The sequence below is a fragment of the Erinaceus europaeus genome, chromosome 15 (genome assembly GCF_950295315.1).
Source record: "Erinaceus europaeus chromosome 15, mEriEur2.1, whole genome shotgun sequence".
In the NCBI taxonomy this organism is placed as follows: domain Eukaryota; kingdom Metazoa; phylum Chordata; class Mammalia; order Eulipotyphla; family Erinaceidae; genus Erinaceus; species Erinaceus europaeus.
The window spans coordinates 49,805,137-49,949,315 of NC_080176.1; the positions used below are offsets into that span (position 1 = coordinate 49,805,137).

General features: G+C 41.6%; 2 protein-coding genes, 2 long non-coding RNA genes and 1 other non-coding gene across 6 annotated transcripts; 3 read left to right on the forward strand and 2 right to left on the reverse strand.

The window, feature by feature from the left end:
- The first annotated feature begins 894 nt into the window (after positions 1–894).
- On the forward strand, positions 895–66,543 carry RPRD1A (regulation of nuclear pre-mRNA domain containing 1A). Its single transcript, XM_007535556.3, has 7 exons — positions 895–1,199; positions 25,070–25,199; positions 30,204–30,310; positions 30,388–30,485; positions 41,595–41,721; positions 41,829–42,004; positions 66,094–66,543. Exons 1-7 carry the CDS (start codon positions 1,049–1,051, stop codon positions 66,241–66,243), a joined length of 939 nt encoding a protein of 312 aa, XP_007535618.1. The 5' UTR covers positions 895–1,048; the 3' UTR covers positions 66,244–66,543.
- LOC132533163 (uncharacterized) lies at positions 63,985–64,949 on the forward strand. Its single transcript, XR_009545075.1, has 2 exons — positions 63,985–64,429; positions 64,518–64,949. It is a non-coding gene; the product is annotated as an uncharacterized LOC132533163 (long non-coding RNA).
- A 2,141-nt stretch (positions 66,544–68,684) lies between the features above and the next one.
- On the reverse strand, positions 68,685–69,383 carry LOC132533161 (uncharacterized). Its single transcript, XR_009545073.1, has 2 exons — positions 68,990–69,383; positions 68,685–68,876 (listed from the first exon to the last, which is right to left on the reverse strand). It is a non-coding gene; the product is annotated as an uncharacterized LOC132533161 (long non-coding RNA).
- A 4,298-nt stretch (positions 69,384–73,681) lies between these two features.
- Positions 73,682–73,788, forward strand: LOC132533216 (U6 spliceosomal RNA). Its single transcript, XR_009545122.1, has one exon. It is a non-coding gene; the product is annotated as a U6 spliceosomal RNA (small nuclear RNA).
- An 18,826-nt stretch (positions 73,789–92,614) lies between these two features.
- C15H18orf21 (chromosome 15 C18orf21 homolog) lies at positions 92,615–100,113 on the reverse strand. 2 transcript variants are annotated; one of them, XM_007535553.3, is made up of 5 exons: positions 99,978–100,113; positions 99,207–99,229; positions 98,323–98,522; positions 96,023–96,219; positions 92,615–93,502 (listed from the first exon to the last, which is right to left on the reverse strand). In XM_007535553.3, exons 1-5 carry the CDS (start codon positions 100,052–100,054, stop codon positions 93,349–93,351), a joined length of 651 nt encoding a protein of 216 aa, XP_007535615.1. In that variant the 5' UTR covers positions 100,055–100,113; the 3' UTR covers positions 92,615–93,348. The 2 variants fall into 2 exon arrangements, with proteins under 2 accessions (XP_007535615.1, XP_007535617.1); XM_007535555.3 differs by lacking the exon at positions 96,023–96,219 and having other exon boundaries at positions 93,410–93,502.
- Positions 100,114–144,179: the final 44,066 nt, after the last annotated feature.

Genomic DNA, 144,179 nt, shown 5'->3' on the forward strand with positions numbered 1-144,179 from the left:
TTTGCGCCACGTGCGCTTAACCAGCTACCGCCCGGCCTCCCAGCTTCCTATCCTAGTCTTATACTAGTTTTCATTTTATAATTTTTTTTTAATCATTGTCAGAGCTTCACCACTGCCGACCTATTTTTTCAAATTGAAAGAGACAGAAGAAGGGAGGGAAAGACACGAGGGGGGGGGGTGGGTAAAAGGGGCTGCAGGTTGTGGCGCTCCGGTTAACAATACAGAAGGATCAGATTCAAGCCCCTGCTCCCCACTAGGGGAAAGCTTCACAAGTGATGAAGGTGAAGTGGTGCAGGTGTCTCTTTCCTTTCCGCTCGATTTTGGACTATCTCTACTCAAGAAATAAAGATAGGGACACAGGGTGCCTGGGACAGCTGCACCCCCCTCCACGCCTAGGAAGCCTGTTCCTGGTCCCTTCTCTTGGTGTCTTAACCCTCCTTCTGCCTCCCCCTACCCCCACACACCTTGTCCACCCCATCGAACACAGGACATTTCCTTTTGGCGGGGGGGTAGAAGGTGGGAGAAAAGTAAAATAAAAAATGACATTTTCCCCCCTCCCTTCATTGATCTGGTTCAGCCAAATGTTCCCCATTTCATCCCCCACTTCCCACGAGGCTCTTCCTTCTAACTGTTCATTTTGGGGTGGGGTGGATTAAACTTTCCCCCTGCAAGTGGGGACCGGGGACTTGAACCAGAGTCCTCGGGCGCCGTAACGTGTGCTCTCGACCAGGTGCACCACCACCGGACTCCGCTGCTAGGACCCAGGCCCCCTTCAAGATCCCCGGAGCCACGCCCCTCCGACCTGCCAGGGCACCTCAGCCCCGGCCCCGCCTCTTCCGGGGACGGGACGATCGTGAGCCGTGACGTCACTGCCGGTCAGAGGCCATCTTGCTGCTTTGCAGCGGGTGTTGAATGTGGCGGCCGCCAGCCTCGGCGAAGGCGTGGGGAAGGAAGGGTGGGGTGAGGGGGTGAGGCCGGGGCGAGGCGGCGAAACTCTCCTCCCCCCCTACCCCAGCGCGTGGGCCGGCGCGGACGCGGCATCGGAGGGATGTCCGCCTTCTCCGAGGCGGCGCTGGAGAAGAAGCTGTCGGAGTTGAGCAACTCGCAGCAGAGCGTGCAGACCCTGTCCCTGTGGCTCATCCACCACCGCAAGCACTCGCGGCCCATCGTCACCGTGTGGGAGCGGGAGCTGCGCAAAGGTGAGCGGTCGCCGCTTGTCCCGGCGTGTGCCGGCGCCCCCAGCCCCGGCGCCCGGCCCACGCGGTGCACCGGCTGGAGGGGCGGCGTGCACGGCGCTTCCAGCTAGATGGGCGCTCGGAGAGATTGTTGCATAAAGGGGCGAGTGATCACTCACACACAGAACTTAAATTGAGTTAACGCAGAAACTGTAGCCGGGCCTTAGGCGCCCCATATCTTATTAGGGCCAGAAATTCAGATAGGTATGTTTTTCGTTTTGGAGGTTATAATGGAGGATTGGGGAGGGGAAAGGTTAAGGAAGTGCGTGGGGTTGGGAACTCATTCCCAGTATTTCCATAACGGATCAATTCAATCTTGTTGAAATTAGTTGGGGAACCAGAGTTTTAGACATCGGGAGCCTAAGAAGACGGATAATGCAAAGGAAAGAACAAGGTCCTTTCTTGCACTGTGGTTATGTATCTTTAGGGCAGCGCCTTTATTATTTGCAAAACATTCTGCCGTGCGCCTGAAAACAAAGTGGACTTTTTTGAGAAGTCTGTTGTCAGGAAAATGTCCAGAATTACCTGCATAGTAATTTCATTTATAAGAACGGATTGCGGGCAAGGGTAGATAGCATAATGGTTATGCAAAGAGACTCATATGAGCCTGAGGCAATCCCCTATATACCTGAGCCGAGCTGTGCTCCCGTGTAAAAAGGAAAAAACAAAACAACAATAATAAAAAAACGGATTGCCTATTAGTGAAAGTTGAAATTTTTTGTTTCAATTTGTACTTCAAACTTTTATTATTATTATGAAAGAGAAAGACACACACAGAGACCAGTGCACTGCACAGCTCTGACTTATGGTGGTGCTGGGAATTGAAACTGGGACCTCAGAGCCTCAGTCATGAAAGGCTTTTTGCATAACCATTAGGCTATCTCCCCAGACTTGTACCTCACTTTAAAATATATATGGCAGAGCTCTGCTCATCTTTGGTTAATAGTGGTGCTTGAGGTTGAACCTGGGACTTTGGGGCCTCAGGTAGCAAAGTCTCCTTGCATAACCGTATGCTGTCTCCCTAGTCCTATGCCTCAGTTCTTATTCATTGGGTAAAGAGGTTGGCACTCTTATGTTAAGGATTTAAGAAAATCATTACTAATCTAGATAAATACTTGTTTACTGAACCATGTGAAAGCTAGATGATTAAAAGGCGATCCAAAATGTGGCACTAACAGTATAAAATGAGGGTACTGTCCTTGTGTACCTGTGGTTAAGAAGGTGTTGTTTCTTAAAGTTGATTTCAAGTCCCTTTATTAACATTATTTTTAGTTCACATGTAGTTTTATGTATATGGGCTCTAACAAGGGAATACTCTTTAAGTGTCTAAAATAATTTGAGAAACACAGATATGAAAGGTGTGGGAAATAGCTCTGGATTTTGAGGCCAGAGTTGATTCTGTTCTGTACTTTACTAGATTTCAAAGTTAGTTTTTATACTTATTTTTCTTGGGGGAGGGGAGGATGGAAGAGCATTTAGAAATACATGCAGTCCATAGAGGATTGAGACCCAGACTATTTAAAAAATTTTTTTTTATTATCGTTATTTATTTATTGGGTAGAGACAGCCAGAAATCGAGAGAGAAGGATTGGATAGAGAGGAAGAGAGACACCTGCAGCACTGCTTCACCACTTGTGAAGCTTTCCCCTTACAGGTGGGGACCCCGGCGCATTGTAACATGTGCCTTCAACCAGGTGCGCCAACACCCGGCCCTGAGATCCAGATTTTCTTAAGAACTAGTGGCCCAGGAGCTGGCACAGTGAGTAAAGTCTTGAATTCTCAAGTTGGAGGTGATATGATATATGCCATGGTGATACGATGTTTCAAAAAAACCCAAACAACCATAGAACAATAGGAAGATGACACCACTGTTTAGTGACATCGCACATGAGAGGAAACCAAATGGCTGATAAATAGCCAGTTTTATTAATATGTGAAAAATACATCATGGAGTCAGGTGGTGGTGCACCTGGTTAAGTATACACATTACAGTGCGTCAAGACCCAGGTTCCAGCCCCTGATCCCCAGTTGCAAGGGGAAAGCTTCATGCATGGGAAAGCAGAACTGCAAGTGTCTATCTCTTTCCCTCCATATCTCTCCCTCCTCAATTTCTCTCTGTCTCTAATAAATAAATATTAAAAGAAATACATCAGTGAGGTATCCATCAGTTTGTGAAATTAAGTGTGACCTATTACCAACTGTCCTGTGAGAAATAGTTTCTTTCCTACACTCAGATTGTAAAGAGGAGATTGAGGTGGCAACCTTGAGTAAGGGCAAAGGTGATAATATATAACTCTGTATATGTATGCTTTGACCTAGCAGTTCTGAAACTAGTACACTTGGAATCTTGTTTACTGCTGCTGGTTTTTTTTTTGCCACCAGGGTTATCACTGGGGCTTGGTGCCTGCACTATGGATCCATTGCTCCCTGCAGCTGTTTGCCCCTCCCCCCCTTTTAGCCCCATTATGCTATCTACCCATCCTCCTCTTTCTGTTTTTATTTGATAGGACAGAAAGAAATTGAGGGAGGAGGGAAGATAGACAGGAAGAAGAAGATATGGGGGAGATAGCATAATGTTTATGCAAAGAGACTCTCATGCCTGAGGCTCCCAAGTTTCAGGTTCAATTCCCCACACCACCATAAGCCAGAGCTGAGCAGTGCTCTGTTAAAAAAAAAAAAAAAAAAGACACATGCAGACTTGCTTCACTGCTCATGAAGGCTTCCCCCTGCAGGTGCTGAGCCCAGCAACTCTGGCCTAGCACTTTCTGGCACATAGTGACATGAGTGCTTAACTGGATGCGCCACCACCCAGCCTCCTGTCCTGTTTTGTTTTTAAAAGACACAGAGGCAGAGGAGTCTGGTTGCACACCAGGTTAAGTGCAAGGATCCTGGTTTGAGCCCCTGGTTCCCCACCTGCAGGGGGTCACTTCACAAGCAGTGAAGCAAGTCTGCAGGTGTCTGTTTTTCTCTTTCCCCTCTCCGTCCCCTCCTCTCTCAGATTCTCTCTGTCCTATCCAACAACAAATGGAAAAAATGGTCGCCAGGAGCAGTGGATTTGTAGTGTGGGCACCAAGCCCCAGAGATAACCCTGGAAGCAAAAAAAAAAAAAAAAAAAGTGAGAGACCATAACATCTAAAAGTTTCCTTTCAGTGAGGTGGGTTCTTGGGTAGAACCTGGTCTCAGCACATAGCAAAGCATCCCATTATCCAAGTGAGCTATTTCTCTAGCCCACGGAGCCTCACACCATTAGAAACAGCCTGAAGTTTCTGTTGAAGTGTGGACAAACCTTGTGATACTTCTGCAATTTATTTTTGTCCTGAAGTTCTCATGAAGGAACTAGAATTACAATGAAACTTTGAACAAGAAAAATGTTACCCTAAGAGCAAAGTGTAGACCAACATACCATGGTAGTTTGAAAACCTGTATTCTGGGGGCTGGGTGGTAGTACGGTGGGTTAAACGCACATGGCACAAAACGCAAGGACTGGTGGAAGGATCCTGGTTCTAGGCTCTGGCTCCCCACCTGCAGGAAGGTTGCTTCACAAGCGGTGAAGCAGGTCTGCAGGTGTCTTTCTCTCCCCCCTCTGTCTTTCCCTTCTCTCTTGATTTCTCTCTGTCCTATCCAACAATGATAGCAATAACAACAATAATAGTAACAACAACAATAAACAACAAGGGCAACAAAAGGGAAAAAGATGACCTCCAGTAGTGGATTCATAGTGTAGGCACCAAGCCTCAACAGTGACCCTGGAGGCAAAAAAAGAAAGAAAAAAAAGAGAGAGAAAACCTGTATTGTACTGTTTACAGATATTTATAGTTACGATTAGCACATAAATAGTCATGATTAACTTTTTACTTTTAAAATATATTTTATGTTAATGAGAGAGATACAGAGATACTAGAGCACTGCTCAATTCAGGGTGATGGTGGTGCTGGGGTTTGAACCTGGGACTGCAGAGCCTCATGCATGAAAAAAAATTTTAATTAATTAATTAACTATTGGATAGAGACAGAAATTGAGAGGGAATGGGAGAGAGACACCTGCAGCCCTGCTTCATCACTTGGGAAGCTTCCCCCTGCAGGTGGGGACCAGGGGCTTGAACCTGGGTCCTTGCATATTGTAGTGTGTTCGCTTAACCAGGTGTGCCAACACCTGGCCCCCTGAAAATCTTTTATTTATTTTATTATATTTATTTATGAGAAAGATAGGAGAGAGAGAAAGAACCAGACATCATCACTCTGGTGCATGTGCTGCAGGGGATTGAACCCAAGACCTCATGCTTGAGAGTCCAGTGCTTTATCCATTGCGTCACCTCCCGGACCACCTGAAAATCTTTATGCTCTCTCTCACTCAAGAAGAACCTTTATGCTCTCTCTCGCTCAAGAAGAAATGAAAATTGATCGGTTTTATTTAAATGTATTTATTTTATTGAGTAAGGCAGAGAGAAATTGAGAGGGGAGAGAAAGATAGACACCTGCAGACCTGCTTCACTACTTGTGAAGCAGCACCCGCCACCCACCCTCTAGCCCCCCCCCCCAAGGTGGGGAGCTGGAGCTTGAACCATGGATCCTTATGCTTTGTAATATGTGTGCCTAGCCCAGTGTGCCACCACCCAGCCATTTATTTATTTATTTGTTAATGAGAGAGAGAGAGAGGGGAGAGAACCAGAGCATTGCTCTGGCACATGCAGCCCTGAGGACTACATATACTTGAGAATTCAAGATCTTACTGTGTCACTTCCCAGGCTGTTAGTTTTATATTTTATATATTTAAAAAGTTTATGCAAATATGGGAAACGTTAAGATATGAATGTTTCCATATGTTTAAACTTAATGTTTATTTATTTATTGCCTCCAGGGTTATTGCTGGGACTCAGGTGACTGCTCCATGCCTTCACTATGAATCCACTGCTCCTGGAGGCTATTTTTCCCCTTTGTTGCCCTTGTTTATCGTCATTGTTGTTACTGTTGTCGTTGTTGGATGGGACAGAGAGAAATTGAGAGAAGAAGGGAGGACAGAGGGGGAGAGAAAGATAGACACCTGCAGACCTGCTTCACCACTTGTGAAGTGACCCCCCTGCAAGTGGGGAGCCGGAGGCCTGAACCAGGATCCCAGTGCTGGTCCTTGCACTTTGTGCCATGTACACTTAATCCACTGCGCTACTGCCCAACCCCCATAAACTTAAAATATTTATTATGAGAGAGGGGGAGAGGACTAAAGTACAGCTTTGGGATTGGATCGGAGCCCTCGGGCATGTTAATATTTAATAATAATATTATTCTTTATAAATTTGTATTTCTTTGATATTGTGTTTACATTTTTTTTTTTTTTTTTTACCAGAGCACTGCTCAGGTTTGTGGTTCTGGAGATTGAAGCAAGGACTTTTGGTATGATAATCTTTGCAAAAAGAAAAAAGAAAGAGGTCCAGCAGGTGGCACAGTGGATAAAGTGTTGGACTCTCAAGTATGGGGTCTGGAGTCTAATCCCCGACAGCACATGTACCACAGGGATGTCTGGTTCTTTGTCTCATTCTCCGTGAATAAATGAATAAAATCTTTAAAAAAATAAAAGTTAGTGGTCCAGGAGGTAGCGGCAGTGATAAAGCTTTGGACTCTCAAGCATGAGGTCCCGAATTCGATCCCTGGCAGCACATAATATGCCAGAGTGATGTCTGGTTCTTTCTCTCTCCTATCTTTCTCATCAACAAATAAAATTAAAAGAAAGAAAGATAGCCTGTCTCCCCAGCCTTAAAATTTTTGTTTAGAAAAGGGGGGGGCATAATGGTTATGCAAATGAAATGACATTCATGAGCGAGGCTCTTAGGGTCCCAGGTTCAACCCCCCAACACAGCCATAAGCCTGCACTGAGCAGTGCTCTGGTTAAACAGCCAGCCCCCCATCATTCATGGACGCTTTGGTGTTTGGTCTTATAGTGCTTTTCTGTTGATCTCTGTCTTTCTTTCTGAAAAAGTTGGCCTGGAGTAGTGAAGTGACAGTGACAACCACCACTACCATCCCTTCAAAATAATAATAATAAGTAAAAAACATGGATGTCGGGCATCCGGTGGTAGCGCAAGTAGGTTAAGTGCATGTGGCAAAGTGCAAGGACCGCCGTAAGGATCGGGTTCAAGCCCCTGGCTCTCCCACCTGCAGGGGAGTCACTTCACTGGCAGTGAAGCAGGTCTGCAGGTGTCTATCTTTCTCTTTCTTTCTCTGTCTTCTCTCTGTCTTCCCCTCCTCTCTCCATTTCTCCTTGTCCTATCCAACAGTGACGGCATCAATAACAACAACAATAAAATAAGGGCAACAAAAAGGAAAATAAATATTAAAAAAGAACAAATGCCTTTGAAGACTGATGTTGATTTGATGGTTGGTGGTAATAATAATATATCAGAAGATTATGCTGCCATGCTCAACTTGGTGTGGGTCTCAGTTGCTTTCCTCTCCTTGATACTGTGCCTTTGTGAGGACATAGCTCCTGTATGCTCTATAGTTCTACGCATGAGCCCGAGGGTGCTGTCTCTCCAGTAGCATAATATTTCACTGACTGAATGCCAGCTTCTATCTAGCCGTCTTCCGGTGATATCCTGTAATCTCATGTTATCTTTGCAAAACAAGTATGAAAGGACCTGGTCAGGTTTGAAATAAGTAGATAAACCAAGGAAAATGGAGTAGTTTATGGTTTGAGAGGTGGTGCAGTGGATACTGTTGGACCATCAAGCATCAGGTCCTGAGTTCAGTCTCCAGCAGTACATAGGCTAGAGTGATGTCCAGTTCTTTCCTATCCCTCTCATTAATAAATTATATGTTGTTGTTATTACTATCATCATTTATTATTTTTTTACCAGAGCACAACTCAGCTGAGGTTTATGGTGGTATGGGGATTGAACTTGGGACTTTGTAGCCTCAGGCATGAGAGTCTTTTTGCATATCCACTATGCTATCTACTACCTCCACCCAATAAATAAAATATTTAAGAAGAAAGAAAGAAAGTTGTAGTTTTGGTTAAGGCAGACACTTTTCTTTCTTGGAGTATATAGAGAAGACCAAAAAATAGAAAAAAATTGTAGTTCACAATGTAAGAATGAGTATTTTTTTTTAATATTTATTTTATTTATTTATTCCCTTTTGTTGCCCTTGTTGTTTTATTGTTGTAGTTATTATTGTTGTTGTCGTTGTTGGATAGGACAGAGAGAAATGGAGAGAGGAGGGGAAGACAGAGAGGAGAAGAGAAAGACAGACACCTGCAGACCTGCTTCACTGCCTGTGAAGCGACTCCCCTGCAGGTGGGGAGCCCGGGGTTCGAACCGGGATCTTTATGCCGGTCCTTGTGCTTTGCGCCACCTGCGCTTTACCCGCTGCGCTACAGCCCGACTCCCAAGAATGAGTATTTTAAAAGCCTAAGTAAAGCTATAAGTCAGACATGATAATCATTCAGTTGTGAACACACACACACATCCACCCCAGGATTATTGCTGGGGTTCAGTGCCTTCCATATGAATCCACCACTTCAAAGCTCCTGGCAGGCCCTCCCTCCCTTTCTTTTGATAGAGACAGAGAGAACTTAGAGAAATTGAAGGGGTAAAGGCGGCGGGTGCGGGTGGAAACAGGAAGAGCCACATCTGCAGCACTACTTTGCCACTTGTGAAGCTTCCCCCCTGCAGGTGGGGAGCAGGGCTAGAACCGTAGAGTTGTAAAGTAATCAACACTTTCAGTTTTGGAATATTTTCATAGATATATTGGAATATTTTCATAGATATATTGGAATATTTTCATAGATATATTGGAATATTTTCATAGATATTCATAGATAGATGAGAGGGAGGGAGAGAAGGGAGAGACATATGGCACCTTTCCACCACCTCTGCCTCTCCTGTGGTGCTCCCATGACTTCACACCCGGCAGGGTCACTCTGGGTGAGCCAGCTCCCAGGCCTCAGAGCAGAATGATTAAAAAAATATATATGTGTATATAAATATATATATTTACACACATATATGTATATTTATCTTTATTTATTGGATAGAGACAGCCAGAAATCAAGAGGGAAGGGAGAAAGATTAAGAGACACCTGCAGCCCTGCTTCATCACTCGTGAAGCTTTCCCCTGCAGGTGGGGACGGGGGTCTCGAACCTGGGTCCTTGTGCACTGTAACCTGTGTGCTTAACCAGGTGCACCACTGTGCCCAGCCCCTCAGAATGATTATTTTTATTAATTTTTACCAGAGCACTGCTCACTTCTGACTTAGTAGTGACAGGGATTGATCCTAGGACCGCTGTGCTTCAGACATACAAGTCTGTTGCCTAAATCATTTTGCTATCTTCTTGGCGTGAGAATAGTAATTCTTAAACATTTTACTTTTTTTTTTTTTTTTTGCCTCCAGGGTTATTACTGGGGCTCAGTGTCTGCAGTACGGATCCACTGCTCCTGAGGCCATTTTTCCTTTTTTTTTAACTTTTAATGACTGAATCAAAATGTCTAAACTCGTAGTTTTTGGAAGAACCATTTGTTCTTGCCAGTCTTGTACCTTTCCTCAAACTTGACTTTTGCCTCTTGATGTGCCTTGTGTTTAAGGGCAGGATCTCAGATGACATCTTTGTTAACAACAGTTTTGTCCAAGGGGATATCCACAGAGTACCTCGTGGGTATAAGGTGATTGTAATTATAAACTTTCACAAAAGACTTGATCTTTGACCTCTTGGCGATTTTCTTCTTGCCCATGGCAGCTGTCACTTTGTGTGGGTAACGGTCAATCCCAGCCCCCAGCGCATGGCTGTATGGGCGGTTTGAGGTGCCATCATCAATGTTCGACAGCAGCCACCAGGGCCTACAACAAAAAAGCCATTTTTCCCATTTTTGTTGCCCTTGTTATAGTTGTTATTGTTGTCATATCCTTTGTTGTTGTTGTTGGATAGGACAGAGAGAAATAGAGAGAGGAGGGGAAGACAGAGGAGAGAAAGACACCTGCAGGGGAGTCGCTTCACAGGCGGTGAAGCAGGTCTGCAGGTGTCTATCTTTCTCTCCTCCTCTCTGTCTTCCCCTCCTCTCTCCATTTCTCTCTGTCCTATCCAACAGTGACGACAACAATAATAATAACTACACCAATAAAACAACAAGGGCAACAAAAGGGAATAAATAAATAAATATTTTTTTAGAAAAGGAAAGGAAAAACAAGAAAAGGAAGAAGAGGCCAGGTGGTGGCACACCTAGTTAAGCGCTCACATTACAGTTCACAAGGACCCAGGTTCAAGCCCTTGGTCCCCACCTGCCAGGGGGAGAGCTTCACGGGTGGTGAAGCAGGGCTACAGGTGTCTCTCTCCCTCTCTATCTCCCCTTCCTCTCAATTTCTGTCTGTCTCTATCAAATAAATATAGGCAAAAAAATAAAGAAGGAAAGAAAAGTAATATGGTAAAGAGCATATTAAATCAAATAAAAAATAAAAAAAGAAGAAACGAAGAGAGACAAAGACACCAGCAGCACTGCTTCCCACTTGTAAAGCTTTCACCATGCAGGTGGGGACTGGGGGCTGGAACCTGGGTCTTTGTACTTTGTAACTTGTGTGTTCAAGTCACCACCCAGCCCCTAATATCTTTCTCACTTTTTAAAAAAATTTTTTATATTTATTTATTTTCCCTTTTGTTGCCCTTGTTTTTCATTGTTGTAGTTATTGATGTCATTGTTGTTAGATAGGACAGAGAGAAATGGAGAGGGGGAGAGAAAGACACCTGCAGACCTGCTTCACTGCTTGTGAAGCGACTCCCCTGCATGTGGGGAGCCGGGGGCGTGAACGGGGATCTTTATGCTAGTCTTTATGCTTTGCGCCAACTGCGCTTAACCTGCTGTGCTACCACCCAACTCCCCTCTTTTTTTTTTTTTAATTTATAAAAGAAAAAACCATAGGATAAGAGGGTTACAACTCCACAGTTTCTACCACCAGAATTCTGTATCCCCTCCACTCCCCTGATAGCTTTCCTATTCTTTAAAGCTCTGAGAGCATGGACCCAAGGTCATTGTGGGATGCAGAAGGTGGAAGGTCTGGCTTCTGTAATTGCTTCCCTGCTGAACACTGGTGTTGACAGGTCGATCCATACTCCCAGCCTGCCTCTCTCTTTCCCTGGTTGGGTGGGGCTCTGGGGAAACAGAGCTCCAGGACACATAGGTGGGGTTGTTTGTCCAGGGAAGTCTGGTTGGCATCATGCTAGCCAAATAGAACCTGGTGGCTGAAAAGAGAGTTAACATATAAAGCCAAACAAGTTGTTGACTAATCATGAACCTAAAGGCTGGAGTATGCAGATGAAGGGGGGTAATCTCCTTTCTGTAGATAACTAGTAGGCATATTGCTATACTAGTTTTTTTTTAACCCCTAATATCTTTTTTTGTATTTATTTATTCCCTTTTGTTGCCCTTGCTGTTTTTATTGTTGTAGTTATTATTGTTGTTGTTACTGATGTCGTTGTTGGATAGGACAGAGAGAAAATGGAGAGAGGAGGGGAAGACAGAGAAGGGGAAAGAAAGACACCTGCAGACTTACTTCACCGCCTGTGAAGCGACTCCCCTGCAGGTGGGGAGCCGGGGGTTCGAACTGGGATCCTTCCGGCAGTCCTAGCGCTTTGTGCCACATGCGCTTAACCCGCTGCACTGCCGTCTGACTCCCATATCTTTTTTTTCTACCAAATAAAATCTATAAAGAAAACCTACCTGCCAGATGGCAATGAAAGAAGTATAGATATAGATATATATTTAGGTGGGAGGTAGCATAGTGGCAATGTGAAAAGAGTCAAGCCTGAGGCTCCAGGTCTCAGGTTCAGTTCCCAGCACCACCATAAGCCAGAGCTGAGTAGTGCTCTGGTTAAAGAATGTCACTTTGGTGTATGCAGTTTCTTGGGACCTCATGCACCGGAAGGTCTGTGATCTGCCTGCAATGCCACATCCAGGCTACAAATGTTGATTTAAAAATACATTTATAGGGGCAGGGTAGTTAGCATAATGATTTCTTCTTCTAGCGTTTGCCAGCATAATGATTATGCAAACTGACTCTCATGCCTGAGGCTCCACAAAGTCCCAGGTTTAATCCCCTGCACCACCATAAGCCAGAGTTGAGCAGTGCTCTGGTAATAATAATAATAATAATAAATATATATATATATATATATCCTGCAGTGTTGGATTTTAATAATTTATAGTGTGAACCCAAAGATTTGGTTTTTTCTTTTTTTTCCTCCAGGGTTTTCACTGGGACACCAGTCCACTGCTTCTAGAGGCCATCTTCTTTCCATTGTTGTTTTTATTGTTGTTGCTGTTATTGTTGTTCCTGTTGGATAGGACAGAGAGAAATTAATTGAGAGAGGGGGAGAGATAAAGGCACCTGCAGACCTGCTTCACCACTTGCGTGACACTCCTACAGGTGGGGAGCCAGGGGCTCGAACCCAGATCCTTGCACTGGTCCTTGTGGTTTGTACTATGTAAGTGTAACACAGTGCGACACCGCCTGGCCCCCATTTGGTTTTTTCTTTGTAACATTGAACTCAGACTTTGTTAGGCATCAGCTTCTTGAACAAGCAGGGCAAATACATGACGCTCACTTGACTAGATAAAAAACCAGGCTGCCTCCTTCCACTGAGCCTTTGTTTTGATATCTTGATTTTAATATTATGTATCATTAAATTATTCTAAGTTACTATAATATAATAATTTGTGGTTCTCTCACATACAGTTTAAATTCTGTTCTTATGTGACTTTATTTTTTATTTTTATTTATTTTTTATATTTATTCATTTTCCCTTTTTGTTGCCTTTGTTGTTTTATTATTGTGGTTATTATTGTTGTTGTTGTTGATGTCTTCGTTGTTGGATAGGACAGAGAGAAATGGAAAGAGGAAGGGGAGATGGGGAAAGATAGACACCTGTAGACCTGCTTCACTGCTTGTGAAGCGACTCCTCTGCAGGTGGGGAGCCAGGGGCTTGAACCAGGATCCTTACACCGGTCCTTGTTTGTGCTTTGTGCCACCTGCACTTAACCACTGCCCTACCGCCCGACTCCCCCCCCCCCCCTTTTGAGGGAAGTTTGACAAGACTGTTGCTGGACCTACTCTTATTGTGAAATTGGCCAATAAAGCATAAACTGTTAAAAGTCTAGGTCCCCCTCCTAGACTTGGGTGAAAGCAAGACCTCACACCTTCCCTGACCTTGTTGGTTGGTTCTTTGAGAAATAATTTTATATTAATCCATAGTTTTCAGATAGCTATTGCTAAGGGACCTTATGTAAACTATTTATTTGATTTTTGAGAGAAATGCAGAGAGAGGGAGAGAGACACAGAGAGAAACACCAGAGCACTGCTCAGCTCTGGCTTATGGTGGTATGGGGGATTGAACCTGAGATTTAGGAGCCTCAGGCATGAGAGTCTGTTTGCATAACCATTATGCTATCTTCCCTGCCCTAGAATCAGGGATCTTTACACCAGTCTTTGTGCTTTGCTCCACGTGTGCTGCACTACCACCCAACTCCCTCTTTTTATTTTTTTAAAGGTTCTGTTGGGGATTCGGGTGGTAGTCCAGTGGGTTAAGCGCACGTGGCGCAAAGCGCAAGGACAGGTGTAAGGATCCTGGTTCGAGCCCCCGGCTCCCCACCTGCAGGGGAATCACTTCACAAGCGGTGAAGCAGGTCTGCAGGTGTCTATCTTCCCCCCCCCTGCCTTCCCTATCTCTCTCCATTTTTCTCTGTCCTATCTAACAACGACAACATCAATAACAGTAATAATTACAACAACAATAAAAAACAAGGGCAACAAAAGGGAAAATAAATATTTTAAAAAATTTAAAAGAGGAAAAAGGTTCTGTTGGACCATGAAATTTTATTTATTATTATTATTTTCAATCTTTATTTGTTTATTGGATAGAGACAGCCAGAAATTGATAGGGATGGGAGAGACAGGGAGAGAGAGACACCTGCAGCCTTGCTTCACCACTTGTGAAGCTTTTCCCCTGCAGGTGGGGACCTGGGGCTCCAACCCGGGTCCTTGCACATTGTAACGGTGCACTCAGCCAGGTGCACCACCACTCAACCCCCAGTTTTCTTTCTTTTTTTTTTTTTTCCCCCACCCCCGGTTTTCTACATATAAAATTATTTCACCTGGGGTCTGATACATACCTTATTAGGTAAATGACTTGTCATGTGAGCAACCTAGACTTGAACCCTGACACCACATGGGAGCTACCATGACACCTGAGGAAGGTCCTGTGCTGTGGTTGATGTTAGTCTATCCCTCTCCTGGGAAAATCAAAGATCATGCCATCTTTGAACAGAGGTAATTTTATGTATCTTCGAGCCTCAGGCTTGAGAGTCTTTTGCATAACCATTATGCTATCTTCCCTGCCCAGTTTTACTTGAAACTAATCTTGGCCCCACTACCACAGAACATGTAACTCAGGTTTTAACAGTACCCATTGGCTATTACTAAATTTAGATTTTCAAGTAGAAAGTATAATTTTTGAAACTTGTATGTGCCAACAGTATAGCACAGTTGCTAACATTGATTTTGTGATGTCACCTAATGAAATATGTCAGGTTGGTATGAGGACTAGGGAGGCAGTATAATGGTTATACAGAAGACTCTCATGCCTGAGGCTCTAAGGTCCCAGGTTCAAACCCCAGCACCACCTTAAGCCACAGCTGAGTGTTCTGGTTTCTCTCTCTCGCTCTCATTTAGAAAAAAAAAATGTGTGTGTGGTGTGATGTCTGTGTATTCAGACATATTCTAATACCTAATGTCTGTGCGTGCTTGAAAAAAATTTTTTTTTAGTATATGCACTGATGGGGATTGGACTCAGAACCTCATTCTTGTAAGTCCAATACTTTACTCACTGCATCACTTCCTGGACCACTGTACTCTATTAAAAGGGAAGAAGGAAGGAGGAAATATATATATGGTTAGAAAGTCCAGTGTCTTATCGACTGGGCCACTGAAACCCAGTGTATTTTGGAAGATGAATGCATCGTGTTATTATATGTAGGGGCGGAGGGTAATGGTAATGCAAAGAGACTGACTCATTCCTGAGGCTCCAAAGTCCCAGGTATAATCCCCCACACCACCATAAACCAGAGCTGAGCAGTGCTCTTATAAAAAAAAAAAAGTGAGTAAAAGACCCTCTTTTTAAAGATCGTAGTAGCAGATGTGTGCATGTGTGTCTTCATTAACTACATTCATAACAGCTAAACTATGGAGCCAACCATAAATAATGAACATAAATAACCGTTAACATAATGAACCATAAACATGGTGAACATAAAAGTTCCTCAACCATTGACTGGATAAAGAGACTGGGAAAAAAAATTTAAAAAGGGGAAGTCGGGCTGTAGCGCAGTGGGTTAAGCACAGGTGGAGCAAAGCACAAGGACCGGCCTTAAGGATCCTGGTTCGAGCCCCCGGCTCCCCACCTGCAGGGGAGTCTCTTCACGGGCGGTGAAGCAGGTCTGCAGGTGTCTTATCTTTCTCTCCCCCTCTCTATCTTCCCTATCTCTCTCCATTTCTGTCCTATCCAACAACGACAACAATAACTACAACAATAAAACAACAAGGGTAATGAAAGGGAATAATAAAAAATATTAAAAAAAAAAGAGGCTGGGATATATACTCAGTGGAATGCAATATGGTCGTATTCCATTGTGTACTTCACAGTAGATGGATCTGGAGGTGACTGCTAAGTGATGAAAAAGAACTACTTGATGGCCTCACATAACTAAACAAATAAACTTGTAGAATTAATAATAATCAAAACAGCTTTCAGACTGGGTGAAAACTGGTGTTTCTTGGGGGGAGTTGTCAAGGGGATTAGGTGGAGGGTTCCATATGGTGTGATGATACAGGAGCTTAGGAACTGGTGCAGAGCTGTACATGCACTTAGACAGCTGTGAGACTATTCTTTTTTTTTTTTTTTTTTCTAATTTATTTCTTTATTGGGGAATTAATGTTTTACATTCAACAGTAAATACAATAGTTTGTACATGCACAACATTCCCCAGTTTCCCATTTAACAATACAACCCCCACTATGTCATTTATCCTTCATGGGAGACTATTCTTATATCATGCCCTGGCAAGATACTCAGTGGGATGTTGCTTTTTCACTGATTACTACCGATGAGAAAGAGAACCCAAACATCACTCAACTGTTAGATGTGATCCTGGGGCTAGAACTAGCGGCTTCATTATTTGCAAGTCCAGTGCTCACTGAGCACTGCCCAGACCACTGGCAACAAATTCAAGAACTCTGCTCAGCCCAGAGTTCTAGTTTTCCCCTGACTTGTTCTCAAAAATCTTTTTAACATTTGTCCACAATCCATTTTGAGATCTTTTACTACAGCACCATTTGCTGACCTTTTTTTTTTTTTGCATTGCTTTTATGCATTTGACAAAAGTGTGTCCTTTGTCTTTTTCTAGTTCATTCATCCATACTTTTCTTTTGTCAGTAGACAGTCTTGATAACTATAGCTATATAATGGGTCTTAAATCAGATATACTTAATAATCTCCCACTCTATTATTTTTTAAAATTGTTAACATAAGAGAGAATACCAGAGCACCACTCTGGCAAATGAGATAACTAGGGATTGAACTCGGGACTTACTGCTTTTAAGTTTAAAGCTCTAGCCACTATGCCATGTCCTGAGCCATACCACTATATTCATTTTGAAAGATTTTTCACTGTTATAGTTTCTCTGCCTTCCTTTCTTTCAAACTTTAAAGCATATTTTAAAAATATTTATTTTAATGAGACACAGAGACATACCAGATGACTGCTCTGCTCTGGCTTATGATGGTGCTGGGGAATTTGTTTATTTTAGATAAAGATAGGAATTGAGAGGAAGGAGAAGATAGACACCTGCAGCACTGCTTCACTGCTTGTGAAAATACCCTCCCCCATAGACACTTGCAGTTTGGTACTGGAGACTTGAACTCAGGTCCTTGAGCACTGCAATGTGCGCTCAACAAGGTATGCCACCACCAAGCCCCTAAAACAACCATTATAACCATTATGCTGTCTCTCTAGGCTTGTTTCTCTGCCTTTCCATACTGGTTTAGAATACTATATTTGACAAAATATTTTTCTGGTGTAGTGGATAAAGTATTAGACTCCCAAGTATGGGGACTCAAGTTTGATCCCTGGTATCACATATGCCAGAGTGATGCTCTGGTTCTCTCTACCACCAATTCCTTCATTAATTAAAAACTTTTTTAAAAAAGTATTTTGACTGTATTGTGTTGTCAGTTTAGGGAGAATTGGTATATTGCTAATGACTGTTAATTGATCTTTTAATGTTTATCTTGTTTTATGCAACCTTGCTGAGAAAATCTTATTAGCAGTGTAATGCTGTGTATTTTATTTTATTTTTATTATTTTGTTTTTACATTGCTTAACTTTGGCTTATGGTATGGTGTAGGAGATTGACTTTGGAATTGTAGAACCCTGCCCCCTAGGGTTTATTTTTTAATATTACAATTTTTTTTTTTTTACTATATTTGTCTATTGGATAGAGATAACTAGAAATCGAGAGGGAAGGGAGGTATAGAGAGGAAGAGACAGACATCTGCAGCACTGCTTCACTACTTGTGAAGCTTTCCCCCAGCAGGTGGGCATCTGGGACTTGAGCCTGGGTCCTCACACATTGTAACATGTGCGCTCAACCAGGTGCGCCACCACCCGGCCCCGGCTTATTTTTAATATGGAACTTTGTTTGTTTGTTTTGCCTCCAGGGTTATCACTGGGGCTAGGTGCCTGCACTACAAATCCACTGCTTCTAGAGGCTATTTTTCCCCTTTTGTTGCTCTTGTTGTTTATCTTCATTTCTTATTGCTGTAGTTGTTGTTGGATAGGACAGAGAAATGGGAGAGAAGAGGGGAAGACAGGGGGGGGGAGAGAAAGATAGACACCTGCAGACCTGCTTCACCACCTGTGAAGTGACTCCCCTGCAGGTGGGGAGCCTGAACCAGGACCCTTAGGCCGGTCCTTGCAATCCATGGCATGTGCGCTTAACCCACTGCGCTACTGCCCAGCCCCCCAGGGTTTATTTTTATATGTTGTATTCAGTTCTTCTGTCTTCTGAGAAATTCTACCATATCTGGTTGCTGAATTTTTTTTTAAAAAGATTTATTTATTTATTTCCTTTTTGTGCCCTTGTTGTTTTTATCGTTGTTGATGTCATCGTTGTTGGATAGTACAGAGAGAAATGGAGAGAGGAGGGAAGACAGAGAGGGGGAAAGATAGACACCTGCAGGCCTGCTTCACTGCTTGTGAAGCGACTCCCCTGCAGGTGGGGAGCCGGGGGCTGGAACCAGGATCTTTACGCTGGTCCTTGTGCTTTGCACCACCTGCACTTAACCCACTGAACTATCGTTTGGCTCCCCCCACCCCCCTTTTTAAAGAGTAATTCTTTTAATTTTGTATTATCTTTATTTGAGAGCCAGAAATTGAGGGGAAGGAGGAAGTAGAGAGAGAGGGAGGGACAGAGATACCTGCAGTACTTACTGCTTCACCACTTGTGAAGCTTTCCCCTTGCAAGTGGGGACTTGGGGGCTCGAACCCAGGTCCTTGGACATTGTAACACATGCGCTCAACCAGGTGCTCCACCACCCGGCCCCAGATGAATAGTTTTTATTCCTGATTTTAATTGTGAAGGAATTTCTGTTACCTGTTTGTGGTTGTCACTAGTGAGTCACCAAGCTGACTGGACCCCCCCCCCCTTTTTTTTTAAATTTGTATTATTATTTTACCAGAGCACTGGTCAGCTCTGGCTTATGGTGGTGCAGGGATTGAACCTGGGACTTTGGAGCCTCAGGCATGAGAGTCTGTTTGTATAACCATTATGCAGTCTACCTCTGCCCCTAAGCTGACTGTTTAGATAAAGATAGCACAGTGCTCAGGTTTCCACATAGTCTTTGGAGACTGGGCTCATCATGATACTTTCTCTGTTCCCTGGGTCATGCACATTCCAAAACAAGTGCACTGTCCACATGGGCTATTTTGTTGGACCTAAGTAAGATTTGTATATGTAACCTAAAACCTGAATGCGGAAAACATTCAAAAAAATTTTTATATTTATTTATTTATTTACTCCCTTTTGTTGCCCTTGTTGTTTCATTGTTGTAGTTATTATTGATATCATTGTTGTTGGATAGGACAGAGAGAAATGGAGAGAGGAGGAAAAGACAGAGAGGAGAGAAAGACACCTGCAGACCTGCTTCACCGCCCGTGAAGTGACTCCCCTGCAGGTGGGGAGCCGGGGGCTCGAACTGGGATCCTTATGACGGTCCTTGTGCTTTGCGCCACCTGCGCTTAACCCGCTGCGCAACGCCCGACTTCGGCAGAAAACATTTTTATAAAAATTTATTGACTTACTTATTTTTTTTTTAATTATTTATTGGGGAATTAATGTTTTACATTCAACAGTAAATACAATAGTTTGTACATGCATAACATTCCCCAGATTCCCATTTAACAATACAACCCCCACTATGTCATTCATCATTTTCATGGACCTGTATTCTCCCCACCCACCCATCCACCCCAGAGTCTTTTACTTTGGTATAATACTCCAATTTCATTTCAGGTTCGACTTGTGTTTTCTTTTCTAATCTTGTTTTTCAACTTCGGGCTGAGAGTGAGATCATCCCATATTCATCCTTCTGTTTCTGACTTATTTCACTCAACATGATTTTTTCAAGGTCCATCCATGATCGGCTGAAAACGGTGAAGTCACCATTTTTTACAGCTGAGTAGTATTCCATTGTGTATATATACCACAACTTGCTCAGCCACTCATCTGTTGTTGGACACCTGGGTTGCTTCCAGGTTTTGGCTATTACAAATTGTGCTGCCAAGAACATATGTGTACACAGATCTTTTTGGATGGATGTGTTGGGTTCCTTAGGATATATCCCCAGGAGAGGAATTGCAGGGTCATAGGGTAGGTCCATTTCTAGCCTTCTGAGAGTTCTCCAGACTGTTCTCCACAGAGGTTGGACCAATTTACATTCCCACCAGCAGTACAGGAGGGTTCCTTTGACCCCACACCCTCTCCAGCATTTGCTGTTGTTACCTTTTCTGATGTATGACATTCTCACAGGAGTGAAGTGATATCTCATTGTTGTCTTGATTTGCATTTCTCTGACAATCAGAGACTTGGAGCATTTTTTCATGTGTTTCTCGGCCTTTTGGATCTCTTCTGTGGTGAATATTCTGTCCATGTCCTACCCCCATTTTTGGATGGGGTTATTTGTTGTCTTGTTGTTGAGTCTGGCAAGCTCTTTATATATGTTGGTTATTAAACTCTTACCTGATGTATGGCATGTAAAGATCTCCCATTCTGTGAGGGGTCTCTTGGTTTGGGTAGTGGTTTCTTTTGCTGTGAAGAAGCTTTTTAATTTGATGTAGTCCCATAGGTTTATACTTGCCTTAGTCTTCCTTGTAATTGGATTCGTTTCATTGAAAATGTCTTTAAAATTTATGCGGAAAAAAGTTCTGCCAATATTTTCCTCTAAGTATCTGATAGTTTCTGGTCTAACATCCAAGTCCTTGATCCACTTGGAATTGACTTTTGTATTTGGTGAAATACAGTGATTCAGTTTCATTCTTCTGCATGTTTCAACCCATTGTTTCCAACACCATTTGTTGAAGAGACTCTGCTTTCCCCATGTAATAGTCTGGGCCCCTTTGTCAAAGATTAGATGTCCATAGGTATGGGGTCTTACTTATTTTTTATATTTTATTTATTTGCTTATTTGTTAGAGACAGAGAAATTGAGAGGAGGGGGAGAGACAGAGAGACACCTGCAGCCCTGCTTCACCACTTATGAAGCTTTCCCCCTATAGGTGGGGACCAGGGACTTGAACCCAGGACCTTGCACACTGTAATGTGAGTGCTTAACCAGGTGCACCACCACCTGGCCTTTCTTTCTTTATGACAAAGATAGGAGAGAAAGAACCAGACATCATCACTCTAGTACATGTGCTGCCCCGGATTGAATTCAGGACCTCATTGTTGAGAATCTAGTGCGTTACCCTCTGCACCACCTCCCAGACCACCAGAAAACATTTTTATTCATTAGACTAGAAAGTTCAAGCTGGCCTTCACCACACTGCATGAAGCCCTGATGCTGTAGCTTTCCCTTTTTTTTTTTTTTTTTTTTTTTTTTTTAGCTTTCCCTTTTAAAAGTCTGGAGGGCTGGGGAGGCAGCTCTGCCCAAGGCTCTGAGGCCCTACCTAGATCCAGTCCCCAGCACCACCACCATAAACCAGAGTTGAGTCCAGCCCTCTTCTTTCTCTCTCATTAAAATGAATAAATAAAAATAATTATTTTAAAGAGTTAGCTGGCAGCTGTGAGAACACAAAGAGGGAGTTTTTTTTTTTTTTTTTTTTTTTTTTTAGAGGGAGTGTTTTGGAGGTAGATTCTTTTTTTTTTTTTAAATGTTTCTTTTTTTTTTTTTAAGATACTTTTATTTATTTATTCCCTTTTGTTGCCCTTGTTGTTTTATTGTTGTAGTTATTATTGATGTCGTTGTTGTTGGATAGGACAGAGAGAAATGGAGAGAGGAGGGGAAGACAGAGAGGGGGAGAGAAAGACAGACACCTGCAGACCTGCTTCACCGCCTGTGAAGGGACCTGCCTGCAGGTGGGGAGCCGGGGGCTCGAACCGGGATCCTGACACCGGTCCTTGAGCTTAGCGCCACTTGCACTTAACCCGCTGTGCTACAGCCCGACTCCCTGGAGGTAGATTCTTTTGTATTCAAATCCTGCCTTGTCCCCCCCCCCCCCCCCCCGATTTTCATTGTGAGCAGATAACTTTCTGATGTCTGTGCAGCAGCAAAATGAAAATGATAATGGCACCCTGCATTATTCAGGTTGCATTAACTAATATATGTCAAGTGCTTAAAATAGTGACCCACAGTAAAAGCTCAATAAGTGGCCCTATTAGGATAAGGAACCTGTTGCTTGAACCCATTCAGAAGAACTAGGTATTCTCTCAGAATTGTAATGTAAGGTTTAAAAGGACTCTGATGTTACGGCAGACACTTGAATGTTGGGATTTTCTTCTGTTTTATTCACTTTTATTTTATTATATTTTTAATATTATTTAAAAATATTTGATTGAGAGATACAGAAGGAAAGAGATATATACGTAGAGATGTGAACACTGCTCAGTTCTGACTTATGGTGGTGATGGGGATTGTACCTGGAGCCTCAAGCATGAAAGTCATCAGCATAACTATTATGCTGTCTTTCTAACCCTGTTTAGTTCTTATTAGTTGTGCTTTACAAAACTATCATTTCAGGGGCATAATTTCACATCCTCACATGGAAAGTGTGAGTCACTGCACTGGGTGGGATTTTTCTCTTGAGTAGGAGCAAGCAAAAAAAAAAATGAGACAAGGTTGAATATTAGGGAAACTTGCCATTTTCAAAGTTGCTTTTTTGGTGAGAAGGTTGGGTAACTAGTTTTCTGAAACAAACAAAACTGCTGTGCAAGGATCCGGGTTTGAGTATGAAGGGGGGAAGTTTGTGTGTGTGTGTGTGTGTGTGTGTGTAAGCTTCACTAGCTGTGGAGCAGTGCTGTAAGCCTCTCTTTCTCTCACCCTATTTCTCTATCATAATACTAAGAAAAAAAAAATCAGTGGCTTTCAATATCTTGAATACTTAAACCCATAAATTGAGCACTCAGACCTAGAAGCCCAGAAGCAGCCTTCTCAAATTTTTGCCTTAAATTTAGTGCAGTGGCCTGTTTCCATGGCACAGGGCACTAGATTGTCAGTTATTATGCAAGTCCTCTAACCTGTTTGCAGCTGGATGCCACATGATATGTGACATTCTGAGCAAATTACTTTTTTCTTTTTTTTTTTTAGATTTTTAATATTTATTCCTTTTTGTTGCCTTTGTTTTATTCTTGTAGTCATTATTGTTGTTATTGATGTCGTTGTTGGATAGGACAGAGAGAAATGGAGAGACGAGGGGAGACAGAGAGGGGGAGAGAAAGACACCTGCAGACCTGCTTCATCGCCTGTAAAGGGACGCCCCTACAGATGGGGAGCCGGGCACTCGAACCGGATCCTTAAGACTGCCCGACTCCTGCAAATTTATTTCTAGTTGGGAGTCCGGCGGTAGCACAGCTGGTTAAGCGCACGTGCTGCAAAGTGCAAGGACCAGAGTAAGTATCCCGCTTCGAGCCCCGGCTCCCCACCTACAGGGGAGTCACTTCACAGGCGGTGAAGCAGGTCTGCAGGTGTCTGGCTTTCTCTCCCCCTCTCTGTCTCCTCCTCCTCTCTCTATTTCTCTCTGTCCTATTCAACAACGATGACATCAATAACAACAACAATAATTACAACAATAATGAAAAACAACAAGGGCAATAAAAGGGAAAATAAATAAATATATTTTAAAAAAGAGGGTGAGGGTATAGCATAATGGTTATGCAAAGAGACTTTCATGTCTGAGTCAAGTCCCAGGTTCACATCCCTCACACCGCTATAAGCCAGAGCTGAGCAGTGCTCTGGTTAAAAAAAAAAAAAGATGTTCAGTGAGGGGCTGTGGTTGCAGCTTTGTGGTAGAGCAGTTTCTCACATGAATGAGATTTAACCCTCAACAGTAACAACCAGAACAAACAAACAAACAAAAAAAAACCCCAAGATTATGTTTAATGAACTAATTTATATGTGGGTGTGTCAGTTATTTTTAGTATAACTGTGCCAACTAGGATATTAAAAATGTCTTATCTCATAGTTGGAATTTTGTCTGCATTTTAAGGATAACGACTCAATTTGAATGTAGTAAACAGGTGCATATATTTCTGGTCAAGGTTAATTCTGTAATCTGAGCTTTGAAGTGGTGTCTTTAATTTGGTGTCCTTAACATTTACTCTATAACTGGCAAATCTTTATTTCATAAACAAAATTATGTATTTGAAGTGGTGTCTCAACTCATTTTACGCTTTCACATTTTTCATTTTATAGTAACGGTGATTGATTTTTCTTTTTTAAGTCAACTTCGGTATTAAAATCATGATAAATTCAATTTGTTTTAGTGACATGATCAGGTGATTTCTGGGGGCAGAGCTATGGTGACCTGGTCTCAGGGAATTGGCTCTCCCCAAGAAAATAGATACTACAAAAAAATATCTCAGTGAATTTCATCAGAGCACAATTGTTGTTAAAATTCGTAAGGCTCTTGCCGGGCGGGTTGGCTTCACGGCGGGTAACAGAGACGCGGAGACAACGGCTGGGCAGGGAAGCTGTTTTTCTTTATTCAGGAACAACGATTCACAAACTAAGACAAACTAATCACCAAACAGAACTCCGCTGTCTCTTTGCGGCGGTGCAAGCACTCTTTCTTTTACTCTCGAACTCAGCAACCCTCTCCCTTACTCTCCAACTCAGGAACTCTCCCTTACTCTGTAACTCTGCAACTCTGGAACTCTCGAACTCTGAAACTCTTCCACTGTGGAACTCTCTCTTACTCTGTAACCCTGAAACTCTCGAACTCAGGAACCCTCTGGCCCTCTCTCTCTTCCTCTCGATCTCAGGAGCTCTCTCACTCAGGAACCCCTCTCTCGGGGTTCCTTGGGGCGGGGCCAAACAGGCCCGCGAAATTAACAGGACTGATCCAATTCTCTTGGCGGGGGAGGGCTAGAACAAACCAATGTAAAGCATACGACACACAATTGGAATTTTAGATAAAGCAGAAAACATCATGTCTGAAAGTTGGTGATTGCATGTGGATAGCTGGCACAGGAGGGGAAGGAGAAAGACTAAAGTGATGATATTTAAATAGATACTTCCCCCCTTTTTTCTTTCAGCCAAACCAAATAGGAAGCTTACTTTTCTCTACCTAGCCAATGATGTCATTCAGAACAGCAAACGGAAGGGCCCAGAGTTTACAAAAGATTTTGCACCAGTGATTGTGGAGGCTTTTAAGCATGTTTCAAGGTATGATCATTATTTTATGTACGAAGTAGTCGGACTTAAACTCATGATAAGTCATCAGTTTGTTAACATTTACCTTAAATTGCTAAAATGAAGGGGAAAAAATCCAACCAGGGTCTACATCTCTTTGAAGTTTTTACTTGTAAAGACTTGTGACATTTTATATGTGTTAATTTATCTTGTTTATTTTTTAATTTCTTTATTGGGGGATTAATCATTTACAGTCAACAGTAAAATACAATAGTTTGTACATGCATAACATTTCCACATAACAATACAACTCCCACTAGGTCCTTCTCTGCCATCCTGTTCCAGGACCTGAACCCTCCTCCCCACCCCAGCCCCACCCCCACCCCAGAGCCTTTTACTTTGGTACAATATACCAACTCCAGTTCAAGTTCTGCTTAGAGTTTTCCTTTCTGATCTTATTTTTCAACTTCTGTGAGATCATCCCATATTCATCCTCTTTCTTACTTACCTCACTTAACATGATTCCTTCAAGCTCCATCCAAGATGGGATAAAGAAGGTCAATTCACCATGAACCCCAGACTTTGGAGCCTCAGGAACAAGAGTCTTTGCATAACCATTATGCCACCTACCCTGTTCACATTTCTCAGTTATCCAGTTATCCATATAACAATTCAACCCCCTTTAGGTTCTCCTGTGCCATCGTGTTCCAGGACCTGAACCCTCCACCCTACCTAAGAGCCCTTTACTTTGGTGCAAAACACCAGACCCAGTCTAAGTTCTGCTTTGTGTTTATTATTCAACTTTTTAAAAAAATTAGATTTGTTTCATTAAAGATGCCTTTAAAATTTATATGGAAATATAAATTCTCCATATAAATTTCCTCTGAGTATTTGATAGTTTCTGGTCTAACATCTGAGGGTTGTTGAAATCCCCTACTATTAATGTGTTGCTGTTAATATATTGCTATAGCCCTTTCAGTAGATGTTTGATGTATTTAGATGGCCTCTAATTGGGTACATAGATGTTAATAGTCATTAGAACTTCTTGATTGACTGATCCTTTGAGCATTAAGTGATGTCCATCCCTATCTTTCACAATTTCATTTATTTTAAAGCCTATTGTGTCAGATTGAGAATAGTTGTTCCTGCCTCTTTTTTTGTGGTCCATTGGCTTGTGTGGTAGTTTTCTATTCTTTCACTTTGAGTCTGTTTGTCTTGTTGAGTTAGGTGGGATTCCTGCAGACAACATATGTTTGGGTTGTGTTTTCATTTTTAAATTATTTATTTTTCCTTTGTTCTTGTAGTTAGTGTTATTGATGTTGTCGTTGTTGGATAGGACAGAAAGAAATGGAGAGAGGAGGGGAAGATGGGAGAGAGAAAGATAAACACCTGTAGACCTGCTTCACTGTCTGTGAAGCAACTCCCATGCAGGTGGGGAGGCGGGACTCGAAACGGGATCCTTACATGGGTCCTTGCGTTTTGTTCTACCTGCACTTAACCCACTGCACTACTGCCGGACTCTCCCTTGTTTTTTATTATTGTTGTAGTTATTGTTGTTGTTATTGATGTCATCGTTGTTAGGACAGAGAGAAATGGAGAGGAGGGGAAGAGAAAGATAGACATGTGCAGACCTGCTTCACTGCCTGTGAAGCAACTCTCCTGCAGGTAGGGAGCTGGGGGCTTGAAGAGGGATCCTTGCGCTTTGCACGTTGTCCGCTTAACCCACTGCGCTACCGCCTGACTCCCTTGGTTATGTTTTCTGATCCATCTTCCTACTCTGTGCCTTTATTGATATTATAGAATGAAGATATTTTAATGCCATTATTCTAAAATTTTAGAGTGTTCTGGTTTATGGCATTTTTATGATTCTGTGATTGTTTATGAGTCCTTTCAGAACTTCTTTCAGGGCACAGGCTTGGTTATAGTTGATTCCTTCAACTGTTGCTTGTCTGAGAAGGGAGGTTTTTATGCCTCTATCTAGTCTGAATGATAGTCTAGCAGGATACAGTAGTCTTGTTTGAAAGCCTTTCTCAGTAAGCACTTGATATGTATATTGCCATTCTCTTCTGGTCTGTACTCTAGAGAAATCTGCTGCTAATCTTATGTGTTTTCCTTTGTAGGTGACTCTTTGTTTTTCTCTTGTAGCGTCCAAGATTCTTTCCCTATCCTTTTTATTTTCTTTTTTATTCTAAATATATTGTATTTTGGTGCCTTTAAGTCTGGGTTAATTCTGTTTGGGCTCTCAAATTCTTGAACCTTCATGTCTTTTATATATATATATATATATATTTTCCTTTTTGTTGCCCTTGTTGTTTTTATTATTGTTGTAGTTATTATTGTTGCTATTGATGTTGTTGGATAGGACAGAGAAAAATGGAGAGAGGAGGGGAAGACAGAGAGGGGGAGAGAAAGATAGACACCTGCAGACCTGCTTCACTGGCTGTGAAGTGACTCCCCTGCAGGTGGGGGAACCTTCATGTCTTACGTTATCTAGACTACAGAAGTTCTCAGCTTTTATGTCCTGTAGAATGCTTTCTTCCCCTCCCTCTCTTTCTTCCTCTGGTAAGCCAATAATGCATATATTAGTTCTTTTGAAGTCATCCCATATGTCTTTGTTGCTGTTTTCAGTATCTTATAATTTCTTTTTGAGATCTCTTACTTCTTTCTTAGTTTTCTCTAATTCACCCTCAATCTTGCTAATTCTGATTTTTGCTTCACTTATTCTATTCTCTCTCCCCTCTGTTGTTTTCTGTAGCTCAGTTATTTTGTTGCCCTGTTCTGATACTGTATTTGCTTGATCAGCTAGTTATGATCTTAGCTCAGCTGTTTCAGCTTTTAGCTCTCTAATTAGCTCAAGATAGTGTTTTCTTTTGGAGCCTTATTTGCTGTTTCCCCTTTTCTGATGATATTATTTTCAAACTCTTTCCTCACTCCTTTGACTAAGACCTCAACTAGTGTTTGGATCTTGTCCTCAAAACCCTTTGGGGGAAGGTTTATCTGGACTTTTGTCCTAGTTCATTCCTCCCATGTTTCTTCTTGGTTTAACCATTGTATATAGTGTGTTATGAGATACCTCTCTCAGTACTATTTAATCCACTAATCACATTTGCCTGGAGTGACTTGTGTCTAAGTAAGGTACTTAAAGAGTTCACAGTTGTGGAAATTAACAGTTGTTTCATTGTTCTCAATCCTTGAGGTGAATCATGGTGGCAGTTACACTTTCTTTTGTTCTTTATCTTCCCTGTAGGCTCTGGAAGCCTGTGGGCTTTTTAACCACAAGTAGATTTTTTAGCTTAATTATTCACTCCTAACCTGTGACTTGGTGGGTCCCCAGAGTATTCCAAGTCTTGTCTTGTGTTCTCAGGTGATCTTCTTTGCTACTCTTAGTTGACCAGGGAGGGGAGAGACACAGCTGCTGCTACTCTGTAGCCCTGCCCACCTCAGGAAGTCTATATCTATACATTGTTAATTTTTGTGAAGAAAGGTATTACTTAACTGTTGACTAATGTGGACAGTTGGAGTAGTTGAATTAATTATAATTAGTAGCTTTCTCTTAAGAGCAAAAGTAACTTGCCATCTTGGAACAGACTTCATTCCCAGTGAATGATGATATTGAACTGAAAAATTGGAAGTCAATTAATGTTCCAATTAATATTTTTGGATTAATTAATACTCAGTACACTTTCCCTTACAGTGCTTATAGTGATTTAAAGGTTTTCTAAATATGCAGGTATCTGTCATCATTTTTTTGATTGTCTTGGAAATAGAGACTATTAACTTAGTATAATCATAATGTGTAGAAGCCTGTACTGAGGCAAGCTGACACATTTTGTATAGAAAACCCCAGTATTTGATGATTCTTTGGATGTGAAAGGCTATCTGTGTTGAACAATTCAAGAATATGTCACCGGAGATACATTTTCAGAAATTACTGTGTGAAAGCTTTTGCTTTCTAATAGCTCATTTTCATACTATCTTTCATTATCTTTTTAGATGTTAGTTTCTTAGAATTCAATTCTGAACTCTCTGGGATCATAGTTTTCACTTGTCCTCTGAATGATTTCATATACTACATGTATTTAGTTGTACTACAGCCTAGTAACTCTTTTTAATCTTATACTCATGTGAGAAAATTTTCCTTTCAGACATGTATGTTCAGTTGTCTATGAATTTCTTGTATTATTCCAGATCCCTCAATTCAGTGTGTCTGATACTGAGCTTATACTTTTATTTATCTTTAAATTCTTATTTATTTTTGAGGAGAGAGAATACTAACAACACCAGAGTACCACTCTGATATATGCAGTGTTAGAGATCGAATTATGGACCTCACTCTCCATAGTCTTCACACTATTTATTGCACACCTGTTGGGCCCCTAAACGCACATGCTTGCTCTCTGGCAAACTTTGTCCTCCTCAAGCTTTTGCTGTCTTTGCACGACAACTCCATTTCTCAAGCTATCCACTCAAGTAATTACCATTTTAACTCATTCTCCACTCTTATCTCATGCAACACTCTCTCTCTCTGTGCTGATATATTTGCTGTTTTGTTATTATTGGATAGAAACAGAGAGAAATTGAGAGGGGAGAGAGATACCTGGAGTTCTGCTTCACCACTTGTGAGACTTTCCCCATGCAGATGGGGACCAGGGGCTTGAACCTGGGTCCTTGTGCACTGTAATGTGAGTGCTTAACCAGGTGCACCACCGCCTGGTCCCACTCATTCTATTTTGTGGCACCTATTTTGCATTTGTAGTTGGGTTGGGATGGGGTGGGGAGGGAAGCAAAGGGAACATTTGTTCCTAATAGCTTTTAACTGTTATATACAGGTTTTTGTTTGTTTTGTTTTATAATAATGTATGTTTTTTAAGGAAAGCAGGAAGTAAGTGTGTATTGATCATCCCTGTTGGGCACAAAGTAATGCTTAGTGGATGTTTGGACAGTTATTTTTAGGAAATAAATGTCTTGTATTCTAAAAAAATTACTATGACCTTTTCAATAACCTTGGGCATTTTTACTGTTAATATTTTTCTTTAGTGAAACTGATGAAAGTTGTAAGAAGCACCTTGGACGAGTTTTATCTATTTGGGAAGAAAGGTCTGTTTATGAAAATGATGTATTAGAGCAGCTTAAACAAGCTCTGTGTAAGTATATAATCTCTGATCATACTCTTTTAATCCAAATGTGTTCTTTCATTAATGTTTAACTACTTTGAATTCAGATGGTGATAAAAAGCCTAGGAAACGAACTTATGACCAGATCAAAGTAGATGAAAATGAGAACTGCTCTTCCCTGGGATCACCAAGTGAACCGCCACAGGTAGAAGTTTTCCTCTGTTAAAAGTTAAATTGCTGTGGCTTCATGTGGCCACCAAACTTTATTAATGCCAGTGTTTTACTTCTGTAAGTAGCTTTTTATTCTCTGAGTATAAGATACAGGCTTATCTGTTTGTCTCCTAGTTAACTGCTTTTGTTTAGTGTAGTGTGATGAGTATCACATTAGGAATTCATATTTTGTAAAGAAATATTATAATTATTTTTAAAAATTTTATTTATTCATGAGAAATAAGAGAGAGAAAGAGAAAGAACCAGACATCACTCTGGTACATGTGCTGCCAGGAATTGAACATGGGACCTCAAGCTTGAGAGTACAAAGTCATATCCACTGTGCCAACTCTTGAACCATGAATCTTTTTTTTTTTTTAATTAAAAAAAATTTATTCCCTTTTGTTGCTCTTGTTTGTTGTAGTCATTATTGTTGTTGTTGGAAAGAACAGAGAGAAATGGAGAGAGGAGGGGAAGGCAGAGAGGGGAAAAGAAAGACACCTGCAGACCTGCTTCACCGCCTATGAAGTGACTCCCCTGCAGGTGGGGAGCTTGAACAGGGATCCTTACACTGGTCCCTGCATTTTGAGCCACGTGTGCTTAACCCACTGTGCTACTGCCCAGTTCCCGATATCTTTTTTTTTTTTTTTAATATTTATTTTCCTTTATTGTTGCCCTTTTTTTAAAAATTTTTTTTTTAAATTTATTTCTTTATTGGGGAATTAATGTTTTACATTCAACAGTAAATACAATAGTTTGTATGTGCATAACATTCCCCAGTTTCCCATTTAACAATACAACCCCCACTATGTCATTTATCATCCTTCATGGACCTGTATTCTCCCCACCCACCCACCCCAGTCTTTTACTTGGGTGCAATATGCCAATTCCATTTCAGGTTCTACTTGTGTTTTCTTTTCTGATCTTGTTTTTCAACTTCGGCCTGAGAGTGAGATCATCCCGTATTCATCCTTTTGTTTCTGACTTATTTCACTCAACATGATTTTTTCAAGGTCCATCTAAGATCAGCTGAAAACGGTGAAGTCACCATTTTTTACAGCTGAGTAGTATTCCATTGTGTCTATATACCACAACTTGCTCAGCCACTCATCTGTTGTTGGACACTTGGGTTGCTTCCAGGTTTTGGCTATTACAGATTGTGCTGCCAAGAACATATGTGTACACAGATCTTTTTGGATGGATGTGTTGGGTTCCTTAGGATATATCCCCAGGAGAGGAATTGCAGGGTCATAGGGTAGGTCCATTTCTAGCCTTCTGAGAGTTCTCCAGACTGTTCTCCACAGAGGTTGGACCAATTTGCATTCCCACCAGCAGTGCAGGAGGGTTCCTTTGACCCCACACCCTCTCCAGCATTTGCTGCTGTTACCTTTTCTGATGTATGACATTCTCACAGGAGTGAAGTGATATCTCATTGTTGTCTTGATTTGCATTTCTCTGACAATCAGAGACTTGGAGCATTTTTTTCATGTGTTTCTCGGCCTTTTGGATCTCTTCTGTGGTGAATATTCTGTCCAAGTCCTCCCCCCATTTTTGGATGGGGTTATTTGTTGTCTTGTTGTTGAGTCTGGCAAGCTCTTTATATATGTTGGTTATTAAACTCTTATCTGATGTATGGCATGTAAAGATCTTCTCCCATTCTGTGAGGGGTCTCTTGGTTTGGGTAGTGGTTTCTTTTGCTGTGAAGAAGCTTTTTAATTTGATGTAGTCCCATAGGTTTATACTTGCCTTAGTCTTCTTTGTAATTGGATTTGTTTCATTGAACATGTCTTTAAAATTTATGTGGAAAAGAGTTCTGCCAATATTTTCCTCTAAGTATTTGATAGTTTGTGGTCTAACATCCAAGTCCTTGATCCACATGGAATTTACTTTTGTATTTGGTGAAATACAGTGATTCAGTTTCATTCTTCTGCATGTTTCAACCCATTGTTTCCAACACCATTTGTTGAAGAGACTCTGCTTTCCCCATGTAATAGTCTGGGCCCCTTTGTCAAAGATTAGATGTCCATAGGTGTGGGGCCTCATTTCTGGGCTCTCAATTCTATTCCACTGGTCAGTGTGTCTATTCATGTTCCAGTGCCAAGCAGTTTTGATGACAGCGGCCCTATAATATAGTTTGAGATCTGGGAGTGTGATGCCTCCGGTTCTGTTTTTTTTTTTTCTCAAGATTGTTTTGGCAATTCTAGGTCTTTTCTGGTTCCAGATAAACATTTGTAGCATTTGTTCTATTCTCCTAAAAAATGTGCTTGGGATCTTGATGGGGGGATAGCATTAAATTTGTAGATGGCTCTGGGTAATATATTCATTTTGATGATGTTAATTCTTCCAACCCATGAACATGGAATATCTTTCCACTTCTTTGTGTCTTTTTCAATTTCTTTGAGTAGTGACTCATAATTTTCAGTATACAACTCTTTCACTTCCTTGGTTAGATTTACTCCTAGATATTTTATTGTTTTTGTTGCTATAGTAAAAGGAACTGATTACTGGATTTCAATTTCTTCTCACTTAGTGTTTGCATAGAGGAATGCCACTGAGTTTGAATGTTAATTTTATAGCCTGACACCTGATTCCTTAGGTTTTTCTATGTATACTATCATGTCACCTGCAAATAAGGAGAGTTTGACTTCTTCTCTTCCAATCTGTATGCCATTAATTCCTTGCTCCTGCCTGACTGCTATGGCAAGAACTTCCAACACTATGATGAATAGTAATGGTGATAGTGGGCAGCCTTGTCTAGTACCTGATCTGAGGGGAAATGCTTCCAGTTTTTCACCATTGAATATGATGTTGGCTGTAGGTTTGCTATATATAGCCTCCACTATCTTGAGGAATTTTCCATCTATTCCCATTTTTTGTAGTGTTTTGATCATAAAGGGATGTTTTATTTTGTCAAAGGCTTTCTCTGCATCTATTGATATGACCATGTGGTTTTTGGTCTTGCTTTTGTTGATGTGGTGGATCACATGGATTGATTTACGTATATTAAACCAACCTTGCATGCCTGGGATAAACCCCACTTGGTAATGATGAATAATCTTTTTAATATACTGCTGTATCCAGTTTGATAGAATTTTGTTCAATATTTTAGTGTCTCTGTTCATCAGAGATAATGGTCTGTAGTTTTCTTTTTTGGTTGTGTCCCTGTCTGCTTTTGGTATCAGAGTGATGTTGGCTTCATAGAAGCTGGCAGGGTGTATTCCAGTGTCTTCAATCTTCTGGAAGATTTTTAAAAGTAGAGATATTAGTTCTTCTTGGAAGGTTTTGTAGAATTCATTTGTAAAACCATCTGGTCCAGGACTTTTATTTTTGGGGAGATTTTTGATAACTGTTTCAATTTCATTAGCTGTGATGGGCCTGTTCATGTTATCCACTTCCTCTTTACTTAGTTTTGGAAGTTGGTAGGTATCTAGGAAATCGTCCATTTCTTCCAGGTTCTCTAGCTTGGTGGTATATAGTTGTTCATAGAAGCCTCGCATGATATGTTGAATTTCTGCAGTGTCTGTTGTGATATCTCCTCTTTCATTTAGTATCCGATCTTCTCCCTATTTTGTTTGTGAGTCTGGCTAAAGGTTTGTCGATTTTGTTTACTCTTTGGAAGAACCAACATTTACTTTCGTTGATCTTTTGTATGGTTTTCCTATTCTCAATGTTATTTATTTCTGCCCTAACTTTAGTGATTTCTGTCCTTCTGATTGCTTTAGGGTTCCTTTGTTGTTCTTCTTCTAGGTCTTTAAGATGTGCAATCAGGCTGTTTATTTGTGCTTTTTCTTGTTTCCTAATGTGTGCTTGTATAGCTATGAACTTCCCTCTTAGGACTGCTTTAGCTGTGTCCCAAATATTTTGATAGCTTGTGTCTTCATTTTCATTGAACTCTCGAAACATTTTGATTTTTCCTTGATTTCCTCTTTGACCCAGAAGTTGTTAAGAAGTGTACTGTTGAGCTTCCACATTTTGGCACTGTTACTCATTTTTTGTTGATTGTTAAGTGTTAGTTTAATTCCACTGTGGTCTGAGCAGATGCTTGGGATGATTTCAATGCTCTTGAATTGGCTGATGCTGTCTTTGTGGCCTAATATATGGTCTATCCTTGAGAATGACCCATGTGGATTTGAGTAAAATGTGTATTCCAGTTTCTTGGGATGAATGACTCTGAAAATGTCCCATAGTTCTAGTTTATCTATCTCTTCATTTAGCTCCCTTATGTCTTTATTGATTTCCTGCCTGGATGATCTGTCAAGTTGAGAGAGTGGGGTGTTGAAGTCCCCTACTATGATTGTGTTACTGTTAATATATTGCTGTAGCTCTTTCAGTAGAAGTTTGATGTATTTAGATGGCTTCTCATTAGGTGCATAGATGTTAATAATTGTTAAGTCCTCTTGACTGACTGATCCTCTGAGCATTAATTAGTGTCCATTCCTATCTTTTTTAATCTTATCTATTTTAAAGTCTATTACGTCAGATATGAGAATAGCTGCTCCTGCCCTTTTTTTGGGCCATTGGCTTGTATGATATTTTTCCATCCTTTCACTTTAAGTCTGTGTTTGTCTTGTTGAGTTAGGTGGGTTTCCTGTAGACAGCATTTTGTTGGGTTGTGTTTTCTCATCCATCTTCCTACTCTGTGTCTTTTAATAGGTGAATTCAGACCATTGACATTTATTGATATCAAAGATTGAAGATATTTTAACGCCATTCTTGTAGAGTTTTATAGTGTTTTGATATATGTCCTATTTGTGGTGGTCTGATTGTTTATAGGAGTCCTTTCAGAACTTCTTTCAGGGCAGGCTTGGTGATGGTTGCTTCCTTCAACTGTTGCTTGTCTGAGAAGGTTTTGATGCCTCCATCTAGTCTGAATGACAGTCTAGCAGGATATAGTATTCTTGGCTGAAAGCCTTTCTCATTGAGCACTCGATAGATATCTTGCCATTCTCTTCTGGCCTGTAGTGTTTGTATGGAGAAATCTGCTGCTAATCTTATGGGTTTTCCTTTGTAGGTGACTCTTTGTTTTTTTCTTGCAGCCTTCAGGATCCTTTCTTTATCCTTATTCCTTTCCATTCTAAGTATGATATGTCTTGGTGTCTTTAGGTCTGGGTTAATTCTGTTTGGGACTCTCTGGGCTTCTTGAATTTTTATGTCTTTGATGTTGTCTAGACTAGAGAAGTTTTCAGCTACTGTGGCCTGGAAAATGCTTTCTTCCTCTGGTATGCCAATAATGTGTACACTGTTTCTTTTGAAGTCATCCCATAGGACTCTTGTTGTTTTCAGCATCTCTTAATCTCTTTTTGAGATCTCTTACTTCTTTTTTAGTTGTCTCTAGTTCATCCTCAATCTTGCTAATTCTGTCTTCAGCCTCATAGATTCTATTCTCTCTGCCCTCTGCTGTTTTCTGGAGTTCATCTATTTTGTTGCCCTGCTCTGATACTGTTTTAGCTTGTTCAACTAGTTGCATTCTTAGCTCAGCGATTTCAGCTTTCAGCTCTCTAATAACCATGAGATAATTAGTATTTTCTTCCATATTCTCATTTGTTGCTCCTGCATTTCTGGTTACAATTTTTTCAAATTCTTTACTCACTCCTGTTATTATTTCCTTAGCTAATGTTTGGATGTTGAACTGGTTATTTTGTGCTTCACCCTCTGGAGGACTTTTAGCTGGACTCTTGTCCTGGTCGAGTCTCCAATATTTTTTCTTGTTGTTTTAACTATTTTTTATATTATGTTATGAGTTCCCTTTATCAGTACTTTTCAAATTATTGATCACTATTGCCTGGATTGACTTGTGTCTAAGTAAGTTAATTAAAGGGTTCACAGTGGTGGAAGTTAACAGTTTTTTCAATAGTATTTAAATCGCTGAGTTGGAGCTCAGTGGTTTAAAAGCCTCTTTTTTTTTTTCTGCCCTGTAGGCTATGGGAGCCTGAGGGCTTTTAAACTATCAATAGGCTTCTTAGCTTAATCACTGACTCCTGACCAAGAGATAAAGCAGGGTGTGGCAGAGATAATCCAGTGGTTATGCAAAGAGACTTTTACAGCCCCTCAGGTATGCCACTGAGGTATAGGTCTTCTGAGTTTCCTGGTTAGGTCTCTGTCCCCTGGTGTCCCTTCCTGTCGCTGCTCCAGATTCTGAGGGTAGTAGCAATGGAGATTCAGTTGCACTTGGTGAGTCTCTGGGGAGTCCTCTCCTCCCTTCAGCTGTCCCCTTGTTGGTGGAGCAGACTGGAGGTGGTGTCTCAAGTGATAAACTGCTGAACTGTTAGCAGTCACTTAATCTCTCCTTAGGCCCCTCTCTCCTCTCTGTCACCAGCCACACGTGTTTGTACTCACCAGTGATTTACTGGGTTCCTGTGGTCATTCTAGTCCTGTCTTATTTCAGTCCCAGGTGGTCTCCTTTGGTATTCCTAGTTTATCGAGGAGAGGAGAGGAGAGGGGAGGGGAGGGGAGGGCAGGGGAGGGAAAGGAGGAGAGGGGAGAGGAGAGGGGAGGGGTGGGGAGGAAAGGAATTGATCTGCTGCTTGTTGCTCCGCCTCTGGAAGTCGAATCTCCCGATATGTATTTTTTTTTAACAAGTCTAGTATTTGTACTTTAGTTTTATTTAGTACACTGTATGTGTGTGTGTGTGTATTTAATTTTTTGGATAGAGACAGCCAAACATCAAGCGAAAAGGGAGAGATAGAGAGGGAAAGCGAGAGAGACACCTGCTGCTCTGCTTCACCACTTGCAAAGCTTTCCCTCTGTAGGTGTGGTGGGGGCTCAAACCTGTGTCCTTTAACATTGTAGAGTGTGTGTGTGTGTGTGTGTGTGTGTGTGTGTGTGTGTGTGTGTGTGTGCGCGCATGCGCGCACGCGTGCGTGAGCACACGCTTAACCAGGTGTGCCTCCACTTAGTTCTATATAGATGTTTGTTTATACCAGAGCACTGCTCAGCTTTACTTCAGTGGTACAGGGGATTGAACCTGGGACTTTGGAGCTTCAGGCATGAGAGTCTCTTTGCATAACCATTGTGCTAACTACTGTCACCCTACACTGTATATTTTAGGCATAATATTCTCAGACATAATTAGTACAAAATAGTTCTTTAAAATTTATTTATATATTTTAAATATTCATTACCTTTTGTTGCCTTTATTTTATTGTTGTAGTTATTATTGTTGTTGATGTTGTTGTTGGATAGGACAGAGAAATGAAGAGAAGAGGGGAAGACAGAGGAGGAAAGAAAGAAAGACACCTGCAGACCTGCTTCACTGCTTGTGAAGCATTGCCCCTGCAGGTGGGGACCCGGGGGCTCAAACCAGGATCCTTACGTGTGCTTAACCTGCTGCACTACCGCCCTACTCTCTTAAAATTCATTTTTATTAGTGATTTAATAATGGCTTACAAGATCATCCAGAGGTATTTCCATACTCACCCACCACCATAGATCTGTTCTCTTCCCCCCCCATGACCAACCACCAGAGTTTCACAAAACCTTAAAGACAGTTTACTTAAAAAAAAGAAAAGTTCATGTGTTTCAGTTCTTTATATTGCACATATAAGCGAAAGCATAGAGCTTTCTTAAAAAATATATTTATTTATTCCCTTTGGTTGCCCTTGTTTTTTTTGTTTATCGTTGTTGTGGTTATTTTTATTATTATTGCTCTCATCATTGTTGGATAGGACAGAGAGAAATAGAGAGAGGAGGGGAAGACAGGGAGAGAAAGATAGACACCTGCAGACCTACTTCACTGCCTGTGAAGTGACTCCCCTGCAGGTGTGGAAATGGGCCTCAAACCAGGATCCTTAACACCGGTCCTTGCACTTTGTGCCACTTGCACTTAACCCGCTGTGCTACTGCCTGACTCCCAGCACAGAGATTTTCTAACTGCTGAGTATGGTTAGATATAATAAGAAATTCACCATTATGATAGGTTCTTTTTGCATAGACTATTGTTTTTTTTTTTTTTTTTTGTATGTTATAAATGCACTAAAAATACTATTCCTAGAAAGATAGTTTAAAAATGTTTTTTAATAGGGGAAAATGAGTGTTAGAGTAGCAAGAGCATATTCATATAGTTCTGTATAGTTATATATGGAAATAGTAAATGGACTAAATCATCCTAATGGTAATAAATAGTTGTCCCTGATTGGCACAGTGTGGTATTTAGCCATCTGATGATTCTAGGAAGACATTTTAAACTTTTGATTATGTGAGCATTGAGTCTTAAAAATTCCTCCTTCTGTGTCTCAAACATATAGGAGGGACAGATAAATTTTAAAAGGAGAAAAATGAAGACATAGCCATATTCATAAAACAAGGTAAATGTCTACGTGGACTAGAAATGGTACAGAAGCACACCGTGTGTGCACCAGAGTCTGTTTTCTGCTGAACTTTCATAACTTATAGTGCAATTAGCAAGTCGCCGTGCTCCATGGGAATTGGAGGAGTGGCCCGAGCGCTCTGCATGAAACCAGACTCTGGCTGAAACTCTCCCCCGTTACAAGTGCTTCAGAGAGAGATACAACTGATTATTGCCCAAAACTGGCTGTTTCTTTTTCTTTTTTCTCAGTTGTAGCACTAGTGAGACAGAATGAATTTTACTCATTTATTTTTAAGGGTGGGGGGAAAGAGAACCAGAGCATCCCTCTGGCACATGTAATATTTGGGCTTGAACTCAGGACTTCATGCTTGAGAGTCCAAGGCTTTACTTCGTGTGCCACTTCCTGGACTACCTGAAGCCCACATTTATAGACAGAGGACATGAGGGCAACAGGGAGCTCATCCAGTGCAGCGGACACTTCACTGTGCTATATGACCTTGGTTGGGAGCACCATGCAAAAGTGGAGCTTCACGCACAGTGGGGCTGTGGGGCTGTGGTGCCTTTCCTCTTCTCTCATCCCCATTCATTTTCTTTCGATCTCTATAGATCTCTTTGTCTCGGATTCTTGTGGGGGGGAGGGGAGTCCATTAGTTGTGGTGGAGTTATGTAAGCACAAAACCACAGTGACATTGTGACGCAAAGAAGAGAGACAGAGTAAGAAGGGAGAGAAGAAAGAAAGATCATCAATCAGTCAAGAAAACATTTTTCCCCTGGTTAATTGTCATTTGATATTAAGCTCTCTTTGTAGTGCTGTTCCTCCATCTAGTGAAATAGTTTTAAATATTCAGGTCTAACCACAGAATGAAGTAAAGCACTCTTGGTAGAGTATACTTGTTGTTAAATTCATTCATTCATTCATTTTTTTTTTTTTAATCTTTATTTATTGGATAGAGACAGCCAGAAATTAAGAAGGAAGCTTTCCCCCTGTAGGTGGGCATTAGGGGCTTGAACAATGGTCCTTGTGCATCGTAACGTCAACCGTCCTTGTGCATCATAACATATGCATTCAACCAGGTGTGCCAACACCAGGACCCAGTTCATTCATTCTTTAACATATTTGATAACTTGTTGTGAACTAGACCCCAGTGTTAGCATTTTTTAAATAAATAACTAAATACCTAGCTCAACAAAAACATAGCATTTGACTGTTGATGTAATTTTAAACAATACAGAATTAGTGGGGGGTTTTTTGTTGTTGTTTGTTTTTTTACACCAGAGCACTGCACAGCTCTGGTTTATGGTGGTGCAGGTGATTAAACATGGGACTTTAGAGCCTCAGGTATTTGAGTCTCTTTGTATAACCATTATGCTACCTACCCTCACCCTAGAATGAGTAATATCCTAGTGTGCTAGAATCTAGTTTTAGAAATTAAAGGGGGGTAAGGCGGTAGCGCAGCAGGTTAAGCACACGTGGTGAGAAGAGCAAGGACAGGCACAATGCTCCCGGTTAGAGCCCTCGGGTCCCCACCTGCAGGGGAGTTGCTTCACAGGCAGTGAAGCAGGTCTGCAGGTGTCTCTCTTTCTCTCCTCTCTGTCTTCCTCTCCTCTCTCCCTTTCTCTCTGTCCTATCCAACAACAATGACATCATCAACAACAATAATAACTACAAAAACAATAAAACAAGGGCAACCAAAGGGAAAATAAATAATAATTTTTAAAAATTAAAAAAAAAAAAGAATTAAAGGGAACAAAATGGAAAAATAGGCTGGGATGGAGACTACTAGAAAGGGTCTTTACTCTTTTGGCATAGCTTTAGAAAGCTGCTTGCTTCTTTTGAATACACCAGACAAGAATTGTCTTTCCCTCCTAGCCATAGCCCATGTAATAAATCAGTGATAAAGGTTTTACTCTGGGTCAGCAATATATAAACATTAGATATCAGATTAGTGGTCTATGGCCATACCACCATGAACACGCCCGATCTCATCTGATCTCTGAAGCTAAGCAGGGTCAGGCCTCGTTAGTACTTGGATGGGAGATACCAGATTGGTGAATTTATAGTAGTTGCTAGTCTCAAACCTAGGTGTTCATGCATCCACAATCCTTCGAGATATTTTAATGGTCTTATTATTGAACTTATTAGAGTGGTTGAAGATGTTATATTTGAGCATATTCCAGAACTGCATTAGTCACATCTTTTAGAAATGTATGGACACTCTTGTATGTTGCAGTAGGTTTCCACAATAGCTTACTTAATGTCAAAACATCCTTCTCATATACAATGACAATGACCACTGTGTCGTACATACATAAAACTTGTATTCTCTGTGTTGAAATTATAACACTTTACCTTTACCATTCTAAGTATTGTTATAGATTAGATCAGTCACATCATTCTAGCAGTCAGACAGTGTAGAAGCTAGTTAAACACTAGCGTGTCAGCTTCTTCATGTCAGGAGCACTGCTCAGCTCTGGCTTAATGGTGTGGAAGATCGAACCTGAGACCTCAGAGCCTCAGGTATGAGAGTCTCTGCGTAACCATTATGCTATCTACCCCCACCCTCTGTGTTAGTTTCTTAATGTCAAGATCATTGCTCAGCTGTCTTATGGATTTGTTTTTTATATTTCTAATCCAAGCATAATGTAATTTCATAGATATATTTGTCTGTCTTCAAAAGTTTATATTTAAAGCTTTGAACTAGTACCGGCCCAATAAGGATTATGACATACGAAGTAAACTTTGTGTTGTTTTGTAAGCTTCATTTATTTTGGTTCTGAACTAGTGTCTACCCCCTTTAGACTTTAGATCTTGTTAGAGCCTTACAAGATCTAGAAAATGCAGCATCAGGTGATGCAGCAGTTCATCAGAGGATCGCTTCTTTGCCAGTGGAAGTTCAAGAGGTATCCCTGCTGGACAAGATAACAGGTGAGAAAAGCAGGTGGGATCTGGAGTTGTTGAGGCAGTTGGGTCAAACAGCAGCATGTGCCGTTGCTTTTCTTGAGTACTAATTTCTTGTCCTGTGCTTTTCCTAGATAAGGAGTCTGGAGAAAGACTTTCTAAGATGGTAGAGGATGCATGTATGTTGCTGGCAGATTATAATGGCAGATTGGCGGCAGAAATAGATGATAGGAAGCAGCTCACTCGAATGTTAGCAGATTTCCTTCGTTGTCAAAAGGAAGCCCTTGCCGAAAAAGAGCATAAATTGGAAGTGCGTAACCTTTTCCTTCTTTAGTCCTCATTGATATTTTGGTAGAGGCTTTAAAATATCTTAAAGTATTTAATCAGTTTGCATTTTTTGATGTAGAACTTTTTAATTTGAAAATAGCTGTTGGGACTAATAGGTCGGTGTCAGTGAAAGAGATTTATGTCAACACAGTAAGTTACATTTTGAATCCTTTGTTTTGAAACTTTTTTGGCCATAGAATTTGTTTTGGATCTGTTATCTCCCTGTTCCCTGCCCTGGAATAGCTCTTCATTTTTGCCTAGGAAGGCAGGTAGTTTCAAATGACTCTTTTTCCCCACCCCTGATCTGATACGCAATAGATTCCTGCTTTGCTCCCAGCTTACTACTACCTTACAGAAAGTCATTCCCTCTTTATACCTGTTAACTGTTGATGCAAAGCCTGGTAGTGCAGGGACTCAAACAGCACAGCACTCTCTCATTTGAGCTGACTAGTCATTGTCAGGGATGGATTGGCCAGATTCAGTTTTATACTTTAAAATTCTTCCAGTTGCTTAGTTTCTGTTTAAACTGTTTCCTGCTACAATAATTTCTTAATTCTTACATTAATGGAGGAGAATTTCTAATTTACCCAAAGGCACATTTGATAATTGACTTGTCAGTGATTGATCTTGTGATGGAACATCTAAAACATATTTTTTATTTATTTTATCATTAGCAGAGTGAAGGGTAAGTAATGTCATACAATTTCTGTCTTTACTCTGTTGATTCGGTTTCTTTAACATCTATTGAGCTTCTGTTGCAGGTGTTGGACATGGGCGTATCTTCTAATGATGTCATCACCTTTAGCAATGTTCTTCCTGCTAAAAATAAATATCAAACACCAAAGCCTGTATTGTCTCCTGTTTTTGAAACTTTATTATCCCACTTTATCCTGCTCTCTCTCATAAGTTATTTTATCACTGGTTTCAAAACAGTTGGGAGTTGAATTTTTTAAGTGTAGAAAATAGGCCAGCTACCCTCTTGATTTCTATGTGCTGTCCAACAAGAGCTCATAGTTCATAATTGTCCATGGTGAGGCTGACAGTACTAATGGAAGTAACATTTACTTTATGACAAGCACTTCAGATGTCAACTCCTTTCATCCCACACAAAACAGTCTTCCCATTTTATAAATACGGAGATTGAGGCAGAGTTTGAATAACTTACTGTCATGGAATTATGGGATTATTTAAAAATCAGGGGCTTTACCTATAAAAGGCATACTCTTTTTTTTCTTTACATGTAAGAATACAACAGCAAGCTGAAATCTTGTTGCTCTGTTTTCTATTGCTTCTCAAAAAATTATTCTTGGCAGGGGTAGATAGCATGATGGTTATGCAAAGACACTCATGCCTGAGGTTACAAAGTCCCTGGTTCAGTCCCTCATACCACCCACCATAAGCCAGAGCTGAGCAGTGCTCTGGTTAAAAAAGAAAAAAAAAAAAAACTTCTGAAATAGTGTTGGGAACTTTTTGATGTTTTTTGGTGCTAGTAGTTTTTATCATTTACATCAGGCTCAACCTGACGCTGTTGACTGGCTACGGAAGAAGGGCAAACGCTAGAAGAAGAAGAAGAAGAAGAATCATTTAAAAAAGAAGCCACCTAACTTATGTTAAATATCTTTTACAAGGGAGATACTTAGGTTTCTAATTAACTAGAAAATTATTCCACAGAATATAGATTATCATTTATAATGAAAGGATTTGAGATACTTAGAAATTTTTCTTTGAAGTAGGTGTTTCATTAAATTTTTTTTGTTTTAATTTTATTTGATAGAACAGAAATTGAAGTAGGTGGAAGTGAGAGAGAGAGAGAGAGACCTGCAGAACTGCTGCAGCTGTTTGTGAAGCTTCCCCACCTTTGGGAGCGTGCGGGGGGGGGGGGGGGGGGACCATAGTCCTAGTTCTTCTTCTTCTTCTTTTTTTTTAAATATATTTATTCCCTTTTGGTACCCTTGTTGTTATTGATGTCATCATTGTTGGATAGGACAGAGGGGGGGAAAGAAAGACACCCGCAGACCTACTTAACCGCTTGTGAAACGACTTCCCTGCAGGTGGGGGAACCGGGGGCTCGAACCGGGATCCTTTCCCCAGTCCTTGTGCTTTTCGCTACGTGCACTTAACCCGCTGTGCTACCACCCGACTCCTGTCCTAGTTCTTAAGTATGGTAACTAAGGTGTGCTCTCTACTGGGTGTGCCACCACACAGTCCCAGGCGGTTTATTTTAAAATGAAATTGTAAGAGGTCAGGATTTACACTTTTATCAGTAGTGATGCTATCAAATAGTTTTCAGTTTTTTATTTATTTTTAATTTTATTTTTGAGAAACACCAGAGCACTGCTCAACTCTGGCTTATGGTGGTGTGGGCAGGAGAATCTGTTTGTATAACCATTATGCTATCTACCCCGTCCCCATTTTTTTTTTTAAACATTAACTGTGACCAGGTATAAGTGATTAGTTCAAGATTAGTGATTAGTTCAAGGCTAAGTGGTGTTCTTTTTCTTCAGAGAGAGAGAGAGAGGAGGGAGAAAGTGACTGATTGTGTGTATGATGATGGAGCCTGACACTTGTTTGATTTTACTACTCCAGGTTAACTTTTTAATTTTTTTTCTCTTTAGATAGACAGATAGCAAGTCAGTATGGGAGCTTCTCCCAGTGTGGTGACAGTACCATGTAGTGTTGGGCCCAACCACTTGCTTCCTGTCCCGTCCTCTCTGTAGCTAGAAACTCTCCCATTCGTAGTTTCACTGTCCCTAGAACACTTATAATTCAGATAAGAGACCAAGGGGTTCAGAGAGAGGAAATGAAACTGTAGCACTGGACCCTCCTGGTGCTGTAGAGCTTCCCATGTCAGTGCTGGGGTTTGAACCTGGGTGGGGTGCGTGACAAGTAAGCCTTCTCTCCAGCTCTCTGCTCTTTTTTTTTTTTTTTTTTCTTCCTCCTCCAGGGTTATCGCTGGGGCTACAAATCCACTGCTCCTGGAGGTCAGTTTTTCCATTTTATTGGGCAGGACAGAGAGAAATTGAGAGGTGTGTATGTGTGGAGGGGTAGATGGAGAAGAGAGAAAGATAGACACACCTGCAGACCTGTTCACTGCCCGCAGGTGGGGAGCTGGAGTTTAAACTGGAAATCCATGTGTGGGTCCTTGCACTTCATATTTTGTGCACTTAACCCAGTGTGCTACTGCCTGGATCCCCCCTGCTCTGTTTTTCTTTCCTTCTCTCTCTCTTTACTCTCCCTTCCCTTCTTACTTTTTTTCCCTTTATCTCTCCCCTCCCCTCCCTCCCTCCCTCCCTCCCTTCCTTCCTTCCTTCCTTCCTTCCTTCCTTCCTTCCTTCCTTCCTTCCTTCCTTCCTTCGTGATCAGAGTACTACTTTGGACTATCATGGTGTCAGTATTGAATACAGGGTCTCAACCATGCTAATCCTGTCTTGAATATTCTGAACCACCTCCACAGTGACCCTGTCTGTCTCTATTCTTGTCCTCTCCCATCTCTTTCCACCAGGATTAATGTAGGGGCTCAGTGCCTGCATGCATGATGAATTCACTGCCTTCCCCCACCTCTCCTATCTTGATGGTGAAATTGTGAGGGAAGGGTGGGTAGAGAGAGAGAAGCCAGCATTGATCTGCTCAGGAAGTTTCCCTCCTCCTCATGGGGACTATGATCGTGAGCCCAGGTCATGGTGCACGGTAATATGTGCTGGGCACACTGCCCAGTCCCTATCTCAGGTTTCTTTTTTCTTATTATTTATTTACATTGAATTTATTTCAATGGAAGAGAAATAGAGAGCAGAGCACGGTCTAGCTGTAGCTTATGGTGGTGCTGCGGACTTGACCATGGGACTGCAGAGCCTCAGGCATGAAAGTCTTGCAGAACCATTAAGCTGTCTTCTCAGCCCTACCTCACGGGCATTGAAGCTCTTGCAATAGATAACGATAGAAAATGTTGCTATAGTGTGGTCATTTCCTCGTGTGCTGTCCTGGGGGCTCAAACCCGGGTTTGGCTCTTGGCAACACAGGTGCCCTCAGGTGAGTCATTTCACCGGGAAACATAAGCAGTCATCGGCTGGGTGGTGGCTCGCCTGGCAGAGAGCACATGAGCACATGCTACAATGTGCAAGGACCCAGGTTCAAGCTCCCACTTGCCACCTGCAGAGGGAACCTTCACAAGCAGTGGAATAGTACTACAGGTGTCTCTTTTCTCTCCTCTATCTCCCCTCTCAGTTTTTATCTCTTATCAAATACAATGTTAAAAAAATACCAAATTAGCATTTAAAAAAGTTTGGTAATCATAAGCCATTATTTCTGAATCACAAATTGTTGCTTTTGAAACAAGTTAATTCTGGCTACTGTGCAGAACTCATTAAAGAACTTACTTAACTTGATTTATGAAATCTGTAGATTGTGAGACAAATTTTGCTGAAGCTAAAATATCTTGGAAAATACTAGTGACTAGAAGAATTAAAGTTTATTTTAGCTAGGGAGGACTATATCTATTATTGGATAAAGACAAATTCAGAGGGAGAGAGATACCTGCAACCCTTGCTTCACCACTTATGAATGTTTCCCCTAGCATGTGGGGACCAAGGGCTTGAACCCAGGTCCTTGCACATTGTAATGTGAGCACTTAAGCAGGTGTGTGCTACCACCTGGCTCCCCAGATACATATATTTCTGCTGGTAGTTCCTGTCACAACATGAGATCAACAAAGATGAAAAAACAAGTGTAATAATTCCATGCTGGGGTGGTTGCTCAAAGCTCACATACCAGCCACGCATGTATGAGACCTTGTGTTCAGTCCTTGGGCCACATTAAAAACTCAGCCCCTGGCTCCCCACCTGCTAGTGAAGCAGGTCTGCAGGTGTCTTTCTCTCCCCCTCTCTGTCTTCCCTTTCTCTCTGTTTCTCTGTCTTATCCAACAAGAAAGGCAACAAAATGGGGAAAATGGCCACCAGGAGCAGTGGATTTGTAATGCAGGCACTGAACCCCAGTGAGAGCTCTGGAGGAAAAAAAAAAAAAACCAATAGTGCTGAGCTGGGGAAATACATAGCAGTTTGTGAGAGAGACTTATGCAGGAGCACCAGAGTTCCAGAGGCTGTAGGTTCAATCCCTGGCACCACCATAAACCAGAGCTGAGCAGTGCTCTGGTTTAAAAAAAAAAAAAACACTTTTCTTTCTAGTTTTATTTATTTATTTAGGATAGAGACAAATTGAGAGAGAAGAGGGAGCTAGGGAGTAAGAGAGACCTGCAGCACCGCTTCACTAAATGTGAAGCTCCCACCTTGTAGGTGGAGGCCAGAAGCTTGAACCCAGGTCCATGCACAGTGACTTGTGTACTCAAATGGGTGTACTACCACCCCTCCTGTTTTTTGCTTTTAAATAATTTTGGGGCCAGTTAAATAGCTCACTTCTTTGCCATGTTTGTGACCCAGGTTCAAGCTTTTGAAGGAAGTTCCAGTGGTGTGATCTCATAAATATCCATTGAGATGTTTTGTTTAGGAGCCTGGTGGTGGTACACATGTTATATAGTGCACAGGACCTGGGTTCAAGCCCCTCATCCCCACCTGTAAGGGGAAAGCTTCATGAATAGTGAAGTAGGGCAGCAGGTGTCTTTGTCTCCCCCTTTCTATCACCTTCCCTCTAAATTTCTGGCTGTCTTTATCCAATAAATAAGTAAAGATAGTAAGTTTTTTAAATGTTTTATATATAGTATTATGACAGATCTAAGTAATTGTTTGAAAATGATAGTAAATGGTCTTATATTTTTGTTTTTCCCCAGTCCACTATGCAGCTCTGGCTTGTGGTGCAGGGGATTCAGCCTTAGGCATGAAAGTCTTTTTGCATAACATTAGCCATAATTGCTGATAATTCATGGTTCATTAGGACTCGGTACATGTAAAATGCCATTATATTATTTCATATATATACATGGGAATATATTCACTTTTATATTGGACCAATTGTTACTTCCAGTTTTATTTTTAGATTTATTTCAGTTTTTCCTACCTTCCAAAAGTTTTATTATTTTTATTACTATCAGAGTTACTGCTTAGTGCCTGTATGATGAATCCTCTACTCCTAGCAGCCATTTTTCCTTTTGTGTTTAGATGTTGAGAAGGGAGGAGCAGCTGGAAAGTGAGACACATGCTATGCTGTTTTGCCTCTAGTGAAGGTTCCCTCCCCTCCTGTGAACACTGAGATCTTGACCTTGGGTTCTTATGCATGTCTTTGAATAATTTCCTAGCCTTCACATAAGCTGTAATCTTCACAGTAGTCTGTCAGTTTCTCCTTTTGTAAACTGCTTTATTGCTTTGTGGGGGTGGGGAAGCTACAGAAGGGAGGAACAGACTATTATTTCATTTAAATAGAATGCTGGGTGGTTTTTTTTTTTTTTTTGGGTCATTGTTCTCTTTATAGCACCATACCCCAAATACAGCATGTATGTTTTTTGATCATTACCCAAATTAATGCAGACATTCCATTAATAACAGGCAAAGTAATTGGATATAAGAACTGTCAATCTGTACATAACATTGTGGGTGAAGCCTTTTTTCTTAAAGTGAAACTACTAAATATATGATTCCTAACTCCTCTCCTGCCAAGTTACCTTTATCTGATTGCCTGGAATAACAGCTCATCTTCCTGTTCTCCTCAGCTCCCTTTTTCTCTGTAGCTATGACAGGTAGATCTTTTCACAAGGGATCAGATCTCATCATACATCTGCTTAAAACTATCGTAATAATTGTCATTACAATTTTGGAACTTTATCCTGAGATCATAGTCGAGTGTCCACTTAACTTCATTGTGTTCTTTGAAGCACGAGAAGTATGTTTTCACGTTAGGGTCTTAGCTTTCTTGTACCTGGCTAATATGTTCTAGTCTTTGATCTGACTGGTAACTTCTTTCTTCTTCCTTTCTCTTTTCTTTTTTTTTCTTATCGCTGGGACTCAGTGCCAGTACTATGAATCTACTGTTCCTGGTGCCATTTTTTTCCCATCTTATTGGATAGGACAGAGAGAAATTGAGAGTGGAGGGGAAGATAGGGGACCAGGTTGTGGCACACCTTGTTGGGCGCACATGTTACAAAGCAGAAGGACCCAGGTTCAACCCCCCCAACCTCCACCTGTAGGGGGAAAGCTTCACAAGTGATGAAGCAGGGCTGCAGGTGTCTCTATCTGCCCCCTCTCAATTTCTGGCCATCTCTGTCCAATAAGTAAAGATAATTTTTAAAAACTGGGAGACACCACCAGCAGGTAGGGAGCAGGAGGCTTGATCCAGGATCCTTGTGCAGGTCCTTTGTACTATGTGCTTAACTTGATGTGCCACTGCCCAACCCCCTGACTGGTAACTTTTTCCTTCAGGTTTTTATTTCTGGTTTTCTGCTTCACAATTTTTGCTTCCATTCACCTTTATTACATGTTAGGCAGGAGAGATACCAGAGCACCTCTCGAATACATGACAGCAGGGCTGGACCCAGAACCGTCAGGCATGTGAGTCCCAAGCTTTACCAGTTCAGCTATTTATTTCCCCAGCTATTTCTTAGTTATCCTGTACTGCACTAGAATGTGAGGTACATGACTGAAAGATATTTGTTCACATTTATTGCTTGGAGGTTTTTGTTTTGTAGATGCACAGATATTTCCTTTTCTTTTTTCCCTGAAGCAATGCTTACCTCTGGCTTGTGTGGGGGATTGAATTTGGGACTTCTCAGAGCCTCAGGCATGAGTTTCTTTGCATAACCATTATGCTGCCTGCCTGTGCTCAGTATTGAGTGAATTGATAGCAGGCTTTCAGGTGGTAAATAAGTGGGTTCATGCCAGTGCAAATTACAATTTCTGTAATTAACTCAGAAAAGTAATGTAATTAAATATAATTGGATCTTTTAAAAAATATCCACATGATAGGTTAAATTATGTGGGGGGGCTGGGTGTGGCACACTTGGTTAAGCACACATGTTATAATGTGCAGGGACCCTGGTTCAAACCCCTAGTCTCCACCTGTAGGAGGAAAGCTTCACAAGTGGTGAAGCAGGGCTGCAGGTATCTCTGTCTCTCTCCCTCTCTATAAGCCCTGTCCTCTCCCCTTGATTTCTGGCTTCCTATCAAATAAAGATTAAAAAAAAAAACTCTCTAAAGGGGGGGGCAATGGTGGCGCACCTGGTTGAGCACACATGTTATGATATCTAAGGACCCAGGTTCAAGCCCTTGCTCCCCACCAGCAAGGGGAAAGTTTCACAAGTGGTATTACAGGGGATTGAACCTGGGACTTAAGAGCCTAAGGCATGACAGTCTATTTGCATAACTATTATGCTATCAACCCCTACCCCAGCCACCAGAGTTCTCATAACCTTAGGAACAATTAGCTTCCTTCAATTTTTTTTTTTTCTTTTTTACACTAGAGCACTGCTCATCTTTGGTTTATGATGGTGCAAAGGATTGAACCTGGGACTTTGGAGACTCAGGCATGAGAATCTCTTTGCATAGCCATTATGCTGTCTACCCCCTCCCTTAGTGTGTTCTATTGAGGACTAATTTCTAGAACTGCAGTTGACCATTTTGTCAAGGCATGGTCATTTTGAATTTCTTGTTTGATAACAGAGAAATTGAGAGGAAAGGAGGATGAAAAACAGACACCTGCAGCACTACTTCATTCTTGAAGAATCTTATACAGATGGGGAACCAGGGTTTGAACCTGGGTCTTTCTGTGTGTTAACAGGTGTGCTCCGCAGCATGTGCCACTGCCCAAACAAGTCACTTTAAAATTAATACATTTTACTGATTTGCATGCTTCCTTTTTTCCTTGCATACTATATTGAACTGTCAATCAAATGAGAGACACAAATAACATTGTGCTCTCCTGTGCATAAGTATTGATTGAGTAGGAGTTAGTGCTACCAGGTGGAAAGTAGAGCTTCAAAGAAAATCCTTCAAGCTAGAATTCTTTTACAGAAAGTAGAGGAGCCCTTTGTGTTGATTACAAAATGTTTACAATCAAGCAATTACAACCCCTCCTGAGGCAAAAAGAAGTAACTACCTTTGAGCAACTACTGTTTGTTATTGATGCCTCTGAGGCTTCCTAGGTAGTCTGATGGTGCCAAGTTATGAGGGAGAAAGCATAAAGGCTAGGTAACAGTCCCGAGGACAGGAAGGAATGATGCCATTGGAAGTGCTCAAAATCTTGTGTAGTTATAACGATAATAAAACAAGGGCAACAAAAGGGGGAAAAGGCAAATTTTAAAAAAATCTTGGGGATCCTGGCGGTGGTGCAGCAGGTTGGGCGTACGTGGCGCATAGCGCCAAGGACCAGCGTGGGGATCCCGGTTTGAGCTCCCAGCTCCCCACCTGCAGGGGAGTCGCTTAATGGGTGGTGAAGCAGGTCTGTAGGTGTCTTTCTCTCCTCCTCTCTGTCTTCCCCATCTCCCTCAATTTCTATCCTATCCAGCAACAAATGACATCAACAACAATAATAACCACAAGGGCAACAAAAGGGGAAAAAAAGGCCTCCAGGAGCAGTAGATTCATGGTGCAGGCACTGAACCCCAGCAATAACCTTGGAGGCAAAAAAAAAAATCTTGTGTAGTTACTTAGCTCATTAGGGAGGGTGAGAGATTTGTAGCATTTTTCTGCTAGGAATTAACGAAAAGACGTTATATGGTGCATGGCAGTAGAAGTCGAGTGAAGTTTGTTAGCAGTATAAAAATAGAGAAATGGGCAAGTATAGGAAACAGTTGAATCACTATAATTTGTTCATTGGACTTAAGGGTATTGTTAGAAACAGTGCTAAAATAAGATTTGAAAGCTATAGGGCAAATGAAAGAATATTAAAGTAATAAGCTTAAGACAGAGGGGGAGAGAACCAGACCTGCTTCACCGCTTGTGAAGTGACTAGCCTACAGGTGGGGAGCCGGGGGCTTGAACCGGGATCCTTATGCCGGTCCTTGGGCTTAGCGCCACCTGTGCTTAACCCTCTGTGCTACTGCCTGACTCGACTTTTTTTTCTTTTAAGTAGCTGTGTTGTTATATTTCTTTTTAAAGTTTAGTTTAATGGGAGAGATAACCAAAGTAATAACTGTAATGCACAGTGCCAGGGCTCAAACTCAATGCCTCCTGCATGCAAGACATGCTTTTTTTTTTTTTTTTTAAACCTCCATGGTTATTGCTGGAGCTTAGTGTCTGCACTGTGAATCCACTGCTCCTGAAGGTCATTTTTTTCCTGCCCTTTTGTTGCCTTTGTTGTGATTATTATTGCTATTGTTGATGTAGTCCGTTGTTGGATAGGACACTGAGAAATGGAGAGGGGAGGGGAAGGCAGAGAGGGGGAAAGAAAGACACCTGCAGACCTGCTTCACTGCCTGAGAAGTGACTCCCCTGCAGGTGGGGAGCCGGGGCTCGAACCCTGATACCAATGCCGGTCCTTGCGCCACGTGCGCATAACCTGCTGCGCTACCGCCCAACCCCTCTTTTTTTAAACCGCTGAGCCACTTCCTGACCCCAATTTTTATAATTTTTTATTTTATTTTTTAAAAATCCCTTTTGTTGCCCTTGTTTTTATTGCTGTAGTTGTTATTGATGTCGTCGTTGTTGGATAGGACAGAGAGAAATGGAGAGAGCAGGGGAATACAGAGAGGGGGAGAGAAAGACACCTGCACACCTGCTTCACTGCCTGTGAAGTGATTCCCCTGCAGTTGGGGACGGGGGACGGGGGGCGGGGGGGGGGGGCTCGAACCGGGAGCCTTATGCTGGTCCTTGAGCTTATTACTTTTTTAATAAGCCTACACAATTTCATTGTTCCTAGTAGACTTTTTTCCCCCTGTTGGTTCCATATAGAGACTGTGTGGAGGAGAGACACCACAGCACTGCTCTATTCATGAAGTTTCCCCGTGCATGGTGCTACTATGCATAACCAGGGGCTTAGACTGTCCTTGTGTGTGGTGAAAATGTTTGTTTTTACCAGGTGTGCTATCTCCTGGCTCCATTTACTTATTTATTTGAGAGGTAACAAGTATTGTTCCAACATTTGCAGTCCAACTTTCCTGGTCTGTTGGCTCCATTCTCTGGTACTAAAAATTCAATCCCGGGACTTCGTTTGTAAGGCACTTGTTTTTCCACTGAGCTACCTCCCTGATCCTTAAATGTGTTTTCTTTGATGAAAAGAAAAGTATGTTGATGGAACATCAGTAGGAAATAGGACATGAGAAAACGGATGCTCAACCCTCTTCTGATCTGCTGTCAGCTGTAGGAAGCGCTTCTCCATAGGCATGCGCACTGGTGGCTTTAGTTGATCAGGGCTCTCAGCCACCCCCTCGGATGTGGAGACTCATTGCTTACAGCTCGTCTGCGTTGATTGCGAAACCGGTCAAACATTGCCTTTTTTTTTTTTCTTTTTTTTTTTTTCTGGTCTATTTCTACTTGGAATGTTTGCATTTAGAATTCCCCAAACAAGATACATGAATGAGTATGGTAGAGACTTGACTTGGCATCACTTTGGAAATAAGCACTGGCCACATGACTAGTAGCACGTTGGGTGTCAGGAAGGTCACGGCACATCTTTTCCTAGAAAAACCGGGAAAAGTTCATGGTTTTTCTGACAACCCAATAGCTGGTATGTGGTGTTAAGCTATTCCGCTTAAATACCCAGAATGTGGAAAGTAATTTCACTTCCCTGGATTATTGTTAGAACACATCTGCATTTCTGTGTTTTTGGATTCCATGTCAGCAAAAAGAATAAGAGCTTAACACGTTGCAGAAGGAAGGGTCAGGATTATAGAAGAAGTGGAGTCAAAATGCTTTTGGAAAACGGTAGACGGAATTTGGCATAGTTGATCAAAATTAGGAATGGTTGTAGTTTTTATGCTACCTGTCTTCAGATGCCTTGAACATATTAGAAAAGAGAAGTTGCATTTATTTAAGAGAGTAGACCTATCACCATGCATGTGGCCCAGGTCCATGTCCAGCCTCTTCTGCACTGGATGAAATTTTGGTCCTATTATATTTTTCCCTCTCTCCATATTTGAAAAAGTCCCAGAGTGGTGAAGTCCTTGTGATGAGGTAAATAAAAACAAAGAAAGGATAGCCTCAGCCTTATATATCTACCACAACCTGAATACAACCCATCTCTGAGCCAGGCTAATGTAAAAATGTTAGCAGTGAAGAACTATGTAGGCTCAAATCCATGAAATAATTTTCAGTTCTCAGTGAAAGATTCCAAGACATGCCAAGAAGAATCATTTTGTGGAGACAAAGGTCAAAAAACAGACTTTGTGTGACACAAATTTTGGAATTAGCAGGCCCAGCATTGACACTTAACTGACTATGTTAACATCTAGTGGAAAAGACACTGCCATAGTAGATAGGAGGAAAGATGGGACTGGATACAAGTCAAAGTCAAACCAGGAAGAAAGACAACTAAAAAAGGGACTTCATAGACAGCTTACTATGTGGAAACTACTAAGGGGAAAAACGTACGATTCATTAATCCTGTAAAATCAGAAACTTTACAAGCTGAAATGTAAAAAAGGAAAATGAATGGACAAAACCCTTCCAGGACACTCAAGAATTGTGGGAACAAATTGGAAAATGGTTATACATATATGTTTGGAATAATGAGAATGAAAAAAGAAGAGGACATATTATTTGAAGCAACAATTACCAAGAGCCACTAAATTTAATGATTAGTAACAAGCACTGATCCAGAGACAGGACTTGGAGAAGAAACATAAGGCAAGATAAAGGGAAAAAAAGAAAGAAAGAAACAGAAATTGCGGCAGAGATGCAGAAACAGGTTTGCAATCAGCCAGAGTGGGTGGCAGGAAACGGCTTATGTAGAAAGGCATTTAGGCAAGACTTTCAACTGACTTGTTAGCAGAACTAGAAGCAAGAATGGAGTGAGATCAAAATGGTTTAAAAAAGAAAAGACTGGGCCGGGGGTAGCGCAGCAGATTAAGCACCCATGGTTCCAAGTGCAAGGACCCATTCAAGGATTCCAGTTTGAACCCCTGGCTCCCCACCTGCAAGGGGGGTCGTTTCACAGCGGCGAAGCAGGTCTGCAGGTGTATTTCCTTCTCTCAGTCTTCCCCTCCTCTTGATCTCTCTGTCTCTCTGTCCTATCAACAACAAAGGCAACAATGGAGAAAATGGCCTCCAGGAGCAGTGGATTCCGAGTCCCAGCAATAACCCTGGAGGCAGAAAAGAAAAAGAAAAAGACACCAGTCTTCAAATAGGGCGGGATAAATATAATAAATGTTCTGTTGCTGGTTATGCTTTTTTTTGAATGTTAAAAGCCAGACACTACCATATGGTCTTTAGTGGCCTGTCAAACAAGCTATGGGACACAATAGAATACTCAGTCCCTTAAAAAGTTACCATTGCAGTGGGTTAAACACACATGGCACGAAGTGCAAGGACCGGCATAAAGATCCTGGTTTGAGCCCCCGGCTTCCCACCTGTGTGTGTGTGGGGTCACTTCACAGGCGGTGAAGCAGGTCTGCAGGTGTCTTTCCCTCTCTCTGCTTTTCCCTCCTCCATTTCTCTTTGTCCTAACAACGATGACATCGGTAACATCAATAATAATAACTACAACAATAAAACAAGGGCAACAAAAGGGAAAATATTAAAAAAATTTTTTAAAAGAAAAGTTGGCATTGTGTCATTTGCCGGAAAATGGAACTGGATGAGATTATGCTAAGTGGAATAAGAGAAGTGAAAGGGCTGAGAGAGCTCACTCAGCAAAGTGTACCCCTTACCATTTAAGGGGCTTGGGTTTGAGCTCCAGTTTACCTGGGAGGACAGTATGAGGGTTACTCCCTGTACAGTGAAAAGATGCCATGTTATCTAACAGAAATGGTGAAAATGTTGGCCTGGAACGAGTTATATTGCACATGTGAAGCCCCTCCTCCCATAGCCATACCTAGAGGATTTTTAATTACTCATTAAGCCCATATGCTATTTTTCATGAGAAAATTAATTCCTGGGAGTTCCAGAGATGTTTTAATGGCAGATATTACGGTCTTATGTGTTATACACATCTGTTTTCTTATTGGACTTTGGATGTTTAGGTAGGAACCTTTCTGCAACTGTGATGACCCTTCATTTGATGTTAAGAAACTTTGAGTTGGGTAGAATGGTTTCTGTACTCATTTCAGTAAAAAATGTTGAGAAGCAGGATAGTGTGACAGTTAAGCCTAGGATTCTGAAAATTCAAATTAGTGGGCAGGGGTAGATAGCATAATGGTTATGTGAAAAGACTCTCATGTCTGAGGCTCCAAAGTCCCAGGTTCAATCCCCTGCACCACCATAAGTCAGAGCTGAGCAGTGCTCTGATTAAAAAACAAAAAGACAAGACTAGATTTGAAATCCTTTTGCCCCACTTGGAGAAGTTAGTTTCTCTATGTGTGTCTCTCTCCCTCTTTGTCTTTATGAACCAGCACATCACTCTGGTACATGTGATGCTGAGAATCAAACTCAGAACCTTATTTCTTTGTGAGTCTAGTGTGTTATCCACTGTGTCACCTTCATGCTGTGGGGAAATTTGTTTTCTTATTCATTCATTCATTCATTCATTTAATTTGGTACCGTGGAACATACTAAGGGCCTCATAACGTGTGGAGCAACCAAGTGACTTCCCTATTTTACTTTTTCATTGTATGTGTTTAAAGTAGAAAAGAGACACAGTGGCAAAGACAGAAACTTACCACCTATATAGAGTGTCCGAAGCCCTTTTGCTTCTAGTCGACCGTGCTTTATTCTCATTATCAAAAGTATTCTCCACCTATGAAAATATGTGAAGTATTTAAAATACAGGTTGCTATTTAGTGAGCACATGAACATTTTCATTAGAATTACAACATGCTACATGAAATCAGTTCCTAGCTTATGGTGGTTGGTGGACTGAACCTGGGACTTTGAAGGCTCAGGAAGCAAAATTTTTTAATTTATTTTTTGTTACTTTTTTTTTTTGCCTCCAGGGTTATCACTGAGGTTTGGTGGCAGCACTTATGAATACGCTGCTCCTGGTGGCCATCTTTTTTTAAAAATTTTTTTTCATTGTTAGATAGGACAAAGAGAAACTGAGAGGGGAGGGGAGAGAAAGATAGACACCTGCGGACCTGCTTCACCACTTGTGAATTGACTCCTCCACACACAGGTGGGGGAACTGGGGCTCAAACCAGGATTCTTTTTATTTATTTTTTATTTAAGAAAGGATAAATTAACAAAACCATACAGTAGGAGGGGTACAACTCCACACAATTCCCAATCTCCATATCCCATCCCCTCTCCTGATAGCTTTCCCATTCTCTATCCCTCTGGGACCATGGACCCAGGGTCATTGAGGGTTGCAGAAGGTGGAAGGTCTGGCTTCTGTAATTGCTTCCCCGCTGAACATGGCGTTGACTGGTCGGTCCATACTCCCAGTCTGCCTCTCTCTTTCCTTAGTAGTCTGGGTCTCTGGGGAAGCGGAGCTCCAGGACACATTGGTGGGGTCTTCAGTCCAGGGAAGCCTGGCTGGCATCCTGATGGCATCTGGAACCTGGTGGCTGAAAAGAGAGTTAACATACAAAGCCAAATAAATTGTTGAGCAATCATGGTCCCAAAGTTTGGAATAGTGGAGAGGAAGTGCTGGGGGGTACTCACTGCAAACTCTAGTGTACTTGTGCTTTCAGGTATATATTTTGCACTAGTTTATGGATATGTGTGAACATATATATACTCTCTCTCACAGAACCTGGTCTATATCTAGGTTTTGGGACTTTGTTAGAAAGTGATCCACCTGGGATGGGATTAGAGAATACTATGAAAGGAAAGGTCTCACCCGAGTAATGAAGCTGAAGGGTTGTCATTCCACACGTGAAGTCTCTGGACACAGTCTGAGCTGAAGCATGTTGAGGTGGCAATCGTTGTGTTGATTAGGTTGCTATCGGCAGATGCAATATTATTTGATATGGATTGGGAGAGGCATGTGGGAAAGTGGGCCGCCCTATCCTAAAGTTCCAGGACTGGGGGAAATATAGGCTCTATAGTGGAGATGTGAGGTTCCTGCTGTCTTAGGGTTCAAAAAGACAATGGATAGTTAATGTTATCATCACATTATTTGGTAATTGGGTTAACTTTGAAAAGTCCTTTTGTTAGGGTTTGCTGTATAGTACCTAGTATCTTATATAGCTGTGCCACTGGTTGCTTCTGATCTACTTGGTCTAGGCTTTTGAGAGAGTCCGCATATCAAATACATAGCCTATATATGAAAAAGACTCAGTCTGTGTTTTAAAAACTTCGAGTCATACAATTAATTTTTCCCTTCATATTAACTAGTGATTTATATGACTACACTTTACTAGGAGTACATAAACACCATTCCCACCACCAAAATACTGTGTCCCATCCCACCCACCCACACCCACTCCCCACTGGCCCAGGAAGCCGCATGTCCACCCTCCCCCTCACCACAGGGTTTTTACTTTGGTGCTCTACTTTCAATTTAGTCAGATCCTGCTTTTATTTTCTCTTTCAGATCTTCTATCTTAACTTCTGTTGTGTAGGATCATCCCATACTCATCTTTATCTTTCTGACTTAACTCACTTAACATAATTCCTTCTAGCTCTGTCCAAGATAGAGAAGGTAGGTTCATTGTTCTTGATTGCTGTATAGTATTCCATTGTGTATATATACCACAGCTTTCTCAGCCACTCATCTGTTGTTGGGCACCTGGGTTGCTTCCAGGTTTTAGCTATTATGAATTGTGCTGCTATGAACATAGGAGTACATACCTCTTTTTGGTTGGAGTCCTTGGGGTATAACCCCAGGAGAGGAATTACTGGATCATACGGAAGGTCCATGTCTACCCTTGTGAGAGTTTTCCAGACTGTTCTCCATAAAGGCTGGACCAATTTACATTCCCACCAGCAATGCAAAAGGGTTCCTCTGTCCCCACAGCCTCTCCAGCATTTGTTGCTGCTGTCCTTTTTGATGTATGCCATTCTTACAGGAGTGAGGTGGTATCTCAATGTTGTCTTAATTTGCATTTCTCTGATAATCAGTGACCGGGAGCAGTTTTTCATATGTTTGTCAGCCTTTTGGATCTCCTCTGAGGTAAATGTTTTGTTCATATCCTCTGCCCATTTTTGAATGGGGAAACCAGGATTCTTGAGCTTGTTCTTGTTCTTCGAACTATGTGCATTTAACTCAATGTACTACCACCATGCCCCACTTTCTTTTTCTTTTCCTTTTTTAAAAAAATTATTTTTATTTATTTATTGGATAGAGACTTCTAGAAATTGAGAGGGACAGGGGTAATATAGAGGGAGACACCTACAACACAAAGCTTTTCCCCCAGAAGGTGGGGACCGGGGGCTTGAAACTGGGTCCTTGTGCATTGTAATATATGTGCTCAACCACGTATGCCAAATGCCCCCCCCCCTTTTTTAACCAGAGCACTACTCAGCTCTGACTGATACAGGGGATTGAACCTGTGACTTTGGAGCCTCAGGCATGAGAGTCTCTTTGCAGAACCATTGTGTTATCTATCTACCCCTGCCCAGCAGCAAAATCTTATTTTGGATAGAGACAGAAAAATTGTGAGGGAAGGAGGAGGTAGAGAAGTCTGTAGTACTGCTTCACCACTTGTGAGCCCACCCCTCACCTCCAGAGGGGAACTCTAGTAATAATGTGTGTACTCAGCCAGGTGTGCCACAACTCAAACCTCCTATATGAAATTTTGAAATGTAGGATGCTTATTTACCAGTACTCACCCTATTTATATAACTTAGATTGTTTGATTTTTAAATTTCTTTTTATTTGTTTATGATAAAATGAAAGGTAACCAGAGTATCACTGGCATTGTGATGCTGGGGATTGAACTTGACACCTTATGACCGAGAATCCAGCACATCCACTGTAAAGTCCAAATGAAACTTAATAGAATTTTAGGGCAGGCAGGGGTAGATAGCACCATGGTTATGCAAAGAGACTCTCAGTGCCCGAGGCTCCAAAGTCCTAGGTTCAATCCCCCACACCACCATAAGCCAGAGCTGAGCAGTGCTCTGGTAAAATAAATAAATAAATAGAATTGTAAGTAACTAACTGGTGAGGATTATTTCATAAGACATTTTCAAAGTAAACTTGTTTTTAGAATACTTAAATCAGAGACTAATAGTCCTGAGAAGAATTATTACACTAAAGTATAAAACTTTTCATTGTATTTTAGTATAGTAATTTCTGACATTCCTTCCTTCCTTCCATTCTTTTCTTTTTCTTCCAGGGTTATCACTGGGGCTCTGTGCCTGCACTATGAATCCACTGCTCCTGGAGGCAATTTTTCCCATTTTGTTGCCCTTGTTATTATTATTGACATTACTGCTTTTGTCGGATAGGACAGAGAGGGGGAGAGAAAGATACACACCTGCAGACCTGCTTCACCGCCCATGAAGCGACCTACCTGCAGGTGGGGAACCAGAATCCTTAAGCTGGTCCTTTTGCTTTGTGCCATGTGCACTTAACCCGCTGCACTACTGCCTGGCTCCCAATGAATTTCTTTATTCAGTCTAGCAAAGAGCTCCAATCAAATGAAATTCTCAAAACGACAGTAATTGTGATGGACCCTGAAGCAGGATCAGAGTTTCTGAGTATTTGATGAAGCCAGTTACTTAAAGTCTTGTATGTTAACATTTTGGGAGAGTCAAAAAACATTATAAAATACATGTCAAAGCAGAAATCATTAAAAAGAAGATTTGGGGTCATGCTTAGCACAGCTATATTCTTATTCTTCAAAGGGACCTAGGGGCAGGGATAGATAGATGGCATAACGGCTGTGCAAAGAGACTGTCATGCCTGAGGCCCCAAAGTCCAGGTTTAATCCCCCACCATAAACCAGAGCTGAGTAGTGCTCTGGTAAAAAAAAAAAAAGGGGGGGGGCAGAAGGTGGAGTTCATAAATGAAAGAGAATGAAACATCTAAACTTTAAAAAAAATTATTGGCTAGAGACAACAATTGAGAGGGCTGTGGGGGGACAGAGGGAAAGAGACACCTGCAGCCTTGCCTCACCAGTTGTGAAGCTTTTCCCCTGCAGGTGGGGACCAGGGGCTTGAACTCGGGTTTTTGCACACTGTAATGCAAGTGTTTAGCCAGATGTGCCATCTCCTGGCCCCCACATCTAATCTTTTTGTTTGCTTGTTTGTTTTTAACTAGAACACTGCCCAGCTCTGGCTAACAGTGGTGCTGGGGGTTGAGCCTGGGACCTTTAACTGGGCATCCTTCTAATGGTGGTTCAGATTTCAAGCTAGCTCTATCTCAGCAGATCATACCTCTTACTTCATTGATATTGAAGTACAGACAGCAACTTAAAGAAGTGTCTTGTTCTTGGACCAGACACAGATACATATTTGTGTACGAAGTAAAACAGCTCAGAGAGAATCTCTGTTGGGAGTCAGGTGTGAGAATTGTAGTCAGGAACTGGGGGTGGGTTTCTATAAAGTGAGAATTCATCTGAACTATGATGTGAGTAAAGTTTTGTTTTTGTTTTTTGCATCTGTAAATTGTAGAAATCATGGATAGATTGTTCAAGGACTAACTAAATACCCAGAGGACCACTCAATGTCAGCACAGACTGTTGCAGATTTTGGAGACCGCAGGTTTAATCCTGGTGCTGCCATATATACCAGAGCTGAATATGGCTCTGACCTGTTACTGGCTAAGTTAATGATTTAATAATGGTTTAAGATCATAAGATTATAGGGCTATCGATCTATACCACACCCACTACCATAGATTAGTGCCCCCACCCTTACCTTGCCCCACCTGTAAAACCACTGGTTTTCACAGAGTCCTAGTGACATTTTGTTTCTCTGAAAGAAAAGTCACTTCTGGAGATTCTTTTTAATCTGTAGATAAATTTACTTTTAATGTCAAGGTAATAGTTTTATAGTTTATCAGCTTTCAGAGGTAGATTCCCCCCCCCCCCCTTCTCTCTCTGGGTCCTGATGGAATTGGAGTTCAGAGCCCTCTGGTCACCTTCCCATTTACCCCATCTGGGAGTATGGGCCAAAATTCTTTATGGGTGCAGAAGGTGGACGGTCTGGTTTCTGTAATTGCTTCTTTCTCTCTCCCTCTTTTTTTTCTTTTTTGCCTCCAGGGTTATTGCTGGGGCTCAGTGTCTGCACCATGAATCCACTACTGGCAGCCATATTTCCCCCTTTTTGGAATAGGACAGAGAGAAATTGAGAGAAGAGGGGAAGACGGGGAAAAGGAAGATGAGAGACCTGCTTCACCACTCGTGAAGTGACCCCCTGCAGGTGGGGAGCCGGGGGCTTCAAATGGGATCATGGCTCCAGTCCCTGAGCTTCATACTATGTGCACTTAACCTGGTGTGCTACCGCCCAGCCCCCTATAATTGCTTCTCCACTGGAAATGTGTGTTGTTGGCAGGTTGCTCTCCCAGTTTGTGTCCTTCCCTAGTGGGGCAGGACTTTGTAGTGGTGAAGTTCCAGGACACACTGGTAAGGTTGTCTCCCCAGAGAGTTCAGGATGAAATTGTAGTAGCAGTCGCAACTTGGTGGTGGAATAGAGCAGATGGGAATAGGGATTTTAGGGTGGATGGAAGCTAGGAAGTCTACTTTAAGTATGTTTCTAGGGGCCCATGACTGGTAATTTTTGCTAGAGCTTGCTACCTACCTAACCAGAAGGTGGACTAAACATTGTCTGAGAAGATGGTGTCAGAATTGAGAATAGGACTAGAAAACTATTAGGGCAGAGAATGTCTCCCAAACTTGAAGAAAATATGTAAATTGAATTATCTGTTTACCATGTCTATCTGATCCAGGACCCACCAGAGAATCTTTTTTTTTTTTTTGACTTTTTTTTTTTATTGGGGAATTAATGTTTCACATTCAACAGTAGGTACAATGGTTTGTTCATGCATAACATTCCCTACAGAGAATCTTATTTAACTAGTGTGTAATGAGAGCTTGAACTGCTTTGGAAATTATGAGTTCTCTGAATGTTTTCCTGGCTGATTCTGATGTGCTAGTTTAAATGCAGTGAGTGAGCTCAGAGCCTCAGACATGAAAGTCTTTTGCCTTGGCTTTATGCTGCTTCCCCATCCCTAAAGAGTTGTTTATGAATAGGATATCACTACAAATTGTAGGACTTAACAGCCACTTACTCTTGTGAGGCCAGTTTTAGTCAGGGGTAAGGGATGATACTCTGTCATTTCACAAACATCTCATAAAAACTGCAGCAAAGGTGGGCGCGAGGAATCACATCATTGCAAGACTGGCCAGATCCTCATGGGGCGCGAGCGCTTCCACACTACGATCATCATCTCTGGCATTATGCTATTCCACTGCAGAATACTGTGCCCCAGTATGGTTCCGTAGCCCCCATGTCCACTTGGTCGATTCCAAATTATATTCCTCCATGAGGATAATTTCTGGAACCATCCGTTCCACCCCGGTTCCATGGCTGCCAGTTCTTAGCAACATCGCCCCGCCAGATATTCGTCGGGATGCGGCATCATCTAAGTTCATTTCCCACGTCTACGCTTGACCGGACCTGCCAATATACGCGTATATCTTCACCCACCCTGTCCAACGCTTGATGTCTCGACACCCAATCTGGTCCCCTATGCCTACACTGAACTTCTCTGTTCCAGTCTCTTGGAAACAGAGTTGGCAGTCAGCTGAGGTCAAGAACAAACACCTCATCACAGACCCCTGCAAGCATCAACCCGGCTTTGACCTAGCCCGTTATGATTGGGCCCTCCTCAATCGCTATGGAACAGGCCATGGCCAGTGCACCGCTATGTTCCATCGCTGGGGAGCCAGAACTGCTCCTGCGGCTACAGACAGACTATGACCCACATAGTCAACGACTGCCACCTCTCCAGATTCAAAGGGGGTCTCGAAACTTTACATCAGGCTCAATCTGACGCTATTGACTGGCTACAGAAGAAGGGCAAATACTAGAAGAAGAAGAAGGGATGATACTTGTCTTTCCAGAAGAGTACCTGTTTTCTAGATCTGCCTTGTGGTATTCCACCTCTTCATTGTCTTTTTTCTACTCCCTGGGTTGTTTGCAGAATTTTCTAAGTTGTTTGTCTTGTTTGTTTGTTTTTATATGTGTGATACTAGAATCCTTTGGCTGTCATAAGCCTTATACCACATCTCAAGCTAAATCTCTTAAGTGTAGAAAATAAAATGAGGGGCCAGGTGGTGGCACACCTAGTTGAGCACGTGTGTTACAATGTGCAAGCACTTAGGTTCAAGCCTGGTCTCATCTACAGGGGGAAATGATGCAGTGAAGCGGTGACCTTCCCTTCAATTGCTCTCTATTCAAAAAATACATAAGTGAAAAATGTGACTAGCATTACAAGGAAAAACAAGTTATATTGAAGAACCATTATTGACAACATGAAGTTTGGGCATCGGGTGGTGGCATACCTGGTTGAGTGCACATGTTACAGTGTGCAAGGACCCGGGTTTGAGCCTTTAGTCCCAACCCCTACTGGTATTGCAGGCGTCTCTCCCTCTCTATCACCCCCTTACCTCTCAATTTCTGACTGTCTCCAGTAAATAAATAGATAATAAAAAATAAAGAAAAAATAATAAAGAAAAGAAAATATCAAGTTTGTACAGTGATACATGCTTTTTTAAAAAAAACATATTAGGGAGTCGGGCTGTAGCGCAGCGGGTTAAGCGCAGGTGGCGCAAAGCACAAGGACCGGCATAAGGATCCCGGTTCGAACCCCGGCTCCCCACCTGCAGGGGAGTCGCTTCACAGGCGGTGAAGCAGGTCTGCAGGTGTCTGTCTTTCTCTCCTCCTCTCTGTCTTCCCCTCCCTCTCTCCATTTCTCTCTGTCCTATCCAACAACGACAACAACAATAATAACTACAACAATAAAACAACAAGGGCAACAAAAGGGAATAAATAAAATAAATATAAAAAAAAAATTTAAAAAAAAAAAAAAACATATTAAATGACTGGCTAGGAATTGTCTCACCTGGAAGAGCACACACCATGCTGTGCATGAGAGCCAGGGTTTGAAATGTGATGCCACATGGAAACAGGGATGGCACTGGGAGGGTTCTCTGGATGGAAGGGTGGGAGTGTGTTGTTTCTATCTCCTCTCTCTCTCTTTCCCTCTCCCTTTATTTTCATGCCGGCACTACGAATCCACTGCTCCTGGCAGCCATTCTTTCCATTTTATTGGATAGGACAGAGAGAAATTGAGAGAGGAGAGAGAAAGCTAGACACCTGCAGACCTGCTTCACCATTTGTGAAGCAACCCCCTGCAGGTTGGGAGCCAGAGGCTTAAACCAGGATTCTTGGCACAAATTTTGTACTATGTGTGCTTAGCCCAGTATGCCACTGTCCGACCCCCACCCCCATTCATTTTCTAGTGATGCATAACCTTCATTGATTCTTCTAGTAATCACCATAATTCAAAGTAGTATAGTGTCAAAATAATAGTGTTTCAAGATAATTATAACAACATATTAAAGCAACTGTTTTTTTATTTACTTATTATTGGGTAGATACAGAAATTGAGAGGGACTAGGGAGATAGAGAGACACTTGCAGCTTGCTTAACCACTTAGGAAGTTTTCCCTCTGCAAGTGCGGACCAGGAGCTTGAACCCAGGTCTGTGCACTGTACTGTATGCACTTAACCAGGTACACCACACAGGACAGTTGCCTGTCCCTGCAACTGTTTTCTAGTGGAAACATTCTTCTAGCTACTAACACTTTTCCCTGTGGTTCGCTGCAAGCATTTACAGTAGAAATGCTAAATTTCAGTTTAGGTTTGGATTTTTCAAATCTAAGCTCAAAGACAACTGATACTAAGAATATTATTGTTAACCTTCTTTTTACAGGTATGAAAGAGAAGCTTAACATTTTTTTCAGGAAGTAATAGAGTTTGCCTGGCTATATATTTACATAGTCCCTTTTTTTTTTCATTGTAAAGTTCACATTGTAATTAATTTTTTTCCAGCACAAATTAAGGGTAGGTAGTACCAGCTCTCATGCAGAAAATTAGCTAGGATAACTGATCTGAATTTCAAGAATGCTAATCAAATTGGTTTAATGTTACAGGAATACAAGCGCAAGTTAGCCAGAGTTTCCCTGGTGCGCAAAGAACTCAGGTCCAGGATCCAGAGCCTGCCGGACTTGTCTCGACTGCCCAATGTCACTGGCAGCCACATGCATCTGCCCTTTGCGGGAGACATCTACAGTGAAGACTGATGAACAGTCTCTTTCCAGGGCCCAGAACTTTGTACAGATGAAGACAGGTTAGAGGACTAGTCCTGTAGCGTTATTTTTGTATATTATTGAGAAAGTGATGCTAACAAAAGAAAAAAAAACAAGTAATTTATAAATTTGTTTGAAATGTTGGTTTGTTTACTATTTTATTGGTAAGTTAACATGACTTAGTTTTAAAAAGTGATGTGTGTATTGATATCTTCATGAATATTGATTATTTTCAAAAGATCTTTTTGTATTTTTTTTTTAATCCAGGGCCTTGTGAAAAATTACGTTGCTATGTCTTCATGTACTGTCAATTTTTTTTTCTTTGTATTCTTCATTATCTAATCATTGCAAACAAAGTATGTGATTCTGAAAAGTCAAGAAGTAATCATGAGCTGGTTGAGACTTTATTATGTTCTGGCTGGGACTGGACTGTAGAGGGAACTAAATGTTCCATCTTCATGTTCACCCATCTCCCTGATGAAAATAGCAGTTCTGTACCTATTGATGCCTTTGATTCCTTATCCTCTGCGATCAGCAGTTTGACACTAAATGCAGAAAGGACTTTGAGGGTCAGATCAGAGTGAAGGGAATTTGTCTATAGTAGCACTAAAGGGGGTTCCACTCCAGCTGTCCTGTAGAGTGTTAAGTAGGGGTCCCCCATGATTAAGCTGCTTAGTCTTACTTGTATTTAGTATGAAAATGCTTTGGAAATAGTAGGAATTTTGACATCTTCAGAAGACAACTTTGTTTCTGAAACTGATTTCTGTTTGTCATATTGGTCTCCTTTTAACATTCATTCACCTAAGATAAAGTCAGCTATGGGATCAAAAGAAATGTAAAATAATGTTTTTATTATTCCTATAGCCATTTCAAAAATAATAGCATTTTCCCCCTAGCTCTGATAAACACAATATTCATTAATGTTAAATAAAGTAACCTGGAACATTTTAAATGTTTCCTTGAGATTTTTGAAATGACTGTATATTTGGAAATTAAGCAGTGCTACACTACAGGGTAGATATGGAAAATAATATATTTGTGTATGTAGAGTTACTAAAACTAGGGCGGGGGTAGATACCATAATGGTTATGCAAAGAGACTCTCGTACCTAAGGCTCCAAAGTCCCAGGTTCAATCTCCCACACCACCATAAACCAGAGATGAGCAGTGCTCTGGTAAAAACAAAACAAAGAAACAAACAAAAGCCATAGAACAGAGTTACTAAAACAAATGTACTTTTATTTCTAACCCTGTGTGTTAGAGCAGTTGCATGCTCTGCTACTTTATTTTTAAATCCCATTACTAAGCTGTGGACTTGTACTCAGTAATGACTTAGGATAAATGTTTTTTTCATCCATTACTTTATATACTTTTTTTTTTTCCTTTTCCTTATAAACAGAATCAGATTAGATAGTCAGTAAAACATCTTTTAAATCCCACAAGCCAGTTATCTCACTAGTTTGACTGGCTTTGCTCTTTCACGGTATTAAAGATTCTAGTTAAAAATGAATTAATGTAAAAGAGAAGGCAGATTTATTTTTAATAGCTCTGGAGACAGTTCTTTTAAACAATTTCACCTCTTTCTCCAACAGGGAATTGTAGGTAGTTCTGTTCCATAAATGGCTTGTACTCCAAAGTTTTTGAGTTCACTTTTGGAATGTGCCACATTTTTCTCACAGAAACTATAATAGATTCCTTGTAACTATTAACTACAGAGAGCTTACCTGTGAATCTAACCCACACAACCATGGATGTACTTCATGTGTAATGTGGTCGACAGATGTCTAATAGTAGATCCTCCAGCATTTATAGCATCCCTCTAACCAAGGAAATCGTGAGTAGCCGTCAGAAATGGTGTAGGGTATCTGCCTGTGCACCTTGACCCCTGCGTATAGGAAACTGAAGAAAAAGGTTCAGCATTGTAGAGGGAGGGTAACAGATGCACAATTATATCTGGTTTGGAAAGTATAGTACAGAAGTTAATTTTGTTAAAGTGAAAATAAAAATGCATGTATTAACTTTTTTCCAACATCCCCGCCTTACTTATGATCTGCTGAAGTTAGTGATTTACCCATTCAAAAAGAGTATATATTTTTTCCATTTGAAACTAACTTGTAAATCTCCTGAGATTTGAAATCTATGAGAAGTTTGAAATATTTTCACCATCTTAAGACAGACTTCTGACTTAGATACGGACTTACTACTAGTATCTGCTCTACATATTTATGATAAAAATGTATTTTTTTTTAGAGACCTTGATGTGCTTTGTGATAAGTGATAGTACTCAACCTGCATCCCACCCTCACTCCACTAAACCTCCATAAGCCCTCAGCTGTTGCCTGTTACTGATTGTAAAGGCAAATAATATAGGGTCTGGTTTAGAAGTTGTGTGTGCAGCCTTATGACAGTTACCATGGTAAGCCTTAGCATAAGTCATCTTCCTCTCTAAAGGGTAGACTCTCAAGAAATGGAATTAGATGAGGTACTATGATACCAAATTAAAAACCACAAGCATTTTCTTCACTATGTACACAAGGCAAATCATGCATCCTTGAGTCTGGTCCCTCAAGAGAAGCACATGCCACCACACATGCAATTGGGGTACTCTGGTTTGAATGGATACCATCACTCTTTTCTCCACAAACAGTGCAGAGAGCCAGCTGGAGTGGCAATTTGAGCAGGTTACCTGCCGTATCTGGCATTTCCTCTGCTTCTTCCATCGACACAGTAAGTAAAAGCACCACATGGGGGAACCCGGGAGCTAGAAAATCAGCTATGTCCAACAGCCATTCTCCACATTGGAAAGCAAGTCCAGATGCCACTGACTTGGTACCTTTCTTACCTATACTCAGCAGAAGCTGCAGCAGCCAGATCATCTTGATTTGCAAAATGAGATCAAGACTAGGTTGTTGGTTGTCACTACAGTTAGACTGATTCTTTAGAAAGGAAAAACAAAAACCACCTCAACAGCAGAAACTAATTGGGACAGTTAGAATGTTTTTTTCTTCTTAAATTTTCCATTCTAAAAATGTACATGGTGTGAAATAACACAGATCTAGTCAGCTTTATATACTACTACAGAATAGCTCCTAAAGATATAGTCTTGTTTCATGGTTTCTGTGCTTTATCACAGCTTTTCAAAGTGAAAACCCAGCTGGTTTCTGTATAGGAAGGGAGCCTTGTTCTGGATTTGTTTGTACAGAGATTCTGTTGCCAGCTGTGCTTCCAGCCATTCACACACGTCTGTTCTCAGGCAGCACAGCACACAGGAAGATGAAGTTGCCTTGTTTCTCTACTCCCTTTTTCTTTGGCTTTATCTGATAACAACAAAACATGTTCTTAATAAAGTTTGTTTTTTTTTTTCCAAAATGTGTCAATTGTCTTTGTTAATCTAGTTAATTGAATATAGGGTCAGGAAGGCAAAGATTATTGAACCAGGAGGGCAGCAAAGCACTGGGAATGGTCAGTCAGTGGTCTGCAAACATGAATCAACAGCTGAATCACCTCACTCAGCCTACTTACTGTTCAATCTTTTGAGTGAGCAAACTCACCTGGTACCTGGAACCCATTCCCGGAGCTGAGGCCTTCTCAACACATCTTGCAGAATTGGGGAACACTAGAAACCTATGGGGCATGGTCTGGGAGGTGGCGCAGTGGATAAAGCATTGGACTCTCAAGCATGAAGTCGAGTTCAATCCCTAGCAGCACACGTACCAGAGTGATGTCTGGCTCTTTCTCTCCTCCTATTTTGCTTGTTAATAAATAAAATAAAATAAAAAGAACCCTATGTGGCACTCTAGGGCAGTGTTTTGTCAGACTCTTGGTAAGAATCACTTTTGGCATTTGAAGAAAATTCCTACCAAGTCCTATTTCGGGAGTTATTCTCTGGCCAGGACCATTGGTTCTGCAGTCTTGGGTGACGGTGACCTCTGGTTACTTAATTTGAAGTGCTTCCTTCCCACTCTTCTGTGGATGTAAGTTTTCTGCAGTCAAGCCTATATTCTATATTTTCATTTCAGAAGATTTCAGATCTAGAAGATCTAAATAAGAATTTTATTAAGGGGCCAGGTGGTGGCACACTTGGTTGAGCACACATGTTACAATGTGCAAGGACCTGGGTTCAAGCCCTTGGTCCCCACCTGCAGGGGGAAAGCTTTGTGAGTGGTGAAGCAGTGCTGCAGGTGTCTCTGTCTCTCCCTCTCTATCATCCCCTTCCCTCTCAATTTCTGGCTGTCTAAGAAAAAAAAAGAATTTTATTAATTCATTATTACTAGATCAATGGCTTATGGTGGTGCTAGGGATTGAACCTGATACCTCAGAACCTCAGACATGAAAGTCTTTTGCACACCACTATGTTACCTTCCCAGTCTTGTTCTTTCCTTTTGTTTTTATTTTTATTTTTTTATTCTTACCAGAGCACTGTGCAGCTCTGTCTTATGGTGGTTCTGGGAATTGAACCTGAGGCCTTTGCTGCCTCAGGCATGAAAGTCTGTTTACATAATCATTGTGTTGTCTCCCAAGCCCTTTTTGCTCTTTTTAATAAAGCTGGAGCATTGTGCATGCATGATTTCACCACTTCAGGTAAGTTGTTTTATAAAAATATACTTTATTTATTGGATAGAGATGGAGAGAAATTAAGAGGGAAGGGGAGAGAAGGAAACAGGAGAGACACTTGCAGCACTCCTTCACCTCTTATGAAGCATCTCCCAGTGCAGGTGGGGACTGGGGGCTTTGAACCCAGGTCCTTGTGTATTGTAATGTGCACACAGCCACACATGCCACTTGCCCAGCCCCCAGTAAAAACTATTCATGTAAAAAGACAGAGAAAGAGAAATCCTACAAAACTTTCTCCATAGCCATAGCACCCTCTTTGTGGTGCGGGGACTTAAACTACCCAATCCTATGAGCTATCTCTGGCCTGGTACTGTGAAATTTAAATGTTCAAATCAAGACACAGTAGCTTAACTACTAAAGGATTCTGGGGCAGGGAGGGGGGTACTATAGAAGGAAATTATACTCAGGTTTTGTTTTGTTTTTATTGAGATAAAATATATGTAACGGCAGCCTGGGAGGTGGCACAGTGAATAAGGCATTAAACTCTCAGGTGTGAGGTCCTGAGTTCTGTCCTTGACATCACATGTGCGGAGAGAGAAAGACACCTGCAGACCTGCTTCACCTGTGAGGAGCGGGGGCTCAAACTGGGATCCTTAAACCGGTCCTTGAGCTTTGTGCCATGTGCGCTTACCCGCTGCACTACCGTCTGGCCCCTATCTCTCTCAGTTTCTAAAAATTTATTTATTATTGGATAGAGACAGAAATTGAGAGAGGAGGGGGAGACAGAGAGGGAGAGAGACACGTGCAGGGATGCTTCACTTCTGAAGCTTTCCCCTGCAGGTGGGGGCCAGGGTCTTGAGCCTGGGTCCTTGTGCAGGATAGCATGTGCGCTTAACCAGGTGCACCACCACCTGACCTCTCTCCCTCTCCTTCTTTCTTCTGAGTTTATCTCTTGTCTCTAGCCAAAATAAATGAAGTACTAAAGTTACTTTGGCATTAAGTATATTGATGATTAACATTGTTTTGAAACCTTTCCTACCATTTATCTTTAGATTTTTTTTTTAATCTTTAGATTTTTTCCCCACTGTCTTTCCCAGTTAATAACTAACTCCCTGTCATCTCCTGCTTATTATTACCACCTACTACTTTTTGTCTCTGAATTTGAATTCTAGGTGCCTTAAAAAAAAGTGAATTATATAATGCTTTTCTTTTTAACTGACTTCTGGTTAAAAAAAAAAAAAAGGATTTGTCTTATTTTCATGAGAAAGACTAGAGCACTGCTCAGCTCTGGCATTTGATGGTGCTAGGAATTGAAATTGGGACCCCTGTGAACACAGGCATGGAAGTCTGATTCACAACTTCTGGTAGGATGGTGGCCTGCTCTCATCATGAACACAACAGAAACTACAACATAGGGAGTCGGGCAGTAGCGCAGCAGGTTAGGCGCACATGGCGCAAAGCACAAGGACCGGCATAAGGATCCCGGTTCGAGCCCCTGGCTCCTCACCTGCAGGGGAGTCGCTTCACAGGTGGTGAAGCATGTCTGCAGGTGTCTGTCTTTCTCTCCCCTCTGTCTTCCCTTCCTCTCTCCATTTCTCTTTGTACTATCCAACAATGACGACAACAATAATAACCACAACAACAAAAAACAAGGGCAACAAAAGGGAATAAATAAATAACTACATGGAAACAACAAAGAAACAAGCTGGGACAGAGGGATTCACATCTGGGTTCTGGGGCAGGGAGGGGAGTACTATAGGAGGAGATTATACTATGGGGTCTTATTGCACAAGCCACCCAATTCTCAGCCCATCAGCTCCTGTTGATGAACCAGTTGCTGGTTCATTCCATGAAATCTCAGTCCAGCTGCATTCCTGCTGGGCTCACTGCTATCAGTGCAACTCAACCCATGCTCAGCTCAGGCCTAACTCAGCCTGTGCAAGGTAAGAGCTTGCCCATTTCCAGTTCTAGCTAGGGCCCTACTGCCAGCTTCAGCCTGGACTTGGTATAGTTCCCTAGGTCCTAGTAGGTGCCCTTCCTTTGACTGTAGTCCAGTTCCAGTCAGGACCCTAATGTCTCAATTACCTTTGCTGAGAATTAAACCTAATGAAAATGGCTAGGAAGATGGCATAATGGTTATACAAAAAGGAGCCAGGTGGTGGTGCACCTGGTTGAACACACACATTAAAGTGTGTAAGGACCTGGGTTCAAGCCCCTGACCCCCACCTTCAGGGGGAAAGCTTTGTAAGTGCTGAAGCAGGGCTGCAGGTGTCTCTCTGTCTCTCTCCCTCTCTATCACCCCCTTTCCTCTTGATTTCTGGCTGTCTCTATCAAATAATAATAAAAATTTAAACAAATGGTTATACAAAAAGACTTTCTTTTTTTTAACGGAACCACTGTATATATTTATTTATTTATTTATTATTGGATAGAAACAGAGAAACTGGGAGGGGCAGATAGACACACAGACAGAGACAACTGCAACGTTACTTCACCACTCATAAAGCTATCCTGTTGCAGGTGGGGACCAGGAACTTGAACCCAGGTCCTTGTGCACTGTAGTGTGTACACTTAACCAGGTGCATCATTGCCTTCCCCAAAAAGACTTTCAAGTCTTCAAAGATGAGCAGTACTCTGGTAAAAATAAATAAAGTGAACAAACAGAGCAAGGAGTAGATAACATAATGGTTATACAAAGAGTCTCCTTTCTGAGGTTCCAAAGTCCCAATTCCAATCCCCTGAGCAGTAGTCTGGTAAAAAGAAAAAACAAACAACCACAAAACCATGAGAAGACAACATAATTTGTCTACTGCTTTAGATCAGCTCAAGGAAAACTTCAAATCCAATAATGCATAAATCTCCTGATAAAGATCTCTTAGGTGCTCGCTTCAGCAGCACATATCCTAAAATTGGAGTGATACAGAGAAGATTAGCATGGCCCCTGTGCAAGGATGACATGCAAATTTGTGAAGGAGTGCATATTTAAAAAGAAAAAAAGGGGAGTCTGTTGGTGGTGCAGCAGGTTAAGCGCATGTGGCACAAAACGCAAGGACCAGCATAAGGATCACGGTTCTAGGCCCCGGCTCCCCACCCACAGGGGAGTCGCTTCACAAGCGGTGAAGCAGGTCTGCAGGTGTCTGTCTTTCTCTCCCCCTCTCTGTCTTCCCCTCCTCTCTCCATTTCTCTCTGTCCTATCCAACAACAACAACATCAATAACCACAACAATGTTAAACAACAAGGGCAACAAAAGGGGAAAATAAATAAATATTTTTAAAATAATAAAAAAGAAAAAAAGACCTTTTAGCGGTGGTCCGAGAGATGTTCGCCACATTGAAAATAAATATAGAGGATCCCAACAAACTCAGAGAAATAAGGAAGAAGCTTATTGACAAATTCATCACAGTGTTTAGAGGAGTGACAAGTAAAATGACAGCTAAAATAGACACAGCGGGGAACACCTGCAAGGACAGACACCAATGACCAAAGTGGAGAAGAGGAAGTTCAGAAGTCACCCTTCACCCCCCCCCCCCAAAACTAAAATAAAATAAAACCCTATGAGGAATAGTCAGATAGAATTAGGGAATGGGGAAGCCTTTAATAATAAAAAAATCACTCATTTAAATCTTATAAATACAAAAAATAAAATAAAAAGTCATCATGGGACATACTCAGTGGAGTGCTACTCAGCAGTTAAAAAAACAATTCTATTTGTCTTTTGGGACAAAATGCATGGAACTGGTGGTGATTGTTCTCAGTGAAGTAAGCAAAGGAAGGACAACCATGGAATGATTTGACTCATGTGAGATATCGAGAACTGAAACGTGGCCGGGGGGGTAGTAATAATGCAGAGAGACTCTCATGCTTGAGGCTTCAAAGTTCCAGGTTCGATCTCCTGCACCACAATAAACCAAAGCTGAGCAGTATTCAGAGAGAGAGAGAATTGAAACAGGCCAGGTGGTGACAGACATGGTTGAGTGCACTTGTTACAATGCTCAAGGACCCAGGTTCTGATCCCAAGTCCCCACCTACAAGGGAAAGCTTTGTAAGTGGAGAAACAGCATTACAAGTATCTCTCTTTCTCCCTCTCAGTCACCCCCTTGCCTCTTGATTTCTGGCTGTCTCTATCCAATAAATAAATAAAGATAATAAAAAATAAAATACAATTTTTAAAAAAGGAAATGAAACCCCAGATACCTGAGACTTGAAGGACCCCAAGAACAATAAATCTCTATCCCTCAATTATTCGTTACCTTTATCAAACTATATTTTTGTGACTTTTTTTTGCCTCCAGGGTTATTGCTGGGGCTGAGTGCCTGTACTACAAGTCCTCTGCTCCTGGAGGTAATTTTTTCCTCTTTTGTTGCCCTTGTTGTTTATTGTTGTTGTTATTATTATTGTGTTGATATTGCTGTCATTGTTGTTGGACAGGACAGAGATAAATAGAGAGAGGAGGGGGAGACAGAGAGGGAGAGAGAAAGATAGTCACCTACAGACCTGTTTCACCTCTTGTGAAGTGACCCTCCCCACCACCAATGGTGGCAGGTGGGGAGCCAGGACTTGAACTGGAATCCTTGAGTCAGTCCTTGAGCTTCACACCATGTGCACTTTTTAAAAAAAATTATTTCTTTATTGGGGAATTAATGTTTTACATTCAACAGTAAATACAATAGTTTGTACATGCATAACATTCCCCAGTTTCCCATTTAACAATACAACCCCCACTATGTCATTTATCATCCTTCACGGACCTGTTTTCTCCCCACCCAACCACCCACCCCAGAGTCTTTTACTTGGGTGCAATATTATAGTTCCATTTCAGGGTCTACTTGTGTTTTCTTTTCTGATCCTTTTTTCAACTTCTGCCTGAGAGTGAGATCATCCCATATTCATCCTTCTGTTTCTGACTTATTTCACTCAACATGATTTTTTCAAGGTCCATCCAAGATCGGTTGAAAACGGTGAAGTCGCCATTTTTTACAGCTGAGTAGTATTCCATTGTGTATATATACCACAACTTGCTCAGCCACTCATCTGTTGTTGGACACCTGGGTTGCTTCCAGGTTTTGGCTATTACAAATTGTGCTGCCAAAAACATATGTGTACACAGATCTTTTTGGATGGATGTGTTGGGTTCCTTAGGATATATCCCCAGGAGAGGAATTGCAGGGTCATAGGGTAGGCCCATTTCTAGCCTTCTGAGAGTTCTCCAGACTGTTCTCCACAGAGGTTGGACCAATTGACATTCCCACCAGCAGCAGTACAGGAGGGTTCCTTTGACCCCACACCCTCTCCAGCATTTGCTGCTGTTACCTTTTCTGATGTATGACATTCTCACAGGAATGAAGTGATATCTCATTGTTGTCTTGATTTGCATTTCTCTGACAATAAGAGACTTGGAGCATTTTTTCATGTGTTTCTTGGCCTTTTGGATCTCTTCTGTGGTGAATATTCTGTCCAAGTCCTCCCCCCGTTTTTGGATGGGGTTATTTGTTGTCTTGTTGTTGAGTCTGGCAAGCTCTTTATATATGTTGGTTATTAAACTCTTATCTGATGTATGGCATGTAAAGATCTTCTCCCATTCTGTGAGGGGTCTCTTGGTTTGGGTAGTGGTTTCTTTTGCTGTGAAGAAGCTTTTTAATTTGATGTAGTCCCATAGGTTTATACTTGCCTTAGTCTTCTTTGTAATTGGATTAGTTTCATTGAACATGTCTTTAAAATTTATGTGGAAAAGAGTTCTGCCAATATTTTCCTCTAAGTATTTGATAGTTTGTGGTCTAACATCCAAGTCCTTGATCCACTTGGAATTTACTTTTGTATTCGGTGAAATACAGTGATTCAGTTTCATTCTTCTGCATGTTTCAACCCATTGTTTCCAACACCATTTGTTGAACAGACTCTGCTTTCCCCATGTAATAGTCTGGGCCCCTTTGTCAAAGATTAGATGTCCATAGGTGTGGGGCCTCATTTCTGGGCTCTCAATTCTATTCCACTGGTCAGTGTGTCTATTCATGTTCCAGTACCAAGCAATTTTGATGACAATGGCCCTATAATACAGTTTGAGATCTGGCAGTGTGATGCCTCCAGTTCTGTTCTTTTTTCTCAAGATTGTTTTGGCAATTCTAGGTCTTTTCTGGTTCCAGATAAACATTTGTAGCATTTGTTCTATTCTCCTAAAAAATGTGCTTGGGATCTTGATGAGGGGATAGCATTAAATTTGTAGATGGCTCTGGGTAATATATTCATTTTGATGATGTTAATTCTTCCAACCCATGAGCATGGAATATCTTTCCACTTCTTTGTGTCTTTCTCAATTTCTTTGAGTAGGGACTCATAATTTTCAGTATACAAGTCTTTCACTTCTTTGGTTAGGTTTACTCCTAGATATTTTATTGTTTTTGTCGCTATAGTAAAAGGAATTGTTTTCTGGATTTCAATTTCTTCTAACTTAGTGTTTGCATAGAGGAATGCCACTGACTTTTGAATGTTAATTTTGTAGCCTGACACCTTACTGTTTTGCCTGATGATTTCCAAAAGCTTCTGCTGAATTCCTTCGGTTTTTCCATGTATACTATCATGTCATCTGCAAATAAGGAGAGTTTGACTTCTTCTCTTCCAATCTGTATGCCTTTAATTCCTTGCTCCTGCCTGATTGCTATGGCAAGAACTTCCAACACTGTGTTGAATAGCAATGGTGATAGTGGGCAGCCCTGTCTAGTACCTGATCTGAGTGGAAATGCTTCCAGTTTTTCACCATTGAGTATGATGTTGAGTGTAGGTTTGCTATATATAGACTCCACTATCTTTTAAGAATTTTCCATCTATTCCCATTTTTTGTAGTGCTTTGATCATAAAGGGATGTTGTATTTTGTCAAAGGCTTTCTCTGCATCTATTGATATGACCATGTGGTTTTTGGTCTTGCTTTTGTTGATGTGGTGGATCACATGGTTTGATTTACGTATATTAAACCAACCTTGCATGCCTGGGATAAACCCCACTTGGTCATGATGAACAAGCTTTTTGATATACTGCTGTATCCAGTTTGATAGAATTTTGTTCAATATTTTAGCATCTATGTTCATCAGAGATATTGGTCTGTAGTTTTCTTTTTTGGTTGTGTCCCTGTCTGCTTTTGGTATCAGGGTGATGTTGGCTTTATAGAAGCTGGCAGGGAGTATTCCAGTGTCTTCAATCTTCTGGAAGACTTTTAAAAGTAGAGGTATTAGTTCTTCTTTGAAGGTTTTGTAGAATTCATTTGTAAAACCATCTGGTCCAGGACTTTCATTTTTGGGGAGATTTTTGATAACTGTTTCAATTTCATTAGCTGTGATGGGCTTGTTCATGTTATCCACTTCCTCTTTACTTAGTTTTGGAAGTTGGTAGGTATCTAGGAAATCGTCCATTTCTTCCAGGTTCTCTAGCTTGGTGGCATATAGTTGTTCATAGAAGCCTCGCATGATATGTTGAATTTCTGCAGTGTCTGTTGTGATATCTCCTCTTTCATTTACTATCTGATTTATTTGGGTCTTCTCCCTTTTTTGTTTTGTGAGTCAGGCTAAAGGTTTGTCAATTTTGTTTACTCTTTCGAAGAACCAACATTTACTTTCATTGATCTTTTGTATGGTTTTCCTATTCTCAATGTTATTTATTTCTGCCCTAACTTTAGTAATTTCTGTCCTTCTGGTTGCTTTAGGATTCCTTTGTTGTTCTTCTTCTAGGTCTTTAAGATGTGCAATCAGGCTGTTTATTTGTGCCTTTTCTTGTTTCCTAATGTGTGCTTGTATAGCTATGAACTTCCCTCTTAGGACTGCTTTAGCTGTGTCCCAAATATTTTGATAGCTTGTGTCTTCATTTTCATTGAACTCTCGAAACATTTTGATTTCTTCCTTGATTTCCTCTTTGACCCAGAAGTTGTTAAGAAGTGTACTGTTGAGCTTCCACATTTTGGCACTGTTACTAATCTTTTGTTGATTGTTAAGTGTTAGTTTAATTCCACTGTGGTCTGAGAAGATGCTTGGGATGATTTCAATGCTCTTGAATTGGCTGATGCTGTCTTTGTGGCCTAACATATGGTCTATCCTTGAGAATGACCCATGTGGATTTGAGTAAAATGTGTATTCCAGTTTCTTGGGATGAATGACTCTGAAAATGTCCAGTAGTTCTAGTTTATCTATCTCTTCATTTAGCTCCCTTATGTCTTTATTGATTTCCTGCCTGGATGATCTGTCAAGTTGAGAGAGTGGGGTGTTGAAGTCCCCTACTATGATTGTGTTACTGTTAATATATTGCTGTAGCTCTTTCAGTAGAAGTTTGATGTATTTAGATGGCTTCTCATTGGGTGCATAGATGTTAATAATTGCTAAGTCCTCTTGACTGACTGATCCTCTGAGCATTAAGTGTCCATTCCTATCTTTTTTAATCTTATCTATTTTAAAGTCTATCACGTCAGATATGAGAATAGCTGCTCCTGCCCTTTTTTGTGGGCCATTGGCTTGTATAATAGTTTTCCATCCTTTCACTTTAAGTCTGTGTTTGTCTTGTTGAGTTAGGTGGGTTTCCTGTAGACAGCATATTGTTGGATTGTATTTTCTGATCCATCTTCCTACTCTGTGTCTTTTAATAGGTGAATTCAGGCCATTGACATTTATTGATATCAAAGATTGAAGATATTTTAACGCCATTCTTGTAGAGTTTTATAGTGTTTTGATATATGTCCTATTTGTGGTGGTCTGGTTGTTTATAGGAGACCTTTCAGAACTTCTTTCAGGGCAGGCTTGGTGATGGTTGCTTCCTTCAACTGTTGCTTGTCTGAGAAGGTTTTGATGCCTCCATCTAGTCTGAATGACAGTCTAGCAGGATATAGTATTCTTGGCTGAAAGCCTTTCTCATTGAGCACTCGATAGATATCTTGCCATTCTCTTCTGGCCTGTAGTGTTTGTATGGAGAAGTCTGCTGCTAATCTTATGGGTTTTCCCCTGTAGGTGACTCTTTGTTTTTCTCTTGCAGCCTTCAGGATCCTTTCTTTATCCTTATTCCTTTCCATTCTAAGTATGATATGTCTTGGTGTCTTTAGGTCTGGGTTAATTCTGTTTGGGACCCTCTGGGCTTCTTGAATTTTTATGTTTTTGATGTTGTCTAGACTAGAGAAGTTTTCAGCTACTATGGCCTGGAAAATACTTTCTTCCTCCCCTTCTCTTTCTTCCTCTGGTAAGCCAATAATGCCTATATTATTTCTTTTGAAGTCATCCCATAGGACTCTGTTGTTGTTTTCAGCATCTCTTAATCTCTTTTTGAGATCTCTTACTTCTTTTTTAGTTGTCTCTAATTCATCCTCAATCTTGCTAATTCTGTCTTCAGCCTCATAGATTCTATTCTCTCTGCCCTCTACTGTTGTCTGGAGTTCATCTATTTTGTTTTAGCTTGTTCAGCTAGTTGCCTTCTTAGCTCAGCGATTTCAGCTTTCAGCTCTCTAATAACCATGAGATAATTAATATTTTCTTCCATATTCTCATTTGTTGTTCCTGCATTTCTGATTACAATTTTTTCTAATTCTTTACTCACTCCTGTTATTATTTCCTTAGCTAATATTTGTATGTTGAACTCATTATTTTGTCCTCTGGAGGATTTTTAGCTGGACTCTTGTCCTGGGTTCGATTCTCCAATATTTTTTCTTGTTGTTTTAACCATTTTATATTTTATGTTATGAGTTCCCTTTATCAGTACTTTTCAAATTATTGATCACTATTGCCTGGATTGACTTGTGTCTAAGTAAGTTAATTAAAGGGTTCACAGTGGTGGAAGTTAACAGTTATTTCAATCCCTGAGTTGGAGCTCTGTGGTTTAAAAGCCTCTTTCTTTTTTTTTTTTTTTCCTTCCCTGTAGGCTATGGGAGCCTGAGGGCTTTTAAACTATCAATAAGCTTCTTAGCTTAATCACTGACTCCTGACCAAGAGATAAAGCAGGGTGTGGTAGAGATAATCAGTGGTTATGCAAAGGGACTTTCACAGCCCCTCAGCTATGCCACCGAGGTATAGATCTTCTGAGTTTCCTGGTTAGATCTCTGTCCCCTGGTGTCCCTTCCTGTTGCTGCTCCAGATTCTGAGGGTAGTAGCAATGGAGACTCAGAGTTGCACTTGGTGAGTTTCTGGGGAGTCCTCTCCTCCCTTCAGCTGTCCCCTTGTTGGTGGAGCAGACTGGAGGTGGTGTCTCAACTGATAAACTGCTGAACTGTTAGCAGTCACTTAATCTCTCCTTAGGCCCCTCTCTCCTCTCTGTCACCAGCCACATGTGTTTGTACTCACCAGTGATTTACTGGGTTCCTGTGGTCATTCTAGTCCTGTCTTGTTTCGGTCCCGGGTGGTCTCCTTTGGTATTCCTAGTTGATCTGGGAGAGGAGAGGAGAGAAAGTGATCTGCTGCTCATAGCTCCACCTCCGGAAGTCACACCATGTGCACTTAACCCGCTGCTCTACTGCCCGGCCCCCTCAAAAAAATTTTTTTCATTAAATGTAAAAAGAGGAAAATAAAAATAGTGAGGTAGAAGGAAACTGAATAGAGGGGTGTAGACAGCATCCTATAAGTGGAAAAGGAGCCAAGTTGGTGGAGGGTGTTGGGCTGACACCAGTCATTCAGTTTTTTTTTTTAATATTTATTTTATTTATTCCCTTTTGTTGCCCTTGTTTTTTTTTATTGTTGTAGTTATTATTGTTGTTGTCATTGTTGGATAGGACAGAGAGAAATGGAGAGAGGGAGGGAAAGACAGAGAAGAGAAGAGAAAGACACCTGCAGACCTGCTTCACTGCCTGTGAAGCGACTCCCCTGCAGGTGGGGAGCCGGGGTTCAAACCAGGATCCTTATCCCGGTCCTTGTGCTTTGAGCCACCTTTGCTTAGCCCGCTGCACTACAGCCCGACTCCCGCAGATTTTTATAACAACTGTGCTTGTTTGTTTTATTAGAACACTGTTCAGTTCTGGATTTTATGGTGGTGCTGGGGATGGAGCCTGGGACTTTGGAGCCTCAGGCATGAGTCTGTTTGCAAAACCATCACATCATCTTCCCCTACCACAACTGTCTTGCAAATCGATATTGCCCCCGATTTAGTGACTTTAAATAATAAAAATGGTCATGAAGGTATTTAATCAAACCTGAGGTCCCAGGTTCAATTCCCAATGCCACATATGGCCAAGTCAGTAGTTTGGTCTTTCTCTCCTTAAGTAAACAAATCTTTGGAAAGGATCCTTTAAAAAGTGGAAATTAGTGAGAAGGGAACATTATTTTACTATCTTTAAATAAATGGATCATCAACTAAAGTAGAATGTGAGATGATTTTTTTTTGTATTTATTTATTTACTTATTTTCTCTTTTGTTGCCCTTGTTTTTCATTGTTGTTGTAGTTATTATTGTTGTTATTGATGTCGTCCTTGTTGAATAAGACAGAGAGAAATGGAAAGATGAGGGGAAGGCAGAGGGGGAGAGAAAGACAGACACCTGTAGACTTGCTTCACCGCCTGTGAAGTGACTCTCCTACAGGTGGGGAGCTGCGGGCTCGAACCTGGATCCTTAGGCCAGTCCTTGTGCTTTGTGCCACGTGCGCTTAACCTGCTGCACTATTGCCCGACTTTTTTTTTTTTTTTTTTTGCTTCTAGGATTATTGCTTGGTGCCTGCACAGTGAATCTACTGCTCCTGTCGGACATTTTTTTCCATTGTTGTTGTTGGATAGGACAGAGAGAAATGGAGAGAGGAGGGGTAGACTGAGAGTAGGAGGGAAAGATAGATACCTGCAGTAAGCCTCATGTCCATTTTCTAACATTTTAATCTAGCTGATAGCACTAGCGACCCGTGGTGGTTATTTGTGATTTTTAATGATTTTCTCTGAGATGTTAGTTGCAACTTGTGCTGGCTATCTTGAGTAAGAAAGAGGATTATTCTAGGTCCTTTGTTTTGTTTGTTTTATTGCTTTTATCTTTGATGGACAGAGCAGTTACAATTGCAGCAGAATTTTTCAGCAACAAAATTTTATCTTTTTTTTTTTTTTAATTCCAACTGGGTATCATTTTTCCCCAGCAGAAAGTAACTGCTAATGATTGACTGGTTCAAATAAAACTTTTTCTTGGGGAGTTGGGCAGTGGTGCACCTGGTTGAACACACACCATACACAAGGACACAGGTTCAACCAGCAGTGAGGAAACTTCACAAGTGCTGAAGCAGTGCTGCTGCAGATGTCTCTATCTCTTTCCCTTTCTATTCCCCCTTCCCTTTCAATTTATCTCTGTCTCTATAATAAATAAATAAAATGGGGGCCAGGTAGTAGCGCAGCAGGTTAAGTGTACATGGCATAATGCTCAAGGACTGGTGTAGGGATCCAGGTTGGAGCCCTTGTCTCCCCACCTGCAGGGGGGGTCATTTCACAAGTGGTGAAGCAGGTCTGCAGGTGTCTTTCTCTCCCCCTCTCTGTCTTCCCCTCTTCTCTCCATTTCTCACTGTCCTATCCAACAACAATAAACAACAAGGGCAACAGAAAAGGGGGAAAATAGTCTCCAGGAGCAGTGGATTTGTAGGACAGGCACCAAACCCCAGCAATAACCTTAGAGAAAAATAAATTATACACACACACACACACACACACACACACACACAAATATATATATCTTTTCATTAACCAGATTTTGTAGTTTGGCAGAGTCTTTTCAAAGGACTAGTACCTTTTTCAAAATATATGACTTAGGAAAAGATTTAAACTGAGAATACTTAACTTTTTAATGTAAGTGCTATCAGGTGGTTCAGTGGATAAAACACAGGACTCTCAAGTATGTTCAGTCCTTGGCAGCATGTACCAGAGTGATGTCTGGTTCTTTCTCTGTGCCTATCTTCTTCATGAATAAATAAATAAAATGTTAAAAAATTACTTTCAGAGAATTAAAATAAGTATGTGTGAATTTTGTAATCTTATCTTTTCACCTCTGTGGGATGATTTTTCATTTAAATAGAATAAGAAAGGGGGAGAGAGAACTCACCAGAGTGAGAGGGAGAGACACCACAGCCACAGAACTTCCTCCAGTCCCACAGCACCTCCCATGAATCACTGGGGCTTGACCCTGGGTCCTGTACATGACAAGGCACACACCTTACTCTGTGAACCAAATCTCTCTGACCCTTTTAATCCTTTTAAATGGAAATTAATTTAGAAATATTTATTTGTTTGTTTGCTTATGAGAGAAAGAGGGGTAGGGAGAGAAAGAGAACCAGAACTTCACTCTGGGATATGTGTGGCTAGGGATTGAACTCAGCACTTCACACTTAAGAGTCCAATGTTTATCCACTGTGCCACCTCTCTGGTCACTACTTATTTATTTATTATTTATTTTTATTGGTGAGATAAAGAGTTCTGGCCTATGAGATGGAACCTAGAACCTCAGGCATGTATGTCTGAGGTTATTGAGCTATATTACCCAGGCCCCAATATCAGTGTGATTTATTTCAAACCCATATTCTATATCTATATTCATTAGTGTGTGCGTGTGTGTGTGTTTTCCAAGAATGCTGCCCAAATCTGGCTAGTGGTGCAAGAGATTGAACCTGGGACCTCAGAGCTTCAGACATGAGAGTCTTTTTGTATAACAATTATTCTATCTCCTCTGCTCTGTTAACTTAATTTTGAAGCTCTTGTTCCACAATGAATTTGAATTAGGTATACAATTGTATTTTCAGATGTTACTTAATCGTAGTATATATAGATATATTTTTGTCAGCTTAATAACTACCTTTGAATTCTTGAGTGAGGTTAGAAACAGTGAAGAGATTTCTCAAGTTCTTATATTCTATCATTTTAGAAAATAATTACTTTTATTATGGAAAAGTTAGAGCCAGTATTAAGCATTATTTGGTTAATATATTCTTTTGGTTCATTTTTGAGCTCTGGCTTGATTTCCGTTGTTGTATATTGCTCAGTGCATTGAATGGACAACATTTTGTAGGTACTTAATAGCTTCTTGATTTGTCTTTTGTTTACAACTGAGATAATTCAAACAACTCCCTAGTCATGTGATGGAAATGACCTTCATTCCACTTGTGTGGAACAAGTAGGCTGGAATTCATATATAAGCATAGTAGTTTAGGAATATGAAAGCTGGGGCCAAAGAGGACAGGTGAGCTTATCCAGGCCTAACAGAACTAGGCAACTGGAAAACATCTTATCAAAACAGCAAACTACAGAGCCTGGCCTGGCGACAACACTGTAATAAAAGTAGTCCCTCACAGGCAGTAAGGGTTGGAGTTTCCCAAACTATGTGTAAAGGCCCCAAACTGGCAAGAAAATAATACATGTTCTGAAAACTGCAAAGAGCCGGCTTTCACTGGATAATCATGGAAAGAAATAAGTGAACAAAAGAGCAAGAGTTCAAGAGAAAAAGATATTTGAGCAGAAGTTAGTCAGAAAGGTCTATCTATAATGAGCCAAGATTGTGCTGGGCACTACAGTTCCTCACGGGATGCATTGGATCGACCTTCTTGTGGTGCATCCCGTGAGTACCCATTCATTGGGGAAACTGACGATCCTTCCTAGCCGACTGAATCCACATGGATCCCAGTCACTTTCAAAGCCAGCAACAAGCAGCTCCTGACAGCTTTCAACCTGACCTGTTGACTGGCTACGGAAGAAGGGCAAACGCTAGAAGAAGAAACAGTTCCTCACAGACTACAGAGTTCAGAATGATCTTTCATTAGACCTCTTGGAAGCTAGTACTAGTTAGTGTGATTTCACTTCAGCCAGCTACTAGGTCTAATAACGTTGGTCTCTTAGTTTGAAAAACTCAAACTGAAAAAAAAAAGATTTGTTTTAAACTTTTAAGCATTAAAGAACCTTGGGAGTAGATTATGAAATATCTCTACTTTATTTCAGTGATTTCTTTCTTTCTTCTTCCTCCCCTCCTTTCCAGGTGCAGAGGATTGACCTTGGGACATTGTAGTGTCAGGCAAGAGAGTCTCTTTGCATAACCATTATGCTATTTAGCCCCTGCCCTTACTTTTTTAAAATATATTTTTATTTATTATTGGATAGAGACAGAGAGAAATTGAGAGGGGAGGAGGAGATAGAGAAGGATAGAGATAGCGAGACACTTGCAGCTCTGCTTCATCACTTGCAAAGCTTTCTCCCTGCAGGTGGGGACCGGGGCTTGAAACTGGGTCCTTGCACATTGTAACATGTGCACCCCCCCTTTTTTTTTAAGACTTGTTGATGAGCTAAGCAATGAGAGAAAACTAGAGCATCGCTCTGGCACATGCAATGGCAGGACTTTGGACTTGAGACTTTATGCTTGAGAATTCAGTGTTTTATCCACTGAGCCACTTTCCAGGATACTATATAAATAATTTATAAAATCCAGGTTGAATACAATCCTAGGGTATCATAAAAAATGATAGCTACAGTGCAAGGACTGGCATAAGGATCCCAGTTCGAGCCCCTGACTCCCCAACTGCAGGGGTATCAGTTCACAAACGGTGAAGCAGGTCTGCAGGTGTCTATCTTTCTCTCCCCTTCTCTGTCCTTCCCTCCTTTCTCCATTTCTCTCTATCCTATCCAACAATGACAACATCAACAACAATAACTACAACAGTAAAACAATAAGGGCAACAAAAGGGAATAAATAAATATTTAAAAAAACCCCGACAGCTAGTTACTTTGTTATATTCTGATGCTACTGATGGTGAAGTATTGTTATAGGGACAAAGAAAGTTGTAAAAATGAAAATTCTGGTATCTTACTGAATCAGAAAGACATCAGTATTGTTTTTGCATGCAAAATAGGAATAGTGTTCAGACTTTACCAATATACTTATGCATAGGGTTGCAGGGAAACAAGGACACACAGACTTAACCCTTTTTCTTCTAGGATGTATGCATCTGGAAGAAATCTCTGAGTGTGCCCCTAAAAAAGGTTTCAATTTCTGGGGGCCAGGCAGTAGCGCACCAAGTGAAGCACAGACAGTACAAAGCATAAGGATCCAGTTTGAGCTCTCTGAATCCCCACCTGCAGGGATAAAACTTTACAGGTGGTGAAGCAGGTCTGCAGGTGTCTTTCTCTTCCCTTCCTCTCTTAATTTCTCTCTGTCCTATCCACTAACAATAAAAATGGAAAAAATGGCCTTCAGAAGCAGTGGACTTATAGTGCAGGCACCGAGCCCCCAGTGATAACCCTAGAGGTAAAAAAACAAAAACAAACAAAGAAAAAAGGTTTCAATTTACTTTTGATAGAATATGACATAACTGTTATGGGAGAAGAATCACTACTACTCAGTGTCCTCATTTATCTTTGCCACTTACTAAGGACTTTTTTTTTTTTTTTTTGTAGGGTGTTTGACTATTTCTCTTTTCTTTTTTAAATTTAATATTTTATTTATAAAAAGGAAACACTGACTAAACCATAGGATAAGAGGAGTAAAATTTCACATAATTCCCACCACCAGAACTCTGTAGCCCCTCCCCTCCCCTGATAGCTTTCCTATTCTTTAACCCTCTGGGAGTATGGACCCAAGGTCACTGTGGGATGCAGAAGGTGGAAGGACTGGCTTCTGTAATTGCTTGCCCGCTGAACATGGGCGTTGCCTGGTGATCCATACTCCCAGCCTGTCTTTCTTTTTCCCTAGTGGAGAAGGGCTCTGGGGAAGCGGAGTTCCAGGACACATTGGCGGGGTTGTCTGTCCAGGAAAGTCTGATTGGCATCATGCTAGCATCTGGAACCTGGTGGATGAAAATAGTTAACATACAAAGCCAAACAAATTGTTGACCAATCATGGACCTAAAGGCTGCAATAGTGCTAAGGAATCTAGCAAGAAGGTTTTGGAAATCATCAGGCAATACAGTAAGGTGTCAGGCTACAAAATTAACATTCAAAAGTCAGTGGCATTCCTCTATGCAAACACTAAGTTAGAAGAAATTGAAATCCAGAAAACAATTCCTTTTACTATAGCAACAAAAACAATAAAATATCTAGGAGTAAACCTAGCCAAGGAAGTGAAAGACTTGTATACTGAAAATTATGAGTCCCTACTCAAAGAAATTGAAAAAGACACAAAGAAGTGGAAAGATATTCCATGTTCATGGGTTGGAAGAATTAACATCATCAAAATGAATATATTACCCAGAGCCATCTACAAATTTAATGCTATCCCCATCAAGATCCCAAGCACATTTTTTAGGAGAATAGAAAAAATGCTACAGATGTTTATGTGGAACCAGAAAAGACCTAGAATTGCCAAAACAATCTTGAGAAAAAAGAACCAGAGGCATCACACTCCCAGAACTCAAACTATATTATAGGGCCGCTGTCATCAAAACTTCTTGGTACTGGAACATGAATAGACACACTGACCAGTGGAATAGAATTGAGAGCCCAGAAATGAGGCCCCACACGTATGGACATCTAATCTTTGACAAAGGGGCCCAGACTATTACATGGGGAAAGCAGAGACTCTTCAACAAATGGTGTTGGAAACAATGGGTTGAAACATGCAGAAGAATGAAACTGAATCACTGTATTTCACCGAATACAAAAGTAAATTCCAAGTGGATCAAGGACTTGGATGTTAGACCACAAACTATCAGATACTTAGAGGAAAATATTGGCAGAACTCTTTTCCGCATAAATTTTAAAGACATTTTCAATGAAACGAATCCAATTACAAAAAAGACTAAGGCAAGTATAAACCTATGGGTCTACATCAAATTAAAAAGCTTCTTCACAGCAAAAGAAACCACTACCCAAACCAAGAGACCCCTCACAGAATGGTAGATCTTTACATGCCATATATCAGATAAGAGTTTAATAACCAACATATATAAAGAGCTTGCCAGACTCAACAACAAGACAACAAATAACCCCATCCAAAAACGGGGGGAGGACTTGGACAGAATATTCACCACAGAAGAGATCCAAAAGGCCGAGAAACACATGAAAAAATGCTCCAAGTCTCTGATTGTCAGAGAAATGCAAATCAAGACAACAATGAGATATCACTTCACTCCTGTGAGAATGTCATACATCAGAAAAGGTAACAGCAGCAAATGCTGGAGAGGGTGTGGGGTCAAAGGAACCCTCCTGTACTGCTGCTGGTGGGAATGTCAATTGGTCCAACCTCTGTGGAGAACAGTCTGGAGAACTCTCAGAAGGCTAGAAATGGACCTACCCTATGACCCTGCAATTCCTCTCCTGGGGATAAGGAACTCAACACATCCATCCAAAAAGATCTGTGTACACATATGTTCTTGGCAGCACAATTTGTAATAGCCAAAACCTGGAAGCAACCCAGGTGTCCAACAACAGATGAGTGGCTGAGCAAGTTGTGGTATATATACACAATGGAATACTACTCAGCTGTAAAAAATGGTGACTTCACCGTTTTCAGCCGATCATGGATGGACCTTGAAAAAATCATGTTGAGTGAAATAAGTCAGAAACAGAAGGATGAATATGGGATGATCTCACTCTCAGGCAGAAGTTGAAAAACAGGATCAGAAAAGAAAACACGATCAGACTTCCGGAGGCAGAGCTACAAGCAGCAGATCTCTTCCTCTCTTCTCCTCTCCCGGATCAACTAGGAATACCAAAGGAGACCACCCGGACCTAAACAAGACAGGACTAGAATGACCACAGGAACCCAGTAAATCACCTGTGAGTACAAAAACGCGTGGTTGGTGACAGAGAGGAGACAGGAGCCTAAGGAGAGATTAAGTGATTGCTAACAGTTCAACAGTTTATCAGTGGAGACACCACCTCCAGTCTGCTCCACAACAAGGGGACAGCTGAAGAGAGGAAAGGACTCCCCAGAGACTCACCAAGTGCAACTCTGAGTCTCTATTGCTACTACCCTCAGAATCTAGAGCAGCAACAGGGAGGGACACCAGGGGACAGAGATCTAACCGGGAAACTCAGGAGAAGACCTATACCTTGGTGGCATAGCTGAGGGGCTGTGAAAGTCTCTTTGCATAACCACTGGATTATCTCTGCCACACCCTGTTTTATCTCTTGGTCAGGAGTCAGTGATTAAGCTAAGAAGCCTATTGATAGTTTAAAAGCCCTCAGGCTCCCATAGCCTACAGGGAAGAAAAAAAAAAGAGGCTTTTAAACCACTGAGCTCCAACTCAGGGATTGAAAAACTGTTAACTTCCACCACGGTAAACCCTTTAATTAAATTACTTAGACACAAGTCAATCCAGGCAATAGTAATCAATAATTTGAAAAGTACTGATAAAGGGAACTCATAACATAATATAAAAAATGGTTAAAACAACAAGAAAAAATATTGGAGACTCGAACCAGGACAAGAGTCCAGCTAAGTCCTCCAGAGGGTGAAGCACAAAACAACGAGTTCAACATCCAAACATTAGCTAAGGAAATAATAACAGGAGTGAGTAAAGAATTTGAAAAAATTGTAATCAGAAATGCAGGAACAACAAATGAGAATATGGAAGAAAATTCTAATTATCTCATGGTTATTAGAGAGCTGAAAGCTGAAATCGCTGAGCTAAGAAGGCAACTAGCTGAACAAGCTAAAATAGTATCAGAGCAGGGCAACAAAATAGATGAACTCCAGAAAGCAGTAGAGGGCAGAGAGAATAGAATCTATGAAGCTGAAGACAGAATTAGCAAGATTGAGGATGAATTAGAGACAACTAAAAAAGAAGTAAGAGATCTCAAAAAGAGATTAAGAGATGCTGAAAACAACAACAGAGTCCTATGGGATGACTTCAAAAGAAACAATATAGGCATTATTGGCTTACCAGAGGAAGAAAGAGAAGGGGAGGAAGAAAGGATTCTCCAGGCCATAATAGCTGAAAATTTCTCTAGTCTAGACAACACCAAAGACATAAAGATTCAAGAAGCCCAGAGGGTCCCAAACAGAATTAACCGAGACCTAAAGACACCAAGACATGTCATACTTAGATTGGAAAGGAATAAGGATAAAGAAAGGATCCTCAAGGCTGCAAGAGAAAAACAAAGAGTCACCTACAAAGGAAAGCCCATAAGATTAGCAGCAGACTTCTCCATACAAACACTATAGGCCAGAAGAGAATGGCAAGATATCTATCGAGTGCTCAATGAGAAAGGCTTTCAGCCAAGAATACTATATCCTGCTAGACTGTCATTCAGATTAGATGGAAGCATCAAAACCTTCTCAGACAAGCAACAGTTGAAGGAAGCAACCATTACCAAGCCTGCCCTGAAAGAAGTTCTGAAAGGTCTCCCAGACTACCACAAATAGGACATATATCACAACACTCTAAAACTCTACAAGAATGGCGTTAAAATATCATCAATCTTTGATATCAATAAATGTCAATGGTCTGAATTCACCTATTAAAAGACACAGAGTAGGAAGATGGATCAGAAAACACAACCCAACAATATGTTGTCTACAGGAAACTCACCTAACTCAACAAGATAAACACAGACTTAAAGTAAAAGGATGGAAAACTATCATACAAGCCAATGGCCCACAAAAAGGGGCAGGAACAGCTATTCTCATATCTGACATGATAGACTTTAAAATAGATAAGATTAAAAAAGATAGGAATGGACACTACTTAATGCTCAGAGGATCAGTCAATCAAGAGGACTTAACAATTATTAATATCTATGCACCCAATGAGAAGCCATCTAAATACATCAAACTTCTACTGAAAGAGCTACAGCAATATATTAACAGTAACAATCATAGTAGGGGACTTCAACACCCCACTATCTCAACTTGACAGATCATCCAGGCAGAAAATCAGTAAAGACATAAGGGAGCTAAATGAAGAGATAGATAAACTAGAACTATGGGACATTTTCAGAGTCATTCATCCCAAGAAACTGGAATACACATTTTACTCAAATCCACATGGATCATTCTCAAGGATAGACCATACGTTAGGCCACAAAGACAGCATCAGCCAATTCAAGAGCACTGAAATCATCCCAAGCATCTTCTCAGACCACAGTGGAATTAAACTAACACTTAACAATCAACAAAAGATTAGTAACAGTGCCAAAATGTGGAAGTTCAACAGTACACTTCTTAACAACTTCTGGGTCAAAGAGGAAATCAAGGAAGAAATCAAAATGTTTCGAGAGTTCAATGAAAATGAAGACACAAGCTATCAAAATATTTGGGACACAGCTAAAGCAGTCCTAAGAGGGAAGTTCATAGCTATACAAGCACACATTAGGAAAAAAAAACACAAGTAGACCCTGAAATGGAATTGGCATATTGCACCCAAGTAAAAGACTCTGGGGTGGGTGGGTGGGGGGAATACAGGTCCATGAAGGATGATAAATGACATAGTGGGGGTTGTATTGTTAAATGGGAAACTGGGGAATGTTATGCATGTACAAACTATTGTATTTACTGTTAAATGTATAACATTAATTCCCCTAAAAGAAATAAATTTAAAAAATAAAAATAAATAAATAAAAATAAAAAAAGAAAAACTGTTTTTACCAGAGCACTGCTCAGCACTGGTTTATGGTGGTAAGGGGGATTGAATCTGGGTCCTTGGAGCCTCAGGCATGAGTTTCTTTGCATAACCATTATACTATCTGTTCCCACCCAGAAAAAAAAATTTTTTTTTAATTTCTTTATTGGCGAATTAATGTTTTACAGTCAACAGTAAATACAATAGTTTGTACATGCATAATATTCCCCAGTTTCCCATATAACAATACAACCCCCACTAGGTCCTCTGTCATCCTTCTTGAACCTGTATTCTCACCACCCATCCACCCCCACCCCAGTCTTTTACTTTGGTGCAATATGCCAATTCCAGTTCAGGTTCTACTTGTTTTTTTTTCTGATCTTGTTTTTCAACTAGAAAAATTGTTCTTAAACCTAGTTTCTATGAATTTGATGAATAAACTGAAGTTGTTGCCCAAGACTTTTTAAAAATATATCTTTAGTACCATTATTATTATTACTTTTTTTTTTTTTATAAGAGCACTGCTTAACTTTGGTTTATGGTAGTATGGGAGATGGGAGATTGAATGTGGGACTTTGGAGCCTCAGGCATGAATGTCTTTTTTTTTTTTTGCCATTTTGTTGCACTTGCTACTGTTATTGCTGTTGTTGGATAGGACCAAGAAATGGAGAGGAGGGGAGACAGAGGGGGATAGAAAGATAGATACCTGCAGACCTGCTTCACCGCTTGTGAGGCGACCCTCTTGCAGGTGGGGAGCCGGGGTCTCCAACCAGGGGCAGGTCCCTGCACTTCATGCTGTGTGCACTTAACCCGCTGCGCTACCGCCCAGCCTCCATCTTTCTCTTTTTATTGGGAGGATTAATGGTTTACAGTCGACAGTAAAATACAGTAGCTGGTACATGTGAAACATTCCTGTTTCCCACACAACACTCTCAAGCCCCACGTAGGTCCTCCTCTGCCACCATGTTCCAGGACCTGAACATTGCTCCCACCCCATAGTCCTTTACTTTGGTGCAATACACCAGCATGAATGTCATTTTACATAACTATTGTGCTATCTCCCCCATTCAACATTTGCTATTTTCATCGTCCATCCTTTACAGAGAAGATAAGAAATTTCTGAAGTCTGTTTTTGGATTCTTTTGGGATTCACTCTGGCTAAGTAACATTTTTAGTTGAGAAAAGTGTTTCTTGGTTCTGTTGACTTTCTTTGAGGAGCAAGTGGGTGTTGAGGGTCCAGATGTAGGTGTTCTGAAAAGAAGCAAAGTCACACTTAGTTACTCGGGCAACTATTAAAGTGTTCTCTGTGCATCCTAGATGACAACTGCTAGAGTCATTTTTCTGCTCTTCTGCCATATATGAGGAATGGCTGTACCTAGTTGAGTCCTTCTCATTTTGTTAAAACATCTCCTTACTCAATAGGCTGTAGGCAACATTTAGGAAAGTAAGCCAAAAATAAAGTGTCATCAGGCCTGAGTTCCCTTTAACTCTTGACTTCAAGATTCAAATCTAAAAACATTCCCTCTTCATAACCCAAGACTACTTTCTCAACCTACTCAGGTGGCAGGAGCTCAACTTATACAGGTAGATACCATTCCATGATAGCCACCCCATTAGAATGTCAATTCCCTAGGGCAGACGTTATGGCCTACTAATTGTAATTTCTCGCACTTTTTTTTTTTAACTGTCATGTGAAGAGAAGGCCTTCTAAAAATAACCACTGAATAAAATGACTCCCCATCTGGTGTGTGTGTATTTATGCTTCATTCTACTTCACCCTTGCAGTTTATTCCATTTCCCTAACTGTTAATTGGGATTTGGGAGTCTGATCCCTTTTCTGACTTTCCTTCTGTATGATCAGTGTGAACTATCTCCCCCATTTCTGCAAGAATCTAGCAGCAGTCTGTTTAAAATGCAAGTGAATTATTTTAAATATGCCAAACGTTACATTTATCGAGCAAACAGGCAGCTTAGTAGATGAATCAAACTACAGAGGAAATTGGACTTGAAATATTAACTCAAAACTGCTACCCAATTTTATAAATATCAGACCCAATTAAAAAAAAAAAAAATCAAGTGAACAGTGGTAATCCAGACCTTGCTGAATTTTGTTATTTATGTTCAAGAAACTCTGATTCAGTTTCTCTTTTGCAACAAAAAGTCCAAAAACTTAGTTTCAGTAAAATTAAATTTATTTGATGACTGGGGAGGTCACTAAAAGTATGTCCAGTCGTAAAGTTACTTTAGTGTCATTTGACAAACTCCTAATTGAGTAAGCTACCATGGGAAGTTTTGATGGAGGAAATAGTAATAATAAGTACATTTACTAATACAATAAATACATCTGTATGGGGGAGATAGTTCACACTGATCATACAGAAGGAAAGTCAGAAAAGGGATCAGACTCCCAAATCCCAATTAACAGTTTGGGAAATGGAATACAACTGCAAGGGTGAAGTAGAATGAAGCATAAACACACACACACCAGATGGGGAGTCATTTTATTCAGTGGTTATTTCTAGAAGGCCTTCTCTTTACATGACGGTTAAATGTATTTATAAATACATTAATAAATATAATAATAAATACATTTAGTAAATAAATAATACATTCTAAAAATTACTTATTATTGGATAGAGATAGAAATTGAGAGGAGAGGGGGAGACAGGGAAAGAGACAGAGAGAGACACCTGTAGCCCTCATTCACCAGTTGTGAAACTTTCCCTTGCAGGTGGGGACGAGAGGCTTGAACTTGGGTCCTTGTGCACTGTTATGTTTGTACTTAACCGGGTCCACCAACATCTGGCTCCCTAAGAATAAATACTTAGAGTAAGAAAGTATGCTGTGAGACCCACCCTACTAGGGAAAGAGAGAGGCAGACTGGGAGTATGGACCGACCAGTCAACGCCCATGTTCAGCGGGGAAGCAATTACAGAAGCCAGACCTTCTACCTTCTGCAACCCACAATGACCCTGGGTCCATGCTCCCAGAGGGATAGAGAATGGGAAAGCTACTGGGGAGGGGGTGGGATATGGAGATTGGGCGGTGGGAATTGTGTGGAGTTGTACCCCTCCTACCCTATGGTTTTGTTAATTAATCCTTTCTTAAATAAAAAAAAATTAAAAAAAAAAAGAAAGTATGCTATGAAGAGTTCTGTTTTGCTGGCGCAGGGGATGAAATAAAGCAAAGTAAGACAAAGATTGATTCCTACCAGCGCAGGCTGGAAAGCTATGATGGAGCATTTGAACCATATGCTACAGTGTGAGGTGCTAAAAGTTTCCTCATCGCCTTAGGAAAATAGCAGACTGGAAGGATTTAGAGCCAAGAGCAAGAAGACTTAGGAAATGATGGCGGTACTCCCATGCAGAAAGTGTTGAGTGTGTAAAGACAGCGGCAGTAGGGAGTAAAAGGGGCAAACACACGGGGATGGTGTGGAAGCAGGGTGGAAAGAAACCAGTGACTAATTTCACAAGGACCCAGTTGGCATCTACACTCACCATTTCAAGTCAGAATGTCTAGAGGGAACTTAGAAGGGTGGGGAGGACTGAGACGTCAGCTGCAGGATACACAGCGGGGTGGAATAGACATATTTAGCTGGGAATGAGTCTAGGGAGAGGCTGGAAGTCACATGCTAAGAAGAGAAAGAATGGAAACTGGGAGGCAGAAAAGGAGAAAGGGCTGAACTGCTCCACAAACTCAGAGAGTATAGGGGAGTGAGAAGAAATATGAGTTGACAGTAGCTATTTGAGTCGGCTTAATGAATTGGAATACCTGAAATTCAACCTTGGGTTCTTGCCTTTGGAACCGGACAGAACACGACTGAGGCTTGCAGAACCTGAAGTCTTTCTCTCCGGCGTCTTCAGGGAGAGCTTACTTACAGGAGTGGTAGAACTGTTCTTCGATGACAGAAAGCTTCTGCTTTTACCTTGACGTTTAACTGTTCTGTTGCATGTTTTACAAGTCACCAGCTATCATAAAGAGAAGATATCAGACCTCATTTACAATTTAATCCAATAAACCACATGCTCATTAAATTCTTCTACTCAAGGGACTATACTAGGTACCACAGAATAAGTCATTGAGGCTAATCTTGTAGCCTAAGAAGAAGAATCAGACAAGACACAATTTTGAAAAACTCATTAATAAAAAATGAATGACTTGGGTGTTAACTAGATCAATTGTGGTGACTATATCGCAAAATATACACATATAGTCACCGTCTTGTACCCCAGACCAAGATAAGATGCGGGGGGGGGGGGGGAGAGAAATATAGACACCTGCAGACCTGCTTCATTGCTTGTTGAGGTAACCCTTCCTGCAGATAGGGGAGCCGGGGACTCCAACCAGGATCCTTAGGCCAGTCCTTAGGCTTTGTGATATGTGTGCTTAACCCACTGTGCTACCATCTGGCCCCCTAGACTTGCATATTGTAATGGTTAATGTAAGTTGCACTAAACTTTTTGAAGAGACAGGATACAGATTATAGATTAAACCGCCTATTCTGTGACACAGAAAATGCACTTAAATGCCCAGTACTAGTAAACATTAAATATGGAATTTCAGTCCAAACTATTACTGATTGTTGTGTTAGGACAGACACAAGTTTTCATTATGCCTAGTGTCTGACAGTATTTGTTTGTTTTTTTGTTACTTTAAAGAGTTGCTAAGTATCAACACGGAGTCTATAGATAAAATGCCTCTGATACTGGTCTTTATCTAGTAAACCGTAAGTAGTTTGATTCTGGTTGTTTTATCCCACTTATTATTATTATTACTTAAATATTTACTTATTCTCTTTTGCTGCCCTTGTTTTATTGTTGTAGTTATGGATGTGGTCGTTGTTGGATAGGACAGAGAGAAATGGAGAGAGGAGGGGAAGACAGAGAAGGGGAGAGAAAGGCACCTGCAGACCTGCTTCACCGCCTGTGAAGCAAATCCCCTGCAGGTGAGGAGCTGGGGGCTCGAACTGGGATCCTTAGGCTGGTCCTTGTGCTTTGCAACACCTGCGCTTAACCCACTGTGCTACCGCCCAACTCCCCCCCCCCCCCCTTTAAACCTTAATAGTTGTGGCTGTCTGGCGTTAAGAGGCTCAGTAAGTTTTTTTTTTTTAAGTGTTTTAACTTTTATTTTTAAGAGAGATGCAGAGGATTGAACCTGGGACTTCGGAGCCTCTGGCATGAGTCTCTTTGCATAACCATTATGCTATCTACCCCTGCCCAGTAAGTATATCAAGAATGTACTTATGTTTGTTGGGTATAAACTTAACATATACCGACATGCAAGTGGGACACATGGATGCTAGAACTCAAGTCCAAGTGCAGTCGTCTTGGTTAGCTCTAGAAATGCTCCATTTGTAAATATAATTATATTTAATAGCACATGTATAAGAATGATGTAATGTGAGTGCTTAGCCAGGTACACTACCTTTTATATCTTTTTTATTTTTCTAAATTAATTAATTATTGGATAGAGAGAAATTGAGAAGGGAAGGGGAGATAGAGAGGGAGAGTGACAGAGAGCCAGCTACAGACCTGCTTCACCACTTCTGTGAAGATTTCCCCCGCAGGTGGGGGCCAGGGGCTTGAACCAGTATACTGTAATGTGAGCACTTAATCAGGTGTGCCACCACCCAGACCCCTTTTTTATTGGATAGAGACAGAGAAATTGAGAGGAGAAGGAGAGATAGAGACGGAGAGAGACAGAAAGACACCTGGAGCCCTGCTTCACCACCCATGAAGCTTTCCCCTACAGGTGGGGACCAGAGGGGCTTGAATTCAAGTCCTTGTGCATTGTAATATGAGTGTTAAGAGTGAGGTCTGATTCTTTCTCTATCTTTCAAAAAAAAAAAAAATCTGGAAACAACTCAGAGCTCATGATTTTTAGTTTTAGGTAATTATTAAGAACAAAATAAGCTTGACAAGACAGTACTGGAAAATTCATTTACATGTAAATTTTCATAATCTAAACATACCACTATAAATTCAAGTTATAGTCTGGCTGACTTTTAATAAACCTCACTTAGAGGGAAGAAAATGTTAATTTACTGGTACAGACTAGAATTGAAATCTTACCAGTACACTTCTGGAGTCTTTGTACTTTTTCAAAATTTTCCTTTCCTTAAAGCTAAGTGTATAATTTATTGCTTCTCGATTAAGGAGTTTCTGAATTTTTGGAGTCAGTTTGGGCTTCGGTTTGAGGCGTACTCGACAATTATCCAGAACCAAGAACTGAAAACAGTGTGGACATGTTTCTTCAAAAGAGTTTTTATCATCTAAAATTACACAAATAAGACAGGAAACATTTTATTAGTAAATTATTGATAATTATCAACACCAACAAATTATTAGTAATCACTAGGTAATATTAATCTGTCAGTACCGTAAGGAAGAAAACGAAGAGTATATTATTTAACATAAACAAAAGGGCTGGGGAGACAGCATAATGGTTCTGCAAAAGGCTTTCATGACTGAGGCTCTGAAGTCCCAGGTTTAGTCCCCAGCACCGCCATAAGCCAGAGCTGAGCAGTGCTCAGCTGTATCTTTTGTAAAATAAATAGCTTGAAAATACATATAATATATAACTTATTAAAAAAAAAAACATGAGCAGAGACACCTCTTTGAGAATTCAAAGTATAAGAATTTCAAGATAAACTAGCAGCGATTTATTTTGCAAAGTACTGTAATTGTATCCATTCATGCCTTTCAGCATGAGGTAAGTAATAAGTCCCCTCTCTCCCCATCACTTGAGATTTCTCAGCCAAGCAAGGAAACCAGTTAGAGATGTCAAAGTGTCAAATGTCACTAAGAGGTCAAGAAAAGTTAGGAACTTTGAATAATTTGGCTTTCTCACGAAACAGTTGCAGAAGATTTTATGTTTCTCTAAGTCATACTGATGATACAGGATGGAAGGAGTCAGCTGAAGGGGGGGGGGCAAATTCCACAGGTGTTTTTCCTACCATGTGATGAACTGTAGCTCCAGCTGTAAAAGAGAAAACACTGGTAAAGGATTGGCGCAAGGACCCGGGTTCAAGCCCCTGTTCTCCACTTGCAGGTGCAAAGACAGCTTCACAAGCGGCAAAGTGGGGCTGCATGTGTCTATCTTCTCCCTATCTACTTCTTCCCTCTAAATTTCTTTCTGTGCTATCAAACAAAATAAAGTTAAAAAAATATGTGGTCCGGGTGGTGGCGCAGTGGGTAAGGCTTTGGAGTCTCAAGCATGAGGTCCCAAGTTCAATAACCAGCAGAGTGATATCTGGTTCTTTCTCTCTCCTATTATTTCTCATGAATAAAGAAATAAAATCTTTAAAAAAAAGGTTAAAAAAAATAAAACACAGGGTGCCAGGAGGTGGCGCACTTGGTTGAGTGTACATGCTGTAGTGCACAGAACCGGGGTTCAAGGCCCTGGTCCCCACCTGCAGGGGGAAAGCTTCACGAGTGGTGAAGCAGGGCTGTAGGTGTCTCTCTCTCCCCTCTCAATTTCTGTCTCTATCCAATTAAAAAAATATATATATGAAAAAAAGGACTGGTGAAACCTCCCCTAGCTTCCTCATTTTTTTTTTTTTAATCTTTTGAAAGAGGAGGTGTGTGGGTGGGGGGAGAACAGAGACACCTGCAGCTCTGCTCCACCGCTCGTGACGCTTCGCCCCTAGAGGTGGGGAGCGGGGCTCGAACCCGGGTCCTTAAATATGGCAACATGTGTTCCCCCAGTCGTCCCCCAAGTTTCTTACAGTAGATAGCGGGCCTGACCCGGACAGCTAGCTTGTAGTTTCCGAGCCGCCGCTTCGATGTAGTGCTTCTGCCTCATAGCCGCAGTCAGCAAGGCACAGAATCGGGAGAAACCAGCAACCCGGAAGTTGGTGAGTGTGACCGACTTTAACGCTGGGATTTAAGTCCCCACCCGGAAACGGGAGTCCGCTGCTAAAGGGTTCCGGCTCACAGGCCGATCCTCGCCCCGCCTCAAGCTCCGCCCCCGGACACGCCTCCTGGCCTCGCGCAAATGGTTTTCAGAGATTAACCTTCCTGGACCTGCTTGGCTGGCCGGTGCGGTACAGTCTGGAGCTTCTGTCCTCTGTGTCTGCTGCTCCTGTAGGGCCAACCAACCCCGTTGTCACTTCCTTAGCTCAAGATCTTCCCCGGATTCCCAGGAGGAGTGTGGAAGGCGTTGGGGGCGTTTCTTCACACGTGCCCACTTGAGCTAAAGAAAAAAAAGTTTCTTGAGTGGAGGTAAGTAGCATAATGGTTATGCAAAGAGACCCACATGCCTGAGGCTCCGAAGTCAATCCCCTGCACCACCCAAAGCCAGAGCTGAGCAGTAGTCTGGTATAAAAGGAAAAAATATATAAATCTTGATTTATTATTCGGTTTCCTTTTTAATATTCATTCTTTAAAAAAATCTTTGTTATTGGATAGAGACAAGGAATATAGTGAGGTGAACATAGAGAGGGAGAGACAGACACCTGCAGTTCTGCTTCACCACTCGTGAAGCTTTCCCCCTGCAGGTGGGGACCAGGGGCTTGAACTTGGGTCCTTGTGCACTAATGTAATGTGAGCGCTTAACTAGGTGTACCATCGCCTGACCCCTTCTTGATTTATTTTTTATGAGAGAATAAGACAACGAAGTACTGCTCATTCTGGTTTATGGCAGTGCTGGGAATTGAACTCGAGACTACTGGGACCTCAAGCAAGCAAGTCCTGTGCTCTAATTGGCTGCGAATCTTGTCCCAAAAATAAACTTCTCTCTCTCTTTCTCCCTTTCCCCCTTTTTGCTCCCCCCCTCCCTTTTTCTCTCCCCAGAACACTGCTTAGCTTTGGCTGAAGGTGGTGCTGAGAATTGACCTAGTGACCTTTGGTGCTTTAGACATAAAAGTCTTTTTTGTATAATCATTAAGCTATTTGCCAGCCCCAATCTTTCTATTTAAAATTGAAATGATGGGCGCACCTGGTTAAGCGGTTAAGCGCATACACTATAGTGTGCAAGGACCCAGGTTCAACCCCCCTGGTCCCCACCTGCAGGGGGAAAGCTTCATGAGTGGTGAAGCAGGGCTGCAGGTGTCTCTCCCTCTCTAGTTCCCTCTCCCTTCTCAATTTCTCTCTGTCTCTATTCATAATAAATAAATAAAAATTTAAAAATCCATTAAAAATAAATAAATAAGGTTTTTTTTTAAAAAAGAAACTGAAATGAAACTCGCCAACAGACCTATGTACGTAACAATGTTAAGCAGCCATGAGCACTGACCAGCCATGGGCACTGACCATAACCTCTCTGAAGGAAACCCCATTCCCATTTAGCAGTTTGATGCCGATTCTCTCCTTCCCCTGGTAACCACTAGCCTGCTTTTATTCTCTAAGGATCGACCTATTCTGGATATTCTCTAAGGATCGACCTATTCTGGATATTCTCTAAGGATTGACCTATTCTGGATATTCTCTAAGGATCGACCTATTCTGGATATTCTCTAAGGATCGACCTATTCTGGATATTTCTAAGGATCGACCTATTCTGGATATATAAATGGAATCATATCTTTAACTTCTGGGGCTTGACTTCTTTCCATTATAATTATTATTTATTTTTATTTTTATTTTTTTTTTTTTACCAGAGCACTTATCAGCTCTGGTTTATGGTGGTGCAGGGGATTGAACCTGGGACTTTGGAGCCTCAGGCATGGGAGTCTGTTTGCATAACCATTATGTTATCTACCCCTGCCCTTCCATTATAATTATTAGAACGTTTTGAGGTTCATCCACCCTGTGGCATGTACTAGAACTTCATTTCTTTTTTTTTATTATTATTATTATTCCTTTACTGGGGAATTAATGCTTTACAGTCAATAGTAAATACAATAGTTTGTACATGCATAACACTTCCCAGTTTTCCACATAACAATACAACCTCTACTAGGTTGTCTGCCAGCATGTTCCAGGACCTGAACTCTCCCCCTGCCACCCCAGAGTCTTTTACTTTGGTGCAATATTCATTTCTTTTTGCTACTGAGTTATACTACATTATATGTCTATACCACCTGTTATCTATTCATGTATTGATGGAAACTTGAGTTTGCTTATTATACCTTTTGGCTACTGCAAATAGTGCTGTTATGAAAATGAATGTGTATTTGTTCTATTCTTGTGAATATACAGTTGGAGTGAAAATGCTGGGTCATATGTTAATTTTGGTATAAAGAGGGTTCCAATTTCTCACCAACACTTTTTAAAATTCTGATGGTCCTAGTGAGTGTTATGTGGCTTTTAATATTCATTTCCCTCAATGACTGGTGACTTGGAACATTTTTTCATCTGTCCATTGGTTATTTATGTGCAGGTGGTGCCTGGGGCTTGAATGGGGGTCCTCCTGTAGGTGAGGTATGTACCCTGCTGGAGGAGATTTCTCTAGCCTCTCCCTCCCCTGCCTTGCCTGTTTCCTTTTGCTGTTGACTTACAAGATGCAAATATATGTCACATATATGTATATATGTACATATGTCCTGGATACTAGACCCTTATTTATCCATTTCAATTTTAACTTTATTAAGGGAGGGGCTTGGGTCTGGGTGGTGGCATGCTCAGCTCACCTTGCACAAGGATTAGGTTCAAGCCCATGGTCCCCAATTGTAGGGGTGGGGGTGGGGAAGCTTCACAGCAGTGAAGCAGTGCTACAGGTCTCTCTCTTTCTTTCTCCCTCACTTTTATTTTTAATTTTTATAATTTGTTAGATAGAGAGAAATTGAGGGGTCAGGTAGTGGTGCACCTGGTTAAGTGCACATACTACAATGCGTAAGGGCTCAGGCTCAAGCTCCTGGTCCCCACTTGCAGGGGGAAAGCTTCATGAGTGGTGAAGCAGGGATGCAAGTGTCTCTGTCTCTTTCCTTCTCTATCCCACCCCCCCTCTCAAATTCTCTCCGTCTCTATCCAGTAATAAATAAATAAATTAATTAAAAAATAAGTAACTACTATAAAGAAAGAAAGAAATAGGGGGCCAGGTGACGGCGCACCTGGTTGAGCGTACATGTTACAATGCACAAGGACCCAGGTTCAAGCCCCCTGACCCTCACCTGCAGGGGGAAAGCTTTGCAAGTGGTGAAGCAGTGTTGCAGGTCCCTCTCTCTCTCCATCTCTATCATCCCCTTCCCTCTTGATTTATGGCTGTCTCTATCAAATAAATAAAGATAATTTTTAAAAAAAATTTAAAAAAACAGAGAGAAATTGAGAGGGGAGGTAGAGGAGGAAAAGAGACAGAGACCTGCAGACCTGCTTTACCACTCGTGAAGCTTCCCTCCTGCTGGAGGGGACCAGGGACTTGAACCTGGGACCTTGCATACTACAATGTGTGTGCTTAACTAGGTGTGCCACTGCCTGGCTCCTCTCTGTCTCTTTCTCTATATCCCCTCCCTTCTCAGTTTCTCTCAGTTTAATTAAAAAAAATAAAATAAAAGAGGGGGTGGTGAGATAGCACAATGGTTATACAGACTCATGCCTGAGGCTCCCAGGTCCCACATTCAGTTCCTCATGCCACCATAAGCCAGAGCTGAGCAGTGCTCTGGCAACAACAACAAAGAAAAAAGAAAAAAAAAAAGAAAGACAGAGAGAGATGGTTGCCAGGAGCAGTGGATTCATGGCACAGGCACTTAGCTTCACTCATAACATTAGTGGCAATTGAACGGACAGGAGGAGGAGGAAAGAAAAGGAAAGGAGGGTCAGTGAAATTTTTATCTCAGGCTGGCAAAATAGAGAGAGTGAAAGAGACCACAGCACCAAAACTTCCTTCAGTGCTTCAACCTGGGTAGCACACATGGCAAAGCGGCAGATTAGCCAAATGCCCTCAACCCCATGATTCACCACCCAGCTCACACTTGCTTTTATCTTTCTTTCTTTTCTTACCAGTGACTTAATACTGATTTACAAAATTACAAGATAATAGGGGAACAAATCCACACTGATCCCACCACTAGAGTTCTGTGTCTCTATCCTCTCCATTGGAAACTGCATTAATTCTCCCAAGATGACAGATACAGGTTATATTTCTTTTTTTTTTTTTTTAAAGATTTTATTTATTGATGAGAAAGATAGGGGAGAGAGAGAAAGAACCAGACATCACTCTGGTACATGTGCTGCCAGGGATTGAACTCAGGACCTCATGCTTGAGAGTCTAGTGCCTTAGCCACTGCGCCACCTCCTGGACCACATGGTTATATTTCTATAACTATCTGTCTGTCTAATCTGTCTAGACTTTGCCCCTCCCCCCCTTTTTAACAGTGCACTAGTCAGCTCTGGCTTTTGGTGGTGCAGGGGATTGAACCTGGGACTTCAGAGCCTCAGGCATGAGTGTCTATTTGCATAATCATTTTACTATCTACCTCTACTCGCCCATTTTCCTCCTTCCTTCCTTCCATTCTTTCTTCCATTCTTTCCTTCCTTCCTCCATTCCACCAGAACACTCGTTGATTCTGGATTTTGGTGGTGCAGGGGATTGAACCTGGGACATTAAAGCTTGGGATGCATTGGATCGACCTTCCCGTGGTGCATCCCGTGAGTACCCATTCATTGGGGAAACTGACGATCCTTCCTAGCCGACTGAATCCACATGGATCCCAGTCACTTTCAAAGCCAGCAACAAGCAGCTCCTGACAGCTTTCAAGCTGTTGGTCCTGCTCTTCGAGTCCTCCAACTTAATGTTGAGGGGCTGTCCTTTGCCAAACGCGTTCTTCTTCATTAAAGCTTCAGGCATGGGAGTCTCTTTGTGTATATCTACCCCCACTCTCTTGTCCATTTTTTTTTTCCTATGGTGCTGCCTTCTCTTCCTTTTTTTTTTTTTTCCTTTTGTTGCCCTTGTTGCTTTTTCTTTTTTAAATATATATATATATATATATATTTATTTATTTTCCCTTTTGTTGCCCTTGTTGCTTTTTAAATATATATATATATATATATTTGTTTATTTATTTTCCCTTTTGTTTTTTAGTGTTGTTATAGTTATTATTGATGTTGTCGTTGTTGGATAGGACAGAGAGAAAGGGAGAGAGGAGTGGAGACAGAAAGGGGGAGAGAAAGACACCTGCAGACCTGCTTCACCGTTTGGAAGTGACCCCCTGCAGGTGGGGAGCCAGGGGCTTGAACCAGGATCTTTACGCTGGTTCTTGCGCTTTGCACCACCTGCACTTAACCCACTGTGCTACCACCCAACTCCCTTTCTCTTCCTTTCTAAGTCACACCTATACCTATTACTACTTGTGAATGTCCTTCCTTTTTTTCCTCTTCTCTTTCTGAGTCCCAATGGAACTGGGTTTCAGAATCCTCTACTCATCTTCCCCTCACATTTCTCCCCCCTCTGGGGGATATAGACTAAAATTCTTTGGGGGTACAGATGTAGAAGTTCTGGCTTCTACAATTGCTTCTCTGCTGGACATGGGAAAACATGATTTTTTAATAGTTGGTAATATTATGAAATATAATGAATTTATCTAACCATTTATTTGTTAACAGATACTCAAGCTTTTCCTAGTGCTTTGTTATGTTGGTTCTAACAGTGTAGCAGCAAAAGTCTGGTTACATTGTTGCTTTTTTCCTCCTCTTTCTTAAAAATTAATTTTTCTTTTTTTAAGAATTTATTTATTTACTCATGAGAAAGATAGGAAGAGAGAAAGAACCAGACATCACTCTGGTACATGTGCTGCCGGGATCGAACTCAGGAACTCATGGTTGAGAATCCAATGTTTTATCCATTGCGCCGCCTCCCAGACCACTCTCCTTTTTTTTTTTTTTTGTTTCTGAATTCCTAAAAGAGAAATAGCTGAGCGGGATGCTGTGTGCATATTTATATTTTTTAATATCATTTTTCATTTTTTTAAATTTAAATATTTATTTTATTTATTTATTCCCTTTTGTTGCCTTTGTTGTTTGATTGTTGTAGTTACTATTGTTGTCGTTGTTGTTGGATAGGACAGAGAGAGATGGAGAGAGGAGGGGGAGGACAGAGAGGGGGAGAGAGAGATAGACACCTGCAGACCTGCTTCATCGCTTGTGAAGTGACTCCCTTGCAGGTGGGGAGCCAGGGCTGAAACCAGGATCCTAATGCCGGTCCTTGTGCATTGCGCCACCTGTGCTTAACCCGCTGCACTACATCCCGACTCCAGTGTGCATATTTTATTTGCCAGGTCACCTAAAAAAGGTTGCTGAAGTCCATGCTGCTAGCATTTACATCTGAGAGGTCTGGGGCAAGCTGAGTAGGTAAAAAGAGGGCCATTGGCTCACTGACATACTAGTGACATAGAACCTCTTCTTATGTCTCCTGGTTACTTTTGTTTACCTGAACACTGCTCAGCTCTGGCTTAGGGTGGTGCAGGGAATTAAATTTGGGACTTTGGAGCCTCATGCAAGAAGAAGCCTTCTGTTGAGTTGTTTGTCAATTTCTAGGAGGCCTCTGTATTTTGGAGAAGTTTATCCTCTACTTGTCACCTATAAGGCAATTTTTCCTCCCTCTTATCTTTGGCATGGTTTGTGACATTTTGCCGTGAAGAGTTCAGTACACAGTTAAGCTATTTTTGGATCTGGGTTTCTGTGTAGCTTTAACAGCCCTCATCTCTACTGAGATGAGATAACTAAATATTCATCCGCATGTTTTGTAGTTTGACTTTCTTCAAGTACAACTTAAATTATATGGAATGTATTTTCATGTAAATAAGAGATAGAGCCTTTAACTGACATTTTTCTAAATGGATAGCAAGTGATGCAAAGATTTCTTACAAGGTAAACTTGTCTTTTTCTTTTTTCTTATTGCTAGAAAAGTCTGTCAATAGAACAGATATATCACATTTAATATATATATATATATATATATATATATATATGTCATGAAACTAAAAAGACTGATGGTATATCTGTATTTACATAAGTATTCTCCAAAATTGATCACACTGTGAAAAATCAAGTCGTGGGAGTTGGGCGGTACCACAGTTGGGTGGTAGCACAGTTGGGTGGTAAACACAGGTGGTGCTAAGCACAAAGATGGGCATAAGGATCCCAGTTCAAGCCCCTGGCTCCCCACCTGCAGGGGAGTCACTTCACAAGCGGTGAAGCAGGTCTGCAGGTGTCTGTCTTTCTCTCTTCCTCTCTGTCTTCCATTCCTCTCTCCATTTCTCTCTGTCCTATCCAACAACAACATCAATAATAACTACAATAATAATACAACAAAGGTAACAAAAGGCAATAAAGAAAGAAAAAAGAAAAATCAAGACATGACAATATGTGAGTTTTGTACAAATAAATAATAAAATTAATAATATATATATGCATTTATAGAAAAAGGACTATTTTAGAAAAAGATTATTTATTTATTATTGGATAGAGACAGAAAGAAATTGAGAGAGGAGGAGGAAATAGAGGGAAAGAAACAGAGACACCTGCAGCCCTGCTTCATCACTTCTGAGCTTTCCCCTGCAGGTGGGGACCAAGGGATTGAACCTGGGTCCTTGCTGACTAAATATGAGTGCTTAACCAGGTGCACCACTGCCTGGCCCCCAAGAGTACTATTTAAATTTTGTTAGTGAGCTATACAGGATATACTTGTATTTTCTTTTTTCTGTTTATTCTTTTAACAGAGCACTGCTTAGTCTGGGGAATGAACCTGGGGCTTTGGAGCCTCAGGCACAAAAGTCTTTTTGCATAATCATTATACTGTCTTCCCTGCTCTATTTTGTATTTCTGCAGTGCCTTATATGTATTATTTTAATCTTTACTTGTATCCAGAATAAATTTATGAGTACAATTTGTTCTTATCCTGACGACAGGCAATTTTGATGATTTGACCATTAATATTCCTTACAAGGGGTACTTTTCCTCTGACTCCTGACTTCTGCTTTTAGCTCAACCAGTAAATCTTTACTTGCCTAGATTACTGCAATCTCCTTCTTGCTATGCCTTGAGACATTTTAAATTTAAAAGTTATTAAACCCGGGAGTCGGGCATTAGCGCAGCAGGTTAAGCGCAGGTGGTGCAAAGCACAAGGACCTGTGTAAGGATCCCAGTTCGAGCCCCCGGCTCTCCACCTGCAGGGGAATTGCTTCACAAGCGGTGAAGCAGGTCTGCAGGTGTCTGTCTTTCTCTCCCCCTCTCTGTCTTCCCCTCCTCTCTCCATTTCTCTCTGTCCTACCCAGCAACAACAACAACAATAAAAAAAAGTAATTAAACCCACTAATGTTGTTTTCGCCGGGCTGGCTTCACGGGCGGGTAACAGACAACCTGGGACTCATGGCTGGGTTGTACTCAGTATCTCTTTATTCATGCAGGACGCAGTGCAATCTATACCAAGCTAAGCTAAACTAACAACTAACTAAAACGAACAATGTTGTCTTTATATATACTTCCCAAGTAGGGTGTGAACAGGATGTGACGCAGAGAGGGTGGAGAGAAAAGTGACTGGTGAAAATCAGGGTGTGACAAGGAGAGGATCAGGGTGTGACAAGGAGAGGGGGTGGAGCAGGTGAGAATTCTACCACTAAACCACCAATGCCCTGGAGGGAAGGTGGTGCTTTATGTAAATATAAAAGTGATTTATGTAAATAGACTGCAGTGGTTATGTAAATAGAATACAGTGGTTATGTAAATAGAATGCAGTGTTAAGCAGGGGGGATTTAAACCAAATGAAACAGAAGGGGTTTTTAAAAGCAGAATTAGAAGATACCAACACACTAATAATGCTTTTACCAACAACCCACCTGACACTGTCACATTATCTCCTCTGCCCTGACTTCTAATTGCCTTCTAGATTAATTATGGGATTTCAGGTAAAGAAAATATAATTGTAGGGGACTTGTTGGTGGCATACCCGGTTAAATGCACTATGCACAAGGAACTATACAAAGAGCTGGGTTCGAGCCCCCACTCATCACCTGTAGCAGTGAAACAGGTCTACAGGTGTCTCTCTCCATCTCTAGCTCTCTTTTCCCTCTCAATTTCTTTGTCTTAGTGAATAAAATGACGGAGGAAAAAAAAAGAAAAAATGGCTGCCAGGCTTAGGTTGGCATTTTTTGGGGGTGAATTTGCCACTATCCAGAAATAAGTTTTTTTAAATTATCTTTATTTATTTATTGGATAGAGACAGCCAGAAATTGAGAAGGAAGCTGGGAGAGAGATAGAGAGACACCTGCAGCACTGCTTCACCACTCGCAAAACTTTCCCTCTGCAGGTGGGGACAAGGACTCGAACCCAGGTCCTTGCACATTGTAACAAGTGTGTTCAACTAGGTGCGCCACCACCCGGCCCGTAGTTTTTTTTTTTTTTTTTTTTTTTTTGCCTTCAAGGTTATTGCTGGGGCTCCATGCTTGCACTAAGAATCCACTGTTCCTGGAGGCCATTCTCTCCCCTTCTTGTTGTGCTTGTTGTTTTTATCCTTGTTGTTATTATGTCATTGTTGTTGGATAGAACAGAGAGAAATCAAGAGAGGAGGGGAAGACGGAGCGGGAGAGAGAAAGACAGAAACCTGCAGACCTGCTTCACTGCTTGTGAAGCGACCCCTCCAGGTGGGGAGCCGGGTGGGTCCTTAAGCTTTTTGCCCTGCGCGCTTAACCCGCTGTGCTAAAACCCAACCACTCAGAATTAAGTCTTTAAAAAATGATTTATTGGTTGGGGGTAGATAGCATAATGGTTTTGCAAAGAGACTTTTCTGCCTGAGGCTCCAGAAGTTCAAGGTTCAGTCCCCTGCACCACCATAAGCCAGAGCTGAACAGTGCTCTGGTAAAAAAAAAAAAAAAAAAAATGATTTATTTATTTATGATAGAGAGGAGATGAGAGAGAACCAGAGCATCACACTGCCTCCCCCTTGAACCCACAGTCCTCAGCACCCCTAGTGTTTGCCTGCTGCCCACCATCTACTATCTTCTTTTGTCCACACCACTAAAATGCTCACTCAGCTTTTCCTGTTTCTCTTCTCCTACTTCATTCTTTACTGGCCAGGCAAAGTGATATCAAAGTGGGGAGCATGGAGAATGGCTGCCCAGTGGCTGCTCCCAGTGTCTCTTTCTTCTCTTCCCATCGTCTTCCTTCCTTCCTTCCTTCCTTCCTTCCTTCCTTCCTTCCTTCCTTCCTTCTTCCCTCCCTCTCTTTCTTTCTTTCTTTCTTTCTTTCTTTCTTTCTTTCTTTCTTTCTTTCTTTCTTTCTTTCTTTCTTTCTTTCCTTAGCAGAGCACTGCTCAGCTCTGGCTTATGGTGGTACTGGGGATTGAACCTGGGACGGTTGAGCATCAGGCATGACAGTCACTTTGCATAACTATTATCCTACCTACCCTGCCCTTGGTGTCTCATGGTACTTGGAACAAATGCTCCCCAGGCCAGTGTGTGGGCTGGTCGCTCCTCTACTTCAGACTTTACCTTGTCCTGCTGCTGACACTTCCATCCATTGCTCTTATCCCCTGGCCTGCCCTCCATCTCAGCCTGTCCAGGCCAGACTCACATTAGGACCTTTGCTCTTCACCATTTTGAAAGAGGATCCTTCCCACATATGCTTTTCCTCATCACTCCAACTGTGTGGCTCTAATACCCCATTCTCAGAGAGGCTAGCTATGACACCCAGAGGGAGAACTACCTCATCCTTTACCTGACTCACCCACCGCTCAGTCATTGTGTTTCTTGTCATCATCACCTTACCTCACTGTCAGACATCTTCCTTCCTCCCTTTTTTTTTTAAAAAAAGATTTTATTTATTTATTCATAAGAAAGATAGGGGGAGAGAGAGAGAAAGAGAGAAACAGAGAGAGAGAGAGAGAGAGAGAGAGAGAGAGAAACAACCAGACATCACTCTGGTACATGTGCTGACAGGGATTGAACTTGGGACCTTACGCTTGAGAATCCAATGCTGTATCTACTGTGCCACCTCTCGGACCACCAGAAAATTTCCTCATTCATACACTTCTTACCTTTCCCTTCTTGAAACTGAACATTGGTCTGTCCTGATCCCTGCCCAGGGCCTGGCACAGAGCACATGCTCAAGAGGTGTTTGCTAAAAAGAAGTGTCCAAGGGCCAGGCAGTGGCGCACTTGGTTAAGCACACATATTACAGTGCTTAAGGACTGGGGTTCAAGCCTCTGATTTCCACCCGCAGGAGGAAGCTTCATGAGTGATGAAGCAGGGCTGCAGGTATCTCTTTGTCTCCCTACCCCTCTCTATTTCTCTCTATATAGATCCAATAATATACAAATAAAAGATTTAAAGAAAAAGTATATTTAAAGAAACACCATTAAAGAAAAATGTTCACAGGGGGGCTGGGAGGTGGCACACCTGGCTAAGTGTTCATATCATGTGAAAGGACTCAGGTTTGACCCCCAGCAATAACCCCGGGTGGCAAAAGAAAAAAAAAAAAGTTTACAATAACCTCATGAAACAGGCACTGTTTTCATCCTCACTTTGTAGGTGAGGAGACTGAGGGTCAGAGAGATAAAGACTATGTGAGATAAAGACTATGTGTCAATATCACTCAGTAAAATTAAGATGGGACCTTGCTCTACTCCTACAAGGTCTCAAAGCTCATGTTCTTCATGTTAGCCTTCTTCTTGCCAGTTTCACCTGCCCAAGACTTCCTAGATTTCTAGGAAGGACATCTCCTTCCCTCTCTCCCTCTTCTTTCTTTTTTGGTTGGGAAAGGGGTAATTCCAGGGCTTCACTGTACTAGGCTGACTGGCTTTTTGTATAGAGTGAGACAAAGTGCCAAAGCTTCCTTCAGGCTGGAACCTAGGTTATGCACATGGCAAAACAGCACACTATCCAAATGAGCTGTTTTGCCAGATCCAAAGACATGTTTCTGAGCCCAGGTCCCTGTAGCAATAATAATCTTCTCTGCATCATTTCCCTGCTCCGAAACCTGACTTCGGAGTCCAACCAAACTCCTCCATCTAATATACCAAGCGTTCCCACAGTGAACCATCAGGGCTGCTTCTCTTCTCTCTGGACAAGCTAAACAAAGGGATAATCTAATCTTTTTTCAACAAGAAGGTAGGATGATGATTGCAATGATTCAACAGCAGACCTATTTTCCCATCAGTTTCCAATTGGCTTTGTGACCCTGAGCACATTTTACTTAGCTTGACTCTGCCTCACTTTTGTCATTCACGAAATAAGAAACAAGCACTCCAGCTAAGCATGCTTCTGGATTAGTTCAGTTATCAGTCTTGCGCACACTCAGTGTGTATCTAGGCAACTCATGTGCTACAGGGTAAACCTGGAGCCTCCCCATGACAACAGACCTTCAGAAGACGGGGTAGGTCTGGGGTGCAGGGTCCAGGGTCCAAGGTCCTGTGCTGTCCCCAAGTGTCCATCCCCAAACAGTTCCCTCAGCACTAATAGCTGACCCACTCCATCTCTTTCCAGAGTAAGAGTGACTCCTTAGGATGGTTGAGAAAAAAAAAAATGACATTTTAGACAAATTGATCGTGATTTCAACATTTTTTTTTGATCTCTCTTCCCTTTCCCTCTCAATTATAAAAAGAAAGAACCCTACAATTTCAGTATATCATAAGGGATGTTGACATATTAAATGAGGATATATATATATATATGTATGTTTTCCCTTTCTTTTTATGTATATTTAAATTTCTTATTTTATTTTATTTTATTATTTTTATTTTTTAAAATTTTCTCCCCACCCACCCACCCCAGAGTCTTTTACTTTGGTGCAATATGCCAATTCCATTTCAGGTTCGACTTGTGTTTTCTTTTCTGATCTTGTTTTTCAACTTCTGCCTCAGAGTGAGATCATCCCATATTCATCCTTCTGTTTCTGACTTATTTCACTCAACATGAATTTTTCAAGGTCCATCCAAGATTGGCTGAAAACGGTGAAGTCACGATTTTTTACAGCTGAGTAGTATTCCATTGTGTATATATACCACAACTTGCTCAGCCACTCATCTGTTGTTGGACACCTGGGTTGCTTCCAGGTTTTGGCTATTACAAATTGTGCTGCCAAGAACATATGTGTGCACAGATCTTTTTGGATGGATATGTTGGGTTCCTTAGTTCCCTTTCTTTTATTTGGATAGGACAGAGAGAAAATGAGAGCAGAGGGGGCGATAGAAAGGAAGAGAGACAGAGGAACACTTGCAGCCCTGCATTACTACTCGTAGAGCTCCCCCCTGCAGGTGGGGACCAAGGGCTTGAATCTAGGTTCTTGCACATGGCAATATGTGCACCCAACCAACTGTGCTGCCAACTAAGCCCTCTAATTAAAAAAAAAAAAAACAAGAGAGAAGAGAGGAGAGGGGAGGGAAAGAAAGGGGAGGGGAGGAAAGAGAGAGAGAGAGAGAGAGAGGAAGGATACCAGAGCACTACTGAGAGTTTAGAGTTCAATGCTTTATTCATGTGCTGCCTCCCAGGCTAGAATATCAGTTACAGAAGTAGTCAGAGGAGTGAATGAAGAAGGTGTGATAGCACTGGAATCTCCGCATTTTCTAACGCTGGCGGAGGAAGTGGATGAATGCATGAAGCCAGCAGCAGCTGTGAACATCACAGAGAGACAAGCAGACGCATGTGTCCTGATGAGGCCCAAGACTCACAAAACCATCTTGTAGGGAAGCTGCATGTTTGAGTGATATTTAAAGAGCCTTGGAAATTAAACCCAGATCTGAACAAGTCTCTCATTCCAACTATGAAATCACTGAGAATATATGAGAAGGAAGAACCTGTTAAATCACATGACAGGGATGTTGGTTAGGAAAATCTAGATTGTGAGCAACTCTGTACTAAAAATAATTTTTCCTTTCCTTTTCTCTCTCTCTCTCTTGCCATTAGTTTTAGGGCTCCATGCCTGCATGACTCCACCATTCTCAGTGGCTCTCCTCCTTCCTTCTTTCCTTCATTCCTTTTTCTTTTTCTCTCTTTCTCCTCCTTGTTATCCTTTTTTAAATTCTGTTTTATTAGATAGGACAGAGGAAATGAAGGAGGAAAGGAAGATAGGGAGAGAGAAAGAGAGACACCTGCAGAATTGCCTTACCGTTTGTGAAGCTCTCTCTTGTAAATGGGGAGCCAGGGCTTGAACCTGGTCCTTGAACATGGTGTGCTCAACCGGGTGCACTACCACCTAGCCCAATCCTCCTTCTCTCTCTCTCTCTCTTTCTTTTTTTTTTTTAAGAGAGAAATGGAAAGAGGAGGGGAAGACAAAGAGGGGGGAGAGAAGGACACCTACAGACCTGCTTCACCACCTGTGAAGCGACTCCCCTGCAGGTGGGGAGCCGGGGCCTCGAACTGGTATTCTTACACTGGTCCTTATGCTTTGCGCCACATGTGCTTAACCCACTGCGCTACAGCCCGGCTCCCTCCTTTTCCTTTAAGATAGTGTGTTAGAGACAGAAAGAAGGAGAGACATCACAGCATAGCATTGTTCTATTGTTCATGAAGCTTCTGTGCAGGTACTAGCTCGGGCCCGGGTGCTTTGCCAGGTGAGCTATCTCCCAGCCCTGATAGTGCGGCCATTTTTATTATTTACTTTTTTTACCCAGAATAATGCACAGCCCTGGATTATGGGGTTGCTGGAGACTGAATCTGGGACCTCAGGGCCTTAGGTATGAAAGTATTTTTACATAGCTAATGATATTTTGCTATCTTCCAGCCCATGTGGTAATTTTTTTAAAGTTTATATTTGACACATACACACTGAATACTTGCAATTCAAATAATAGGCTGCTGGTGTTCGCTGCAAATCAGTTTGGTTGGGGATAAAACTAGATTGACCATGAGTTGACAATTTTGGTAGTGAGTTAAAAAAAAATGTATATATGGGTGGGGAAAGATAGCATAATTGTTATGCAAAGAGACTCTTATGCCTGAAGCTTTAAAGTCCCAGGTTCAATGCCCTGCACCACCATAAGTCAGAGCTGAGCAATGCTCTAGTAAAAAAGAAAAGAAAATCTTGAGAGTCGGGCGGTACCGCAAAGGGTTAAGTGCAGGAGGGGCGCAAAGCGCTTAAGTAGCAGGTTGGAGCTCCTGGCTCCCCACCTGCGGGGGAGTGGCTTCACAGGCGGTGAAGCAGGTCTGTAGGTGTCTGTCTTTGTCTCTCCCTCTCTGTCTTCCCCTCTTCTCTCCATCCTATCCAACGACAACAATAATAACTACAACAAGGGCAACAAAAAGGAATAAATAAATAAATATATAAAAAAGAAAATCTTAAAAAATATATACATACATGTATTTTTTTTGTGTGTGTGGCCCAGGTTTCAGCTCCAGCGCCACATCTAAAATGGTGTTGCCCTATATGATTCCACTTTGTCCTGAGGCCATTTTATTTATTTATTTATTGCCTCCAGGATTATTGCCGGGGCTCGGTGCCTGCACCATGAATCCACTGCTCCTGGAGACCATTTTTTCTCCTTTTGTTGCCCTTTTTTTAAAAAAATCATTGTTGTGGTTATTATTATTGTTGTTGTTGCTGTCGTTGGATAGGACAGAGAGAAATGGAGAGAGGAGGGGAAGACAGAGATGGGGAGAGAAAGACAAACACCTGCAGACCTGCTTTGCCACCTGTGAAGCGACTCCCCTGCAGGTGGAGAGCTGGGGGCTCCAACCGGGATTCTTATTCCGGTCTTGCGCTTGCGCCACCTGCGCTTAACCCGAGCTACCGCCCGACTCCCAATACATATATATCTTAATTGAGATTGATTTAACATTAGTTTATAACATTTATTTTTTAAAAAATATTTTTATTGGGAGTTGGGCGGTACATAGCGGGTTAAGTGCACGTAGTGCAAAGTGCAAGGAAGGGCGTAAGGATTTAGGTTCAAACCCCAGCCTTCCTACCTGCAGGGGAGTCGCTTCACAGGCGGTGAAGCAGGTCTGCAGGTGTCTGTCTTTCTCTCCTCCTCTCTGTCTTCCCCTCCTCTCTACACTTCTCTCTGTCCTATCCAACAATATTGACAACAATAATAACTACAACAATAAAGCAACAAGGGCAACAAAAGGGAATAAGTAAATAAATAAATAGTTACAAAATACACTTAATTATAAAAATATTTTTATTAATGAGAGGGGCAGGAGGAGAAAAAGAGAGAGAATGAACTCTCTGGTACATGTGGTACATGTGCTGCTGGGGGAATGAACTCAGGACCTCATGCTTGAGAGTCCAATGCTTTATTCACTGCGCCACTTCCTGGACCATCAGTATTGATTCTTATTATGCAAAATTTCAGATGTATGCAAAATGACATATTATTTTTTCGTTTGAGCCCTCATATGCCCTTCACTCAATTTCAACAGCCATCATCATCCTAGCACTTTCTTTCTCTTTTCTTTCTCTCTCTCTTTCTTCCTTCCTTCCTTTCTTTCTCTTCTCTTCTTTTTTTTCATTTTCCCCAAGGGAACCCAGCTTTGTGTCATCACACCTCTTTTTCCAAGTGCTAGATTCATATATTTACTTACTTACTTCATATTTCTACTTAAATGTCTGCTGGGTATCTTTTTTTTCTTCCAGTTTCTTTATTGAGGGAATTAATGGTTTACAATAGACAGTAAAATACAGCAGTTTGTACATGTGTAACATTTCTCAATTTTCCACATTAAAATTCAACCTCCTCTAGGTCCTCCTCTGCCATCATGTTCCAGAACCTGAGCCTCCCCCCCAAAAAAAAAAGTCCAGTCCAAGTTCTGTTTTGTGTTTACTCTGCTGTTCCTATTTTTCAACTTCTGCTTATGAGTCAGATCATCCCATATTCATCCTTCTCTTTTTGACTTTCTCACTTAACGTGATTCCTTCAAGCTCCATGCAAGATGGGGTCAAGAAGGTGAATTCACCATTTTTAATAGCAGAGTAGTATTCCATTGTGGATATATACCACAACTTTCTCAGCCAATCATCTGTCATTGGACACCTGGGTTGCTTCCAGGTTTTGGCTATTACAAATTGTGCTGCCAAGAACATATGTGTACACAAATCTTTTTGGATAGGTGTGCTGGGTTCCTTAGGATATATTCCCAGGAGAGGAATTGCAGGATCATAGGGTAGGTCCATTTCTAGCCTTCTGAGAGTTCTCCAGAATGTTCTCCACAGAGGTTGACCAAATGACATTCCCACCAGCAGTGCAGGAGGGTTCCTTTGACCCCACAACCTCTCCAGCATTTGCTGCTGTTACCTTTTCTGATATATGATATTCTCAAGTGGTATCTCATTGTTGTCTTGATTTGCATTTCTCTGACAATCAGAGACTTGGAGCATTTTTTCATGTGTTTCTTGGCCTTTTGGATCTCTTCTGTGGTGAATATTCTGTCCAAGTCCTCCCCCCATTTTCGGATGGGTTATTTGTTGTCTTGTTGTTGAGTTTGGCAAGTCCTTTATTTTGGTTATTAGCCTCTTGTCTGATATATGGCATGTAAAGATCTTCTCCCATTCTGTGAGGGGTCTCTTGGTTTGGGTAGTGGTTTCTTTTGCTGTGCAGAAGCTTCTTTTTTTTTTTTTTTTTTTTTTTTTTTTTTAAATATTTATTTATTTATTTATTTATTTTATTTAAGAAAGGATTAATTAACAAAACCATAGGATAGGAGGGGTACAACTCCACACAATTCCCACCGCCCAATCTCCATATCCCACCCCCTCCCCCAATAGCTTTCCCATTCTCTATCCCTCTGGGAGCATGGACCCAGGGTCATTGAGGGTTGCAGAAGGTAGAAGGTCTGGCTTCTGTAATTGCTTCCTCGCTGAACTTGGGCGTTGACTGGTCGGTCCATACTCCCAGTCGTGTGCAGAAGCTTCTTAATTTGATGTAGTCCCATAGGTTTATGCTTGCCTTAGTCTTCTTTGTAATTGGATTCATTTCATTGAAGATGTCTTTAAAATTTATGTGGAAAATAATTCTGCCAATAGTTTCCTCTAAGTATCTGATAGTTTGTGGTCTAACATCCAAGTCCTTGATCCACTTGGAATTTACTTTTGTATTTGGTGAAATATAGTGGTTCAGTTTCATTTTTCTGCATGTTTCAACCCATGTTTTCCAACATCATTTGTTGAAGAGACTCTGCTTTCCCCATTTAATAATCTGGGCACCTTTGTCAAACATTACATGTCCATAGGTGTGGAGACTTGCTTCCAGGCTCTCAATTCTATTCCACTGGTCAGTGTGTCTATTCATGTTCCTGTACCAAGCAGTTTTGATGACAATGGCCTTAAAATACAATTTGAGATCTGGGACTGTGATACCTCCAGTTCTGTTCTTTCTTCTCAAGATTGTTTTGGCAATTCTAGGTCTTTTCTGGTTCCAGATAAACATTTGTAGCATTTGTTCTACTCTCCTAAAAAATGTGTTTGGGATCTTGATGGGGATAGCATTAAATTTGTAGATGGCTCTAGGTAGTATATTCATTTTGATGATGTTAATTCTTCCAACCCATGAACATGGAATATCTTTCCATTTCTTTATGTCTTTTTCAATTTCCTTGAGTAGTGACTTGTAATTTTCAGTATACAAGTCTTTCACTTCTTTGGTTAGGTTTTTTCCTAGATATGTTTTTCTTTTTGTTGCTATAGTAAAAGGAATTTATTTCTGGGTTTCATCTTCTTTTATTTATTTATTTATATTTATTTAAAAAAGGAGACATTAACAAAACCATAGGACAAGAGGGGTACAGCTCCACACAATTCCCACCACCAGATCTCCATATCCCATCCCCTCCCCTGATAGCTTTCCTATTCTTTAACCTTCTGAGAGTATGGACCCAAGGTCATTGTGGGATGCAGAAGGTGGAAGGTCGGGCTTCTGCATTTGCTTTCCCACTGAACATGGGCATTGACTGGTCGATCCATATTCCCAGTCTGCCTCTCTCTTTCCCTAATAGTTTGGGGCTCTGGGGAAGCGGAGCTCCAGGACACATTGGTGGGGTCATCTGTCCAGGGAAGTCTGGTAGGCATCATGCTAGCATCTGGAACCTGGTGGCTGAAAAGAGAATTAACATGCAAAGCCAAACAAATTGTTGAGCAATCATGGATCTAAAGGCTCGAATAATGCAGATGAAGTGTTGGGGAGTACTCACTGCAGACTATTGTATACTTTTGCTTTCAGGTGGATTTAATCTTCTTCTAACTTAGTGTTTGCATAGAGGAATGCCACTGACTTTTGAATGTTAATTTTGTAGTCTGGCACCTTACTGTATTGCCTGATGATTCCCAAAAGCCTCTTACTGGATTCCTTAGGTTTTTCTATGTATACTATCATGTCATCTGCAAATAGGGAGAATTTGACTTCTCTTCCTATCTGTATGCCTTTAATTCCTTGCTCCTGTCTGATTGATATGGCAAGAATTTCCAACACTATGTTGAATAATAATAGTGATGGGGGGCAGCCCTGCTAGTACCTGATCTGAGTGGAAATGCTTCCAGTTTTTCACCATTGAGTATGATGTTGGCTGTAGGTTTGCTATATATAGACTCCACTATCTTGAGGAATTCTCCATCTATTCCCATTTTTTGTAGTGTTTTGATCATAAAGGGATGTTGTATTTTGTCAAAGGCTTTCTCTGCATCTACTGATATGACCATGTGGTTTTTGGTCTTGCTTTTATTGATGTGATGGATCACGTTAATTGATTTACATATATTAAACCAACTTTGCATGCCTGGGATAAATTCCACTTGGTAATGATGAATAATCTTTTTAATATACTGCTGTATCCAGTTTGATAGAATTTTGTTCAATATTTTAGCATCTATGTTCATCAGAGATATTGGTCTGTAGTTTTCTTTTTTGGTTGTGTCCCTGTCTGTTTTTGGTATCAGAGTGATGTTGGCTTCATAGAAGCTGGCAGGGGGTATTCCAGTGTCTTCAATCTTCTGGAAGACTTTTGAAAGTAGAGGTATTAGTTCTTCTTCTTGGAAGGTTTTGTAGAATTCATTTCTAAAACCATCTGGTCCAAGACTTTTATTTTTGGGGAGATTTTTGATAACTGTTTCAATTTCATTAGCTGTGATGGGCCTGTTCATGTTATCCACTTCCTCTTTACTTAGTTTTGGAAGTTGGTAGGTATCTAGGAAACCGTCCATTTCTCTAGCTTGGTGGCATATAGTTGTTCATAGAAGCCTCGCATGATATGTTGAATTTCTGCAGTGTCTGTTGTGATATCTCCTCTTTCATTTAAGATCCCATTTATTTGGGTCTTCTCCCTTTTTTTTGTTTTGTGAGTCTGGCTAAAGGTTTGTCAGAATCGCTAAAGAGTGATTTTGTTCACTCTTTCGAGGATCAACATTTACTTTCATTGATCTTTTGTATGGTTTTCTTATTTTCAGTGTTGTTGATTTGTGCCCTAACTTTAGTGATAGCTGTCCTTCTGGTTGCTTTAGGGTTCCTTTGTTCTTCTTCTTCTAGGTCTTTAAGATGAAGTGCATGTATTTTAACTGCACCATTAAAACAATCATCAGACATTGACACTGAGACTGAAACAGATGTTGAAATGACCTGACACACACACACTTTAAAGCAACTGTTACACAAATGTTCCAACAAGTGACCACAAATAATCTTGAAATGAGTAGAAAGCTAGCAAATATTTCTCCTGAAAGATCATGTGCTTGATATTTATTCTTTCCAAATCACGTGGTCTCTTTTGGCGTCTGAGTTCTTTGAAAGCTGACATGATAGACCTGGAAGGTAGATAAATGAATGAACACGTCTGTTTTCCCATAAGCATTATTCATGGGGTTTGACCTCTGCCTATCAGCCCCTGTGATATAGTGCTATTTAGTTATTTTATTTAAATTTTTTTTTTTTTGCCTCCAGGGTTAGTGCTGGGGCTTGTTGCCTGTACAACAAACCCACTACTCCTGGAGGTCATTTTTTCCCATTTTGTTGCCCTTGTTGTTACTGTTGCCATTGCTGTTATTGTTGGATAGGACAGAGAGAAGTCAAGAGAGGAGGGGAAGACAAAGAGGGGGAGAGAAAGATAGACACCTGCTGACCTGCTTCACTGCGGGAGAAGTGAACCCCCTGCAGGTGGGGATCTGGGGGCTCCAATCAGAAACCTTACTCTGGTCCTCGCACTTCACGCCATGTGCACTTAACCTGCTGCGCTACTGCCTAGCCCCCTATTTTAAACTTTAAAAATATTTTTATTTATTATTGGATAGAGACAGAAATTGAGAGGGAAGGGAGAGATAGAGAGGGAAAGAGACACAGACACCTGCAGCCCTGCTTCACCACTTAAAAAAAATTTTTTTTAATCTTTATTTATTTATTGGATAGAGACAGCCAGAAATTGAGAGGAGGAGGGGAGATAGAGAGGAGAGAGACAGAGAGACACCTGCAAACCTGCTTCACCACTCGTAAAGCCTTCTCCTTGCAGGTGGGGACCGGAGGCTCGAACCCAGGCCCTTGTGCACTGTAATATGTGCGCTCAACCAAGTGTGCCACCACCCAGCCCCTGCTTCACCATTTCTGAAACTTTCCCCCTGCAGGTGGGGACTAGGGGCCTGAGCCTGGGTCCTTGCACACTGTAATCTGAGCACTTAACCAGGTGTGCCACTGCCACCTTTGTATAGTGCTGCTTAGATGTCCTAGATATTTTCTTATGTCTTGTGTTTAGTTCCCCTATCAATTATCAAAAAGAGGATCTTAAAAATCTTTCCCTGTGGTTGTGGCTTTGCTTACTTCTCCCTTCAGCTCTGTTAATTTTGCTTTAGGTATGCTATTGCCCTGGCACCAGAGCATAGTAAATACGTACAATTCTTAAGTCTTTCTGATACTATTGACCACTTTATTACGATACAGTTTCTTTTTTTAAAATTTTTATTTATTCATGAGAAAGATAGGAAGAGAGAAGGAACCAGACATCACTCTGGTACATGTGCTGCCAGGGATTGAACTCAGGACCTCATGCTTAAGAGTCAGTGCTTTATCCACTGTGTCACCTCCTGGACCACTATGATACAGTTTCTATCTTTAATAATAATCTGTCCTAAAGTTTATTTTGTCAAATATGAATAGAGCCTCTTCAGATTTCTTTGTAAAGTTGTAGTGAAAACATAACAATAAATAATATCATCTTAACCATTTTAAGTGGAGAGCTTAGTGATAAGTATATACACTCATATTGTTGTGGTGTGGTTTTTCAAGGGATGCTTTATTTTTGTAAAACTGAAACTCTTTTCATTTTGGAAAACATTAAACACCAATTTACCCTCCTCCTTCTCCTTAACCCTTGGAATATCCTTGCTCTTTTGCATGATTTGGTTGCTGGGGAGAGTGGCGTCCATAGTCTCTGTCCTCTCCTGCTTGCCTTTTCTCTCAGTGGGGGGTTGTTCATTCCATTTCTTGCCTACTTTGAATAATGCTGCATTAGTCACGGGTGTGCAAATATATCTTTGAGATGTTGCTTTGAATTTTTTTGGATCTACACCTAGAAATGAGATTGCTGGATTATAAGGTAGTTCTGTTTTTTCCCCAAACTATTTTCCATAGCAGTTGCATGATTTTGTAATATCACCAACAGTGTACAAGCGTTCATTTCTCCATATCCTTATCAACACTTACTCTTGGCTTATCGTTTTAAAACAGTGGTCACCTAATAGATGTGGGATGAAGAAATACAGTCTTGACTTGTTTATATCTTTTTTTTATTAGTGACTTAATAATGATCGACAAGATTGTGGGATAAGAGGGGTACACTTCCATACAATTCCCACCACCAGAATTCCTCATCTCATCCCCTCCACTGGAACGTTCCCTATTCTTTACCCCTCTGGAGTATGGATCAGAGATCTTTGTGGGGAGCAGAAGGCAGAAGGTTTGGCTTTTTTAAATTGCTTCTCCACTGGAGATAGGTTAACCTGCTAATACATACCCCCAGCCTGTTTCTTTCTTTTTTATTTCCTTATTGGGGAATTAATGTTTTTACATTCAACAGTAAATACAATAGTTTGTACATGCATAACATCCCCCAGTTTCCCATATAACAATACAACCCCTCACTAGGTCTTCTGTCATAGCCTGTTTCTATTTTTCTCTAGGACACACTGGTGAGGTCGTTTGCCCAGGGACGTTAGATGGGCATTATGGTAGCATCTGCAGCTTGGTGGCTAAGAAAGCATTAATCTGTAAAGCAAAACAAAATCTAATCATCAGGAACCTAAAGGTAAGAGTATAACAGATGAAATTTGGGGTCTTCATATTGGAAGAAACTAGGAAGTCTATTTTAGGTGTATTCCAAGGGGCCCATGGTGTCACTAAATTTTACCTGAGCCCAACAGCTAACATGATGGGCTAACAGTATTGTCTGGGAAGATAGTGTCAAAGTTGAGGATAGGACTAGAAAGTGGATCAGGGCAGAGAGTAGCTTCCAGATATAGGGAAGTACATAAATACTGTTAACTGTAAACCCCATTGATCTGACCCAGGGCCCATGTCTACTCATATTTAGCTTGACTTGTTTCTTTTTTATTTTATTTATTCCCTTTTGTTGCCCTTGTTTTTTTTTTTTATTGTTGTAGTTATTATTGTTGTTGTCGTTGTTGGATAGGACAGAGAGAAATGGAGAGAGGAGGGGAAGACAGAGAGGAGGAGAGAAAGACAGACACCTGCAGACCTGCTTCACCGCCTGTGAAGCGACTCCCCTGCAGGTGGGGAGCCGGAGTTTGAACTGGGATCCTTATGCCGGTCCTTGTGCTTTGCGCCACCTGCACTTAACCTGCTGCGCTACAGCCCGACTCCCCTTGACTTGTTTCTTTTATGACAAGCATTTTTTTCCCCAGATTATGGCTTGCAGATTTCTTATTCTTTCTCTCTCTCTTTTTAAATTTTTTACCTTTATTTATTGGCTGGAGACAGACGTTGAGAGGAGAGTGGGAGATAGAGAAAGAGAGAGACAGAGACAACTGCAGCCCTGCTTCACCACTCATGAAGCTTCCCCTTCGCAGGTGGGGACTGAGGGCTTGAACCTGGGTCCCTGTGCACTGTAACATGTGTATGCAACCAGATGCACGACTGCCTGGCCCCTTATTCTTTCTCTTTGCATAGTAAATCTTTTCCCATTCTTTTCCTTTCAATCTATTTGTGACTTTACAGTATAAAACCCTTTTTGTTTGTATACAGCATACAGTTGAGTCTTATATTTTGTTTTGTTTTGTGTTCAGTTGGGATCAGTACCATTTAACCTGCTCAGTGTAGTATTTATATTTAATGTACAGTGACATTGGCTGTGTCTGAGGGCAATTGGTCACATTAGAAGTCCATGCCAATGTTTATGTCCTAATTTCTAGGGTCTGTGAATGTATTACTTTACATGGAAAGAGACTTTCAGTAAAAAAGCAAGAAGCTCAGTCTTACAACTGTAAGGAACTGAGTTCTATCAAGAACCTGGATAAGTAGGAAGTATATTATTCTCCTATAGCTTGTCAACATGTTGATTTTGGTCAAGTAGAAACAGTACTTTTTTTTTTTTTTTTTTGCCTCCAGGGTTATCACTGGGGCTCAGTGTCTGCACTACAAATCCACTGGGCTCAGTGTCTGCACTACAAATCCACTGCTCCTGGAAGTCATCTCTCTCTCTCTCTCTCTTTCTCTCTCTCTCTTTCTCTCTCTCTCTCTCTCAGTGTGTGTGTGTTATCGTTGTTGCTGGATAGGACAGAGAGAAATTGAGGGAGTTCATGCATGAGTGATGCTCTGGTTATTTTCTTTCCTCTCTTTCTCTCTCATAAATAAATAAATGACTTTTAAAAACATATTACTAAAACAAACAGGTTGTGTTCTATGTCTTACATTTTCTTATTCTTGTTAATCTGAAGGTAAAGATGAATCTCCTTGGTATTTAACTTAAAACTAAGCGAAGACGAAAGAAAGTTAAAAAAAAATATCTTGAAAGGGCCGGGTGGTGGTACACCTGGTTGAACAAACATGTTAGATCGCCAAAGAACCCAGGTTCGAGCCCCTGGTCTTCACCTGCAGGGGGAAAGCTTTGCAAATGGTCAGGAAGTGTTGCAGGTCCATATCTATCTATCTATTTATCTATCTATCTATCTATCTATCTCTTATCTTTCAATTTATGGCTATCTCTATCAAGTAAATAAAGATTAAAAATTTTTTTGACACACTGGGGATGGGAGGAAAGGACCCCAACTCTAGGAGTGGATGAAGTATTTACTGAAGGTTGCTTCCAGTACATGCAGTTCCGCACAGTCACCAGCAGGGGGGAAAGTAGTTTTTTGTTTCTGATAGAACCCCAGCACCTCCTCGCCGCGAATTCCCTAACCAAAGGGAAGGAAGGGAAGAGCACCTAGGAGATCTCGGTCAGTGCAAGGAAGGGACGGAGCTGGAGGTGTCTCTGGGAGCGCAGAGACCCGAGAAATAGCGTGTCGTCATTCCCGGCAGGCTTCTTCGGGGAAATTAGTCTGCAAGTTCCTGCTGAGCGCTCATCAGCCCGGCGTGCAGAGCAGCAAGCGACGCAGAAGCTGCTAGGGAGCGGCCAGGAGGCGGTGCGGGCAGGAGGTCCCGGCCCCGGGGGCCGCGCGCTGCTCTTCGTGGACCAGGTGAGCGCGCACCCCAACGCGCTGCAGGTGGAAGGTAGCTCGAACTCGCCAGGAACCTGCACCCAGCTCGGCGGGGGACCAGGTGAGTCGGCGGGCAGGGTTTCCAGCATCTCGGTCAAAGTCGGGTCTGAGGACTTGGGCTGTCGGTGGGCAAAATGGGTTGAAGCGCAGACTGAAGCCAGGATGCAGTCAGGATTCAGGACACCAGTCGGGTCTTCTAAGGACCACGGTGATCAGGACTTTCTACCTAGTGGGTGTTTATAGTATTAGCCTTAAGAAGAAAGAAAAAAAAATATGCTAATGAGGTGGGAGTGGGACTGGAGAGTGTTCTGATATTCATGCCAAGCGCTCCCCCTTCCCTCAAGGACCGTGGCTACACTGTTTATTTTGTAACCAGAGTAACTGCGTGGTGAGTAAATGATGGACTGCACATGGCAAGAGGCAGCTACCACTTTAGCTATTTGAAGACTGAAAGTCAGCGGATCCCGAGGCAGCGCGCGGGAGAGATTGGAATGGAAAGCAAAGAAGAGAAAGATAAGCAAAGATAAGGAAGTCAGGAAGAGAAATGTACTTGGAAATAGAGCGTGACGGAGCCTACAGCTCCGTGGGGTGCGCGGATTAGCCGCCGGAGCTGTCAGGGCTGCCGCTATCCGAGCTGCCTGACCCTAATCACATAACTGAAGTCAGAGAAGGTCGTTGGTTAAGAATCCATTGTTTGCCCCCTCTCCCTATTGGTAGGTATAGTAAGACTAACATAGTAGGAATACAACGTATACAAGTTTTGACAAGTGAGCATATGAGAAAGTGCAAGTATGATATTTAGTTGGTTAGGAGATAAATTGCAAGGTGTTATGTTTTTCTTTTTTCTGATGGCCACTCAGAGAGGACTTGCTGGGAAGCATATAATGTATAATGTAGTTAGACTTAAGGATTAAAGTTGCAAAAACAACACAACTTATTGTTTTAATTTCCATTATTGTGTGCAGCTGTAGCAATACTTTAGCCGAATATATTTCAATAATTTGTTCATTTCTTTAGCTAATTTAAATTAGATGGGAATGTCAAAATCCCAATAATTTTAAATATATGGAAAAGTCAAATAACACATTTGTGAAACACGACATGAAAACGAGTAAAATAATGACATAGCTCAGTTCAGCTACTGTCTAAAAGAAATAAATTGTGCTTTGATACTGCCATGTTCTGTGATCTTGAACTTGTCTGAGAAGGGGCAGTTTATTATTGCAGGTTCACATCTGTGTTCCCCAGTTAGACCTGTGCTTTCCTCAGTATATCTTACCAGCTTCTCCTGTGTGTGTACACACACACACACACCATTCTTATGTTTTAAAACATGTCTGTTTGCTTGATGTTTAAAAAATAGAAGCAGGAGGAAAACGCAGATTATATTTCCATGAGTCAGACATGGTAATAAAATGTCAGGTAGTGGAGAGGGATTGTTGATGGAATGAGTACTGAGAAATAGGCAGAACTACATCAATAGCATTTTTCTTAGCCAGTTCTTATGTAGAAATAGTAAGGAGACTCTTAACACTTTCTTGTACCCCCTTAGGGACTGATGCCTAGTGTCCTGCAGGCAAAGAACTTGTCACTAAATCTTTACCTTGAATTTTGCTTTAGTATACTTTATTCCTTTGTGATGCAAATTAGACATAAATCAAAATATGTGTTCAGAAGCAAGAGTTGCTGCATTGTGACTGTGAATCTGTTAGTCATTCATATTTGAGCCTGTGGCTATTGAAAAAATTAAATAACCACTGCATAAGTAAGAGGTATAAGAGACACACACACACACACACACACACATACTCTTTTTGCCACTAGGGTTACTGCTGGGGCTTGGTGCCTACACTACAACTTCTCCAACATTCCTGGTGGTCATTTTATCCCCTTTATTTTTAAAAAATATATATTTTATTTATTTATTGCATAGAGACAGAGAGAAATTGGGACAGCAGTGGGAGACAGAAAGGGAGAAAGAGGGACACATGCAGCACTGCTTCACTGCTTATGAAGCTTTCTCCCTGCAGGAGGGGACCAGAGTCTTGAACCCAGGTCCTTGATCATTGTAACATATATGCGCTACCAGGTGAACCACCACCTGCCCCTGCCCCTCCCCCTTTTTATTTTGACAGAGACAGAGTATCATAGAGATGGAGCATAACTTCATCTCTTGAGAAGCTTCCCTGTTGCAGGTGGGGATAACGGGCTTGAACCAGGTCCTCATGCATGGTGATGTGTACACACTACTGGGTGTGCCACTGCTTGGCTCTGACACACACACACACACACACACTCACACGCACACGCACACGCACACACACGCCCATGCCCATGCACATGCACATACACACACATCTATTGCCTCTAGGGTTATTGCTGGGGCTCAGTACCTGCATTATGAATCCACTGCTCCTGGAGGCTATTTCTGTTGCCTGGTTGTTTTATTGTTGTTGTGGTTATTATTATTATTGTCATTGATGTCATTGTTGTTGGATAGGACAGAGAAATCAAGAGAGGAGGGAAAGACAGAGAGAGGGAGAGAAAGAATCAACTTGTGAATCAACTCCCTGTAGGTGGGGAGCTGGGGGCTCGAACCGGGATCCTTATGCCTGTCCTTGCGCTTTGTGCCATGTGTGCTTAACCCGCTGCACTACCGCCCGACCCCTGACATATATATTTTTAATGTGTAAATAAATACTCTTAAAGTAGGAGATCCTCGGGGGGTTGGGCAGTGGCGCAGTGGGTTAAGCGCATGTGGTGCAAAGCGCAGGGACCGGCGTAAGGATCCCGGTTCGATCCCCCAGCTCCCCACCTGCAGGGGAGTCGCTTCACAGGTGGTGAAGCAGGTCTGCAGGTATCTGTCTTTCTCTCCCCCTCTCTGCCTTCCTCTCCTCTCTCCATTTCTCTCTGTCCTATCCAACAACGAACAACATCAACAATGGTAATAATAATAACCACAACGAGGCTACAACAACAAGGGCAACAAAAAGGGGGAAAAATGGCCTCCAGGAGCGGTGGAGTCATGGTGCAGGCACCAAGCCCAGCAATAACCGTGGAGGGAAAAAAAAAAAGTAGGAGATCCTCAACTATTGTAGCAGCTCCTGTATCTCACCAGGCTGGCAATGTTGTCCTTGGTGTATAGTGTCCATGACTGCAGGAGGACTGCTGAAGTTCCAGCCATCACATCTGCATTCTAGGCAGGAACAAGGAGGAAAAGCAGAAGGGCAGAAGGGCACTGGTAGCTGAATAAGGTAAAACAACTTCCATTTAAAATTGGGAGTATATTGTCAGTAAGGATGTCTGCCAATAATTCCTGCATGCGCTTGTCACTTTTCTCATCAAGGAATAGGATCTATTTTTTTCACTTATTTATTTAATTCTTTTATTATCCTTATTTATTTATTGGATAGAAACAGAAATTGAAAGGGAAGGGAGAGAGAGAGAGAGAGAGAGAGAGAGAGCTGTAGTACTGCTTCACCACTCTTGAAGCTTTCCCCTTGCAGGTGGAGACCAGGAGCTCGAACTGGGGTCCTTGCATATTGTAACATGTGCGCTCAACCAGGTGCGTTGCCACCTGACACCTATTTATTTGATTGTTTTGCCAAGCCATTTTAGCGATTTACAAGATAGTAAGATTGCAGGGTATTGCTCCACACGGCACCCACCCCTGAAGTTCTGTGCCCCCATCAAAGGATTAGAATCTTTTACTCTCCTTGAACTGGAGTGGCCCTGTGACTTACTTTGACCAAAATAAAGCACTGGCTAGCCTTCATAGGCTGGGTTGTTTCTGTTTTTACTCCATGTAACAAGGTTTGGACTAGATTAGTGATTAATGGACAACCATATCAGATGGGGACTGGCCAGCCACCAGTAATTCCAGCTACTCCTGATGGCATGTAGTGACATCCATGAGACCATCTTGGATGTGCTAGTCTTAGCTGATCTCTGGTTGATACTATGTCGAACACTCAAACCATCCAGCTGAGTCTGCCACCTTACAGAAAAGCCACAAATAATAGATCACCATTTGGGTGGTGCCCAAACACAATCAAATACTAGGTTGGCCAGAAAGCAAAGTTCTGTAGCAGGGCCCTGGGCTGCACTGGGTGTGGTACAGGTCTGTGCCTTAGTGGATGGAGGAGGTGGCTTTCCCAGGTGGGGTAAGGAGGAACTGTTGTCCAAAGCCACCTGTCACCCACTGACAATTTGGAAAAAGGAAGGCATGTTTGGGACTTTAGAAGCAAAGCTTTTTTTTTTTTTTTTTACCACGAGGGTTATTGCTGGGACTCAGTGCCTGTACTACGAATCCACCGCTCCTGGAGGCCATTTCCTCCCTTTTTTTGTTGTTGCCCTTGTTGTTTTATCATTGTTGTGGTTATTATTATTGATGTTGTTGTTGGATAGGACTGAGAGAAATGGAGAGAGGGGAAGACAGAGGGGGGAGAGAAAGACAGACACCTGCAGACCTGCTTCACTTCATGTGAAGTGACCCTGCTGCAGATGAGCTGGGGGCTCGAACCGGGATCCTTGAGTGGGTCCTTGCACTTTGCGCTGTGTGCACTTAACCTGCTGCGCTACCACCCGACCCCCAGCAAAGCCTTTTTAAAATTTTTAAAAATATATCTTATTTATAGGGTAGACACACTCAGAAATCGAGAGGGAAGGGGGTGATAGAGAGGTAAAGAGACAGAGAGACACTTGCAGCACTGCTTCACCACTCACAAAGCTTTCCCCCTGCAGGTGAGCACCAGTCGCTTGAACCTGGGTCCTTGTGCAGTGTAGCATGTGTACTCAACCAGGTGTGCTACCCGTCCCCTAGAAACAAAGTCTTGTGGGATTGTTACTCTCATATTTTGGAATGAGTAGTGTTCAGCCACCCTTGTGTTCATGCTCCTGTGTTCAGCCTGGGCCCTTTCTTTCCCTTGCTCAGGAAATACTGTGTCTTCATGACCTCAGGTTGAGCCACGTGCCTCTCTCTACGCATTGTGAGCCGGTAGATCATGACTGCTGTGAGGCTGGCCTAGCTCCTGTTATTGTTATAGCTGTTGTTGTTGGATAGGACAGCAAGAAATAGAGAGAGGAGGGAAGACAGAGAGGAGGAAAGATAGAGACCTGCAGACCTGCTTCACTACCTGCAAAGAAGCCTGATTGGATCAGTGCATCAGCCACTGGCCACTGCAAAGCCATTGCTGCATTCTAAGCTGGCTATGGAAATTTTATCCAACTCTGGCAGGAGAAGAACATGGCTCTTGAGCTCTGGAAAAACTGGATCAAATCCTGGTTATTCCTTTTCTTAGTTGTGTGACCCTGAGCAGCCTCTATTAGTCACTGCTTGAGTTTTCTGATAGCCAAAACTGGACTGTAGTACCTCCTCCCCAGGGTTAGTGTGCAGGTTAGAGTGCATGGAAACATCGTGTATGCTTTCTAACCATCGGTCAGGATATACACTCACATCCTGGTGTAGCTTGTCAATATGAGGCAAGGAAAACGATTGCTTTTCCTTAGACAACGAATTTGTACTTATTTATAAGCTAATGTGCTCTTACAGAATCCTGGCAGGACAGGAGGGTATGAGACTTCCTTCTCACTCTCAGAAGGAGGCAGCCACTGCTAAGAGCCTCTCATCTTCCCTCCGGTGATTTCCTGTGCACTCGAATGTATAAGCATGGTTTGCTCCTATTTCACACAGACAGTGTCACCCTCTATGTATTGTTATGGCATCTTTCTTTCCCCTCTCATGTCTTTGGGTCTGGAATGTGTTTCCATTGCAGTATGTATAAGTCAAGTTCACTTTTTTTTTTTTTTGCCTCCAGGGTTATCGATGGGGCTTGGTGTCTGCACTATGAATCCATTGTTCCTGGAGGCCATTTTCCCCATTTTGTTGCCCTTGTTGTAGTTGTTATTGTTATAGCTGTTGTCGTTGGATAGGACAGCAAGAAATCGAGAGAGGAGGGAAGACAGAGAGGAGGAAAGATAGAGACCTGCAGACCTGCTTCAATACCTGCAAAGCGACTCCCCTGCAGGTGGGGAGCTGGGGGCCATGTGCACTTAACCCGTTGTGCTACCACCCAGCCCCCAACTTTGCTTTTTTTTTTTTATTAAAACACTTTATTTATTTACTTGATATGACAGAGAGAAATTTAAGAAATTTAAGAAGGGGGATAGAGAGGGAGAGATACAGAGAAACACCTGCAGCACTGTTTCTCTGCTTTTGAAGCTTCGCCCCCTGCACATAGAGACCAGGGGCTTGAACCTGCGTCCTTGTGCACTGTAATGTGTGCACTTAACCTGGTGAGCCACCATCTGGCCTCACTTTTTTTTTAAACTGCTACATAGCATTCTTTTTTTTTTAAATGTATTTCTTTATTGGGGAATTAATGTTTTACATTCAACAGTAAATACAATAGTTTGTACATGCATAACATTCCCCAGATTCCCATTTAACAATACAACCCCCACTATGTCATTCATCATCCTTCATGGACCTGTATTCTCCCCATCCACCCCATAGCATTCTTTCAAAGGTATAACTTTGAGTGACCAATCCCATGTGGTGATTATTTCCAAATAGGCTGATATCTAAAATTCAACATTTTACTAGGATATTTTAATTTAATAAACTTAAAAAAAATAATTAAAATATATGTATACATTTAATATATTTAATTAATTAATTTTATTTTGTTTACCAGAGCAGCACTGCTAAGCTCTGGTTTATTATGGTACAGGAGATTCAACCTGGGACTTCACCACTTTCACAAGTGGTGAAGCTGTGCTGCAGATGTCTCTCTATCTCTCTCCCTTTCTATCTCCTCCATTCTCTCAATTTATATCTGCCTCTATCCAATAAATAAAGATAATAATAAAAAAGAGTGAGAAAGAGAGACCACCTACAGCTTGTGAAGCTTCCCTCCCTACCCCTTGTCAGTGGGGACTGGGGGATTGAACCCAGGTCCTCAAACATTGTAGGATGTGCATTCAACTGGGTGCACCACCACCTGGCCCCTAGAAGATCAATTTTAAGTTCACATGAATATTGAGCAATAAATACATAGGTTCCAATATAATCCCTGTCTCCACAAACATATGACTCCTCCCATTACTGGATTGGTACATAAAAAAACTTATTGCTTTATTTAGAGGCCAGACATTATTTTGACATATGAATTATCAGGGACCAAACTCTCTGGACTTAGTTCTTACAAGTCCTATGCTCTACCCACTGTGCCACCTCCACAGTGGAATATTAGTTGCAGTCAATGAACTTACATTGATACATCATTACCTCCCAATGTCTATAGTTCTTATTAATGTTTCTTCTTGGTGCTGTACATCCTATGGGCTTTGGCAAATATATAATGACATGTGTCCACCAATATAATGGATAGAGATACTATCACATAGGATAGTCTCTTTGATCCCCAACTCCCCTATCTCTCTATCTATTTATCTCCCTCTCCACCTCCAACATCTGATCAATACTATATTCCTTCCTTCCTTCTTTCCTTCCTTCCTTCCTTCATTCCTTCCTTCCTTCCTTCCTTCCTTTCTTTTTACTGTGTTCATAGCTTTGGATTATCCAGAATGTCATATAATCGAACATTTGCTGTTGGTAAGCTTCTCAGATAAGCTTTAATTTTTTATTATCTTTTTAATTTATTTATCAGATAGAGATAGTCAGAAGTTGAGAGGGGAGGGGGTGATAGAGAGGAAGAGAGATAGAGAGACACTTGTAGCACTGTTTGACCACTCACAAAACTTTCACCCTGTAGGTGGGGGACCAGGGGCTCGAATTTGGGTCCTTGTGCATTGTAACGTGTGCTCAACCAGGTGTGTCACCACCTGACCCCTCAGATAGGCTTCTTTCACTTAGTAAAAGTTTCTCCCTATATACATGAACATTTACCCCACATCTTTTCATACAGCTGGATAGCTCATATCTCTTTGGTGCCAAATAACATTACACTGTCCATAGTTTATTTGTTTTTATTTATTAATGAGAGAGGTTAAGAGAGACAGAAAGAAAGAACCAGAGCATCGTTTTGGCATATGTGGTGATAGGGATCAAACTTCAGATCTCAAAGCTCAAATGCCCAATACTTTTATCTACTGTACCACCTCGCAGGTCACAGTTTGTTTATTCATTTGTTTTGACTTCCTTTGTTTACATCATATGACATAGATTGGTTGTGTTTTCACATGAGAGAAGACAGAGCTCCACTCTCAGATACATGCAGTGCCAGGGTTGATCCTGGAGCCTCACACATGGGAGCTACCAAGTGAACTGTTTCCACAGTTGCTCTGCTACAGCTTAGTGACTTGACTGCTGCAAGATTTGAGGGATAAAGCTGGTGTATTTGTTTGTGTGCTGATTTGGGTGTGGATATTGGTTTACAATTCATTTAAGTAAATACTAAGGGGTGAGATTCTTGGATCATATGGTAAGATGATATTTTGGTGAAAAGCTACTGACTGTCTTCCGAAGTGCCTGTGTCATTTTGGTGTTGGATTTCTCATTCCTTGTCATAAAACGAGTATTGCTGTTGCTCTATATCTTTACCAATATGTTTGGCTTTGTTGTTTTGGATTTTGGCCATTCTGAGGATGTCGTGTTTTCATGTGGGATTCTCTAATAATAGTGAGCATCTTTACATAGGTCTGTCTCCTTGCTCTCTGTATGTCTTCTTTGGTGAGATATCTGTATATATCTCTTCCCCATTCCCCCCCATTATTTTTATTTGTGATTAATAGTAGGTTACAAGATTATAAGACTTCGGTGTCTAGTTCCACACCACAGCCACCGCTGCAGCTTTGTGCCCCTACCCTCTCACCTCTCAGAGGTAAGTTCAACTCTTAGAAACAGGTTGCTTTCTTCTTCTTAAGCATTTTTAAATTGGGGTTTTTTATTTTCTAATCACTGAATGTTTTATTTTATTTATTTATTTTTGTCTTTGGGGCAACACACATTTGTAATTTCACCACTCTTGGATAGCTTTTTATCCATGTCTGTCTGTCTGTCTGTCTGTCTATCTATCTATCTGTCATCTATTGACAGAGAGGGAAAGACTCCACAACACCAAGTCTCCCATGTGGAGGGAATGGGATACAGAGTTCTGGTGGTGGGGATTGTGTGAAATTGTACCCCTCTCATCCTATGGTCTTGTCAATGTTTCCATTTTATAAATAAAAAAATAAAATTAAAACAAAAACAAAGTCTCCCATGGACTTGAACTTGAGTTGTGAGTAGAGAAAGGCAGACACTCTACCAGTTAAGGTATTTTACTGGTTCCTTCTTGTTGAGTTTTAAGTTGTCTCCTCCTCCTCCCCCTCCTCCTCTTCTTCCTTATCCCTTTTATTGGGTGGGGGGAGGGATGATGATTTGTCAAAGAGTTGTCACACAAGTACAATTTCTTTTTTCCCACTTTATTGGGGGAAGGGATTAATGGTTTACTACACAGTGTTAACACATAGATGCAACTGCTCATCTCCCCATAGCACATGTCTGCAAGACACTCTCTCCTGCACCCTGGGCCCTTTCCACTATCATGCACTAGCACTGCAGAGGCCCTTCATCTCATCCCTCCCCTTTGTTCCCCAGAGTCCTTTGCTTTGGTGCAGTAATTAGCACAGTTTCTTATCTTCCCATGTGAGCATCAGACATCGGAGCACCGCACCCACCACCAACTTAAGTGTCCTTTTTTTTTTTTTTTTCTGCCTCCAGGGTTATTGCTGGGGTGTGGTGCCTGCACACCACAAATCCACTGCTCCTGGAGGCCATCTTTTCCCCTTTTGTTGCCCTTGTTGTTTTATTGTTGTTGTGGTTATTATTTTTGTTGCTATTGATGTTGTTGGATAAGGCAGAGAGAAATGGAGAGAGGAGGGGAAGACAGAGAAGGGGAGAGAAAGACACCTGCAGACTAGCTTCACCACTTGTCAGGCGACCCCCCTGCAGGTGGGGAGCCGGGGGCTGGAACTGGGATCCTTATGTTGGTCCTTGCGCTTTGCGCCATGTACGCTTAACCTGTTGTGCTACCGCCCGCCACCCTTAAGTGTTTTTTTTTTTTTTTTTCCTCCTCCAGGGTTATTGCTGGGCTCGGTGCCTGCACCATGAATCCACCGCTTCTGGAGGCCATTTTTTTTCCCCCTTTTGTTGCCCTTGTTGTAGCTTCGTTGTGGTTATTATTATTGCCCTTGTTGACACAATTCGTTGTTGGATAGGACAGAGAGAAATGGAGAGAGGAGGGGAAGACAGAGAAGGGAGAGAAAGATAGACACCTGCAGACCTGCTTCACCGCCTGTGAAGCGAGTCCCCTGCAGGTGGGGAGCCGGGGGCTCGAACCGGGCTCCTTACGCGGTTCCCTGCGCTTTGCGCCACATGTGCTTAACCCACTGCGCCACCGCCCGACCCCCTTAAGTGTTCTTTTTAATAGTTCCATATCAGATATATTTTTGGAAAATATTCTCTCCTAGTCTGTGGCTTGTCTGCTCATTTTCTTGACTAGAATTTCCTGTAAAAATCAGACTCATTGTAGCAACAAAGCAGGTGTAGATATCTAAATGCAGCTATCCTCTCCCTGCCTCTAATTGTACTCTCGGGGTAACTATTCTGAATACTTTTATTTATAACCTTCTTCATTTTTCTCTACTCAAATGTGTATGTAAATGTATATGAGTTTTTTTCCTTTTAAGTTTTGTTCAGGAACAATCTTCTTTGCACATTGCTCCCTAAATCAACTTTTGCCTCTTCCTCTAAACTCTCCCTCACTGGCATATTTCTAGGTAAATGGTTATAAATTCAACTTATTTTTTTCATGGTATGTAATATTCACTGGCACATATATCATGACTTACTCGTTCCTCTATTGTGGATATTAGGGTGTTTTCCATTTTTATTTTCTCTTTCCATTAAAAATTGGTGCTTTTAGGGGCTAGGTGGTGGTACACCTGATAAAGTACACACATTACAGTGTGCAAGGATGCAGGTTCAAGCCCCTGGTCCTCATCTGCAGGGAGAAAGCTTCATAAGTGGTGAAGCAAGACTGCCAATGACTCTATTTCTCTCCCTGTTAATCTCCCCCTACCCTCTCAATTTCTCTTTGTCTCTATGCAAGGATAAATAAATAAAAAAAAATTGGTGCTTTAATTCTGTAGAAAAAATCCTCCCAAAGTGGGGCTTCTAGGTCAAAGATCAAACACTTTCTTTCTTTTTTTTTTTTTTAAATATTTATTTATTCCCTTTTGTTGCCCTTGTTTTATTGTTGTAGTTGTTATTGATGTTGTTGTTGGTGGATAGGACAGAAAGAAATGGAGAGAGGAGGGGAAAATAAAGAAGGGGAGAGAAAGATAGACACCTGCAGTCCTGTTTGACTACTTATGAATTGACTCCCCTGCAGGTGGGGAGCCGAGGGCTCGAACTGGGATCCTTATACTGGTCCTTGTGCTTAGCGCCACCTGCGCTTAACCCACTGTGCTACCATCCGACTCCTGATCAAACACTTTCTAACATCAGTGCACACTGGCACATCATTTCCCCAAATAACATAAGGACTTACACCCTGGCCCCGCCCCACCCAGCAATGGATGAGACTTGCATTTCCTCACATCCTTGTTAATGCAGGACATTAGCAGTTTGAAACATCAATCCATCTGCTGCTATTGCTTTAGTCTGCATTGTCTTTACAACTTGTGGTGGTAGCCACCATTTTGTAGGAATGGGGATTGGCTGCTCATAGTCTTTGCCAACATGTATTCTGTATTTAAATGTGCTGACCTAAAAAGGTCACCTTTAGAGGTCAGACCAGGAAACAGAAGAACAGAGCAGGAGATGCAGGCTTCAGATTTCTCATGGACAGGATACAGGAATCTGTCCTTTGAGCAACTGCCCTCTTCAGAGTAGGACACCAATGCCCACTTAAGCACCTGCTCCACCCATCTGTGTGCTCCTGGGTCATGGCTGGGAGACAGGGCTCCATGGGACTGGCCACGTGGTACATGAACAATGAGGAGAAAGGTGAGAACTTCACAGACTCTAAGCTGCCTGGGTGAGCACATTGCTGGGACCCTAAACCTGCTTTGGTAATAGCAGTTGCAGGGGTGTGGACCAATAGTTGACACATGTATAGTTGAAGTACAGTTTTGTTTTGTTTTTCTTTTCATCAGAGCACTGTTTATAGTGGTGCTGGGTATGGAGCCTGGCAAGTTGGAACTTCAGGTACTAAAGTCTTTTTGCATAACCATTATGCTATTTCACCAGCTGTAACATCTGTAGAGTTCAAAAAGAAGTGGGCAAACAGCAAAAATAGAGTCCAGAAAAATCGTGACTATCTATTCATCATGAAAAGAGCATGTACAGGGGACTGGACAGTTGAGCGCAAACATTACAGAGTGCAAGGACCCAGGATCAAGCCCCTGGTCCACACCTGCAGGGGGAAAGCGTTAGGGATGGTGAAGCACTGTTGTAGGTGTCTCTCTTTCTTCCTCCCTCTCTGTCTCCCACTCCCTTCTCAATTTCTCTCTGACTCTATCAAAAAGAAAAAAGAAAAAAGAAGAAATGAAAAGGAGCAGTGGACTTGTTGTGTAGGTTCTGAGCCCCAATTATAGCCCTGGTAGCAATAAAAATATATAGGGGATTAGATAGCATAATGGTTTTGCAAAGAGACTATCATGCCTGAGGCTCCAAAGTCCCAGGTTCAACCTCCCACACCACCATAAACCAGAGATGAGCAGTATTCTGGTTAAAAAGGAAAAAAGCAACAAAAATAATAAACAGAAAAATACATTGAACTTGAAACAAAAACAGAATCAAGCACACTATTTCTAAGACTTGTAAGAATGTTAGTGGTTATCTTTGGGAGGTGGGAGAGTGGGGATGAAGTAATATATAAAAATGATTTCAAGGAGTCGGACAGTAGTGCAGCGGGTTAAGCGCAGGTGCCGCAAAGTGCAAGGACCAGTATAAGGATCCCGGTTCCAGCCCCCGGGTCCCCACCTGCAGGGGAGTCGCTTCACAAGCGGTGAAACAGGTCTGCAGGTGTCTATCTTTCTCTCCTCCTCTCTGTCTTCCCCTCCTCTCTCCACTTCTCTCTGTCTTATCTAACAACGACAACAACATCAATAACAACGATAACTACAACAATAAAACAACAAGGGCAACAAAGGAGAATAAATAAATATTAAAAAATCTTAAGAAAATAATTGCAAATGTATGCACCATGAATTTTTAGGACATCTGTACATTCCAGGCTCAACCCCCCTCCATCTTCAGGTATTGTGTGGCCTTGGGAACTATAAGCCTTTTACCACCTCTGGCCATCACGTGGTCCGCACATACCCAACTGTGAACCATTATCCAACTTTGTGTACTGTTTTAGTATAAAAAAGAAACTGCTGAAACTCAGGGCCCAGAGCTCCTAGCATAAGCTAAATCTGGGTTGGTGCAAATAAACTCTTTCGCTGCACTCCAGGTGTCATGGCTTTTGCTTACAGACATACGGAGCTTTGGTAGTGGGTGTGGTGTGGAACTATACATTATAATTTTACAATCCCCTAAGCTACTATTAATCACAAATTAAACAAACAAAACCGTGAGGTTGTGGGTGGGGTATGTGGATGAGGTAGGCAGGGAGGTGCGCAGTGAATGCATGGAGATGGATGTGTTGGACGAACAACAAAAGGCAGTTCATACATTTACGAATTTTCTTCCATTCATTTAGGCAACAAGTTTTAGATAGATTTGGGATTCTCACCACTTTTGACGTCCTGAGATTGTCTGGGAATCTGGTGAAAACTACTGATATTGTTCAGAAAAATCATCCCTAATAGACATGAAAGACTTGCATGCAATTTGGATGAAGAAAAAGCCTTTCCAGGGGCCAGGCTGTGGTGCAACTGGTTAAGCGTGTTGGTATGTTTCATATTGGTTTGCTCCACTTCCCCCCGACCTCTGAGAGAATTGGTTTGGCCCTTGCTAGTTTCTCGCCTGCTTTCTCCCCGCCCCCTATGCTAAGGACGCCCAGAGTCCCAGGAGCAGCCGCGGAGAGAGAATGATGGGGAAGCACGTGGTGTGGTGATTTGCCCTTTCGTGAATAAAGACTAAACTGCAGCTTCTCAGCCCAGCCGTGTGTCCTCGAGTCTTTGTCTCTATCTAATGCTAGCCCTGGCCTGCTGGAGCCCCCGAACTTAACAACAAAGCGCACACATTGCCTTGAGCAAGGTTGAGGGTTCAAGCCCTTGGTCCCCACCTGCAGGGGGACAGCTTCACGAGCAGTAAAACAGAGCTGCAGGTGTCTCTCTCTCTCTCTTTCTCCCTTTCCCTCTCTGTCTCCTCCTCCCCTCTCAATTCCTGTCTCTATCCAATCATAAATAAGAAAAACATTTAAAAGAGTTAAATAAATAAAAATTTTAAAGTAAAGGCCTTTCTAGGCAGGGGTAGATAGCATAATGGTTATGCAAAGAAACTCTCTTGCCTGAGGCTCTGAAGTCCCAAGTTCAATACTCTGCAATACCATAAAACTCTGGTAAAAAAAAAAAAAAAAAAAGAAAGAAAGAGAGAAAGAAAAGGGGAGTTGGGTAGCAGCACAGTGGGTTAAGTACATGTGGTACGAAGCCCTAGAACTAGCCTAAGGATCCTGGTTTGAGCTGCTGGCTCCCCACCTGCAGGGGGGTCGCTTCATAGGCGGTGAAGCAGGTCTGCAGGTGTCTGTCTTTCTCTCCTTCTCTCTGTCTTCCCCTCCTTTCTCCATTTCTCTCTGTCCTGTCCAACAATGACGACATTAATAACAACAACAATAATAACTACAACAATAAAAAAAAAAAAGGGCAACAAAAGGGAAAATAAATAAATATTAAAAAAAAAAAAGAAAAAGGAAAGCCTTTCTCTTTCGACTTGTGAGTTCCTGGTTCTTTGCCTGTACCCTCAGAGGAGGAAAGTCATCCTGGAGGCAGCTGGTTTCTGAAAGGACTGTTACCACATTATAATCACATTCTCACCCTGAAAGCCAATCAGAGTGCCCACAAAGCACTGAAATTGACTTAGTTGGGTTGAGTCACAGGGGAACAGTAAGAAAGGCAAGAGGGACAGCAGTGTCTGTTGCTAGAAGCACATGAATGTGAGGTGAAGATTAGAAAAACCTTATAAGAAAGATAAAAGGCCTAGTCTTCCCTTTGAACTCGAAAAAGATCCACCTGACTGAAGCAAGTGGCCCAGGTTAAATTAAAAAAAAAAACAGAAAAACAAACAACAGGGTTTAGGACTCTAAACAGGCGTTTAGAGTTGTGGGGACTTATTAGAAGGTGCATAATGCATTTACCTTCCAGGCATTCTTATCCATTTATTCCGTAATTTGTTATAGTCTCCTGCCCTAAACTCCATGCCCTCTTTATTAGCTGCTGATAGGAAAAGGTTTTGCTCTGTACCCAGCCAGAGGCCACACTCTTCCTCCCATTATGTGACTTTAGGAGTGTTGGGGAGGCAGGGAAGTGAAGGGAGGGTCTCTTTCCTCCCTTGGAGGTACCACTCAGGTGCTGACTGTGATCCTGAATCTTTTCCTTCTTCCCTTCCCCTCCCCTCTCCCTCCCCCTCTCTCCCTCTCCCTCCCCCTCTCCCTCTCCCTCCCCCTCTCCCTCTCTCTCCCCTTCTCTCCCTCTCTCTCCCCCTCTCTCTCTCCCTCCCCCTCTCTCACTCTCTCTCCCCCTCTCCCTCCCCCTCTCCCTCCCCCTCTCCCTGTCCCTCCCCCTTTCTCTCCCTTCCTCCCCCTCTCTTTCCTTCCCCTCTCCCTCCCCCTTTCCTTCCCCCCTCCCTCCTTCCCCTCTCCTTTTCCTTCTTTTCTTCCCTTTCTTTTTATCTACTTTATTCATTTTATTTTAATGAAAAAGCGAGAGAGAGAGAGAGAGAGAGAGAGAGGGGCTAGGTGGTAGCACAGCAGGTTAAGCACACATAGCTCAAAACCCAAGGACATCCATAAGCACCCCCCTCCCCCCAAGCAGTGAAGCAGGTCTGCAGCTGTCTATCTTTCTATCTTCCTCTCTGTCTTTCCTTCCTCTCTCAATTTCTCTCTATCCTATCCAACAACAACAGTAATAACAATAATACAATAACAACAGCAACAAGAACAAGGGCAACAAAATGGAAAAAATGGCCTCCAGGAGCAGTGGATTTGTAGTTCAGGCACCCAACCCCAGTGATAACCTTGGAGGCAAAAAAAAAAAAAAAAATTCAGAGAGATGAGAACAGTGCTTTTCTTTGGCTTATGATATTGTGGAACTTTGGAGCTTCAGACATGAAAGTCTTTTTGCATAACCATTATGCTGTCTCCTCCACTCGGCATGCAAGCTGCTTTTTTCCCCTTTAGGATTTTTTTCCCCCTTAGGATTTGCTAAATTTCTTTTCTCAACTCTCAGTAACATCTTGGCTATCTAAGTTTTGGACAGGAGCTTTCTTTCCTTTTTTTTTTTTTTTTGAACTATTTTCATAAAATTGAACTACAGTTAATTATTGTTTAACTTTTTAAAAATAATTTATTTCTTTATTGGGGAATTAATGTTTTACATTCAACAGTAAATACAATAGTTTGTACATGCATAACATTCCCCAGATTCCCATTTAACAATACAACCCCCACTATGTCATTCATCATCTTTCATGGACCTGTATTCTCCCCACCCACCCACCCCAGAGTCTTTTACTTTGGTGCAATACTCCAATTCCATTTCAGGTTCGACTTGTGTTTTCTTTTCTAATCTTGTTTTTCAACTTCGGCCTGAGAGTGAGATCATCCCATATTCATCCTTCTGTTTCTGACTTATTTCATTTAACATGATTTTTTCAAGGTCCATCCAAGATCGGCTGAAAATGGTGAAGTCACCATTTTTTACAGCTGAGTAGTATTCCATTGTGTATATATACCACAACTTGCTCAGCCACTCATCTGTTGTTGGACACCTGGGTTGCTTCCAGGTTTTGGCTATTACAAATTGTGCTGCCAAGAACATATGTGTACACAGATCTTTTTGGATGGATGTGTTGGGTTCCTTAGGATATATCCCTAGGAGAGGAATTGCAGGGTCATAGGGTAGGTCCATTTCTAGCCTTCTGAGAGTTCTCCAGACTGTTCTCCACAGAGGTTGGACCAATTTGCATTCCCACCAGCAGTGTAGGAGGGTTCCTTTGACCCCACACCCTCTCCAGCATTTACTGCTGTTACCTTTTCTGATGTATGACATTCTCACAGGAGTGAAGTGATATCTCATTGTTGTCTCGATTTGCATTTCTCTGACAATCAGAGACTTGGAGCATTTTTTCATGTGTTTCTCAGCCTTTTGGATCTCTTCTGTGGTAAATATTCTGTCTAGGTCCTCCCCCCATTTTTGGATGGGGTTATTTGTTGTCTTGTTGTTGAGTCTGGCAAGCTCTTTATATATGTTGGTTATTAAACTCTTACCTGATGTATGGCATGTAAAGATGTTCTCCCATTCTGTGAGGGGTCTCTTGGTTTGGGTAGTGGTTTCTTTTGCTGTGAAGAAGCTTTTTAATTTGATGTAGTCCCATAGGTTTATACTTGCCTTAGTCTTCTTTGTAATTGGATTTGTTTCATTGAACATGTCTTTAAAATTTATGCGGAAAAGAGTTCTGCCAATATTTTCCTCTAAGTATTTGATAGTTTGTGGTCTAACATCCAAGTCCTTGATCCACTTGGAATTTACTTTTGTATTTGGTGAAATACAGTGATTCAGTTTCATTTTCTGCATGTTTCAACCCATTGTTTCCAACACCATTTGTTGAAGAGACTCTGCTTTCCCCATGTAATAGTCTGGGCCCCTTTGTCAAAGATTAGATGTCCATAACCTTTCTTTCTTTCCTTCCTTCCTTCCTTCCTTTCTTTCTTTCTTTCTTTCTTTCTTTCTCCCTCCCGTCTTTCTCTTTTGGAACAAGAATTTTCCAGGTTCATAAATATCAATCTTTGACATCCATTCTGAAGGAAATATGCTTAGACCTAACTCCCTAATCTCACGGGAAGAGTTTATCTTGCTGAAACAGAAAAAGATGGTTGATGCTGCTTACATCAACCATCTTCAACCAGAACTGAAAGAATACTGACGCCCAGGCCTAAAGGACTATACTGGACATTTCCAACTACAATTGAGCCATAAAACTTGGGACAATATTGACTTCCAGGGACCTCCAGGCTGAAAGCAAATAAGTCCTGATCATATAAAAAGGCCGCCAGCCTATCCTGGGGGCAGCTTTCCACTCTAGACCTCCTAACTGGCCTCTCATGGAGAGTCCACCACTCCTAACTTCTCTGATGAAAGTTTTTCTTTATCTGCTCTCCCAACTCTACTCGACTTATTTTATGCCTCGTAACTGTAACACTTTACTGCCTCACAGAACTAACACATATACCCTATACCTTTGAACAGAATTAATTCCCAAGACTTGA

Coding starts and splice junctions, on each gene's coding strand:
- RPRD1A (XM_007535556.3), top strand. CDS start 1,049: ATGTCCGCCTTCTCCGAGGCGGCGCTGGAGAAGAAGCTGTCGGAGTTG. Junction 25,200..30,203: donor GCTTTTAAGCATGTTTCAAG/GTATGATCATTA, acceptor ATTTTTCTTTAG/TGAAACTGATGAAAGTTGTA. Junction 30,486..41,594: donor CACCAAGTGAACCGCCACAG/GTAGAAGTTTTC, acceptor TACCCCCTTTAG/ACTTTAGATCTTGTTAGAGC.
- C15H18orf21 (XM_007535553.3), bottom strand. CDS start 100,054: ATGAGGCAGAAGCACTACATCGAAGCGGCGGCTCGGAAACTACAAGCT. Junction 99,230..99,977: donor GGTCAGGCCCGCTATCTACT/GTAAGAAACTTG, acceptor TCTCTTTTACAG/CTGGAGCTACAGTTCATCAC. Junction 93,503..96,022: donor AACCCAAGGTTGAATTTCAG/GTATTCCAATTC, acceptor GCTTCTTTTCAG/AACACCTACATCTGGACCCT.